This window comes from Ylistrum balloti, unplaced genomic scaffold, assembly GCF_031769215.1.
Source record: "Ylistrum balloti isolate Yb309-2 unplaced genomic scaffold, AGI_CSIRO_Ybal_v1 Utg369802, whole genome shotgun sequence".
In the NCBI taxonomy this organism is placed as follows: Eukaryota; Metazoa; Mollusca; class Bivalvia; order Pectinida; family Pectinidae; genus Ylistrum; species Ylistrum balloti.
Window position 1 is genome coordinate 310832 of NW_026781979.1, and position 144179 is coordinate 455010.

Sequence of the window (144179 nt, forward strand, 5' to 3'; positions counted from 1 at the left end):
TGGAGGAGGGGGTAGAGTTAGACGAGTTATTGGGTATGCTTTCAATAGTATATACCTTTCAAGTCAGTGGTGTAGCCGTATTCATTGCGTCGTACATAGAAATAAAACCTTTTTGTTCTACTCTCATGCTGACCGACACCATTGAAGTCCTTACGCCAATGAATATTAAAATTTTACGTGTCCTTCTGAGATGCCTCAAATTTACCACTGCGTTTTTTTCTCATTCGATAAGGCTTACCAGTTGATGCACGTTTTGTGAGTGGTAAGACTTAACAGTTGGTGTAAGTTTTGTGAGTGGTAAGACTTAACAGTTGGTGCACGTTTTGTGAGTGGTAAGGCTTAACAGTTGGTGTAAGTTTTGTGAGTGGTAAGACTTAACAGTTGGTGCACGTTTTGTGAGTGGTAAGACTTAACAGTTGGTACAAGTTTTGTTAGTGGTAAGACTTAACAATTGGTACAAGTTTTGTGAGTGGTAAGACTTAACAGTTGGTGCACGTTTTGTGAGTGGTAAGACTTAACAGTTGGTGTAAGTTTTGTGAGTGGTAAGACTTAACAGTTGGTGTAAGTTTTGTGAGTGGTAAGACTTCACAGTTGGTACAAGTTTTGTGAGTGGTAAGACTTAACAGTTGGTGCACTTTGTGAGTGGTAAGACTTCACAGTTTGTGCACGTTTTATTAGTGGTAAGACTTAACAGTTGGTGTAAGTTTTGTGAGTGGTAAGACTTAACAGTTGGTGCACGTTTTGTGAGTGGTAAGACTTAACAGTTGGTGCACGTTTTGTGAGTGGTAAGACTTAACAGTTGGTACAAGTTTTGTGAGTGGTAAGACTTCACAGTTTGTGCACGTTTTATTAGTGGTAAGACTTAATAGTTGGTGCACGTTTTGTGAGTGGTAAGACTTAACAGTTGGTACAAGTTTTGTGCGTGGTACGGCTTAACAGTTGGTGTAAGTTTTGTGAGTGGTAAGACTTAACAGTTGGTGCACGTTTTGTGAGTGGTAAGACTTAACAGTTGGTGCACGTTTTGTGAGTGGTAAGACTTAACAGTTGGTACAAGTTTTGTGAGTGGTAAGACTTAACAGTTGGTACAAGTTTTGTGAGTGGTAAGGCTTAACAGTTGGTGCACGTTTTGTGAGTGGTAAGACTTAACAGTTGGTGCACGTTTTGTGAGTGGTAAGACTTAACAGTTGGTGCACGTTTTGTGAGTGGTAAGACTTAACAGTTGGTGTAAGTTTTGTGAGTGGTAAGACTTAACAGTACAGTTGGTGTAAGTTTTGGTGTAAGTTTTGTTTTGTGAGTGGTAAGACTTAACAGTTGGTACACGTTTTGTGAGTGGTAAGACTTAACAGTTGGTGCACGTTTTGTGAGTGGTAAGACTTAACACAGTTTTGTTGGACTTAACAGTTGGTACAAGTTTTGTGAGTGGTAAGACTTAACAGTTGGTACAAGTTTTGTGAGTGGTAAGACTTAACAGTTGGTGCACGTTTTGTGAGTGGTAAGACTTAACAGTTGGTACAAGTTTTGTGAGTGGTAAGGCTTAACAGTTGGTGTAAGTTTTGTGAGTGGTAAGACTTAACAGTTGGTGCACTTTGTGAGTGGTAAGACTTAACAGTTGGTGCACGTTTTGTGAGTGGTAAGACTTAACAGTTGGTGTAAGTTTTGTTAGTGGTAAGACTTAACAGTTGGTACAAGTTTTGTGAGTGGTAAGACTTAACAGCTGGTACAAGTTTTGTGAGTGGTAAGACTTAACAGTTGGTACAAGTTTTGTGAGTGGTAAGACTTAACAGTTTGAGCACGTTTTGTTAGTGGTAAGACTTAACAGTTGGTGCACGTTTTGTGAGTGGTAAGACTTAACAGTTGGTACAAGTTTTGTGAGTGGTAAGGCTTAATAGTTGGTGCACGTTTTGTGAGTGATTGGGTTTACCAGTTGGTCACGTTTTGTGAGTGATTAGGTTTACCAGTACGGTACAAGTTTTATGAATGATGGCCTGAAAGATCCTTCCTTCACAGACTTTTAAAACTCAAGTTCAGCTAACGTTAGAGATAAGATTGAAATTGTTAAGAATGAGTGAGTTGTGTTGTCTTTTTCCAGCATCTGTTATGTTCACTCAAAATAATAAATGCTTGTTTTAATCAAGATATGTGCAATGTTATCTCCTTTTCTTGCAGAGCACAAGAGAAATCATCGATTACTGAGTTTGGGCTTAACTACAAAATGCCATGTCGATATTTAGTCAGAAATGATCTCAGGTCAACATTCAGACAGCACGTTGTCATCAAATTTCAGTAAAACCTTCCCGATACATAGATAAAAAATACAGAAATGATAAGTTAAAAATCACTTTCACCTTATTCTTCAAATGTATCCGAGCGATTCCTTTCATTGTTATTGTCTACACGCAATAACTGTGTCCTGATATTATACATATGCAGTTTGTCACTCTAGATCATTGGATTGATGACTATAGGAACAACAATACTTCAGCCTCAAGAGACCATTATGGTGTGTCAGGGTTAGACGATTTTGATATCCATTTGTACCTAAATGATATAGTCTAGACTCATTAATATTCCGTTATCTGTATAGTAATTACCAGCTGTAATTGTAGATCAGGATGTTTGAAGCAATCCTCTACGTTGTAAAGTTGTTATTCTGTTTTTCCTCAAAATTACGTTTTAAGTGGATTTTTGATATGGTATGAATAAAAAAAAAGTTTTGTCTCGGATTTGTGTTTGTTTGAAACTCTATTGAAACAGAATAATGATCTCATTTATCATTGGAATAAATCAATTTTAAAATATTTTAAGGTGTCATTTTGAGGGGGAAAAGTACACCAGATATTCTCGGTTTAACATTTAACATATGCTACAGTGCAGACGCACCTTAAATTTTGATGACTGCATTAATATTTAATGGACTCAATTCGGACGAAAAGGTTTACGGTGTCCGTTTACAGACTGGTAATTACTGGTCCTGTAGCGTGTGGAATCACTGTTTATTGTTAAAGTCTGCACATGAACAGGTCAGATGACACGGAATTAGTCAGTCTCGGCTGGTCACACGATAAGCTGTTCTATTAGAACCATGTAAGCCTATCTACAGCCAGTCATGTCAATAGAACGACTGTGAATGCATGAATATGTGCATATTAAGAAAACATGCTACCGCATTCATTAGGTTCTAAATGGAACACAGCATGGTGCTTTTGTTCATGAACACGAGGGAAACATGTAAAAACAGTAAAGTCTGCATACAGACTTCTTTGTGGGGCCTAACTGGCAGATACATCAAAGTCAACATTTAACGATAAAACATGAATGTCTTCTCATTTATATATGGAACCCTGTCGAGTCACCAGGGAGCTGGTCAAAGACACAGACTTGATAACGCTGCGTGAATCAATCGCAACACTAGAATTACGGTTGTCCGGCGCCGGGATCACGTTTATAGGGAACGGAACACTTCATGCATTCATAAATGCTAGTATGACATAGATTGATGTGATGTTGTATTAAACATAAATGGTTACAGTGGTATAACGCACCACAGAACTGCATGTATATAGGAGCATGCTATTATACAAATTACCCAGTGAATATCGTAATAGTTTGCTTTTTAACGTCTTTATGATGGGCGCTCTAATATACCACATATCACCTCCAAAGATTCAACAATTTAGGCCCTAAGCATTACCGACAAATTCTTCAGGGACGAAACAACTGTATGATGTAGCATCACTGACGAGTCCCAAAAGGACGAAACAGTTGTTTGATGTAGCATCACTGACGAGTCTTAGAAGGACGAAACAGTTGTATGAGGTAGCACCACTGACGAGTCCTAGAAGGACGAAACAGTTGTATGAGGTAGCACCACTGACGAGTCCTAGAAGGACGAAACAGTTGTGTAATGTAGCATCACTGACGAGTCCTAGAAGGACGAAACAGTTGTATGATGTAGCGTCAATGACGAGTCCTAGAAGGACGAAACAGTTGTATGATGTAGCATCACTGACGAGTCCTAGTAGGACTAAACAGCTGTATGAGGTAGCACCACTGACGAGTCCTAGAAGGACGAAACAGCTGTATGATGCAATTTATGATACATTAATTAGCTACACAGTATCTTATTCTTAATATTATCGAAAAGTAGTTTTCACCTGTTTGTCTTAAATTTTCATCAAAAAGAATTAAAATTGTGCCATGTTTTACAACTTTTCCATTGCAAAGCATGATTGATGTCCATATACGCTGTTATACTTCAGCGCTGCCAATTGAAACATCTTTGATATAAATGAAGCTGTGGTAAGATTGGTTAGATAATATTGGTGTCGGTTGATCAGAGGTTCTCTTAGAAAAAGAAAGCTTAGTTCCAAGGGCTGTCTGAGTCGATATCGATAACGTAGAGACAATGAAATGATACATCTCAGAGAGAACAAAGAAACAAAATGTATAATAAAATACCTATCATAGAAAAACAATACTGTAGCCAGAGCTATTACATATTTTATATTTGATCCACAGACCATGACGAGATGGTACGATATCGTCCCACCTGGACTCCCAACAGTACACTTTTCTTTATCTGTCCAGCAATTATTGTCTCTGTTCGTCCTCGTATTCATTCATCCATCTCTGTGAACATACACTGTCATCGCTTTTGTCATCTCCTTCATCTACCCTGTGTTGGTCGTGGTGTTTGATGATTCGCGCCTGTAACACTACGCGAAACCACCAGACTGTGATGATTGACAATAGTTCCGACTATGATACAACATACTGCTGTCTGTCTGCCCGGCTCCCAGCGGTGTCTCGGTACGGGTCAGTGGCCAATCTACCATTCCTTGTCTTGATTTGGCATTTTAGAAATTGCTCTGTGTTTGAAATCGTTTCTCGGACAAACTTTTGTAGTGTATTGATGATGGTGTTGACACATTTCAAAACGTTTCAAGTGTTATACTCAAAAACAAAATGTAATGTAAAGTAAAGCTTTGCGTTCCTGAAATTGTACATTTTTTTTTACAAAAAACACACAAGTAAATAGTGCTTTTCAATATCCAATAAAAATAAGATTAGATACAATACAGCAAAAATGAATTAAACTACATTATACAACTATGTTCCTCATAGGATTTGTCAATGATACTGAGGACCATTTCCAAATCTCAGAGGCGCATGAGAAAATCAAACTTGCTTGAGCTAAATGTCAAAATCAAGATGAGGAGATGTGTGGCGTACCGATTTGCTATAACAACACAATTTGTGACAATAACGATATATCAATCTGACGGGTCTCAACATATATATACAGTCGTGAAATGGTAATATAGTGTTCCCAGGTTTGACAAAAATTCATGTTTGAAAATTTTCACTAACCACTGGGTATCTCTAACCAGCCTGTGAACAACTGGGACCAGAACTCTTATGTAATGTCAGATGATCTCGCAGGCAGAACTCCAATTTTATGTCAGATTATTTGCTCTATATTTCGCTGACAGAACTAGATTTTGCAGGTAGAGCCTGAACAAACTTCTAAAAATGTCCTTCAGCAATGTTACAATTCCCTTGTTTTTGTTCAAACCCGCCTTTTACATTCAGGAGCCTTCTAGATGTAAATAAAAATAGCCACAATGTATTAGTAGTGAGAGTGACACCCAGTATTTACAGAAACAGATGTTAGGGCTCATTTATGATATAAACTTGCACAGATTCACTATTTAAACATTTTGAAAACAAACTAACAATTTCACATTCAGCATCTGTCACGCATGCGATAGAACATAAGGATAGCGATATTTCTTTGGTTTAGGGATTGCTAATTATCAGCAAGTGTTGTGCCGGTAAGCCCGGCGCTTCACTTCATCCTTTCACGGTGCGAGCCGAAGTATTTCCAGATATGTTGGTAATGTAGAGTGCCGGTATTTTGTCTCCGATGCGCCAGAAAATCGAAGCCCCCATCGTGCTTCTTAAATTAAAGGCTGGCCTAGTTTGACATTCTTGTTCTGATAACCACATCTACAAAATATAAAGATGAGGTGTGTGAACATGATAACACTGTATTTTTCAAACACCAATGATTACTTTGAAATAAGGTTTTGATGAGATCAATGGGCTGTTTTTCTTATATTCTTACTACAGGACTACAAATTGGTTTTGTATGATACAACCGGCATAACTATGGCAGTTCCAACATTATCTTTTTTTAGAAGTTTGTTTTTTCGTTAGGAAAAATTCATCATTTTTCTTTTTGTAACATTAGATTTAGTGTGTAGACATCCACAAATACATATTCATAGGAATGTTTCACATAATATGGTGGATAATCATACAGCTGATGATAGAGGCCCAAGAAGGATGTATCAGTGAACTGGTGTAGTTCAGCGGTGATGCCCTCGCTGTTCATGAGAAGGATTGGGGTCAAACAACGAGAGATCTTTCCAGATACCTAGGTTTCGTCCCAAAATCGCTCCGATTCGAGTCATCGGTAGTGATTAATATATTAGCTTGATTCGCAAGGCTGATTAACAGATAGTTGTTACAGAAACATGTCAGCACTAGTTTCGTTAAAAGAAACTGTAAAGAATTGACGGATAGTAAGAAAACTAATATCAGCGTCCGTAAAGAAAATTACAAATCTCAAAATATACTGCCAAAATAATACGGCTTTGTATAGGTCACGTCACTTACCATATAAAGTACAATATTACGGTACAAATCGACATAGTTTCTGAACAAATACCAACATTTGCAGGACCAATATTTGTATCGCATCGATCACACCATTTACCGTGCATATTACAATAAATGTATTTACGGTACACATCAATACATTTTTTTTTACAAATAACATATTCTGAACCAATTTCAACAATATACTATACTATATATATACTATATGATAATTTCTCTGCAGGTAGGGCCTATGAATCGTACCTGATGATCCCCTTTGGATTATTATTTTTTTCTGCTTTCTAAGTTCTCTATTTTCTCTAACGTCTCTTGTGACTCTGTCTTATATTTGGTGTAAATTTAGCTATCTTGGTTTTGGGTTCTCTCCTTTGACCGTGGCATAAGCGTTACAACTCCTTTACTGCTCCTTGCTTTATTGACGTTCAGCATTGCGGTATGGTTCTCCCGTTGTTAATATAATTTGATAGGATAGGGTGTCTCGCTAGAGTCTCTAGGTAGTATAGTTCAGTGTGCTAGTACTATAAAGTCAGTTTCAGGTCCGCACTATTATAGGGAGGCTTACATACACATATTTTTATCATTTCAGAATAGAATATTTTCTTGATTGAAACAATCAATAGGATTAGACAGCAGGCTAGAGCCTTTACAAGTCTAAATGAATATATTGCAGTCACCCACAAACACAAGCACTCAACAAAAGCATTGACATGGCAAACTAGTGCAAACCTTAAACCAAATCTGTACAAATCAAAACATTTACTGCACAAGTTAATAACTGTTTTGTATAAATCAAACCAGTTACTTTACAAATAACAATACTGACAGAAACAAAATGATAAAAACCTCCAGTAAACCTCCAGATCACATTTAAACAACAGTTCTGAGTAAATAGCACGAGTTATTGTACAAGTAATTTACCTTACAACATTTACTCTACAAATATACCAACCGTTTTACATAAATCACACCAGTTACCATGCAGACTACAATATTTACTATCCGTATGGACTGCTCTGTCATGTTCAATATCCGTTTGGTATTTACCAATCTCACCAAGTCTTAATATGACAGAAATGCATATTACTTTTCCATTCTCAACGAATATTCCGCTTAGTTTTTTTATTTTGTGAGTATTCACAAATGATGATGAATGCGTCTGGTCTATATGGGTCAAAGTAACACTATCAGACCCGAACATCCTTTTCAAGGGATGCAAATCTCGTTGGGTCTATGTTTAGCTCGCTGTTCGTGGTTCTGAGAAAGGTATTCATCTTGGTTTGCATCCGCACACCCTGAGACTGATGGCAAAATGCATAATACTTTTATTGATTACCAAGGGCTTTCAGAAATGATAGGAGACATCACTGACAGATAATTACGTCGATGATAAATGGTATCACCCTTTTATAATCACAATTGACATTCATCATGTCACATGACCTGGCGTGTCATGATTTATTTTATATTGGAGGTCAGGCAAAGTCACATAATAAAACAAAATGATTCCAATATTGACTCTAAAATGATTTCCGTGAAAATGACATACATTTCTTTTGGAGCAAATGAGTTGACAAGGTGGAATGGTGTTTAAGGCTGCAGCAGCGAACGATGGTCAAGACCGTGTAAGTTTCACAGACATCACTAAGAAAACAGAAAACTGAATTTTCTTGAAAAAATCTTGCTTAGTTAGGTCTTTGTATTAATTATGTGTTATTTTTCACTATGAAGAATGACCTCGTGTTAGTGAAGTGTTGCCATGGTGTAAATGGGACCAATTTAAAACTCTGTAATTAAGTCAGCGCTTGTCTTGCGGTTTAAGCCGTAGGAGAAAACAGTTCACTTGATGAATAGCATATCTCCCACTGACTATAACAAAAGAAGAGTACGACATTTTCTCTGATGCTACAAGCCCACGTTCATCAACACGTGCATTTGTTATTAAATTATTGATAGTAGTTGCACTTGCAGCGTGCAGAGGAGAGCGCAAACAGCATACCCAATAGGTGGTCGGTTGTATAATGGGTAATAAGGGTATAATTTGGGATACCAATGTGATGGGTATGATTCAGATAATATATAGCTTTTCAAAAGTACATTAAGAAAAGACCGGCTATTTATTTGCAATTCTTAAACAAATGTTTTTTTGTTAAGTGTAAATGAAAACGCTATGATGAAGTAAACAATGGTTGTGTTACTTCATTTGGAAAACACTTCAAGGTATATATGTATCAAATTCCTCCTATTCCTCCTGAGTAAGTAAAGATATTGATTATTTGATGCGGGTCCTATGTAGAATGGGTTCTTCTTTTGTTCTCCAATCGTTATGTGTTTCACCTGATTAATCATTTTGCTAAATGAATGTGAGATCGAGAACATGTTTTTCTCAAAGTGTCACATCTCCACATCTGTAAGAAGGCAATCTCAAAGCATTTAAAGATTACACTGAAACTGTTATAGATTTGGGTAGGTTTATTACCAGGCATGGTCTAATTAACAAATATGGTGATTCAGAAGCAGTCTGATGATTTAAGTTCATTGTTGTTAAATTTATGTTCTGTACAACATTTTTAACGTTATGAAAATAAGTTAGATGATTGAAACTAGATTGAGGTGTTATCAAGGTCACCATGGAGTATTTTGTCGCCTCTTCGACTCTCAATGGTGAGAACATTGACATATCATTGTTCTTTGTTTGGAATGTCGTATCTGTATCGGGGCTCTCGGCAACTCCACTATCATCAAGGTGTCATGGTATATAACACTGTCAAGCACATGTAAACCACCACATATACATACCTTGTAGTTGCTATTATCACACATGAGTAAATCTGAGTTCTTCTCACCAATTATAGACAAACAATTAAACCGGCGCGGCGATTTACATAAATCTACAAAACAAAGTATGTGTCTTAAAAACGACCTAGGTTTGATTCTTGTCGTACAATGCGGGGGTAACATTACGGCGACAAGAATACAACAACAGTAGGTATTTATACGATTTGACACTAAACACGGGTCTATCGCCTCATTACTGTTGAAGGCAAATCACCAGGTGAGGTGACCATTGATTATCGTAATTTATGTTCCAACATTGTCACCTAAATCATAAATCATATTTTCACACGAATTCTTTTCATAACTTTTCCTTTTGTGACCTAGATGACAAGGTAATTTTCCCCGTAGCTGGCAGCGTTGGGCAACGTCATTTTTTCAATCATCTTTATTTGATAAGGGAAACAATCTATCCCTGCTTCAATACATAAGGTCATCATTTTCAATGATACCAAGAGGTATGACTTAAAAGAAGGAATGGTTACAAATGACAGTATACCCCATTATGGTACATCTAGTCCAAGGATATAAATCGTCCTTCACAGCTTTACACCTCTTAATCCATGGTAAACTATTTGTCACGTGTTAAATATGACAATATACCACAATACTATTGATCATAATTTAAGTTTTCGATATATTCCGTTTTCTCTAAGTGTACAAGAATCAAGGAATCAGCTCATCCATGTCTGTTTAATGGAAATCAAATATCAGTATCTACTCGGTTGACATGGCGGATGTCGTCAACAAAGCAGAACACGCTAACGCTTTCATAAAACCTGGTCGTCTTATCCTTCCAAAAAAGATTCTCCGTATAAAATTTATCGAGTTGAGATAGAATTAAGATTCTTTTGACATGTCAGTATTCCCTTTTTTCCTTCCCAGTTTTAGACTTGAAAGCAAATCAATGTCAGTTATTTCGTGGGTACTCGTTATGCACGAATTCAAATGCATTAAAATTAATAAATTATATTCATTGTATTGGACAGATTTATCTACGACCTCATGTCGCCACAGCAGTATTCTTTAGGAAAAGCACGGAATTCTAGACCATTGAAAATATACGATTTTAAAGAAATTTAACATTACCATAACATTAGGATTTCAGTAAAACCCTGTCAAGCTGTTAAAACACATTGTAGTCTCACTAGCAATGTTCTTAGGTAAGTGTAATGAACATCTATATTTCATCACATTGCTGGGTTGTAATCTACACTCCACATCAGCGACTTTTCTGTCTATACACCTCAGATGTCGGTCTAAAACGAACACCGAGCACACTTATAAATAACCGTAATTAACTGCAGTAATTTTACCCATGAAAAATAACTCAAACCATATAATACACTCATTTATATAAGAAACAAACACCGAAAATGGAACAAAAACCGCTTAATTGAGCAATTCAGACAGATGGAAACGAAAGATTGTACATTTAATTAACACACGTGATATTTACATTCCCAGATTGGTAATTAGATATTCAGTTTGATTCGGTCACACCTTGATTGATTTTTAACTTCAAACTTAAATAAGGGCCACACGCTCCAAACATATATATATTTTTTGAATGAGGTATGCAGTTCAATAGTCTCCGCATGTTCTCTCAGACACATTCATCTCTCTCTGTCAGCATCGTGTACTTTCGAGAAAAGCTGGGAGCCGACCCAATATTAAAGTTGTGTTATAAGAATGTACCTTAAAGTAGCAAAAGTACAAATAAATCAAGTCCCAAGTTCGACTTTGTAGTAACAAATTGAATGGACACAGATTGGTGACACGGGTAAATGTGTTTTGTGTTCTTATTGACAATTTCAATGAGCAACTATGTGTAGTGACTAACACATTATGAAGCCGGTGTCATAGCGAACGATGAATAATAATGTGGATATGGTTGGTTTGTTGACAACGATGATGGTGTCTCTATGAATACTCCTTGTCGGCCCTTCTATTTAAATATCTTCTTTCAGAACAGATAGTGGTTTACTTCTGTCGTTACATGTTTTTAATTCTTTCTCGATTGCAATCTCTACACAGTGACCGTTATGAGAGGGAAACAAAAGCAGCCAACTCTCTGACTCCACAGTGTTAAAATCAAGTGGGAGTGATAATGAAATGATGATAATTGTATCAAAGACATCTAATTACTGAAGATTTTATGACGTACAAGGGCATTCGTCTGTCGTCTGCCAATTCTAATACGGTTTACGATACACTTGGGGAATGAGACAAAAGAGCTTTCGCGCCGAAAGTATCAACTTCGAAAATAAGATCGGATAAAGTGAACGCGATCGTGGCTGTGACCAACCTTATGAATTAGCTGTGGTGAATTATTGATGATCCCTCTTTGTATTTAATACACTATGGCAGAGTTTTTCTCAGCATATTCTAATTACACAGGGTTACAAGTCACTGGACTTTGAACAGACGACACTGCTCTCATTATTTGTCATCTGGTATATTTTATTGCTAAATGTGGATAGTTGCCAAATTGAAACTAAGACAAGTAATAAAGAAACGGTCAATTACTTAGTTTTTACTTCGTGCACGTACGTGTGTAGAGGTTCTAATGGTGATTATGGCACTAAGTAACCACTCCTTGAAAGTTGCTGGAAACGATACTTTGCAAGTTTCTATATTTTGACATAGATATCACCTGGCTAGTACCCTGAATCGATTTTTACCTCTCCTTGCAGATGTAACTGAATACGTTTGACAACAGGTGAGCTTTAGTACCACTCTATGCTCCGGTTTTTACGGGTCGCGTTCGGGAATCTCAGATATCCAAAATTAGTGACGTCTCTCTGTTTTTCAGGGAAATAAGTGAAAACTCGAATCAAAGCTTCTTAAAAACAAAGGATATGGGAAGTTTTCGAACCTATGGACTAGATAGAAATATATTGAATCTGTCAACTTCGTATCAGATACGATTACTCGGTCTAGGTCTATAGATATCGAACACAGAATGCACTTCATGGCTGAATTTATCGAAGAACATTCTTCACAACAGGAAACAAGGACCTAGCCAAACTTCCACTTTAGACATGTTGAAAAAAATACTTACTGCCTCCATTGTATATATAAACAATTATTGGCATTCAAGGACACGACATACTCTTCTACGTCAGCCGTTTACATCGATCTTTTTCCTACCGTATGATATCCGTATTATCCGATTTAGGTTTCACCCAATGTGAATTTTCCATTTCTAGACAGTAATAGATAGTAATAGCACTTCTTCCACAACCTACGGGTGGTAACAACGGCTTGCTCACCAATATCACGACTTTATTGCGAGATATCCTCAGCTGAAAGAAAAACTTTTAAAAGAGGATCTTAAGAGATAATCTGGTAAGCAAATATTATATTTTTCTTGTGGAACATCGTATTTAATGTGTTCAATGTTAATTAGTTTGCTTAGTTAAATGTTGGTGTTAACCTAGTCGTCATTTGAAAACCTGAACGAATTTGTATTGATCAATATTTAAATGCCTGGTGTTGTCGATAAAGCAGAAGACGCTTGCTTTTCCGGACCACACGATCACATTCTTCTTGTACTTAAAAAAAAAACCTTTCTTCAGTTCTTACTTTGCCCTCATTTCACCGCTTTTGAGTTTTAATTAAGATTCTGTTGATATGGTGTAATTTCCTTTAAGTTGTAGTGTCATGTATATATATAATAATTTTCGTGCTTACAGAGTAATATCAGCTATGAAATAATTCAATTTCGAAGGAATCAGCAAATTGAAGCATGTATAAGCTTTGAAAAGTTTAAATGTACAGTTATAAAATAAAATAATACTGCAATTCTAACAAATGATGTCGACACATGATAAATCACGGTTAACACGTTAACTCAAGGAATATTACAGGGGAAATTAATTACTATTGCTGCATCCATTTAATACAAATTGTGATTAATAAATGGCAATCCTATTTAATAAATCAACATCAGCGTAACAAACTGACATTATATCATTCTATGATTAAGATCATATAAAATCCCACATTGATCTGGCGATGGAAAATTAGCCTATATATTCCATTCGTGGAATGGCCATTATACTGAATTTCTGTAACCGATCGGATTCGCAACAATGCAAATTCATGCAAATGCTGTTTAATACTTCAATGTTTGAGTCAGAACAACGAGGTCGGTTTGTGGAAGAGTTATGTGATAGTATACACGAGTAGCTATGGAGTATATTCATGTTTACGATTGAATCTGGTAATATTTTTATGAAAACGCAAAATATGGAAGTGAAGTATTTAAAAAAAACAAGATTACTTATTTTGTCTTGATGATAAATGAATGGCAACACTTTTTTTAGAAACCATTTGCTTGTCTTTTTATAATGAAATTGAAATACTAATTGCTCGATAACTTATCTGATTCTCTTCTTTCATTCACTTTTTTATTTTATCTAACGCCATCTATTGTTGTTGATGGTATCGGATTGCCTGTTCCGTATTTGATAGTTTGAACATAAAAACGGTTTTTATATATGTGCACTGTGATTAAACCTATCATAATGATTAAGATCAGGCAGAACGCCAGTGGCGACATCTCGGTACTATGGAGTCAATCAAGTACATTTCTCACCAGTTCTCTGATATAATTGAGCATAGAATTCCTTTAATGTTAGAAAAACTATCAACTTTATTTCGTTCATAACAATTGCGAAACGAGCTATCAGCTTATTTCAACCACTTTTGTTGTCCCGGATTGAAGCGAGCGAGAAGTCTTAATGTCAGAGGGAAACCGGAGTATCAAAGGATAACCCACGTGGTTGAGCAGGTGATCCCATAGCCTTCATGTCCGATAGGGGAATAGAACCCAGGTCTCTTAGGTGACAGAGCGCATTGTTAATCACACAAACAAATAATAAACGAGAAATAAATTAAATAAAGTTGGTCTTTGTCAATATTCGACGATTTATTGCGCAAAGGAATCGTTTTGGATTTGTATAGCAAACCATTTTTCTAGAATCAAAATCTCCAGATCTACTAGTTTACGATGATTAAATTGCTGTCGCCGTAAAGATAAAAATAGTGATTTATAAAACGTGTGCAGTAAATAAATCAATGCAAATTATATTATCAAGATGCCTTTTCACCTTACAAGTACAAGTCAATCGATATGATAGTCATTTTTATTATAAAGTTACTTTTTCGATGATGATTTGAAGCTTTCCAACTGGTGAAACTAAACTGATTTAGAACCCAAAATCAGGAGACAAAAAAAAGCATTAAGAAAAACATGCATAACTCTTAACGTCACCTTGTGGCAATGTGTTGTCATTATCACTTTATTGTTTAGTGCAATACTGGTGTTTGTTGTCTTATAAATATGCAAAACAACAGTGGATTGCTACAATTAATTTTCAACGAAACCAACAGTCTCACATCTTTGATGAATAAAAATGAAATTAATACACTTGAGAATACCACATCGCGATTTAGACCACTGTATCCCCATCACTTCACATTTATAATTCAACGAAGAAACACCCAAGGCCTCGGGGAACGATGTCACAAAAGAATTGGGTGGTAAAATCGGGATCGTTGTTACGGTATTCAAAGCAGAGCGGCGTCAGCGTCCCGTCTCATTTACGTCACACCGAGATTTCACATTACAATCACCAGGCGATTTGTTAGTTTGCATATACATCAACGATATTTAATTATAATAAAATCAAAATTCATATCATCATTTAATATTTAAACAAGTTTAAAAATGAAAAAAGAGAGAAATTGTAGACTGCTATGATACTATTTTATCAGCAGAGTGATGACATGTTAGAAGCATCCTTCCGTTTCAAGCTGACTATGTATTCGACAAAAGTGAGTCGATAGACTCTTGATAATAGGGTATGGATGAGAGAGAATCAATCAGTTAATTACACCCGTTAACAATATCCTTCGACCAATAGAAACCGATACATAACGATCCCAATGTAATTTTCTATTTTGTTACATTCTCTAGAAAGTTTTTTTTATGTTTCTGATGAGAATGTCCGATTGTAACCCCAAGGCACTAGCTATAACAACATAATCTCCTCGGTGTTGTAAGCAACAATAAAATCACACATACCCATCCAGTAAGTAAGTCTTTACACAAGTTCCCCTGTCGTATCATCTCTACCTCAGGAACCATTGAAATTGAATTAGCAGAATAGATGTGATGCTATAGAGGCGACCTTTCTAACACACATTCCTGTATCTATCAATTCACCAATTTGTTTGAATGGGATATAGGCTATACTATCAAAGATTTCCATTCTCATTACGTGTATATCGCATGGTGGTATACTACACAGATAAATCGTACACAAAGTGACATAAACTGGTCTTCATTAGGCACTGTAACCTTTTATTCTTCCATTTTCTTGAACTTTTAGTTCTTGCACGATGCTTGATGTTTAATTTCTTTTGCTTAACTGTATTTATTATTCTCCCATCATACAGGTCAATGATGTTTTCATTTTAAATATCTGTTTTTGTATTTTTTTTAAATGTACTCACCACAGATATGATCGAATCGAGACCATGTCCATAGATGCTGTGTCTCACAACGGTCATTTATGCTAAGTGTCGTTATACTGAAATGTTACATCATTGGCACAGTAACACGTCATCCCACTAGGTAGTCGCATGGTATTGACAAAGGAACGACCTGATAGCAAAACTATCTAAAATAGTACCAGTTCCAAACACTTTTATGGTTTCGTTCAGCTGCAGAGATTTCATAACCTTCCTCGCAGTGTCGGAAGCTTAACGGCATTGATGAGCTATAAATGAATGGACGTAGAGACAAAACTCTACATATGACTTTGTACCAAAGGCAAGTATATTTTATATGAGTAACTACACGGGTTTCGATGGTTTAGATTAAAAGAAAAAAACAAACATATTGGTCAATTCCTTTGGAGCAGTCTATCGTGGACATTGCTTATGTTACAAGGTGATGATATTTTTATCATGATTACTTAAGATGTGTTGAATCGGAACCCCATAATCTATATTTAAACATTAGCATTCCACTTAACCTTGTCAATACTTCCGAAATGTTTATGCAGTTGACCGAAGTTGTCCATTAAGAATGGCTCTTCCTAGAAACACGTACGGTTAGTACATGGTGTTTTGTCTTCATCAGACATCTCACGTACTGCCGCGGAAGAGAGAGGTTAGGCGGTACAAGTAACTTTATAGACCATAAGGCTGCACACCAACTTATTTGTCCATTCCACACTTACAATGGAACAAGCAAAGGCCTTATACTTCAGTGCAAATAGACAGCAATTTCATGAATAAGATTAGGAATACATTGAACGTCCAAGGCCTTAGGATTGTCCTTTACATTAGGAAATCCATTCAATTTTCCGATACGATGTTGTCTGACAAATACGTCCTTGCAACGACCTAACAACATGAGGTTCTTGTTCTTTCGTCTTTCGCAGGTTATGTCTGCAAGCGTTTGCCAAGAAAATTATTGATGATTTCCTACTGTTATTACTTGTCATGTATATACTGTTCGTAAAAGCAATATGGTATATACCGTTCTTAAGTTACAAACAGGATACTGAAAGTATGAATACCATTTCCTTAACACATGTGATGTACGAAAACGATAACGACGATATATCAAGCCTACTATCATTCAGCTGCCTATCAGCACAGTTACACATATCAATCTATTTAGATCGATTTTTTTTTCAAATTATATTCTGTGCACTATTGTGACTTTGTTTATTAAAGCAGTGTTTCTAGTTATGTGATTTGTCCTCAAGCACTACTTAATATAATAGATACGCATGCTATCTATATTAAGAAGTATATCAAGGTTAGGTTTGAAGTACAATAGATCCAGTATGTAACTGTGCATTTAGGGGAGAATATAAAAAAAATTAAACGACTCATCAATGGGGCCGTTTAATGAAATAAGCACCATAATTATTCCTAACTAAATGAACTTGACAAACACTTATAGATCCGTTAATCTATGATAAGATCGCTGCTCTTATTTGCATGCCATGGCAAAGGATGTGCTGCTTTAATTACAAATCTGTGGAAAATATTCCTTTGAAAAAAAATCTTCACTTATCAAGGTAGTTATCGTATTCGAGACATAGTATTGAGCGGTTCTAATCAATAATTTACCATTTGTTGCTGTGATCGTTGTCTGTTTCCAGTCGGCTATGAAATATTTACAAAAATACTCCCTTCCTTTTGATTTAAGGTGCAAAATAAAGAGATAAGGATACTACTGTTTGGTTGTACTAATGTTCAAAGGTCATCTGATGCATGATGCAGGATGTATCTTTGTAAGATTTTACTTAAATTGTGTGAATAAAACATCATCGTCTTCACAATAACAATCATTGTTTCATTTGTAGTAGAGGCCACAGTCATGTCATTTCACACGGTTATACCTGATTTAACATTTATATGTAACACACACTTGCATTATACATTAATACTATTAAAGTTTCCGCTGACATAGAAAAACCTCAAATCTTCTTAACATTGTACAAGCAAATTATCGTTTCGAAACACTTACCTAGCATTTTGTCGTGTAAAGTCATACTTATACCTTATCTGTAATTTCATAGGGCCTGTACATGCCATATCTCAGTTTAATCAGTTTTAGTTTTGTGTTAAATATTGGCTTTATTTTTGCACATATTTATGTTTTGCCAGCAATAGTCCTTATGTTTCAAATAAAACTTGGTTTAATACGAAACATTGTCTTCATGACAACAATAATTGTTTCATCCACTGCCATTTCAAAACAAACGGTATACCTGCTTTACTATTTATATGTAAAATACACATGCATTATGCATAAGTGCGATTAAAGTTTTCACTGCCCTAGAAAAACACCCCGTAACAACAAATTATCATTTTGTAATACTTAACTAACACTTAGTGTGTGATGTCATTCATACATATTATCCATAATTATATATGGCTTGTGCTTTGATATTTCTTAGTCCAGTGGTTATCAGTTTTGTGTTAAATATTGACCATAGTATTACCCACTGTCTTGTATTGCACGTAACTGATATGACATGTTCTTTTATTTTACTCTGCTACATTTCATACAGTTGTATATCAGTCACAAATACATGTCTATTATCCCCACAGATTTAAATTACTATATACTTCTATATTCAAATCTCCGAGGTTTGCTTTAACGAACACGCCACGTTTAGATCAATTCAAATAGTGACAGGTTATATTTATAATTCCTTGGCGGTCTTTTGAAATCTCATTTAATATAGAAAGTTATAAGATATATTGATTTTAGGAAAAGTGCACCTCTTCATCTGCTTTTTGACATTTTTTGTGATTTTCCCAGTTCCCTCCAGGCTTCCAACAATTTGGGACCTTAGGATACTGATGAGTCTCAAAGGAACGAAACAGCTGTATGATGCAGTTTTTTTTCTCTACTTTATCTAATTCTACATTTTTGTGAGAAAGGTGTTACGAATTTGTGTGTCCTCAGGACAAGATTGCATGTGGTAGATATTTTGGTAAAGAGGTTTGCTGTAACTTATATGCGACACTATAAAACAGCCAGAATCATTAAGAATATATTTATTAACTTGCATGTCTTTTAAAATCTTTCATTATGGATAAATATGAAGTTCAAATAAAATTGTGAGGTTAGTGCACATGCCCATCTTTAAGTTTGGGATTCAGTTCAACTAATTCGAAATTTAATTTAAGCCCTTATTATTGTCCAAAGAAAGAAGAAAGGCCTATATGACACAGTTTAATGCTTTGTTTGACTCTGTATTTACAGATGTTATTCACTGAAACAGGAGAACGCAGTAACACTTCATTGTTTACAAGTAAAGGGTATGTGTAAAATCAATATATATATATATATATATAACCATTTCTCTTATGATTAGGATTATAAAAGATAATTGCAGCGTTCAATTACTCTATATATCATGGACTAATGCACTTTCAGATTTGTACTCAGTCGTCTTCAAGGTTGCAAAATTTAGATCTTTAGTATCATTGACGAGTCCTAAAAAGACAAAACGGCTGCATGATGCAATTTAATTAATTTTTTGTTTCCATTATGATTCTTTTGTACAATATTTATGAAGTATGCCCCTCAAATTTATGTGATGATTCCATTTAGTAATAAATACTGTCACATTCATACCGCGCAATTTCTTCTGAGGCGAGACAAAACGTCATTCAATTGTTACAATGTAGATTGAAAACCGAACACAATCTGTTACAGTCTGAAGAATATTTAATTCAAGGTTTCGATTCATTCATCATATAAATCTTCTTGTCAGAACTCTCCAATAAAACATATACTCATAATAACATATGTGTTCGAGTGCCATTGATCACAGCAATAACTCCATAGCTTTTTATTATAACAAGTGTGTAAATATGGCTCAGAGGAGCTGCGAATGGCTGAAGATTTCCATTGATTACTTGTAAAACGGTATCGAGGGAGGGTTGGGGGGGGGGGTGGGTGGTGGGGGTGGTGGTTATAACAGTATTCGTCTTCTTGGACAGCAAATCTAGCTAATAATGCGTCAGTAATACAATTATTAAGATTGACTATTGACTCTTCCACATCAACTGTTTACTTCGTTCTTTTCCTACAAAGATAGTTTCTTTGTAGGAAAAGATCGAAGTAAACATGGACATATTGTTACCGACTTTGTGATAAGTATGATGATTCCAATATTGCGAATTTTCCATTTCTGGATAGCAACATTCATGTATGCTTTACCTATGGTGTTTACATGTCGCAATTGATTCGATATTAAAGGACCTGTTCCCAGAATTTTGATTTCCTTACCAGATGTCGGCAGCTGCCAAACCCATATCACAGAGTGTTGAGAAATGAAAGGTGATGAAAATTATAGGAAAATTGTTTTACGGTCGTCAACGGGATAGCATTCTTGAGAAATATTCTATTTCTTGGTGAAAATTGGGTGTGTTTGCTGCTGGTAAGTCGCCTGTTGGTTCCGTTGTTGTATACCTTGCTGTCATTTGGGAAAGTGGCAATACTTACCATATTGACTAGGATTTACATGATGTGTGTCATCGAGTAAGCAGAAGACATTTACTCTTCCGGAACACCTGGTTTTATTCTCCTTGTAAGTTTCCAGATGTCTCTTTGTAAATCTTTCTGCTGGTTTCATTTAGCCATAATTTCATTAAGTTTGAGTTTTGATTAAGATCGTGTTAACATGTCGGTATTTTCTTCGTTTTTCTTTAATAGTTCAGCAGTTACTAGCGTTGATTGAATTGTTTGTGTCTTGAAAACTTGCGAATTATCACGAAAAGAAAAAGAAGACACTGTCTTACAGCCAGTCAGCTGAAACATACTACGGTGATGCAAGAAACTGGGAATCTTACATGAGTGCCGATGTGATAGGAAGTTTATGAAACGAGTTCAACAACTTGATATGAAGGCTCGTGACATGTCAATTTATTTAAGGCGTTTAATAGATGCCATATCAAACCAGCACGAGTTTAATATTCCATAAAGTCTATAACCCGTATTTCCGCTAAAAATATAAAATCATCACATTCATTTCTCTATAATATCTATTTCGACGCCTGCAATACGTTTTCACTACCGAGACAATTATATAACGTCATGACAGTGTTTTTACACGTGTTTTTCGGTATTTTGAAATGGCAACATGCCGTGACCCAACAGGTCAATCATGTGATAAGTGTGATATTTTGAGAATATAATTTGTATGAGCATTACACGGTGCAAAAATGGAAAAAGACATAGCGATGTACAATAATATTACGACTGAGGTTCACAGACTTTGGTTTCCTGGTTTTCTGTTGTACTCTTCTTGACATATCTCATGTTGCCATTCTGTTTTAACGACGTCTTTACGGCAAGGAATACACAGAGGTGAAATAAACATGACTAGCTAATTCTACAAACTGTTACAGCGTGAATAGAATAATACAGTGTTTAGAAAACACAATGGTGTTGTGTATGGCATAGATTAAGTTTAAGTAGTCTTGAAAACAGCTGCCGGATCTTGTCGACGAGATATTTTGTCGCCATTCCGGTGTTCTCTCGTACATTAATCCTGTGCCTGAAGCAGATCAAACATTCGCTACAGACAGCCTCACGTTAGCCTGTTTTCTGGGCTTTATCAATTTAATGGCCTTGAATTTTTCACTGCCTTTATAGAAATTAGATTTCATAAAAAAATCTCTGCAACACGTTTAAAATGCTGCAGTAAAACACAATTTTATTAAAATTGCCACATGTAATGATTAAAGGCATTTTGTTCAATTTAGCTCATAACAATGGTGTTGGCCCTCACGTCAGCATCTGAGGTGTTAGAAGTTATACAGTAGTTTGTTCACCAGAGAGCAAATACACGCAATACCGGGTTATGGCGAAACAATACACGTCACTTGGAGCTAAATGGAATGAATTTGAATATTTTCTAGTGTAAACATATTATGATACCGCGTTTTGGTAATATGATGAATTATCACAGTTTAGCTAACAGCATCCGCGAGTCATTGTGATATTTCATCATGATATATAACTTAAAGATATGACTGTGTAGTTATAGCAGCAATAAAAGTGCGGACCTTTGTGTATTGGGTATTCTGTCTTGTTGATTATGATACAGCGTGTTTTTGGTTTTTAAACAATGTGTTTTATGATATAATGTGTTATATGATTCAAACGTGTCAATATAATCATAATCCAGAGACTCCAGACATTGTGCAAGAAGTATAAACCTTGTAACCCGGAAGAGTATGCGTCTTCTGCCTGATTGAAATCTTGTGTTACGAGCAATCCCTTTAATATCGAGTCACATGCGACATGCAATCATGAAATGCAGACGCAGGGATGTTGCTTTCTAGGAATGGATAATTTACAGAAGGGTTATTTAAATCATCACGCTTATTATACAACTTGGTGGAAAGCTGTCCATTTCAGTTTCGTTGTAGGAAAAGATCGGACTAGCGGCTAATGTAGAAGAATTTGTCGTGTCTTTTATTTCCAATCCTGGTGTGTATATACAATGGACATTGTCAACTCAATGTGTTTTACGATAAAATGTGTTTTATGATATACACATTTATCGACGTTGTTTCAAAATAATCAGATAAAAAGCAAAAGTACACGGACTATATTGTATAATGCGGTCAGTGTACCTTATGTAGACTGTTCTGACCCATTTTGATTTTTTTTCTCAGACGCATTCCGGATTGTTTGATTTAGCAATCATCATCAGTAACATGTCCTGGAAGGACTAAACAGATGTTGAATTTGGTATTATTCATCTCTGCCTATCTAATTTTAGATTTGTATTGAATGGTGCTTATAATTTTTACAATCTTTATCGACTCAAACTCCCTGTGAAGGCCTAGATATTTCATTCGACGTTCCGTGCCGTCTTGTACCGAAACTTTATTTTTGAAATATCAAATATATTTGCATATTTGCTCCTCGGTCATCGATACCAATATAAAGCTTAATTTAGACTCCTTTTCTTTGCATACGGGATTTAATGTAAAAATATCTGGTGCAAATGAAAAACGTAAGAGTAGCTTCTGTTTGATAGTATTAATACAGTATCTGAATATAATGTATTAGTTTATTCATGTGAAGATACAGTAGAACTACAAACGAGAAGGGCAACTGTTATGCTTGCCAGCACTAGTAAAATCAGCAGTTCTACGACTGGGTATAAAAAAAACATCGATTCCGCAAATATATACGAAAAAGTTAGTAGTTCTACAAACGTTTATGAGAAAATGCATCACTTCCAGTAATGTGTAGGGGAAAACACAACAGTTTTACAAAGGAATACAGTTGCATATACAACCTTACCGTTTCCTTACAAGAGGAATCTGACGAAAAAGCAGTGGAGTGCTACTGATGTTAACTTGCTTGTTTATGACCTCACATCTCACAGCAATTCTGCCCTGCAATGCAATCTGAACTACCGTTGAATGGCATGTAACTGGCATTGACTGATGTCTGTTTCACGTAGTTTATACTGCCTACTGTGATGGCTGGCCCGACCATGTTCATGCCCTGGCACTGCACCCGACAGTTTACGCGATATTACGATCGTACGTTACAACTATCTCGTACATGTATCATTGTATATGGTGTTCAAATTAGCACTGTAAAAAGCCTGCCTCAATTTATTATTAACAACTTGGAGGCTTTTTGCAATACACAAAATTACCCAGCAATAAAATTCTGATGATCACGTGTTCACATAAAGTAATGTCCTCTTCTTGATGACGAGGGAAGGATTTACGTCATTTGAGATTCAAACGAGAACGGCTCTCCCGATAGTATGAATTGATTGATAACGCAACCGGGGGGAATCATTGACTTAAACAATATTTAGCGATAGAATCCGAACATCACCATTACACGTGATTTACATGTCACAGATAACCATCGTGTCTTCCGAATAGCTACATGTTTTGCTATGCTTGCGCAACAGCCATTGGTTACACAAAGGATACAAAGTATCTCTAGAAGATGAAGAGCAATTCACACATTAACTTATTGGACGGACTTTCAAATGCAGACACCTTTTAATCAAACCTTGACTTATTCTTACGGTGTTTTGACTGGACTGGTTCCGTTTCGTCGTATTCCATTTGTAGTAAAATACATTAAATTGGTAAAATATGAAATATTTTTTTGAAATTTATAATGAATATTAAAATTAGACTGAATGCAACAACGTGAAGCGGCACCAGTCTAGCGTTATCTTCTTATAATAAATAGATATATCCTCACGGATCTCTCAGCATCTGTGCCACTACGATTTATGCCGTTGCTGGTGTTATTGTCACTTTCGATACCCTATACAGCCACTTTCCTTCCCTAAATGTCCCACTTTGCTATTCCCTTCTCTTGTGATCCTCTCTTAAGACCTACACAGAGCTCATATTACCAAGAGATCTTTAGTGTTGATAAACTGATGAAAACTTACATCATTGTCCAAATAGGCAATTAAATGTTGCCACGTGTACTTTTGGAAAGGTTAGTAGTTCCATTCCAATCTGATAGAGGGATAACGCTGGATGACAATCTCAAAGAGACATCTACTAGCATCGAGACACCAAAGGAATTACTGGTAGCTGATAAACATTGACATAGTTGTTACTATAATATTTCTATATAAGGATCTTGTTTTGTGTGTTCTTTAGTGTGCCTTTTGACAAGGGAGTGTTAGTTTTAGATTTTAAAAGTGTTAAAAATCAAATATTAATTTGCAGATAAAGTAAAATTCAAATTACTTTGTCACTTATTTCAGATCATGTTTCAGCTAATTACTGATTGCTGTGAATGTGATGTTAAATGGATATGATTAGATTGAGTCCTAGAAGGACCAAAATAGCTATTTCATCTACTTTAACTCGTTCTTCCGCTCTACTGTATCTGAATGTAAATTTGTATTAAAATGTGCTTTTCACTTTTGTGTCTTGTGTACAATCATTGATGTCACATATGAAGGTTTTACATAAAGTATTTGATCAGCATGACATGAAATACAAAAATATATGATTCGTTCCGTTACCTAGGGAATGAAAAGATATTAAATTTCGATTCTGATATTAAGAATGTACAAAAGACATACAAATGAATAACACTTTTATTTTTTTTTACACAGTCGAGCCAAATAATGAATTAATCTGCATCATACAGCTGTTTCGATCTTCTATGATTCGTCAGTGATAACAAGGGCCTATATTCTGAAACCTTAGAAGTGTCTGCGGAAAATCCAAATTGATCTAAAGACATTTGAAAATGTTAGATCGCTAGGTATACTAGCCTCAAATGTCGTAGTTTTCCTATATGTGGTAATTCCAGAAGATCGTCAGGTGTATATATAGGTATTTTCTGAACCGTGCCTCTTTTTGAATGTATCAAAACATGGAGTGTAGATTACTGCAAACCTCGAGGTTTAAAAGTTCGATTGCTGATGTTAATTTTGCATGAATTCTTCTTTTCATCAAAGATGGATATAATTGATCTGCCAAACATGCCGACAATTAATTAAGATCATCATCCAAACTCAGAATTGATAAAACGATAAATCCATTCGCTGTATTTTAGTTTTATTTTGTCCTTTTCAAAGAATTATGCTTCGACATGAATCCGAAAGATAGCTTGCTAAGGGTAACATTTTCAGAGAACGCAACGGCGATAATGAAACATTAATAGTTGCAATTTACCATAACATTTTTATGTTATATTATTATCAAAGTATCATGCGGATTTTACAGAAAAGATCGACACTCAGTGTCAAGGTCGGTGCTGTATGATGATAAAGCCCCGGCAGTTGTTGATGGAACCGTTCAAACTTTTCTGAAAACACGTTATTCGCCTGTTACGTGGCAAAAATATACGCTTCCATATGAAACAAAGAAAGGAAACCATATAAAAGTGTAATACGACATCAACAACTCAACAGTGCTAAGTACTGAACGGTGTATTCCAAGAGAGAAGGATAGATTTTTTACCGTTCCTTTGTTTTGTTTTGTGTCATCATAACAGACGAGGTCATTAGACAGAGTCCACACATGAATGGTTCACCCGGGTATTTACAGTGCCATCATACCGAAATGACTTAGCCGCAGTAGAATAACAATCCAACCCTTCACATTACACAACGGTTCTCAAGTCCTTAACGCAGTGTAAGTTAAACTGAAAATCGAACAGAAAGTATTGATTTTAAAACGTTACTTTATCCAGGTTTGTGGACAGGACCTAGAACCTTCCTACCTTTACGGACAAAGCCTCCCTTGTGAGTCTCTTGGATCACACAGCAGGAGCAGATAGGTAGGGCGTAAGAATTATCTACCGTCTAAGTGTATTGACATAAATATAACGTTTTTCAAATACAGATGTTCTTATTGTTCTATAGATTTAAATGTTAGAATTCGCCATATGGTGAGGACATATTCCGTTATAATACACTAAAGTTTGAAGTTCAGATAATCAGCTTGATTTAAAATTACTATAGCCACATGATGCTGCAATCAAATCTCTTACTCGGAAAATGTTGTGTCTGATACGGTAAAGTGGTATTCAATTGTGTTTTTGTACAATACTTTCTGAGTGGCCAATCTTAGCTTATCCAATAAGTGTTCTCGCTCTCATCGATGTAACAAAGTATTCTACACCAGAACACAGACGGAAAAAAAATGCTAATCCTTTGCTGTATTGACTAACATAACTTTGACACATGCAGAACGCCTCCGAACTTCAATCAATACTTCACTTTGAATTTTAAAACGTCTCCATTTTCATTTTTGCAATTTTATCACTAATGCTACAGTATGTAACCTGCTGAACGAAAATAACGGGAGACTCGTGATATAGGTATATCCGTTTAAGAGAGACAAGTGTATGGAGTCGTTTACCTGCCGATCACTACACAGTGGCTGTCAGAAATCCAGGACATGTCTATATTTATTTCAATTAAAACCTGTATTCACATTGAAATCAAGCGACAAAGAGATCCGCAAAAGTCATTGCAATTAGTCATAGCATTGACAACATATCCATGAAAAAGATAGAGTGCGTAAAATACTTTGCGAAATTAAATCAATGTACTGAAAGTACTGAGAGGCTTAACGTATTGAAAAATGTTCACAAATAACCGCTAAGCTATATTACTTTCCCCATACTCATACACTTTGGAATGCAAAAATTACTAAAATAAGAGAACCAGAGGCTATTTTTCTTAACTTTAAGCAATTTTATATCTTCTTTAATTCTGATTTCAAATTTCACGACAATTATATGAATAAATCAAAATAGGTAAACAAAAATAACAAAATACACACAACCGTACATTTATCGCCAGCAAGCCAAATGATAAATAGCTCTATGATGAAGTTGACTAAATAAAACCTTTGAAATACCCAATATTTTGCAATTACTAACCTATCAATATGAGGATTTAAACAAATCGAAAGGACTTTATACCTACTTCTTTATTTTGAATGTATTGCAAAGTAATAGCCCTTACTTATTATAATTATATTTGTAGTTGAGGAAAGTAGATAAGGTATACACAGCATTTCAGATAGATAAAAGTGTAAGTAATTACATTAAATGCATTTATATGCCTATCTTCCTTGAAGTATCATGGTTAAACTTTTCTTCCAGTAATTATGTCTATAAAGGCATAGTTCTATGAGATTTAACCAGACTTCCATATATATATATATATACAAACTTTACAATATTTTCACTATAGCCACTACTATTGCTGATCTCCAATGCATTAGATAATGTCACCATTACACGCTAAATGAATAAATGTGTAATGGAAATATTTCGTTTTAGTTAATTGATAATTATAAACATGAATATTTTTTATACGCGCTTTGTTTGAAGGAATATTTTCATTTCAAGGAACTCTGATACACATTAACAAACCTTGAGAAATCAGCACAATCAACCTTCATCAAATAAAACTAAAAGACAAAAAAAATAAGTAATAACAGAGTCAACATCATGATCAGTACAGTATTTGAAATATACATTCATAAATCATGAGCACCAAATGTACCTTGCCTACGAAGCGCAAACTTTTTATCTTCAAAAACTTGAAAAAATGTCATGGCGGTGGGTGTGGAAATCCTGAAAAGTGTTATATCGGCGGGTGTGCACGTAGGACGAACAGTCCAATTTTGTGACGTCTAATGAGGTAAAGTGATGTTATATATTAATACGATCTTGCCACAACGACAAGGATTAAACTAAAATTGATGTTCTGTTTGTAAGTTTTGTTTGTTTATTAGTACTGTTAGTTGATAATCCAAACCAAGCCCCCAGACTAGCTTCTTATCATGGTGCCAACTCGCACGTAAAGTGTTCTGTACGCTTACGTCATGTCGAGAATTCCGTAAAATATATTGTTCTAAATTCATCAATAGTTCAACCACACTGTGCTTCTTTTTTGAAATATGTAGTAATCGTATTGTTATTTAAAAAAAACTAATTTTGGATGCTTTTAAAATAGCGATTTGAAAAATCGCGGCATTATTTACGCAGAAATTTGCCGCTAGAGGGCTCTAACTCTTTTCGATATTTCAGCCAATGAGAAGGCCAGGATCGGTAAATTTTGTCTGAAAGGCCGTCGCAATAGGCTATGCGTACTGAGTACGTTTAGCCTAAAAACTTAGTATTGATAAAAAAAAATTATTGTTATTATCGCATGTAATCTATGTGTGTATACATGTATTTCAGTATTGAGATAATTCACATGATACATAAATGTATTTATTACTTACTGTTGCTGCTTTCAGGTGATTTAACAGGCTTGCGTTCACAGAGCATATCAGTAAAAATATCATTCTAAAGCTCCAGACATCTTTCTGATCAATAGAAAGGTGAAATTATCAGTGTTAGACACATGCAATCTTGCGACGGTATGTAGTTGATAAAACAGACGAGGTTTTACCTTGGATAGTTCACCTGGTTACCGTGCTGTGCTTAAATGATCGATATTCACAAATTAGTTGTCTTTACTGTTGCAATACTTCGTGTTATGAACTCACGTGTATTGTTACTTAATCCTAATTTTTTAAAGCATTTTTGCTCATTTATGCGAGTTCACCTGGTAAGTTACCTTGTTGTATCCTTTACCGACCTAAGGATCATTGGGTACCAACCTTACGAACACACAAAGAATTGATTCCTAAACGGGTTCCTTTTTTTCTGCCTTCGTAACAAGGACTGAAAGTACAAATTGTACAATATAGACGTGTATGATGTCCTAAGTCATTAATCAGCGTTAGAGCTTCGACAGGCCCAACATCTAATGAATTCTGAATAAAAAAGAACCCTCAAAATTTCTTTCAACACAAGCAAATTTTCTCAATTGATATAAATGGCTCCCGTGTAATAGAATGAAAGCCTTATGCGTGCCTAAATGTATTTTTGGGTTCATTTGCCAAACAGGTTGAAGGGAATTTGACATCGCATTGGCTCAAACTTCTGTTATATTGGTTTCCAAAGATGGTTTTCTGTCAACACATTAAAACCTGAAACCCAATAACATTGCTGAGCCACAGAGAGACAACCGCCTTAGGCCTGAGGTTAGCAGTCAACATTAAATTCAGTTTAAAAAAGCGTTCTATGCCTTCTTATTTGTCAGGATTTTAACAACAAAAGTCAATAACGTTAAGAACAAATTTACATTAAACCGGATGTAGATCCAAAATATGTTTCACAGATCTGACATTTCTACAAGATCAAGTATCTCCATCTTTTTCTCTATTTTCTGGGATCAACTATCCAGACGTAAGCCAAACAGCTCGACCTTTACGATGCTGGGCGAATTTATTGACAAAAATGAAATGTGTGTTAGCTTCCATAACAATTTCATAAGGTTCCAACCCGTATCCCGCAAGATGGCGCATACTGGGCCTTTGCCAAAACTTTTAAAGGTCAGGTGCCACAAGTTGCCAAATGAAAGTCCTTTATTGCTCATAAGTGTTTCCTGCTGCCAATGGTCATCACTTTTAAGGCATGTTATTACTTGGTGTTGGAATTGAAGACTATAACCGTTTTTAAACTTCTCGTATAATTTCAAGGGGTATTGATGGCATTCCTTGATTGGATCATATTTACACTGGGCTGACCAGTCCCCAAACCTTAACGCAAGCGTCACGGGACTATCTGATTGTTGCTCAGAAATTAACGGGCGAACAAGGACTGGTTAGCCCATCATAACTATAATATAACCGGGTGGAATCTCCCACTACTGTATTCTGGCTGTGGCATTTCAATGTGATGGCACTATATAAACGTCCTTCGGCGGCCCCACTATCAATGGACATTGTCCTGAAATGACCAATAACAACTATACTAGTTTCATCGAGTTTGATTTTGAATCTCGTTTTGCTTACATTTCATCCTTATAATGCTTTCGGAAATGAAATGACTCTGGGGGAGAAATGTATTTGGTTTCCGGAAATGTCATGAGAAGCCATCGAACAGTCCTGATGCTGTGTCTGTATAGTAATTTGTTTGCAATGGTCTGATTATATTACAAAATTATGTACAAACTAACGATATGCTGGACACCATCTTAATTCGTTCCGATAGACTGATCAAAAGGTAAATGCTGTTGTCGGAGCAGATATTGAAAGGTAATCGGATCTTTGTGTTGGAGAGATTCAATAAGCGAGAATTGTTCCGACATGATGGATTCCTAGCAGTGCCCCCATGAGATAATGTTCAGTGTAACTGATAGACCGACAGTCTGAATCCATTAGACAGCGTTCACAGTAACTGATGGACTGACAGTCTCATGGTACACACGAAGTGCGAACGTCACACACGTACGTGGTACACAAGAAGTGTGAACGTCACACGCAAGAAACGAACAAAGTGTGAACCGTCTTCATAGTGTCCAGCTATACTGTCGCCACTATAACGAGATAATGTTATAATTTAATAAATCCCCTTCGATGGAAATAACAATGGTGGCGTTTTCTTTGTGAAATGTACTTTTCGAATTATCAACTTAAACGTTAGCTCTATACTGCTTTGCCTATTGCATGATGTATCGATTATTTGATGGTATACAATATTTATCATTTAATCAGTTAAATCAGAACAATAACATGTTTTAGATTTTTTAAGTGATTGGAGGTATTTATTGCTAATACTATCATATCCTTTGTTACCTATTATTGTACTTATAAACAAAACGAGGCACAAATTATGACATTTTGTAAAATTTTTTCTTAGAGACTAGTTTTTGTGATTGCGTAGATGACGCCATAATCCGGTAAAAGGTGCAAGTTTCCACTTTCTTTTCTGTCGCTAAGGCATTCCTTTAGAATAGAAATCTTATCAATAAAATGATTAGAGAATAATCACTACAAATCGCAAAATTGAAAGACCTGAATCTCGACTGGAACAATCTGTCCACTTGATTCCCAGAACCTGACAATAAATAGAATCGTTTTTTTTTATCTTTATCTAGAAACAACGGTTTTTTGTGAGAAAATAGTAAAAACTTAAGCACTGGTTTCTTCCACTATCCCCAGCACTCCCCTTCCTTTCAGACACTGAAAAAAAGCCGTTAGTAATTTCTAATCGAGATAAACACACTCTTATCTGGTTTAAAATAGCTCCAATTCGAACACCTCCAGATAGATCAGTGTTTTAATACATATAGACTTGAAATGCGCCTGTAATCGATAATTTAGTAAATGATATGATATAGATACAAGTATTTTCGCACGCACTTTATTACACTAGATAAACTTCAAAAGCCATTGATGACATTGACTTAATACTTGCTTATTGACAAGGATAGTATCTTTCCATCCTGTTTTATTTCCTGTTTCTACAATGAACTGGCTAATTATAAAACGATGCCTCCTACGACATAGCCTTCGTTTTTCCTTCTTTTTGGTCGATAGGCGTTTTATTGATTCCTAGACGAATTGAATAGAATTGAGTGTGGTATGGGACAGAATGATTATGTCGCCGACCAATCACCATAGCGAAAACAAGGTAACGCGGGCACGAGACTGAGGATTTAGCTGGCAAGAAAATGTCAAACAGTGCATTTTAAACTCAACTCATTAGTCTTCACACGAAAAAAATGTAGTAGAATTTCTTCTAGTTGGGAATCTCTGCCAAGACAACTCGAGTAGCAGATACTTTAACAGTTTAAGTGTGATGGGATCCCAGTCGTAAACAGCTTAAAGACAGCCAGTGGTTTCTTGGTTCACCGCACCTGCACATCTGGAAATTGGGGATTTATGAAAAACTATAACAATCAATTACTCAAGTATTTCGATCTTTGCTCTGGTTTACATTGTCTGGTCTATAGTCCTATTCCTAGCAAACTCAAAACAAAAGTACACAAATAAGACAGACTATCGCTATGATTTAAGACAACCTAACACATAAATTGTTTGTCCGCAAAAGTCGTTATAAAAAAGCTATCGTTTGAATATCCTGAAGAGAGAGAAATAAAATTGTGTCTGGAGCGATCTGCAACTCAATAGATTAGAGAAAACATCTACGGTATCAAAGTTCTCTTCAAACCTTTAAAGATAGATACTGACTGCTTTTACCATAACATGAGTCATCATTTCGTGAATTTAATTGAAAACATTCAAGTCAAAACACAAGTACTAGCAAGGAAGAGATCGGTAAGATACACATTAAAAAACCCAAATATAAATAAAACTTGATATACGACAGAAATGAGAAGTAATTTCTGTGTCGGAGGTGTTGCTCTGATGTATAGGAGCTTTAGGAAGTATTAAGTATTAAGCTGGGCAGAACAGACGTACGCTAATAGACTAATGGTATGATGGATGGTGTGTTAACCCCCGTTCGTCCTTCTCGGTAAAATTCTGCTTACTGCATCGGTTTCTCTAAACGATTAACACATTCCAAGGTGTGCTGGGTGTAGCTTCACAGTTATTATAAAATCATTTTCTATTAATTTTTTTATATAAAAATGCTGATTATGTTTTCCGTCATTATGTGGAGAACATAGAAACGAGACATCTGGAATTCTGTTTACAAGCTATTAAAAACTGTTTCAAAGTGATTTAATATAATAGCAAAATAACTGTTTTTTAAAGCTTGTTTAAAAGAAACGTGTGAAGTGAAACATCAAAATTTGCTTTAAAAACCAGTTTAGGAAGGCTAATTTCGAACTAATAAACTTCCTTCCTATGAACATTTGTATGTCTTCAGCTAAAATATCACCACTACACAAGTGTAAAAAATCACTTGTTAATTGTACGATATGAACTAGTGTACCTCAAACTGACAGTATTAATGTATAACTCATATATACAACCACTGAATAACAAATTTCTATCGAAAACCCGATGGTTGATATCACAGAATTAATGGTGTCACAGTAGTCAACATATGCTTAAACCCGATGTTTAATATCACAGAATTAATGGTGTCACAGTAGTCAATTAATATTTAGACCCGATGGTTAATATCACAGAATTAATTGTGTCACAGTAGTCAATTAATATTTAAACCCGATGGTTAATATCACAGAATTAATTGTGTCACAGTAGTCAATTAATATTTAAACCCGATGGTTAATATCACAGAATTAATTGTGTCACAGTAGTCTATATATGCTTAAACCCGATGGTTAATATCACAGAATTAATTGTGTCACAGTAGTCAACGTACACTTAAACCCGACGGTTTTACCTTTCCGAAGCATCCCATTTCACATTATTAAATGAACAATTTTCCTGTTTTATAGAAGCATAGTACAACTATTTTTTAAATTTTTTCCTGATTACATTGGCGGTTTTAGAGATGAGTACGTATCCAGTATCGGTGAAAACTTTGTTGTCAGTGTAAATATTTGGCAATAATCGGTAAAAAGCATGAAATTAATCTGTCTGGGTATCACACCTACTTCGTCCGTTAGAAGTTTGAGTAAAAGGCTCGCTCTTTCATCTAGTTAAGTAGTATAGTTTGTGTGTGTATTTTTCTCAGCTGACTTGAAAATATTCGTGCTCTGTATCGCAATCGCTAATGTGTTAACCTGATAGTTCATGTTTTTCAAACGTACTTCCTTTCAATATGTTTTGAACCGGATTTAACATTTTTTCAATGCCAAACATTTCCGTGATATAATACATTGTAAGTGAAATCGGACACGCTTTGAAAGTACACAGCTACAACTCCAGATAAAGAGGTTCCAGGTCTGAGTCATAGAATGTTTTCCTGTGGGCTGTGGATCTCGTGTGGTACTCAAGAAAGCACTTGTCACCTTCCAAATAATTCTGTAAGGACTGTGTTAGTGTATTGATTTGTTTGAATATGCTCTGGGAAATTTTGACAGAAACGTTATGATGTTATAGTTTTTAAAATTCTAGATTCGAACTTGGCAACGTCAGGCCAGTTAAATTTTGACATGGACCAGGAAATTACTAGGATTTTGGCTCGTGTAGATTATTCCTTTTAAAGAAACAAAATGTACAAGAAAACTGTAAATATATGACGAAGTTATTGGTGTTAAGACTCGATTTTATAATACTTCAAAGTAATTGTTGTACATGGTTATCAGGGACGCATTGGTGATTTAAAAGAACGGGTGTAGATAGAAAAAATAATAATAAATGCAAAAAGTTTACCCAATAGTAGGGCATTATGACAAAGAAGGCAACTTTTGCCAGTAGCGGTATTTTAGTGCCGGGATAATAAGGACAATGTGGTATGAAAGTGATCATTCTACAGCTTTACTGCTGTAAATGAAAGACAGCTCTACTGATCACAATATTGTCATTGTGATGAAGCAAACACGTCAATAAAGTCTTCGTTACCGATTGTGTTCCCTGTACGTAAAGGTCGAGAAAAAGGTGAATAAACTTTACAACTAGTAAGGCTGTCCCTTTGTAATGTCACAAATGCAGGTGATGTTAACGTGAGCTCATGTATTTCCGATAGACTTCAACACTTTCTAATATTTCAAAGTTGTGACACGACCAGTTTGATTTAATTGTGAGGTTCAATGCAGATACACATGCTAGTTTTAATAACTGAAATGCAATACTAATTGTTACTACAAGAGAGGTCTCTCGTGATAATACCCAGTAAGGGTTTCTTACTTAATCACTTACAATTAATGATTCATAGTAAACTGATTTCAATCTGTTGAATACTTCCAGACACACCATTGTTCGACTGCAACAGAAACCGCTTCGAAAAACATTATATCGAGGCATTGCATAACGTGAAAAAATACACAAAAAATTCATAAAGATGCCTGTTTCCGGATCCTTGCATGCCGAAGTTCAATTTTAGTCTCCCCAGGAGTAGGTAAACGGAAGCAGACGAAAGAGTGACAGACTAATTGCTTGTCAGATTCCGACTGAGGAGTTCCGGACAATTACTTGAGATATAATTCATATGTATGGCGTTTATCAAATCAACAGATATGAAGCACATGTTTCTTGAAGGAAAAATCAATCCTATCGCTCTATTTTATATGCTTTTAAGTGCGAGCCCAGTAAACTGTTGACAGTAAGCATTGCCTCACTATGCATGGAGTCCAAAGTCAAGGATTCCGCGAACTGTGTGAGGCGTCAAAGATTGTCTGAGGAGCGACAATATCGGACAAAATACATATTTTCTATCACGAGTCAGAATATCTAGTAGGTGAACGAAGACTCTACGTTAATCCTAGGCGAGGAAACTTCTATTATAATCAAGTAACTGCTGAATGAAGCTATCCTTGTAAATATCATCTTGTCTCCTGCTTATACACTTAATGCATCAACGTTCCTTTTACTTCAGTTATTCATAACATATGGCGGTAATACTACATGAATTCCGGTATTTGTGAAATTTGTTTCAGAATGTTTATAAAACAGAAATTCGAATGCAGAAACGTTAACAGGAACCATTAACACTAGCTAATAACTGCTATCTTCTCTCATAACTTCAGTAGAGAACAAAGTGAAGCCGGCTGTGAAACTTCCTCTTTACCTGTAGTAATTATGGGAGTGGAGTGCGACGACCTTGGAAGTGACATGACCATTTGAGTAAATATCTTTGATAAACGAATAGCGTAATCCAATTAAAAGGTAAAAATATCAACGTATAACCTACATAATAGTTAGAACTTTAGTATTCATTACAAGCATTAATGGGCCTCTTGATCCATTATAATTAACTTTTTATCCAAGGTTAAACAAAATTGGGAAATAACGCTTGAGCAGAATTAATGAATGTCATTGACACAAGGGCATTTAAGGACGTAAACAGAATATAGAATGTCTACAAAAATTTGAATAGTTGAGATGACGAATACATGAGTTCATTAAGCTGTCACAATACCAACTAAACCTAAGAAAAACCATTCACGGAGTTGCGTCCCGTAGAGACGCCTGAAATTGATAATTTCAAGGGGTGCGGTGGAAATTTCTCTGGTTCATTAACATAATAGATTTTTTTTTTCATTTACTCGGGTAAGTTGATGGAATAAGAAAAAGATTAGTGTATGCCTACATAAGTGATTAGCAATTACGATGGCATAAAGTATCATTAAGAATAAAAAGAATAAAAATTCAAATTTAAAATTTGTCATTAAAATATTTTACTTCAACAAAAAAGCCAGCTCAACATGGGGAAATGATCAACGTATACAGACACAAACGTATTTGTTAGATATAATACGATCCAATGAAAGATGATACCACGTTGACACGTCAGCGTTATAGCATATTAGTATGCGCGTCTCCCAATGATTAAAAAACTAGATTATGTAATCTTAAATAAGAATAAAAAACTTCATAAATATTCAGTTGTAAAACTTGACACTTAATTTGTCCTACTTTACCCAAGTAGAACTGATGTATGTTATTCTCCATTACTTACATAATTTACATTACTGTACAGTTCAATATTGGCACATTTCGTTCTCGACCTTTAGCCGTGTCAAAAGCTAATTACTTGCTTTCGGTGAAATTCACTCCGAATTGGGGGTAATTTTGTACATGATCGATATAGGAGGACAAAGCATGTGCCATTTTTCATCCGCCATTACCAAAATCTATCAAAACATTTATGAATACTTTATGAAAGCAATTATGGTTGTCGAAATAATTGACCAATCATGGCCATCCAAAGTCGATGTTGGTCATTTGGTAAAATTTCTTGTTGAACGGTCTGTAGAAGTCCTGTAATCGCTTTATTACGTTTGAATTCACGTGTGGATGTTTCCTGCCTTTAGTTCCAACCAAACAATGTGGATATTTACTTCCTATCTTATGTATACAAGGAAATCCTCGAGTGTCATTCATGTAAAAATGACTGTCATTGATATATCTCCTCAGCCCAAGAAAATCCTGAAGTTTTAACATCTCCTCGCTTGGACGTTTGACCATATTCTCTCCATTCACAAAATGAAACTGCTCAAGAGGGAAATATCGTAGCCACTCTTCTAAATGTTTTGCATAGATGCCGGTTTTGATGATGGACCATGATGTATCTACTAGGCCTGTGTTATTATCCGACAATGCCATCTGTTCAAAGGGTTTCATGGAAGCACGTTTGCTGGCTACTTGTGTGTAGTCTGAAATAGCTCGGGTAACAGGATCACGCACAATGAGAACAAGTTTCACATCACGTGACATATTGAAGACTCTTTTAGGGACTTCCTTCGTCACAAAGTATCGAGGTGTCTTTTCAATAGTCATCTGCTTGTCGTTTGTTTTGGGCATCAGGTCCCTGTAATTATAATTAGAAAGAAAATAATTTTAGGATTAACACAAAAACCAGTCAAACGATATCAAATTGGCGCTACACATCAAATAAAGAATCTTAAAAAAGGTAAGACTGCTGATTTTTTTTGTTGGAGTGTGGAAGGCAAATTAAGAACTAATAGTTTGAAATTTTGTGTTTTAGACGCAATGCGACATCCTCTGCTTCGATTGTTTTCGGAAGAGGACACCTACTCGTTTAAAACGAGACTTCATGATCGATGGATTGTCCATTGAATCAAGATACTTCACGTGGTAAATTGGCACGGTCTAATATGACGGTGTCCCGTTAGCTGATACCATGTTAAACTTCAATTTTATGTTAAAACAAAACTGATGGAGAGAAAACGATACTAACTTGAAAAAGTGAAATTGCAACTGAAGCAGATACTCCAGAATGATGAATTGTGACAGAGGCCGTAAAATGAAAACAATTTCCCGGGAAACAAAATGTATTATTTCTTAAACAAATTGTTCAAATACCAATAAAATCCTTATCTAAATCAGAGAGAGAGAAACGAGCATTGGGGGACTGGACTGAATAGTGGAAACGAAAAAGCATGGTTGTCTCAATGGAAATTTAACCAAGAAACCCATAGATATTTAATCATAATAAGATGAAGATAATTTAATATTGCATATTTGATTCTGTTGTATCGACTCAAAATTGAAAAATTATGATAGCAGCCGTAATTACACGTCGTAAAATATCAAAATATACTTTTGAAGTTGTATTAGTATGTTGATAAGGACTGAATTATTGGAGTTCAGGTTATCGTCTGTGAGAGATGCATTGTTCCCAAGTGGAATCGTGTAAGGTTACCATAACGTACTGTTGTGTACGATTGAAAGTGGATGTTGTATATATTGAGGTATACAGACTTATCTGAAGCTTATATTTCACGTGAGGTATTGTGTTTCACTATGGATATGAATACCTGTGCGAATGGTAACGATTTCAGTTTTAGAAATTCATATTAAAATTAGGCAATGAATTATTGTTAAAAAATTAACAAGGATTAGTCATTCAGTATATTCAAAGTAATAGGTGAAAGATTTAAGGGTAAAATTAAAATCAATAATATTGTTCGACTTCAATGTTCGTGTGATGTGTAATGACAGAAGGCTGATTTCCTTACATAGAGTTTAGGGGAAGGGGCATTCCAATTTATTTAATCGCCACTGACCTTTCACAATGATTTGTAAGGGCAGCATCGGTAATATGATGATATATTTTTTGTAATGTATACAATACACAACTGGTTATATAATGTGTTTTATGTATATTCTAAAGTATTACCTCACTAAATTGTCGTCACCTAAACGGCAGAAACCAAGCGCCATTTGCTGGGATAAATTCTTCAAATGGAGGATAGTTAGGAAATTAAACGTAAGAAAAGTGGCAGCTGTTCGCTCAGTTTAAAAAGATTATATTTCACAAGACCATGACATTACGCCCTGTTGGCGCCATGTTGATCAACATTACGTCAAAGCTTCTCCTCAAACACACCAAAACAGCTTGATAACAATTATTCAAATGATTTTGATTTTGGAGAAGCTCTGCCGGTAAGTAAACAAGAAAAAAAAATCACAACTTGATTTGAAAGACATCTTACCGGGTGTCGGTATAAAGTCAGAAGATGTGTTATGCCGTGTGTCTACATAAGGTTAGAACATGTGTTATATCGTGTGTCGGTATACCATAAGAAGACGTGTTTTATCGTGTGTCGGTATTCAGTCGGAAGAGGTGTTATATCGTGTGTCGGTATACAATTAGAAGATTTGTTGCACTGTGTGTCGGTATAAAGTTTGAAGATGTAATGTGTTGTGTGTCCGTATACGGTTAGAAAATGTGCTATATCGTGTGTCGGTATAAAGTCAGAAGATGTGTTATGCCGTGTGTCTGCATAAGGTTAGAACATGTGTTTTATCGTGTGTCAGTATTCAGTCAGAAGAGGTGTTATATCGTGTGTTGGTATTCAGTTTGAAAATGTGTTGTGCGGTGTGTCGGTAAACAGTAAGAGGATGTGTTGTGCGGTGTGTCGGTAAACAGTAAGAGGATGTGTTGTGCGGTGTGTCGGTATACAGTTAGAAGATGTGTTATGTCGTGTGTCGGTATAAAGTTAGAACATGTGTTATATCGTGTGTCGGTATACCATTAGAAGACGTGTTTTATCGTGTGTCGGTATTCAGTTTGAAAATGTGTTGTGCGGTGTGTCGGTATAAAGTTAGAAGATGTGTTTTGTCGTGTGTCGGTATAAAGTTAGAAGATGTGTTTTGTCGTGTGTCGGTATACAGTTAGAATATGTGTTATGTCGTGTGTCGGTATACAGTTAGAAGATGTGTTATGTCGTGTGTCGGTATAAAGTTAGAAAATGTGTTTTATCGTGTGTCAGTATTCAGTCAGAAGAGGTGTTATGTTGTATGTCGGTATAAAGTTTGAACATGTATTATGTCGTGTGTCGGTATTCAGTTAGAAGATGTGTTTTTATCGTGTGTCAGTATTTAGTCATTGAAGGTTCAAATAGATGTAACCATGAAATACATCTATACAAACATCTCTGAAAATGATGTATGTTAACTGTAAGAGACATGTCCTTTTTTGTGAGATATTTCTATCAATCTAGATGAGATCATCCCTATAAATCTATGAATTATCACAAAATTTCCTGACTGTACACATGTATAGGTTTAGCAAAATATATTGATATCACTGGGAATTAAACTTAAATATAGTTTAATCTTATCTACAATACTATATTTATTCTAGATTTACTGTCAGAGTCTGAAAATGATGCCTTATAAATCTAAAACGTATAAACATATTTCAATGCCTTTTCGATGCTCCTCTTGGCAATATTAAATAATATCGTAGCTTTCCATTCTGTCAGAATGTTTCTTGGTGAATGAGATGGACTGTACAACATTCGATATTCTATCTGCATAGTAAAGCGACAATCTGTTCCGAAACACTGACTATGTAGTAGAACGATTCCATCTAAAGTACTGGTCGATTTGAAGACAACTAGGTCTAGATTGAACAATTGCTGCATTTAAAACACAAACCGGGAAGTACAATTGGTTAGGTGTAATGCAATGTTATAACTAATGACCTCTCTCATTCACTTGCAGCCGATAAGGAAAGAAAAGTTAATATGTTTAAATTTCAACATTGCACTTTTAATTTCGGCACAGAGTGTAGAAATACGATATAAAAAATTAAAAAGTCACAAAAAATGTGAAATCCCATCTGAATTATCGTCAATGATTGACGCCCTAGAAATATCAACCGTTTTTGTGACATTGATCAGGCTGTATCTTGCCTCCCTTTTGAACTGTTAAAAGTGGGAGTAACATTGTAACATTTCACGTCATTATTAAACATACAATTCCATTAAACAATCGGAATCAGGGTATTATCACAGCGAGGCATTATCTTTCATAGTCATGATTTTGAGGTGTAAATCAATATAAATTGTGTAATAGGTTTAAAGTTTTATGTGTTGTGTGCCTGGCTGATAAATATTTGATAAACTGTCCACTTTTAAGTAGTGTTTTGTTTTAGTATGAAGCATTAAATTTGTTTTCAGATGGGTACTACGTTTGTTTATGGCAACTAGACCGGAAAGGGATGACAAACTCCCCATGAAATTTATGACATCCCACGGGTAATGTCATAACCACCTCAGTTTCTAACCCAACTTTCATGTATATACGGAATTTTAATAAAGCTATACCGCAGTAACAAACCAATAGGAGTAGCGTAATATAACAGTAGATATTAAAACAAAACGAAAGCTTTTAAGTGCACAGTAGTAAAAAAAAAGCCTGGAACAACGACGTATCGATCACGTATTTTGTGTCTTGATCGGACAAGTACTGTTTCCGCTAGTCAACACCATTGGTTTATACATTACAAACCAGAGAAAAAGTGTCGCTGGGCTTCCCATGTCTGTTTACATCCGAATACTGCCAAATCCAATGTTCTATACCTGCTATTAGGGGCCTGAGCAAGTCTACCTCCTACAATCATCGTAGGTCGATGTGACTTTATCAAATAACAACGTTATGTCAGGAAACAATTAAATTTTTTGCTCGGTGGTCGGGATTTAAATCACGCTGAGTTGAATTTGATTAATCATCGATTCGAAGACATGAACATTTATTCAAAATCAAATTAGGACTTTACTCTGGTGTGGATTTGTCTTAATCTGCTGACAAGGTGAGTGATTGGGCCGGTGCAGTAATCGCTGACATTGATCGCTGCCTTATTCTCCCCAGTTTGTACATTAACGATCGATTTTTTTTCTAATTCTACTTCAGAGTAATGCATTCATTCATAAAAACTAACACGCAAGGATAAAGGTACGAAATCAGAATAGCACGTTTGGTACGCTTCGTCAGCAAATAATGCTTCATGGAGCGTACGTCTCGTAATAAAGACAAAACAAAAACGCTGTATTCGATTATTTTATAAGCATGGATTGATAAACTCATTAACACATCAAAAGAAGCGTTCTTAATTATCATATATCAGGTGTCCCGCAATATCCTTAGTTTCCACGGCAGTGTCGGCGCTCATCAGCGCTAATTGACGGAGTGATCCACCGTAAGCCGCCCTGTGCTGAATTACGTGATGGATCACTATGGACTGACAGGGAACTTGCAGGCAACACCCACAGGTATAGAAACTAACCGACAACACCCACAGATTCATGGCAGATCCAAGTCAGAGCAACATAAGGTAGTGTGCAGGGCATTTAATAGGCACTCTATCTTAGTAATGTATTTGAAGGACAAACAAATTTTCATACTGATAAAGCAATGAAACTTCCTTTATTTTACATGAACATCTTAAGAAACAAATTTGTAACTTTTTTTTGTCAGGGATTGCTTTACCGATGAAAAAGTATTTGACAATCAATAACAGCAGATGTAAGAAAGATAGTAAATAAACATACGCATTTAATATGTATACAATTGATTGTATTCATGTCATCCTTTTGGCAATATCGAGTTTACAACTGAACTTGTGAACACCAACCTTATTAACCTATCTGTGAGGATCCCTCCCTATGTACAGGTATTCTGTTGAATCCTTGGTGTATCATGATTTATATCAGTAAGACATACCATATCTCTGATTTTTCCTTAATTGTACTATGAGGATTGACCATCGTCAAACACCACACAAGGTAATCAGGACTGACTTGGATTAGTACGTCATCAATACGGACCTAGATCATAACGTCATCAACACTGACCGTTATTACACATCATCAAAATTTACTCTGATTAGTACATCATCAACATTGACCCTAATTAGTACATCATCAACACAGACCCTGATTAGTACATCATCAACATTTACCCTGATTAGTACATCATCAACATTGACCCTGATTAGTACATTATCAACATTGACCCTAATTAGTACATCATCAACATTGACCCTTATTACACATCATCAACATTGACCCCGATTACTACGCAATCAATATTGGCCCTGATTAGTACATCATCAACATTGACCCTTATCACACATCATCAACATCGACCCTGATTAGTACATCATCAACATTGACCCTGATTGGTACGTCATCAACATTGACCCTGATTAGTACGTATTCAACATTGACCCTGATTAGTACATCATCAACATTGACCCTGATTAGTACGTCATCAACATTGACCCTGATTAGTACGTCATCAACATTGACCCTGATTAGTACATCATCAGCATTGACCCTGATTAGTACATCATCAACATTGACCCTGATTAGTACATCATCAACATTGACCCTGATTAGTACGTCATCAGCATTGACCCTGATTAGTACATCATCAACATTGACCCTGATTTGTACATCATCAACATTGACCCTGATTAGTACATCATCAACATTGACCCTGATTAGTACGTCATCAACATTGACCCTGATTAGTACGTCATCAACATTGACCCTGATTAGTACGTCATCAACATTGACCCTGATTAGTACGACATCAACATTGACCCTGATTAGTACGTCTTCAAAACAGACCCTGATTAGTACATCATCAACATTGACCCTGATTAGTACGTCATCAACACAGACCCTGATTAGTACATCATCAACATTGACCCTGATTAGTACGTCATCAGCATTGACCCTGATTAGTACATCATCAACATTGACCCTGATTTGTACATCATCAACATTGACCCTGATTAGTACATCATCAACATTGACCCTGATTAGTACGTCATCAACACTGACCCTGATTTGTACATCATCAACATTGACCCTGATTTGTACATCATCAACATTGACCCTGATTAGTACATCATTAACATTGACCCTGATTAGTACATCATCAACATTGAACCCGATCAGTACATCATCAACATCGACCCTGATTAGTAGTACGTCATTAATAATGGAAGCGGATAAAACCACAATCAGTGTCGACCCTAACTTGTACGTAAACTGTGTTAGCCCTGATTAATACCTGATCTGGACTCATCCTTATTAGTTCGCCGCCAGGTAAGATTTTCATCAGTTTATTGCCGTTCCTTGGAAATTATCATCACTGCAATATTCACAAAAAAACACACATTGCATGATTTGACCATATGCTATTTCAGCAAACAAATATACCTTTCACATAGCCACCTTCCAACATCTGGCACAGCCTGGTTTTATTACAAGACAAGGTTTCTATGGCCAAAATATTGGTCGGTCGGCTGATAGAATATCGTTGCAAGTACTAACTTGCATTAATCATTGGTAGTACGGCCTTAAAAGTGCTTAATTAAGCACAACATTAAAAGCCGAAGATCTTCCTAGGAAGGATAAGTCTACCTATTTCATCCTCGCAAGTGATTACAATCCTAATTTGGTCATGAGGCTTTGGTCGATCTGTGATTTATCAGTGAGGCGAACTGAAGCTTGTCGCAGTAATCATGTGTCGCTGAAGATACAGTAGATACAGACGGTCGCACGAGCTAATCGCTTGGTAATTGGCACAACATCTTGTTCATAATAGATTTCATCATTATCTACATCGTCTGGAACATCGTCACCATCTACAAACACACCACTTCCTCTGTGCGTTTTGATCCAATCATCTTCCTAAATTCACCAACACGTGACCTTAACTTCTCTTATTAATGGAGGAACCGCCGATGTTGGAGGTTGAAGCTTCGGTAGGTAGTATATAGGAGACAAATGTATCTCGCTGAACATACATACAAACTGAACATACTTGTTTACAAGTATACAATGAAAGTTTGTCATGAGTATGCTTTTTGTTTTATTCTTCATGAACTTGAAACTTCTTTGCAGATAAATTAGAATTTTTGTAAGAATTCAAATAACCATGAACATAAGCGGTATTTGTGAACATTTCTTTCATCATTTCCAATCAAATGCTTGTTTAGATAGAGTGACGTTGAAATGGCTATATAAAATAATAATTATATGAAAGTTAAATGCTTCTCCGTTATCGAACAAAAGCCTATTTTTTCTTGGTGTACTTAAAAGTTTATCATCAAGGCTACATTGCCCTGTTTAATTACACTAATAAACATGTCTTATTAATCAGTATTATATGTACAATCACACGATGTTTGTTAATGGATGTCACAATGGATGCTAAATGTAGTTTACGGAGTTTCAGGGTAAAACATAAAACATTAAAGAACAGAGCAAAACTCGGCCATAAAACCACCACTGTTAGAAAATTTTCGTACATAATTCACTGCTAATCCTACACAGTAATGTAATCTTTGTAATATCCACCGTGCCTCTAACCCTTTTTAACTTCATTGTTTCTAGGGACATAAACAACACTTTTAAAGACCACGGGCCGGCGCAAAATCCAGCAATTACCTGCAACACCACCATAACAACACCGCAATAACATCCCCGAGTTCATAAATGTTCCACAATAGATGTTTGAAATTGCAAGGAAAATGTCACCATGGTTAGACTGGAAACAGACACGGGCAAATTTCCGGATTATGGTTTATTTATTACAAGCATCTAACTGAGAATAATAGTTGCGGAATAGCTCCTTATATCTCTAGTTATCAAAGACGTGACTTAAACTATTCACGTCCCTTGCTTTCAAACATGGTGAATTACCATATGTTGCATAACACGGCTTTAAAGATTACGTGTGTGTTCCTAATAAACAAGTATCCATGATTGGATCACGTCGTTGACTGCACTTTGTGTAGAATTAAAACGTAAGATAAAACGCCAGGGTTATTAAGGATAATTACAGACTTTATGAGAAACCTTAGAGCCTTTTTTATCATTTCCTGCCGGTAATAAATATTGGCAGTTTTGAAACAATGGTAGTATTCTTTCACATAGGTCTAGTGATAATTTTAGATTTTATTGTATTCTTTCGGTAATTAAAAAATCATGAATTCTATGTTTTAAATAAAATTCATATGGTAGTAGTTGTCTCCATTATTATCTTAACATGTACATCGATATATAAAATATTCAGGTAAGTAATGATATATGTACATGATATAACGTATTACCATGGTAAACACACTATACCTATCATATCAACAATGTTGACAGGTTAACAAAACAAAAAATACTGACACGTAATAAAATCAAGAATACAGTCGAGTCAAAATCATATTTCTATCTTAAAATAGGTACAATATCAAAATGTTAGCTGTTTCATTTACGGCACACGCCACTTTAAAAATATGGGAAAATTGCAAGAAATATCAGGATTTTTAAAGTGAAGTTTGGGTTAATAACAACCAAACATCTGGAATCGAACACAAAGCGTTCTAGTTTAACTTCTAGTAGGTCATTGAGGTTTGGGCGATATCTGAACTGTGTTGCTGGAAGTCATTTATCACACTGCTCGAAATGACCAAAAAGGTGGGCTGGGGTATTCACAAAATGACCATAGGAGTGCATGGAACTGTATACAATATTAAGTTTTTTTGTGTCGACTTGCTAAATCTAGTAACCTTGCTGAAATGATTTTAGAACCACTGATATTTTGACTTCATAATGGCATTTGTTTTTCACATTTGGTCCTGTGATATTGTAGTATGGACGTATCCTACACCTGTTAGCATTCTAAACCTGTAACACAGAATAAGTAATAGAGTGCACGCAATTGTAACGTAACAGGTGCGCTCCCCCTGTATTGTCAAGTGTGTTGAATACACTTACTATTAATTAATTATAATTTAGGATGGTGAGTTAATTAAAGGATTAATTATAAGTGGTTATCAGTCCGTAATTTCTGCTATACAAAAGCTTACTAATGTCATCCAAGCCTTTTCCCTACTTTTTTTTAGATCTCGTTGATTGCCAAGTTGACCTTAAAAGGACGAAGTACCAAGGTATATGTCGATAATTCTGTACGGTAAGTGGATATATATTGAACACTTGCTATTTAAAATGGAAAAGAAGTATTTTTCATTGATACACTTTATAGTCGGGTTATAGTAGCCGTGAGTATCAATATACCACACCTGCTACAACATGTATGTATTGAAAGTACAGTGCACACCTTTGATCGACCGTCGTCACGCCATCATGGCGGTGACAACACAACATGCATAGCCCATTTAGTACTACATAACCTGATAAGACTGTGTCAAGTGTTTGACATTTCTCAACTTCAAATGCAATAATTACATATAATTTGTTTAAATCTATTTCAAAACTTGTTCGTTTTTTTCAATTTTGATTAAGGGAAAGCAATATTGTACTATTTTCATGGTCATTATTTGAAAATGAATTGATTCCATATTGTTAAATAACTTAAGTAACATTTAGTGATATACCAAGCTTTCAATGCTTAAGTTTGGGTCGTTCAGCGTGGAAGCGTCTGATTGGTCAGGTCGCTGTTTCACTTGTAGGTTTATCAAAGGCCTAAGTTCATTAGACACATACAGAGTGCGCTGTCTGGCGTCTAAAAAGCACAGAATTATATACTTGAAACAGAATTACTTAATATTAGGCTTATCCTACCACTAATTTACATGTAGGTATTTTACTGCGGGCGTTTAATCATATTGCCAGTGTAATCGAGAATTGTGTAAAAATCAGAGGTTAGCGGGTATTGGCATCAGGAGGGAAATATATGTAAATATATATATATATATATATATAAAGATTTATTGACGTCAATCAATAGCAAGTGTTTAATGCAGACAGATTAGTTTACATTCCACACCATTTGATATGCCTGATTTGGTAGATGGTGTCGGACCAATACACCGCTTTCTCGATATTCTCGTTTTCTGTCCCTGTAATGATTCACTCCATAGTCGAAGTGCCAATTCTTAAGTATACGACCGAGCATGTTTGTCTGTGCCTTATTTTCAGTTATTCATTTGTTGCAGGAATCGTAATATCAATCTAGAATGATTAAAATCGGATCGGTGATTTAAAACGGGGAAGACATAATTGTCTTTCGACAAGATATAATTGTATTTGACCTTGACCAAGATTAAGTCAGGGTCAAGTAAAATTACAGATCTTTCCATGAAATGGAATCACAAGTTGACAACAACAATAAACACCACACCATCAAGCTAATTAAAATGATATCTCTCTGGCAGTACTAAAAAGGCTTTTAAAAAATGTCATAAAAACACGTGAACGAGATTCCAAGGTTACAGTAACAGGATTCCTGATATTGCCAAATATGGCGAGGGTGTTTCTCAGGGCTTCCGGTACCGACTAGACAGACAGGGTCTTGCTTCATTACACTCCAGATATGAACGTTAATACCCTAAGCATATGTCAGTAGAAAATTCAATTAATTCCTTTTCATATGTCTGCGACTGCGGCACCAAATATTTGCTACCTTTTTTCCCGGAAGCCGGTTTAGGGAAAATAATTTGATATTCCACCATGTTCCTTATTCCGCGACCTTGAATGAAAATTCTCACTTTTTTATATTGAGCGTTAGACAAGTTCTTTTTGCCCTCTAAATAGCTTTTATAAAAGCATAATTTAGTTCTGTATAAAACGGACAAGTAAGAATTACTTGAGGGTATTCGTGTAAAAGACGTACAAGACACATGCTTTCTTACAAAGAGAATGTTTCCGAAATACAAACTACATGAAGATGTTTTTTTGTAAGAAAAGTCTAGCAAGCATATCTTTTAAAAAATTAGCCCATATTAATTCTGACATCGTTCCGATATTTCACGTGTAATGGCTGTACGAAAATCACGCCTATTTTACAAACGGGATTTTCCTTTTCAGTAGTTGTGAATAACAAAATCAACGGGTTGCACATGAAAATTAGGCACAAATGTCGCAGTAAAATGCTAGGTTGTATACTATATTATTTATTTTTTAAAATTTTGAAATCATTTTGAACATATATATACGTACACTAAGAACATAGACAACAATACATACTGCATTCTCACGAAGATTCAAGCATACAGATGCACCCTCTCTCGCACACGCACATACATATACACATATATGCACATAGTTATTGACATCCTTATTGAAGCAAGATTAATTCTTTTTTAATTTTGTTTACACTCATGCAGACATATTTGCATAAAGAAAAAATAAAGTAAAGAAAAAAAGAAGGTAATAGGAAAAGGAAGTTGATTTCATTTCCATGTTTGCTAGTTTACCACCTAAGTTTAATGATATCCATTTCTTTTATATGAATACTATATTATTATATAGATTATGATAACAATTCAGAAACCAGTGTCTATACAACGTGACAATTTCTTAATCCAATTAAAGGAAAAAATCACAGCAGTCAGTCAGTAAAACAAAGTGTCAGTGAGCTCGGTATACAACCTCAGTAAACGAAGTGTCAGTGAGCTCGGTATAAAACCTCAGTAAACGAAGTGTCAGTGAGCTCGGTATACAACCCCAGTAAACGAAGTGTCAGTGAGCTTGGTATCTAACCTCAGTAAACGAAGTGTCAGTGAGCTCGGTATAACACCTCAGTAAACGAAGTGTCAGTGAGCTCGGTAAAACAACTCAGTAAACGAAGTGTCAGTGAGCTCGGTATACAACCCCAGTAAACGAAATGTCAGTGAGCTCGGTATATAACCTCAGTAAACGAAGTGTCAGTGAGTTCGGTATAACACCTCAGTAAACGAATTGTCAGTGAGCTCGGTAGACAACCTCAGTAAACGAAATGTCAGTGAGCTTGGTATATAACCTCAGTAAACGAAGTGTCAGTGAGCTCGGTATACAACCTCAGTAAACGAAGTGTCAGTGAGCTCGGTAGACAGCCTCAGTAAACGAAGTGTCAGTGAGCTCGGTATAACACCTCAGTAAACGAAGTGTCAGTGAGCTCGGTAGACAACCTCAGTAAACGAAATGTCAGTGAACTCGGTAGACAGCCTCATTGAACAAAATATTGGAACATTGAAAAATAGTTGGATAATTGCCAAGTGACGCTATTTTTAAAGAGTTCATGGAAAGGGAGAGTTCCAGAATCAAACAAAGTAATTAAGCTGACCAAACGAGAAAGGGATGTTTTTGAGGACTGTTGATGGTATCTATAACATTAAGAAGAAGAATCAATGAGAAATATCTTACATTATCGTGTATTAGATGAAGAAGTGATATATCGATTAATGACAAGCTGTAACATACAGGCTTGGCCATTACTAATGTTCTCCAACTAATCTCTCTCCTTCTTTAATTAGTTCTGTAGCTGGTATGTGGCCTTACATCGGATCAGGTACAAGCATCTGATTGAAGATTACTGTTGTATGTGTGAGAAATAGCACCCAAGTCTACTCAACATCACCGACACTTTTGCGAGAAATAATAGCAAACTCTCTAACTACAACTCGCTGAGAGAGAAATATATTACTGAATACGGTGTATGTGAGAGAAAGCATAAGAAAACTAGGACTAAAAATCAATGTATCTTGTATGTGCTTAAACATTAACAAAATCGTCCATGTGAAAGATTAACAGGTCATTACGTGAAATCTGGTCAGATTAGTGAATCTAGTACGTGAAAGAAATAGTTGTGAAATGTCTAACAACAAATAACCATATCTTATATGCGTGAAAATGGGAACGTCACACACTAAAGATGATTTGATCTGTTTTGTTGAGTACGAGAAATCAACAAGGCGCCGTATGATATCGCAGGCTTGTTGCAAACAATTAAACTGTATATTCATATTGTATTGGAAGGCATATATTGTCTTTAGGCGGTAGGTATATATATCTAGAATAGGAAGTCTTACATCATAATATCTTACTAGCAGTGATTTAAAACATCTATATAGAATTACATTTAACTAGTACGACAACATCAGCAATTGGTAAACATTCTAACAATGGCCACAATGGCTGATCAACTTCTTCTTTAATTTTATTAACCATGCCGTTTTCATTAACCCATTCTCGGCAAATTTAAGTTGAACGGTAAACATATTTAAAAAGACTATAGATGATTAAATCTGAAACAGAGATTTTAACAAGATTTCTATTCATAAGTATCGATGTATGGTACAAGCGCGCCTTCCCTATCATACGTTCGGTAAGAAAAGTCACACGAACTTTAACCGAGTGTCGTCTGCGCCATGTTTACAGCACGCTTTGTTTTCTCAACATTTACAACATCCAATAAAAATATAGCATGTAGTTTAAAAAAAAACAATACCCCTATTGCATCTCGTTTGAATAACAAACACACTTAAGCAGATTATATTGTCACCTAAATGTTTGGATGGCAGTGGTCGTTTGTACGTAAACAGAGACGTATGGGGACGGATCAGTGTAGAGTAAGACAATGTTATTACGTCACCACACAAGATATTCCCAATACAGTCTCCAGTTCTACAACAGCCTGTTCAAAAAGTTCAACTGCACTTTACTCTAAGAACCGTTATTAACACATTCAAATCCAATAACGCTGTTGCGCTGCCATTAATTTCAATATTTTCGTACACAGATTATAATTTTTTTTAAGAACAAAGACTAAATTGAATTTGCTATTTTATAATAAAATGACTGCAAATGAAAGCAAGTGTGTATCGAGTGTCATTATTTCGACTTTGAAATTACAGTAAGAAATAAAGTTTTGCCTGGGGTGACATTAGCAGTATAAATTGATACCATTTATACCAGAGAGCAAACACACTTGAAAATCGGTATGAAAACAAAACAACAGGTGTTGAGGGGATAGCATGAACATCACCAATAGTTAAAGCATTGAAAACGTAAGGAAACTCAATATAAACATCCAAATCGTTCGTTTACTATAATATTATAGCTGACATAAAACTGTTAAATACTTGAAATGTTTCACCTATGTGAGTTAGACTTCACATTTTTTGCTGAAACCATATAAAGAGGGAATTTGCTATGGCCTGACTAGATAGAAAACTATGATAGGCAGCAGCAGTCGATAAGAAGCAGTTTTTGACCAACTACATCATGTCTGTAGAAAACACTTTCTTGCAGATGTTTCATGAAGCAATTAGCCATTGAACGTCGTAAAACACCAGTTAAGCGCCCGTGGCGATAGACTCCCTCACTAATTCTTCCCAGGTCAGATGGGACTAGCTTTCCGAGATTTAATTGACAATATCTCTCATACAGGATTTCATGCTCATACCACGTTACTGCGTTGACCTTCAATATGTTCGAAACACGTGTTTATTTAATTCTAAACATTCTCACAAGACAACGAGCAATTGGCATTTGTTTCATGACGCGTTGGTCAATAAGTGCGAGTATTTCAGCAATGTTAATTAAGACCTTCTAATATCCTGTTTATCATGAGATTAATTGTGTGTACGTCCGCCAACATAGTCGATGCTGCTGCTATATGCACGAGTTATTCATTGTTCAAAAGCATAGTTAGTTTATTAAATTTGCTAAAATTTGAAATATAGGTAACTTCGTCAAACTTTGCTGCCTGTTATAGACAACACCAGACTGACAATTGTCGAAGGATGTTTAATTTGTATTGCAATCCGTTAATAAACTGATGCCAGTAGTACCATCTTTACTGATGTCAGTAGTACCACCTTTACTGATGTAACCTATACTGATGTCAGTGTACCACCTTTACTGATGTAACCTTTACTGATGTAACCTACAGTGATGTCAGTAGTACCACCTTTACTGATGTCAGTAGTACCACCTTTACTGATGTAACCTATACTGATGTCAGTAGTACCACCTTTACTGATGTCAGTAGTACCACCTTTACTGATGTAACCAATAGTGATGTCAGTAGTACCACCTTTACTGATGTAACCTATACTGATGTCAGCGGTACCACCTTTACTGATGTAAACTATACTGATGTCAGTAGTACCACCTTTACTGATGTAACCTATACTGATGTCAGCGGTACCACCTTTACTGATGTAACCTACAGTGATGTCAGCAGTACCACCTTTACTGATGTAACCTACAGTGATGTCAGTAGTACCACCTTTACTGATGTAACCTATACTGATGTCAGTAGTACCACTTTTACTGATGTAGCCTATACTGATGTCAGTAGTACCACCTTTACTGATGTAACCTATACTGATGTCAGCGGTACCACCTTTACTGATGTAACCTATACTGAGGTCAGTAGTACCACCTTTACTGATGTAACATGTACTGATGTCAGTAGTACCACCTTTACTGATGTAACCTATACTGATGTCAGTAGTACCACCTATACTGATGCAACCTTTACTGATGTCAGCAGTACCACCTTTACTGATGTAACATGTACTGATGTCAGTAGTACTACCTTTACTGATGTAACCTATACTGATGTCAGTAGTACCACCTTTACTGATATAACTTATACTGATGTCAGCGGTACCACATTTACTGATGTAACATGTACTGATGTCAGTAGTACCACCTTTACTGATGTAATCTATACTGATGTCAGTAGTACCACCTTTACTGATGTAACCTACAGTGATGTCAGTAATACCACCTTTACTGATGTAACATGTACTGATGTCAGTAGTACTACCTTTACTGATGTAACCTATACTGATGTCAGTAGTACCACCTTTACTGATGTAATCTATACTGATGTCAGTAGTACCACCTTTACTGATGTAACCTACAGTGATGTCAGTAGTACCACCTTTACTGATGTCAGTAGTACCACCTTTACTGATGTAACCTATACTGATGTCAGTAGTACCACCTTTACTGATGTAACCTATACTGATGTCAGTAGTACCACCTTTACTGATGTAACCTTTACTGATGTCAGTAGTACCACCTTTACTGATGTCAGTAGTACCACCTTTACTGATGTAACCTACAGTGATGTCAGTAGTACCACCTTTACTGATGTCAGTAGTACCACCTTTACTGATGTAACCTACAGTGATGTCAGTAGTACCACCTTTACTGATGTCAGTAGTACCACCTTTACTGATGTAACCTACAGTGATGTCAGCAGTACCACCTTTACTGATGTCAGTAGTACCACCTTTACTGATGTCAGTAGTACCACCTTTACTGATGTCAGTAGTACCACCTTTACTGATGTAATCTATACTGATGTCAGTAGTACCACCTTTACTGATGTCAGTAGTACCACCTTTACTGATGTAACCTACAGTGATGTCAGCAGTACCACCTTTACTGATGTAACCTTTACTGATGTCAGTAGTACCACCTTTACTGATGTAACCTTTACTGATGTCAGTAGTACCACCTTTACTGATGTAACCTATACTGATGTCAGTAGTACCACCTTTACTGATGTAACCTTTACTGATGTCAGTAGTACCACCTTTACTGATGTAACCTATACTGATGTCAGTAGTACCACCTTTACTGATGTCAGTAGTACCACCTTTACTGATGTAACCTTTACTGATGTCAGTAGTACCACCTTTACTGATGTAACCTATACTGATGTCAGTAGTACCACCTTTACTGATGTAACCTATACTGATGTCAGTAGTACCACCTTTACTGATGTAACCTATACTGATGTCAGTAGTACCACCTTTACTGATGTCAGTAGTACCACCTTTACTGATGTAACCTATACTGATGTCAGCGGTACCACCTTTACTGATGTAACCTATACTGATGTCAGCGGTACCACCTTTACTGATGTAACCTATACTGATGTCAGTAGTACTGATGTAACCTATACTGATGTCAGTAGTACAACCTTTACTGATGTCAGTAGTACCACCTTTACTGATGTAACCTTTACTGATGTCAGCAGTATTACCTTTACTGATGTAACCTATACTGATATCAGTAGTACCACCTTTACTGATGTAACCAATAGTGATGTCAGCAGTACCATCTTTATAATTTATAGAAGTGATATTTACACTGATGTGACATTTTCTGAAGTCAAAATGTTGAATTCTGAAGGACTATTTCTATGATGTTAAGCTGACAAAATCGCCCTCCACACTACGCTGTGTTGCCAAATAGCCTAGTACCTGGAAACAAAGCCAGTGCTAACAGCTGAGGGCTATGGAACTAATTTCTCGCATGATTTCTTGTAAACTTGTCCAATTCCCCATCAGAGTATTCTAATGCCAACTTAAAGACCTTTAACGCTAAAGTTTCTCTTCATAAAGGAAACAACCGGTTCTAATTAGCCACGTTTGAACTTAATTATAAAGCTAATATTCGAATCCGTGCTTGCTTGCCTATTGGAGTTTTTGAACAGTCACAAATCAGGCCAGAGTTTAGTGATGTGTTTTGCTATACTGTTGTATAGCCATATGATTGTCCGAAAAGGCGATGATGATATTCTCACGCCCTTTGTATCCTCCCAACTTCTGCATAACCCCAAAGGAATACCCATGCTCTAAATTAAGTAGAACACTGATTTGTCAGCAGAGAATATCACTTGTTTAGAAATCTTAAACACTGTCGACATAACTTGGATTTTATTGAAACATGAGCAGTATACCTGATGGAATAACGTTGACCTTGACGTGTCGAATGTCTTAAGACTATATATAAACATGTTTGTAGTCGATTATTGATAGCAGTCATGTCTTCGTGTATCTTACACATAATAATTTGATCATAATTGAGATCGTTAAAAATGATTACGAGACACAATAAATGATTTGAACGTTTCATATTAAATCTACAGTTTACTTACCCAGTGTATATTATCATAACATTGTTATATACTGACACAATATGATTGTCCACAACGAATCGAAGTCAGCATTGGCTCTCTCCATATCACCTGAGTTGAGAAGTATTTCCTCAATATCGCATGCGTTTTTCAGCATTGCTGTATTGAGGAAAATACATTCTGACACTAATATGATATCATATTGAACACATTACCTTGTGAACTGTAAGCATGAAGTTCAGCAATTCGCCGATGACTAATATCCCCATTTGACAGTTGGCCAGTATTTTCTTACGTGTAATTATCTATCTGAAGCCTATTCTATCATAACCGATACTATTGCAAACTGTAACCTTATATTATCTGCCGAATCGATCACAGAGAATTGGGAGACAGGAGAAAAGTTCCGGGTTCGGTCGTGTCTATTGCAATATATTACGACTTTTAGAGGCTGTGTCTTTCTGGAACCACATGACAAGCAAGCCAAATGTACGATGTCTCTTGCGCATAATTCAGCTCGACAAAAACTCATTCATTGACATTTGTTAAGAATTTCCCGAGGAAACTTTGTGCTAAATCAAGTCTGTGCCATTATCTTCGACTGATAAAACATACTCTATGTGATTAGCATTAGGGGAGTATTACCATACCGTGCTATTGCGGTTTGCTCTAATACTGGTTACATAGTTGTCTACGGAATTGTTATTTCTGAATACAAATACTTCCACTAATCACTTCTTTTCTCTTTTCGCGTCTTGGAATGAGTCATTATAAAGACTTCTTGAAAATTTGTCAAACGGAATTGTTTTTAATTATTCTTTCAGTATCCATTATTAAACGACCTACCGAAGTGTGATGTTACTGATAATGCTGCTACCAACAAGTGTTTGTGTACTAACTATCGGCAGGCGATATTTTCTGTCAACGAGAAAGAAAGACCGAGTTTGAAGATTAAATCTTCATTCAATTTAGTTTCAGAAATAAATTCCTTACAAAGTTGTCCCCTGTATAATTTTTTTGAACATCTGATTTCAAATGCTTCTTGTGGACCTTAAGACGAGTGATTTTTAAGCTAGTTAGCAAACCGATACAGACCGATTGAAAGAGCACTTTGATGGAGAGAAATTTAATACTGCCTTTCCCATGAGTCATACCATCGTGATGTGAAAGGCAGACCAAAGCATGGAAGCAATACTCAAAGTACCTTGAATTGCACTCAGGTGGAAATCAAAAGGAGGAAAGAGCCAGAAGCGATAAATTGATATCCCTTGTACAAACCTTGTACTACAATCATTTGGCATGTTGATGGCAATACTAAATGTAATAGAAAATATCAATTAAATGACCTCGTTGGACTAATTAAATTAGATAAGTTTTTACAATATTTATTGTAGTCCGTCGATGGTGCCCGTCCTTTTCGTAATACAACGTCTAGTCTTTTTTAATGTTCGGGGTCGTTATGGTAGATGTAAACGTTAATTGTTTGATCTTATTGGTGATATCAGAAATATGTTAATTTATTTATCTTATCGTTTAAACTTCTCTGCTGCATAATAAACGCGGACGTAAAATGAGACGGCGTAAGGAATATACATCTTTGTATCACAGCATCAACGTATCAAATAATTTATATCAGTGTCAACACACTATAGCAAATATACTACAGCGTCAACGTCAACACACTATAGCAAATATGATACAGTGTCAACGCATAAACGCTACAAAAATATCAACGTCAACACATCATAGCACATATACTACAGCGTCAACGTCAACACACCATACCTTATATACTACAGCGTCAACGTCAACACACTATAGCAAATATAATACAGTGTTAACGCATAAACACACCATAGCAAATATATTATAGCGTTAAAACATAAATAGATAAAAACATCAGCGTTAACTTTCAAAACTTCGAGATTGATACTGCTTAAGATGATTGGGGATGTTTTAACAAAGCTCAGAATATCATGACATTACAGTATTCTATTCGAGAAGTTGGTGTGGTTGTTGTGAATGTTGAGTTTAAACTCGTTATGAGAAAATAAGTCAAATTATACAATCTTTAATGGCTGATTCTCTACATTACAAACAGGGGTCTGAGTCTCTACATATACAAACTGGGGTCTGAGTCTCTACATATACAAACTTGGGCCTGATTCTCTACATATACAAACAGGGTCTGATTCTCTACATATACAAACAGGGGTATGATTCTCTACCGTTACAAACTGGGATCTGATTCTCTACATATACAAACAGGGTCTGATTCTCTACATATACAAACAGGGGTATGATTCTCTACATTTACAAACTGGGGTCCGATTCTCAACATTTACAAACTGGGGTCTGATTCTCTACATACACAAATCGGGGTAAGTGCAAACAACCCCCACCCCTATCCCACGTATTTGTCTGGGACGATTTTGATTTTATCGTCTTGCCCCCTAGATTTCCACACTGAATATCTTCAGCATAACTGAAATATTCTTGACAGACATAATGGTGAACAATTGATTATTTGATATAAACTATTCTTCAGGGCGCAACGAGGAAAGTAAGTGTTGTCTCCATTTCTAATACTTCCGTATATACCGCTTTATATTGTGTTTATTCCTTGGACATTTTGATGAATTAGATATTCACAAAATTATTAAGTTTACAAGCAGCACTGAACTTGCGTTAATCTCATACAGGGACATGCACACCACAGAGAAAGTACCGGTATTCTTTCATATAATTTGATCATCAGCATGTGAGATGAGGCCAAGAGGGCTACGTGTTCTGGATTCTAATAAGTATACACTACCTCGTCAACTCTTAAACGTTATTAACATCACAGCAGGACACTCCAGTAATTGACGAATCTTAGTCTAAATACGTTACATCATTTTGACCACTTCGTAACCAGGGAAGCACACAATTAGACAGAATCCAATATCATGGGCATCATTACAGTTACATGGCGCTAGAAAAGTCGATAGGTAGGAAAATGTGCTTAGCAGCTGGGTGTGCAAGTCAATCGACAATGAAAAGCTACACTCTCTGCTAATGCACTAGAAATTTAAGAATGCTAATTTTATTTGCATGGATATGGTTTACGATTATATGACACAAATTCCGTATATCATATTCGCTTCATTGTATTTCAGACTGAATTCTTTTCTTTATCATGTCAAAATGCTATATTCTATAAAACAATCTACATGTGATGTCATCTCTTTCTTCGAATATTCCTTTCGGTAGAATATTCGTACAGATGGAGATACCAAAACCATTTCAATATATTTTCCTCTGGTTTTAATTAATAGAATTAAGGTCTGTCGACTTAATTATGTGTGAAGGTAATAAGATTGTTGAGAATTTTACGTCCTTACAACAGTCAATGTCATATGAAGACGGTGTCCAAAACTGACTGCCCACTGACGGACTTTTTATAGTGCCACCACACTGAAATGTCCTTACCTCGACGAGGTAGTATGACATCACACTTGGTGAAGTTATACCAGGCTTTGTGGATACCACTGGATGTTGAGTGCCAAGCATTATTCAATACTTTGGTATGTCGCAACTCAAGGCCAGAACTCATAGCTTTACCTTAAATCATCTTTAGAAAAAGAGAGAGGAAATAAAGAAGATCACAAATCATGTCGCCTCTAACAATCAGGAAGTGGGGAAAGTATTATATTCTTACAACCTACGTGCAAGCTAGGACTTATCAAGTTGTATTAACCTATATAAAGCCTTCAATATATGCACTGAAAATGACCAATACCATTTTCAATTTATATGATTGAACCGTTGCAGTATTTGATATGTAAAGTATGCTGTGTTAGAATTAAAAGTAAGGGATGATTTATTTTAGATAAACTAGTAACTCCAAAATAAAGAGATGACACTGTGTTCTTCTGTTTCAACAGTATTCTTGTTTGCATAAATAAATCTAATTATATATTGACATGGACTTTCTGTCCTGTTTGTATGCGATGTTAACATTGGTCTTTAGACTAGTTCATGAATATGATTGAAGCAAGAGTTTGAAATTTGTTGACTCAAGCTGTTAACATATTTTCGGAATGAAAAACACTCCAACTTGGTGTCCTTCAATATTGATTACTAAAATGTGACATCATTGTACACCATTAAAACATCAATGGTATTCATGTGAAGAAATAACATTACAAAGTAATACATTTCTGATTGAAAGTACTTCTAGTGTATCTTTCATGCAATGGAAAGACACGAAACCATACACAAGACATATTTAATGACGCCATAGTGTGGGTCATTGTTATGTCGTCTACAGTATTTGGTCACAGTAAGAGTCTTTGTTATGTCGTCTACGGTATTTCATCACAGTAAGGGTCATTGTTATGTCATCTACAGTATTTGATCAAAGTAAGGGTCATTGATATGTTATCTACGGTATTTGATCGATATAAGGGTCATTGTTATGTCATCTACAGTATTTGATCACAGTAAGGGTCGTTCATATGTTATCTACGGTATTTGGTCACAGTATGGGTCATGGTTTTGTCGCTACGGTATAAATCATTGTAATGTTGTCTTGACTTGTACTCTAGACTTACGTGTACACACAGTTTATGTAATTATTATATAGTCTACCGCACAATTCACAGTTTACTGACATTATAGTCTGGGTAATTGTTATGTAGTTTACGGTATCCTTACATACCATACACAAATTTACTGGAATGACATTGTCGGTACCTTTAATGTAGTCTACGGTATCTGCACCATACACAAGTGCACTGGCAGTGTAATTTAGATCATAGTTATGTTGTCTATGGTATCTGTACTATACACACGTACACTGGCAGTATAGAGTGGATCCTAGTTATATAGTCTACGGTATCTGTACACAGACTCGTATGCTGACACTACAGTGATGGTCATATTAGGTTATCTACGGTATCAGTACAGCGTGGGAAGACTGAAGTGATATCAATACATTGATAAAGATCTTTGATATATCGGCTATCAGTTCATCAAATGTGTCTGTTTCTCTCAAATGGCATATGTCATGTATTTCACTTTCACTAAGTAATCGTCCTCTCCCCAACCCACAGAACAGGACGTAAAGTAAACAATGACATTTTGAGAAATCATTCTGTAATAACGCCCCTGAATTTTATATAATTTGTCTTTGTGTATACGATATGACATAAAATTGATATTTTAACTGATATTTTTGTTCTGTTATCTGTTCATTACAAGCGTGTAAATTTGATCTTACTCTATGCCGTGACTATCAGGTGCTGAGAGTTATGATATGACCTTTCTTGGCCAACGTATATTCAACAAAACATCTTATTATAGAAATATTATGATTATCCTAAGTTTCAGGTAAAGAATTTCCAACTTTAAATCTAAAACAAATTCTCACTATTTACATCAGTTTATTTCAAACTTTATACTAGATTCTGAGAATGAATAAGGCGTGTTCGTCACTGACTATATCAGTATGTTTTAGTGACGTTTAACCCATATGTTCACTGGTACACATGATATAATTGTATCAATATAAACACACCTACAAGCCTATCACTATTCTTGCATCTTCTATTATGAAGCAATATTAATTCTCACAAAGCATTTTAATGACATCAATTTTTAAAATGCACTTGAACGACCAGGACAAGGGTTATAAATATTCTTTATTGGAAAAAAGTGTCTGAAACATGAAACGTAATAAAAGAACTTGCATGACTGCGATTAAATTTCTGTGTGTACTGTAAACAAGGTTTCTGTACACGACATATGAAATGAAGACAGCATTTACAACACGATATACGAAAGGCAATGACATTGCACATATTGATAAATAACCTTGATGTAATCTATCTTTTAATGAATGTGCATGTCATCATATCCGCTTTCTTCCTTTTAGATTAACAGTGAACTGATAAGGATTAGCTCCAATTATCTTTAATTAATGTTTGATAAAAATGTTTTTCAGGCCCGGAAATAACTCTCGTGACTGTGGTCACATTTACAAAATTAACTCGTTTTTTATTAAATAACCGTTACTACTTTCGTCCCCGTCGAAAATCTTGACCACGAACATGTTTGCTTCACAGCTCAATTTCAATGTTAACATGTTGGAAGTTGATCGTGTATTTCGTGTATATAAGATATGTGTTAGAACCAACATCCAGAGTTAAGGAGACCCCACCAAAACAAAAACAAAAACAAAAACAAAACCAACAACAACCGAAGAGAAAACAAGGACACAGATAAATCAAAACTTAAAGACAAGCATCATGAACTGTCAACAGTATGACGGAAATCAGATGTTCATGCGTAAGCGATTCATACATGTAAACACATCATTGGCCCTACCTGTCTAAACCAACAACCGTGCATAACTGGTCACAATACCTTAGAGCTACTACTGTTGGTGTCTTTATTACTTCGGCGTTTTTATCACAATTTTTATGTCTCATTTAAGTTTTTTAATATCCCCCTGAGTGCCAACTTCATTTCGCTTCAAGAAGCAATTCAATGAAATGAGCACATAGTCTCACTTGTGGCGAATTAACAATTTTTTTCCTAGTGATATTTTTGTCATAGTTATCATTATTACTATGATTGAAAACGAGAAATATACCCCTGGACAAACCAATTAATGAGTGTAAGAGATGTCTCCTAATGCTCAAAAAATATTATGGAAGAATCGCAAAGCTATGAAAAGACAAAACCTAATTGTAAATGAGCAGAAATCTATATATCACCGTGTCAAATGAAACTGCATTTCTACGATGAATTACCAAAAAATCGAAAAATGTATTGCCTGCAAACACTTTATCATTGCAAATAAAAGCAATGTGATTATAGATTAACAATACATTTGGGACGCAATTAAAATGTGTAAAACGCATCGATATGTCTTCAGTGTCCCTTCTGTGTTATCGCTTATGTTTAACATAGCCAGTCTTCACTAACACAATGAATATATACATATATATCCCCACAAATGATAGTGTTATAATTAGTCTGTCTGTTCACACATCATCAATGTCAGTTTACTGGTTTATAAATCAAATTGTTTGTTGCATATTGAGTACACATGATACACACATGTTTAACACCAGACTTGAGATATAAAAAGTATGTACTGTATATACTCATAGATTGTATAAAAAACACAAGTGAATAGCACCTTTTAATATAAATATAGAGTTATATAGAACCAAACAATGAATTAAACGGCACTCGTCAGTGATGCTAAGGTATAAATTTTGAAGCTTAGGAGGAGACTGAGGAAAATCCCTGATCTAGGAATGAGATTCACACAAATTAATTTTAGGAAAGAAAGCAATTAAAGGTAAAGAGGAATTAAAGAGGAAGGCCACTATCTTCTAATGCTGACATATTTACTATATCTTAATTTGTGGACCAGACTTAACACCGTTTCTGTAGAATCGTGTTTATCTTGGCGGATGCAGTATATATTCTCTCTACAGCCTGTTTTTCCTCTGTTATTGTAACTATTCGTGAGTATAGTCAATGGATGACCCTTTAAGATACAATAACTTGATGATGGAACGTATCAATATTCTTTGATGCATATATAAACTTTCCTTGTACTGTTTATTTATATTGCTTTAGTTGTAACCTCATGAAAATCAATGCTAACCGAAGAACGGGTCCTTAAATGTAATTATATTCTAAGATAATTAAAAATGTCACTAGTCCATATTAGTTTACAATTGAAATAATTAATTTCAGTCAAAATGTGATTACAGTGACCCGAGATGCTATTTTAACCTCGACCTTGTCTTGATTCCTATAATTAAATTTAAAACAATATTTATAACGTCCGTCTTAATCAGTTTTACAAAATATAATTTCTTTTCAACGTTGTTATATTTTGGAAATGAATAGATAAATAAGTAGTTGAAATAAAATGTGAAAATAAACCAAATACAAATTTCTTCAGAATCGGATAATTTTAGACGATTAATTTTTGCAGTCCAGTTTCGTTTGTACTCAATTTCGTGATTAAATAGCATCTAGGAAATCTAAAAGCAGTAAACTTAATGCCAATTATAACTGTATATCCTTTCCTGAACATAAGATTACAAATCAATAAAAATAAATCCCCCACGAAAATTAAGCATTGTACAGTATAGGTTTATTTTCATGTGTTATATTTAATCTAGTGATCATCGATCATAATGTCTGACGCTTCAGATGTAACATGTGAAACAAACACGATAATGTTCTATATCGTATAACGGTTATCTATATATAAAAACAAAAAATCATCTTTATAGACACGTGAGCACGTGTTTAAATGCCGGCAAATATACATAGAATATTGCGTGTTGCAAGCACTTATACAACGAACGTGGAACTCTGTAGACTGTAATGCGCGTGTATTTATATAATCGTCTACATGTGCTGGAGAAAAAACACTTTGATGTTTTTATATGAGTACATATAGGTGAGAAACGACCCATCTAAGAGAAAATGACACAGATGTATGTAACATTGAGAGCGAGTATGCATGAGATAGATTTGACGAAGTCTGGATGACGTTCACTTCATTACAGAACAACATGAATATAGAAAATGTACGAAGAGAAAAAAAACTAAAAATGCATTACAAGCATTAAAGAAGTCCTACCAATAAAGTGCTAGATGGACAAGATTTGATAAGGAAGGGTCCCGAAGGCCATACGGCTTCAGTTCAGAGGAAAAGTCAATACATTGAATACGATAAAACATTGAATGTCAATGGAATGAACGAGGCAGAAAGAATAACACGTCGCATATGAAATTTCAGAATTTGTGAAAATTCAATAATTGCCTTTATTGACTAACAAAATATTTGACGGACACAAAAATGAAATTAAGCGGATAATGATTCTAAAATAGCCATCTCCACACCAAATTACGGCCACTAAAATACCCACAATTCAACGTCCTTAAAAGCACCGAGCTAAGTAGTCTGGCAGAGCAGAGGAAACCACGTTCGTTTTTTACCCGGGTGACTGGAGTTCGATTCCTTCGATTGACGTTATTTCTTTGCATTTAAACTGTGTTATCAATCTTGTAGAAAATACAGATACATAATCTCTATATATAACACATCAAAGAAAATATCGTCACTAAAACATCCATAGTAGAATCAAACATTTATCAAGCATTTTGGATAAACTTATCGACAGTATATACATTTTTCCCGTTTTTTTCATATGATCGAGTAGAAATTGTAATGTCATATCCTTTTTATCCTCATCAAAACCATTAACTCAAGAATTCGTTTAAATGCTTGAAATAAATAGCCAGATATGTTGTTGACGTCACTGACTAGCACGGTCCGAAGTCCATCAGGATAGAGCAGAATACAGGACATTGTTATCGTCAGATAACTGACGTACTAAGTTAAGTGAGATATCGATCACGTAAGGACATATCAAAGGTAATAATTGCACTGACCAATATATTATACTGCACATTATACCAATTTTTCTTTGTGGACATGAATAACAATTAAGTAAAGGCAGTTTATAATCTAACAAGCATTATAAACTGAACACAGGGAAAGGAACACATGCTTTCCCTGAACGTCTCTGATATACAGAGTATAGGACGGGTTTAATTGGTACTTCGACTATCAATACTTCAGTTCTCATTTTGAGGACTTGACATTTTCTCCTCTTAGCATTAAAACAGAAGTTAAGTACGTCTACGGAATAACTGGTCTTTTTCTCCCTTTAATTTTAAGGCCTCTGTTCAAATTTTGTTACTTGATAGTTTACACTCGTTTCACATTGAAGTTTGAATTAAGAGTTTAACATATTCGTGTTGTCTTGTTTTTATTTTCTAGCTAGTTATGCGATGTGAAAGTATGTAATGTGGAGGATATTAAAGGTCGTATTAAAGGTTACATATAGCCCAACAAATCTAGGCTGTACTATTTGTGTACACAAGATGTTAGTAGCCAAGCGGGCCTTGGGAATAATACAGAAAGAGGGAGTTTTATAAGAAAGTATTTGTAGCCAAGCAGGCCTTGAGTATAATATATAGAGAAAGAAATGCTTTGTAAAAGGGTATTTGTAGCCCAGTATGCCGTCTGTCTGACTGAAGTGATTTGTTGCCCAGTATAGACCTACCTACTGCCTATAATTTAGTCGAGGAAGAACGGTCTTTATCAAGTAATTTGTAGCCAAGATTGTCTTCTGTCTTTATAAGGTAGACTAAGAACTAACTTACGAGAGGTAATTTGTGGCCCAGCATACCTAATTTGTTATTATATAATGTAGACACCGTTCTACTAGTTATCTGTGGTCCTACATGCCTATTATATCTGTGTTAAGTAAAGGGCTACATAGTGCTCCGTTGTGATAACAGCTACAAGGCTTCATCAACTGCGGATGACACAGCGACATGTATAATGCTTTTGAAAACCACTTGCACTTCATTGATATTACCAATATGTGAAAATCAAACGAATTTTCCTCCATTTAATGTGAAAGATTTACATAGATGAGGCAGATGCTTGCCTTTGTAATGATCGTATATATATGCATGCTTGTCCGATATCAAAATCAGCTTGTTGTCGGGACACAGTCATGGGTCTGTCCAGTTAAAATATAGTGACTGTGCACGTACTTCACAATAGATTAACTAGCTGCCTCAAGTACGAGTTTTACTATTCAACTTACTAAGGGACACAAGTTAATACAAATATTTAATACAGAAAAGAGCCAAACAATGACTTAAACTGCACCATACAGTTGTTTGTCCTTCTAGGACTCCTCAGTGATCCTAAGAGCATAAATATCAAACCAAGGAGGCGTTTGGGGAAATCCAAAATGATCGGAAGAAATATAAGAATATAAATGTGGCGATGCCAGAATATAACAACCTAAACGACAAGTACCAAACATAATGTAAAATATGTACTTAAATCAATCCGGAAGTGCGACAGAATATAGAGTAAACAAGCAAGTGGGACGAGTTGGTGTCAGAACCGAATACTAGTGCCCCTTTAAAAACTATTGACATTCTGCAACATGACAGGATACAAATTAATGACATGAAAATCGCCTTTAGAAAAATTAAATGGATTAAATTGTAATAATTAATAGTTTTAAAGATTCTTAAATATTGAACACTGTACCTATCCACTTATGATGACGTGCATAAATCAGGGTAATTTTGACAGTATCTGTAAACTCTTGTTAAATACTGATACGTGAATCCGATAGGACACCTTCAGTGACACCATTGAACATAGGTGGGCCATGGACTGTGACACTTCGGTGCTGTATGTCATTATTTCGTGACCTACCAATATATGTTACTGATATACACGTTATCAGATCATTATGCGTGGTTGTGTGTGTTATATGCCATTGGCACTCTTATTAGGTTTTGTTTCTTTTAGATATGGATTCAAATGAATACATATCAATTACGATCACATAAAAGCAATCGAAAATCACACAGGGTTGCATAGAATAGGCGGATTTCTGCTTCCCTTACATTCTTACATTGATCTTAAAATCAATCTTAAGGAAAGGAAAAAATAACCTAGAGGACATGTATTTTTTGAGTCCTAGACCGGCCTTGTAAATTGTTAATCATGTAGTGCCATAGTGTAATTGAATTTACCTGTACCAATCCAACCCATAGTCGTAGTAACGGTCAAAGAAATGGGGTTCAGGACCGGTGCCCTTGACCTCCGGATGAATCCTTAAAAATTCTAGTAAGGCTCTCGTACCACATTTCTTCACTCCGATGATAATTGCTTTCGGTAATTTCTTACTTGGCCCGCCAAGCCGTTCGGACTCCACACTTTCATCACTACTTGTAGTTCGATAGCCATCGAAGTTGTAGTAATCAGTTACCTCCTGACTGGAGGGCGTGTCTCCAACCTTCTCTCCAATTGTTTTCTTTGGCACATTAAAAACTCCACGTTGTCTCGATTTGGAGGCATTTTTCCCCTCGCTTTTCATCTTGTTCCTTCCCCTTTTATAAATCATGGTAGTTAAATCGTTATTTCGCTTTTCATCAAATAAATCCTTAGAATATAAATGTTGTAGATTTCTGTTATGTCGACGCGAACCGAAGAAATCCAAGGCATTTAGCTCTGTGGGTAGCTTTCTATAATTTTGATCAAGTTGATTGAATGCTTCTCGATCTGCTGGACTGTCATAAGATGGTATATCCACGACATTGCCATTTTCATATATGATAAATACAAAACATAAAAATATGAAGCTTATGGTGAAAACTATTGAGCAGAATTTACTTCTTCTGAAATAACTCAGAGGGCCTCGAGGGTAAACCTTCCTCATGTCATGGCCACAACTGCGTTTCCCTTCATGCAGCAAAAGTGATATACCCACCTATGTAACAGCTACACTGATTAGAAATAAAATCCAGAGGGATACTCTTTAGGATCCAATTCGTTCTCCACAACTTTTTATCACAAGTTAAACATGATTTAAAAAATATTGTCAGTTTGTAATTTCTCCCTCACTACGGGATAAAATGTTAGCCATATACTCAAAGCAAATACTAATAGTGCAGATCATAAGGCTCCTTTTTATAACTCACAGCAGAAATTCGAAAAGTAATCCACTAGTATCCTTCAACAACATTAAATTTCAACAAATCCAAGAGGGACGAATTTTTATTTACCAAATATGTGATTGGTAGTAACGAGAAACACATGTAAGTACTTACGTAACATCAACGGAACTGAAATTGATTTTGAGTTTGTTGTCCTGCGCTTCTTACGAAGATTTAATGTCAAGATTCTCCCAATCGAACACACCCCTTTCCTATGGATATAATTGCTCCATTAGACAATAGCACTTTACATTTTATATCTAGGGTTTCAGACAATTACACACAATCTAAAGAATGCACATTCCAGAAATACGTTTCAGTAGATGAAAACAAAACTACATGTGTGAAAGCAGCTCACATTCACTCCAAAATAATTTTAGTTTCCGCATCAACTCTAGAATTTGTATCCTTTTATACAATTATAACCGTGTTTTACGCCGGACCGTCATTAAAGTTTATGCCTGGTGAAGAACAGAACAACATCGCACTATATCCGACTAGGTAACGTATTGCTGAGTGCTGTGAGTAGCTGTACAAAACCTCTCTGTAACTTTGTATATACCTAGTCAGACCGACGTGTACCGGGCGGTTACTTGTCACACAATGCGAGAAACATAACAAGCTCAGGCCCTAATGTACACACACAAAGGTAGCGTGAGAGCCCTGCTATTGATTCCGCGTATACGACCGACCCGTCGTGTATCGAGCTATCTGATTGGATAAGGGATTGATAGGTAGTGTCCAAACTCATCAATGAAAAAATTAGGAAGTGAACAGAAAAATGTCTTTACGACTTAGAGCAGTTTGACATATATATTTTGTTTCTGTGATGTTCAGATGAGATAAGAAAGCGTGGTAGAGAATGTGTTATGTAGAAAGTGTGGACCGGTAGGTAATGTGGTGCACGTCAACTGTTCAGACCTCTGGGTGAGCGTAGCCAGGCGAACATATGGCATTTATGGCAGGAGATATGAGCGACAAGTAAAGTCTGAAAGAAAAAAACCCGCTCAACTGGAAATCATACTTCCATTAAACTTAATTCGATTGTTTTCTCTAATGGTCCGACAGACAGTCCACCCTAGGCAAGTGTTAAATGCCACACATCACAAAATTACTGCGTGAAACGTACGTTAGTAAGGAAATACGGACAGACCATCTATAAACCGTATCGACCGAGGGATGTTAGTATCATATCCAGTATTTTATCAGAATGTGCTGCTCTACCCATCATATTTGATATCTGTGTACATGAAGTGCTTGAAATAGGATCATGCATGTCATTTTATGATGATGATTTCTAGAGTATTAAAATGATACGTATCGCTCTTCAGCGAATCACTGAGACATGTATACATACAACAAACACCAGTCACCACGTACAATAACCATGTAATTGGTATTTTATATATCCTGCAAAAACGGACATATATATATATATAAATTACATACTTTACAGAGCATAAGACATTTTGTAATAAAAAAAAACTTTATACACTGTTTAATTAACAAATTTTTGACTGCGAAATAACGATAATTATCTTCCAAACCGTTCATCACACCAGCGTGTTCCTTATGGTAGAAGCACTAGTAAGTACACCAGTTTCACCCCCGCTGTAATCACGGAAAGTGTCGGAATGAATTTTTTATGTATTTCTGCTTTGATTTCTCTCTTTAAAATAATGTGTTATCTGGTTCGTTTACCAATGCACCACGCGCTCTTTTTCATACCGGTACATTTGTAGTGGGAGTGGCTGGATAGTGATTAATGTTTTAGAGATATATAATAGGGATATATATATTTGTGTGTATAGATAGATAGACACACTATTGACATTTGTAGTAGGAGTGGCAGGATGGTGAACAATGTTTTAGAGATATGTAATAGGATATATATATATATTTATATAATATATATATAGATAGACAGACACACTATTGACATTTGTAGTAGGAGTGGCAGGATGGTGAACAATGTTTTAGAGATATGTAATTGGATATATATATATTTATATATATAGATAGATAGACACACTATTGACATTTGTAGTAGGAGTGGCAGGATGGTGAACAATGTTTTAGAGATATGATAAATATATATATTTATATATATAGGATAGACACACTATATATATATATATTTATATATATATATATATATAGATAGACACACTATTGACATTTGTAGTTGCTGCGGCAGAATGGTGATAATTGTTTTAGGGATATCTAATAGGGATATATTTATAGACACACTATTGACATTTTGTGAAACAAATTACCTTATACAATAAAACAAGGTATCAAGAAAAATAGCATTTTCATCTGTAAACGGATGTAAACAGGTATATTAAGAAAACATAATAATTTTGTAGATGTATCATACTATTCGCTGACTCTGATTTTATTAAAACCGCGGATCTAGTTTGGTACCTCAGCGGCGTCACTGTTAATGATACCCTGTTATAACAATGCCCGAGACGGTTTTTATATGGTATTCAATGAGAGAACAAAATCGCATTAAAGTAGTATATATTTCAGCATATTGTTATTTTATTACTATTCCTACTGTGATTATACTTGACACAGTTTGTTTATGTAGTGAAAATGATTTGTAAAGTATGATATCATGTTGGCAAATGTACAAAAGGTGTTATTAATGTTAAAATAACAATTATTTTCTGTCCTTGCCGATTACCACGGATGAAACCAGAATCTTGACAGTCGTAAAAAGATATCATTGTACTGGTGTATGTTACGAAGCTATAAAGGTATGTGTTACACGATGTATTGTTATCAAGCGTGCCCTACTTAAACCGACAGTAAACTACGGTTTTTATTATGAGATACCCATTGTCTATATTTCTGAAATAGTTGTCACTGAATGGAAATCCGATAACCAAATTCCTAGCATATTGATAAATGGTTAACAAATGAAACTCTTTTTTCCGCGGAGGAGTAACGGTAAACCATTAAAATCTTCTTCTCAACAGGAATTTAACGGTTGTTCAAGGGACAAGTGAACGACAATTGGAATTCAAAGAATGAAAAAGAAAAAAATATGTATGTTTCGTTAATGTTTTTATATAGCATTTCATATCTGAACTCCATGTCGCTGCTCTTATCCGATTTTTAAAAATTATGTGGTGATAGAATTGATTAAGGTAATCAGTTAGTGATGAGAGATGGTCTTTTAACACATCAAGCTAAAACGATCCTTGATCATAGAAACAGAAACGTGTAAGACCGATAAGACTCTTCAACAGTAAAACATAAAATGCAGCAATGTGTTCAATGATACATCCACGCAGAGAAAATCAATCTTGATATTTGTGACGAAAGTAGTCGTTTCTCATTTTTTAACTACCTACTCACCACTCACTATCAAAAATATCGTCATATCCACAAATGTAATGGTATATTCTACCCTCAACGCCAGGTTTAGTGTGTCTTATTATACAATAACCATGCATAATTGTTACCTGATAACTTTATATTTTATAAAGGGTATAAAGATTATGGGGGGACTTTCATGGTTGTCATCATGATCGCATTGTGAAACATCCAGTTGTATTGTGTGATATGCAGTTGGACGTATTTTACGCTCCTTAGTATGCCTGGTTGTTATCCTTGTTTCCGGAACACCACGTCTTAATCTTGTGCTGTTGCAGTGTTCCGAATTTGCCTTAGTTTCATCAATTTGAGTTTGAATTAACGCTCTGTTAACATGTTGGTATTTTCTTTGTTGTTTTCAAAGACACCCTTAGATTGTTTTCCATAATTCTCACTCAATGCAGCTTAATCGTGCGTGAGCTGTTAAACTGTCTGCATGAAAATAACCAAATGCAACATTTTAACACGGAAAGGGTGTGTAATGTATTTCATGATTTAATACAATTCATGTAAACTTGATTAGATGTCATTCATCCACTCTCTGTGTTTTTGTGTAAACTCTGCTTCTCATTCTACATCGTGACTTGAGTAAACTCTTTGTAAGCTCGGGCGAATCTGAATTGAGTTCGTGGTTTATCAATACTAAAATCAGCAATGTGAAATCGCTATATAAATTTCATTTTCCGTTAAAGTTACATTCTTTAAAATGCATTGGATACAAGGATTTCAATAACAGAGTTTGTTTAAAATTCAGGATTTCCTGAAAAGCTTATCATCTACTCTCTGCTTCGTCGACAATAGACGTTTAGTCACATAATTGACAGATATAACTAATAATGGAGGTGATGTTTAAATACTTCACACACATATAAAGGCGACAGTATTTCATGTTGTCCCTATGACATTATCCAAAATTCAAAGGACGTTTGTTTTACAGCTGTGGGTATATGTAAATTATATGGATACATTGCCTGCATTTTTGTGATTGATCACATTTTTTACTGTTAAATTGCAGAATTCTTTTTAAAAACTGGCCTGAAGGATATTCCCCCAGCCCATTCTTTCTTTATTTGTATAATTAAAGTACAGTTAGATATATTTATTTATGGGATATTGCAAAGCGACGCAACAGAACTCGATTATTGGTCAAAAGAAATGGTAATAGGCCATGTTTCGTTAAAGCATATATTCGTTGTTTCATGTCTTTGCTATGGAAACCAAAATGTCGGGATTAAAGTATAAATGTAAATCATTAAGTAGCATTCAATGCTATTGCTCCGACTATTAACTTTGTTATCGATTCCCCACGTGTTACTAAATATGGATACATCAACGGCTAGACAGGGTACCTTGACATCAATTTATTTCTACGTTATCTGTTGCCACTAATCAGATAACTGATCGAGCCCTTGCCTGAAATAGTGCATTACGTATTGCATGTTATGCACACATTAAACATGATAAATTTGCTGATAATTATTTGTTGACGTAAACGAATGAAAAGAAATTCAATATAATTGAAATACATTCAATATTCTTGACAAGACTTTTCAATTGATAATCATTCTCCTGCATTATTTATCGAATATTATTAACACAAATATAGAAATATTCATTACTTAATCTTGATTAATGCCGACATAAATGTTTAGTTATAGGTAACTGACTTCACCTTATAACAAGACAAAGAAAGATGACATCAACTGAATGTGTATTTAATAGGAATATAGCAACCGAACCATTGTCATAGTGAGATAACAACAACTCATCATAGGGCCCATTGATTAAATCAAATCCGGGTAACATATAGATTATCTGCTTGTTAGCATTCAGATTATATCTTAGTCTCTTGTCAAAATTCAAGTCATATCAAACTCTACTGACATGTAGTTGTTAGGATTAAGGTAACATCAAAGTCTACCAACATGTAGTTGTTAGGATTAAGGTAACATCAAAGTCTACTAACATGTAGTTTTTAGGATTTAGGTAACACCAAAGTCTACTGACATGTAGTTGTTAGGATTAAGGTAACATCAAAGTCTTCTAACATGAAGTTGTTAGGATTAAGGTAACATCAAAGTCTACCAACATGTAGTTGTTAGGATTAAGGTAACATCAAAGTCTACTAACATTAAGTTGTTAGGATTCAGGTAACATCAAAGTCTACCAACATGTAGTTGTTAGGATTCAGGTAACATCAAAGTCTACTAACATTAAGTTGTTAGGATTCAGGTAACATCAAAGTCTACTAACATGTAGTTTTTAGGATTAAGGTAACACCAAAGTCTACTAACATGTAGTTGTAAGGATTCAGGTAACAGCAAAGTTTACCAACATGTAGTTGTTAGGATTCAGGTAACATCAAAGTCTACTAACATTAAGTTGTTAGGATTCAGGTAACATCAAAGTCTACTAACATGTAGTTTTTAGGATTAAGGTAACACCAAAGTCTACTAACATGTAGTTGTTAGGATTAAGGTAACACCAAAGTCTACTGACATGTAGTTGTTAGGATTCAGGTAACATCAAAGTCTACTAACATTAAGTTGTTAGGATTCAGGTAACATCAAAGTCTACTAACATGTAGTTTTTAGGATTAAGGTAACACCAAAGTCTACTAACATGTAGTTGTAAGGATTCAGGTAACAGCAAAGTCTACCAAAGGCCAATCATTAGTATTTACCATCTGCAATTTGGATGTTTGTACAAAAAATACACAAGTGAGGGCCTCTCAATACAAATTTAGAATCAGATACAGCAGAGTCAGATAATGAAGCAACCGATTTAGGTTAGGGCAAAGTCTATCTAAATGTCGAGATTCAGGTGATATCTAAGTCTATTTAATAGCATGGAGTCAGGTGGCAACAATGTTTATCTCTAGAGTATTCGAGTTGTTCATCTTTGTAACAAAACAATATGTCATAATCCAAACGCCCATTCAATAGAACTAGGAAAAACTCGAAAAAAGAAGCCAAAGACCAGGTGTTCCGGAAGAGTAAACATATTCTGCTTCATCGACAACACCTGACGTGTATATCTTGGTCAATACAAGTAGATAATGCCATGTTCCCTAGAAAATAACATTTTCATGAATGTGTTTTATCAATGTAATTCACATCTGGACACAGCTAAGTAAGAAATCATATACTTTAACACAGAGCGCAGTAAGTACAGAATGTTTCGATTTGTCTGTCAGGGAATCGAACATTCATAGTCCTCATTATCAACAGGGAATCGTTGAGAAAGTCAGCATGAGAAGCATTAGTAAGGTATATGAACAGAAGAACAGCAATAGGATATATAAAAGTGTCAGATCTGAGTAACATTTACAGGATATTAAACAAATATATGAGTTTTAATTGGTTGATTATACATCAATCGCGTTTCTTGTTTCTAAAGCAAATTAAAGTAAAACGTCATCACTATCAAGAGTTTCAACAATTTATGGGTATTGTGAACGGTGTGGAAGCACTCCATTGTAAAAATGATAGACGTTAAACGGAATTTTAAAACGAAAAAAAGTATCATTTTTTTAATATCATAATTATTACGTTTCATTTATGGATGAGAATAACGTTATTATTACATCCAATTAAGTCCACATATAAACATTACCAGAAAACAAACAAATTTAAAACACATCAAGGAAAAATAAATCATAATAATTCTTCTTTCCGTCTCTAATAAAAAAGTAAACTTATATTTTAATTGTAGATTTTGCGTTTGATTTCAAATACTGCAGGTGCTAGGAAACATATAATGCTATTACATGGATTTCATAGACTTTTAGCGTACTGATATGTCTAGCATACAACCGAATAAAGAAAGTGGCACAATCGATATCTTTATGGTTTAGCATTGTATCTAGCTTTAGAAGCGGATAGCTCATTAAGATACCACAATGCTCATAATTCTTATGGAACTTGAAACAAAAATATCAAACGCTTTGTAATTACCTCCATTCCCATACAATTCAGAATCGTCCATATTGTACCAGGACGAACTCGCTCTAAACAGTTTATAGATTTACACATCAACGTGTTATAAGTGATTATTGTAACTGGTTCTCATTATCCCTGGCGGTTGTGAATGACTATATATTGCTATATAAACAATATCGTGAGATATGTCCACAAGTGGGTTTTGAACTCTCTGTCTTTGCGGGAGGTAAAAATGTGATGTTAAGTGGACCTTTTGTATCTTAGTCTGAACTTTTGTTTTTATCGATATATCTAAAATTTTCAAATACTAACATACTGATTGGCTGAGGCTTAGATCCCGGTAACGCTCACTTTCTGTTCATGTTGACAACCAATTATTTCGTTGATTAAATCTTGACAATACCTTGTGTATAATCGGACCTATTTGTCGTCTGTTTTCTAATAGACTATTATTCTGAGCCACTAATGTACAAATAAACTATGTGATAGTAAACTCAGTGGCAGAGTGTTGACACTCCTAGCACAGATGACGGGCTGATAACAAGCGAGTACATGTAATGAGGGATTTGCTATCTCTATAACCAATCTTAACGCCAATTAGGTATAACACTTAAATATGAAATCATTCGTTATTTGTTAGACTATTTTGTACAGAATTACTCATGCGAGGGTACGTCTTCTGTTCGGGTTTAAACGTTATTGCACTTAGTCGTAAATAAATCTGTTTATACGAGTTGATTTAACGGACTGCACAACAAGGCTATCAATAACACTTATGTGAAAAAAAAAATAAAAAACAAAAACACACTCACAAATGGTTTATTATGAACTTCAGTGAAAACCAGTATTTTAGAAAGGTTAGTTATGAAAAAATATAATAAAAAACTGTATGCAGATAAAAGTATTCATGTAAATTTTAAGACGTTTATAGATAGAGATTAATTAAGAATAGGTATTCATGTTAATACTGATAAATATGCGAGTAAATATCAGCTTTAAGCGGTATCGATTTTCAGTATATATGTCATGAGCATAAGGACTTTTGAATTAAGAAGCAGGACATACGGCATTTTGGATTGGTGTGACACAAAGAAACTTAGTCATACTTTTAACTTTAAGGAAAATATATCGTCATAGCGCTTGCAACATTTATTATTATCAAAAAGAATCTTTAATGAAATAAGATGATGAAACGTCAAAACATAGTGCGATTTCTGTAAAGATAATAATATTTGCAAAACTCTATTTTCCTTTCTGTTTCAAGAACGCAGTTGGTTATACAACAGTATGACATAAGGTATTGGCGTCACATTTACAAAACAGGACGGTTTGATGGTAAAATTAAGACCCACAGGACATTTGAACATCTGTGGCCTTCGTTTAATTGATAAAACGAAATTTGACGTCAAAGAATGTTGAAATTGCCATCGTCAGACGTTTAGGTCCTGTTTGTTTGATACCAATACATCTAAATATCACACTCATTAGAAGTTGCATCCTTCTTGATTATGTTTCAAGCACGCAATATCTTAAATGAAATGCACAAAACCTTAAAAGATTTTTTATCTTTATTTAAAGGCCATTAAATTTCAGTCAAAAATATACGGATATGATTTAAAGGTAGCTATTAAAACCATTAAGCTATTTTCCCTCATTTTATGGTAATTCGGATATAAAAGATACAAAGAATGCAGTAGCAGCTGGCATTCTACACACACGCACAATTAAAGTAATATATAGTCCCCTCAGGTTCTCAAATAAACTATACATAATACATTTGAATTTGTGCGTTTATTAATTGTATGATAGAAGTTGAGAGTAAAGGGTCAGAACCTGCATGGTGGTATGTTATAATAAATCGCCGTAGAGGATATCAAGCTTTCAATGATATTAGAAGTTTTATCTCAAACAAGATTTATTTCATAAATAGTGTATAAAGGTAATTGATTTTCTGAAGCACACCGTGAATCTACGTCTAGTGACTGCCATAAATAGACAGTACTTATACTACTCTCTCCTGTTGAAGTACGTGTATAAGAAACCGTTTACACTCTGTATTTTTATTCAGGCACTGGTATTTTCATCTTAAATATGCCAAAAGACGCTCATATATTGAGCGAAATTACCGCGAGTTCGTTTCATATGCCCTCAATTGATTCTGTCACTAAAAAATTACGTATCGATTCATTATCATTGTCATTTATATATAAACATTCAAATGTATTTCAATATTTGAGTTTAATTCAAGCGTATTGAATCATCAGCTATACCATGACACGTTGTTAGCCTCATGGTATCTTTAACAAACGCCAGCAGCACCTTACTGCCATGTCTGAACCGAAGCCGGTACAACATTAGAATTTTTCTGAAAACATTCATTTGAAATATTTTTAGTGTGAAATAAAATGATAAGAATATTCCTTTCAACACGACTGTTCATAAATACTCACACTAACCATACTTTAATAGGTAAATGAATTTCTACAGGAGTGGAGTTTTATCTCAAAAAAGCGGTGAACATAAACAATTTTATAATAGAAAGATAACATTCTACCATCTCCAGCAAAACCTGTTTGAGACATGCTCGCAAGCACAGTACAGATAGTTTAAAGTTTTTAATTTACACATGTAAAGTATTTATCTGACTTATGTGGAATATCAACCTTTATCAAAACACATTCGAAAGGTAGCATTTGATTGATTGGTTATTCTATTAAATTTTGATTTTTAAAACTAATTAATTTATCTAAATCCAATGAAAAGATGGCAACTTGTGAACAAAAGGAATATTTTCAAGGAGAGAGTAGACTCATGGAGAATTTCAAGGCGAATAAGAACAGGGGTTTCGAAAGGGTCAGCGTCGTCAGCTTCATCGGCGATATCTGCCATGTGAATATTGGTCCAGTCAATGACGTGGTAATGTCGTGTTTTCAAAACAAGAACAAGGTAAAACAGAAACAAAAACAAAACAATGAACCTCCAGGCACACTAACAAGCATCACACAAAGAAACAGAATAATTCTTAATGAGGTCTTTATCACAATCGTAAATGTTTTATCGTAATCTATCAAAGAGTGTAAAAGACAATTGGATTTTTTTCACGTTTATCAGTTTAGATATTTGAGTATATGATTTAGAAAGTCGATATACAATCCTCGACAACGTTCCGTATTCCTTTCGTAAAAACTGCATGTCTCCCTCGAAAAAGATGAATAAATGATAGTTCATAATATTGAACTAGAAACAATATATAATGTTAAGTGTTAAAGATGTGCTGCAGGTAGGTAGACAAAATTGGTTTCAGTTCCTAGTTAAGTATCGTGATTTTTTAAAATATATACCTCACTTGATTATGCCTCATGTCTGGCCTTGATAGTGAGAGCCCACCCGAGTACTGTGCTGTGTTGCTAACAGTGACAATTCAATGTCTATAGAATTCGTACTTTCTTTTCTCTGCTTGACGTTACGCATAAGTATAAGCGATGTGGACTTAAGAATAATGTGACTAGATGGATTCCACGTTACTGTGTTCAGGTTACTACTTTTTCAGTGTGATGACACTATAAAGATGTCTGTCAATAGTCGCAACAGAAGTGGACATCATTTAAATTACATTTGTTGTTGAGACGAGATTGCACCGCGTACCGCTTTGTATTTGGATCTCCTAGCTTCAGCAAGTAATCTCTTAAATTCCTGGCGTGTATGAGCAAAACCCAGGTTCCATAAACATTCCTACAGATACTTTCTTTCTCGAGTACAGACTTGTTTATAGCACAGTAGTTATTCACAGTTCTCACTTTATTCTAATTAATATCTTTACAAACTCCCAGAAGATCGAAGAATATCTATTTTTCGGTGTGTATGTTCCATAAATTCAGATATACTTATAAAATTCTATATCATTTCTCCCAGTAAGAGATTTAAGTACATGCAAAACTTTATAAATTGTTTCGAACTCGGGTAACATATGATCCTCTAAGGATTCAACGCCACAATTTGCTTTCATTCTGGCGACATTGCAGTCTAATTCGACATAAATGTCGTTATTTTCAGAAGCTGAATTAGAGGAATGTACCTAATAATATGTTATAAAGTTGAATTTTTTTCAATTGCGGGGTAAATAAGATATAAACCGTCAATAGCTTAAGCAGTTAAACCCGTCACGATGAGAAGTTACGAGGAACAGAGGAGACCCAAAAATAATTGGGTGGATATCGCCATCCCATTAAATAAGGGAAGTTGGAATCTGTTGCACTGAAATGACAGTACACATGAGAGCCGTTGTGATCTATTCGATATTGAAGACTGTTTTACCATGGTTTTAATGCCATTAATGTGTTATTATAATATACAATGTCTTTTTGTACGTTTAATTGACTTTGACAATTAACATTACAACTATATAAGGGTTTGAATGATGTAACGACAAGACGCGGTACTAGGTGTCGTCTTCATATTGGATTGACATCCATGTTTTCCCGTTGTATTTCGTCTCTGGTTTTAATTAGCTTACTTTTTTGTGTAATCATTTTCGTTAGTTTTCTTGTCTCGTTTTCATTATTGTATTTACATAGATACGTATTTACTATATCCTTTTCTGATATTGTGTGTAGACGACGGGATGTTTTTTAAAAGTAATTTATTCCTTGCTTTATTGCATATTGACATTGAGGGCGGTTGCCGCTGATAATAGATCAATGACCGGCGCTTTCATAGTGTAATATCTCTGAAATGTCAAATCCGGTTTGACTGACAACTGGCTAACCAGTCAGGTACCGTTCAACGATTTAGATTGTTCAAAGTTTGGTACGGAACTCATATCCTAAATTCAGCTTAAATGCTTAGACTGATGTCGTTTGAAGAAAGACAAAAGTATGTCTTGGAAAAAGAGAGAGAAAATGAAATGTGAGAGTCTAATCGAAGTAGGCACAATTCTTGTCGCCCACCTCTTATGTTGTGTTGAATGCCTATGTTTGTAGGAGGCTGCTGTATGTTCGTATTAGCCGCTCCTGATATTGCGGAACTGAAGCCGACTTCAACATGCTTATACAGCAGGACACCACATTCGGTCATATATAGATCTAGTACGGCTTAAGGATGGATGGCCCTGTAAAGCAGACCGGTAGAAAGGTAATGGTGGACTTCTCTAAAGCAGACCTATGAAAATTGACGGACCTCTACAGCAGACCTATAAAAATGACGAACCTCTAAATCAGTCCTATGAACATTGACGGATATCTTCAGCATAACCGTAAAAATGGATGGACATTTACAGCAGACCTATGAAAACTGACGGACCTCTAAAACAGACTTGATTTTCTATAGTAAATATCTACTCAGTGGACCTCTTTAGCTAAAAAATAGCATTAATTTCTACATAAAACGTGAATCAGCATTCACAAACTGAAACCCATTTGCAGCCTCAAACTGAAGCACATGTTTATAGCAGAAATACCATTGCTTTTGCTTGTTTTTTTTTTTTTTTGTTTTGTTATTTTTTTTTTGCAAGAAAATTGATCAATTCCGGCAACATATCATCATATCTCACGAAGGACTCCATGTATGTGTAGGGTCGTTTCCTTCGCATGACCACAGTGTGTCACAACGAGTTTGTCGTACAAACATAAGTTACAACGACAACGTGTTTATTCAACACCACCGTGTGGATCATCATTTAGAGCCTGGAAAACAAACAAACACATAGGAACACCCATGGGAGGGAGAATTTCGTGACAGAGCTGTTTGGAATGATGTGTTCTGGATGTCCTACAGATAAGCGCATGCTATATATTAATTATCTGCACAAAGACCGCACCGCTTCGCATGGCATGACGACGCCCTGAATAGGAACACATAGGAAAAACCTTCATGTGATGAGAGCAGTGTCTGGACTGTTAACAGTATACGCTGTAATTGATAGTTACCTATTCAGGCGATGATAAAGATATTCTAGTAATTGATATATGCATTGCAATGCTATTGCTTTATTAGAGTTTTGAATTATTCTGAATTTCACCTTTACATGTATCCTATTTTTTGGGATCATAGCAATTGCTAATAAGTGGAATACGTCATTACAATACCTTAAATTACTAGTGACAATACCCGAGGAAGTTCAAACATAACGAGTATAGGCAAAGTGGATATAGGCAAGCAGACACAACTACTACAGACAAGCCTTGGAACTCGACGCATAGAATCATAGTACGCGCAGACAAACCCTGATACACAAATACAGGTAAACTCTGAAACGGTATCCAAGGTTATTCTTTATATATTTACACAGTCGTGAACTTTCGAAATATAACAGAAATACCATCATATCAACAAAATCTTAATTCAACTTCGATGAAACTAGGACAAAATATGGACAAAAGAAAGACTTACGAGGAGACTCCTGAAAATATACTAGGATACAGATGTTCCGTAAGAGTAAGCGTCTTTTGCTTCATTAACGTCACCTGCCATGCAAATCTTGGTCAGTCATCCACAGTAGTCTACACTGCAGGTGACTATTGTTAATATCGTCTTTCTTCTTCATGCAGTTATCTTCCACAATACTTACCTTATTGAGCGTTCGTCCTTTGGCCGAGATATACCGTAGTCTATAAAACAAGGCAGTGACCACTCCCTGCTTAACTTTCCAAAAACAAACGGACTCAAAGCAAGCACTCATCTCGCATACATGGGGAGACTTAGCTTTAGGATGGACGTTAAATATAGAAGCAAACTATTCAAATTTGCAAAATATCGAAGTTGTTAACCAAGAGGCCTATATAAAAGTGTTTCTCCCCTTTTTTTGACATATATCGACTAATTCTGATTTTTATTACATTCTTAGCATTGAAATATAGGAATATCTCAAACTGATAAAAGTGATATTTTTTGATAGTGAAAAATATCACTTTTTTGATATTTTTCACTAGTGAAAAATATCGCTTTGAGGATTGACCAATCAGAGAGCCCAATACAAATCTACTTGGATGGCGCCATACTTTTTCATGTTCGAAAAATTAATCAAACATTGTTTTTATTTTTCAGTTAACGTTTAAACATTTTATTGTGTATAAGTGACATCAATAAATTACAAAATCCATGTCCAAACACAAATAAACATTCATTATGATTTATTTATGAGTCTATAGTTTTACTGATTTTTCATAAAATAGACTATTTTTTGCGGCACACAACATTGTTGTATAATGATTGAGCAGTGTCTGGAAAAAACATGGTCAACTTACCCATTTTATAGTTATCGTAAGTTTGCCATTGTTTTGGTTTATTTTTGCGATGAAAATGTAATAAACAGAATATTTAATAGTGTCTTCAGTAATAACAAATATATTTCACTCGTGTGGCTAATATTTTTGGAAAGATACCAAAATATTAGCCACACAAGTGAAATATATTTGTTATTACTGAAGACTATTAAATACCCTGTATCTCTCACTCGCCTCATATTTTTTTTCATAGCTTTAAGCATCTTGTCTCACTGTCGCATGCAAGGACAACAGTTGCATGAATGTCTTTAATTCATTATTTTGCAATACTGTTTCTTATTTAATGTTTGTATAAAGAGGTGCTTTTTTGCTTGAGTAAACCTCCCACATTAACTTTGGTAAGCAGGAATAGTAGGCTTCCTTGACCACATGTAAATTCCACACATCAAAGAAAACAATACACTACTTTAAAAATTCAATATATTTGTACCTTTGTCAGCAAAAAGTTTATCTTTTCTATGCATATTGGTTGAGAATGTGATTCGTCCCTTATTATCTAAGATCCGATGATATTCCATTTTTCCACCAATTGGCAAAGAATGTTTGCTCGATATCTTACTACACTGTACTCAAATTGAACATTATTATGTAGATATAAATGACCGTATGATATACTGACATTAGACGTATACGGTGTGTTATCGAAGGATGCCATTCCCCTGCCTGTCTTTGAGTAAAAAAGTAAGTATTATGATGTGAGGTAGACCTTTTTACTTGTGTTGTTACAATTATCAAATTTCTCTGCTGTTCATTTGCTGGTAATGACGACATTTTGTGTTGAATTTATCGTAAGACAATTTTGCAGCACCTTGTAGGTTTTAACGAGCAATGGCAGTTTCCGTTGCCACAGTGAATTTAATCTATGATAATAATTGGTTTGCCTCGTCTGCTGGAAAACACAGTATATCATTTGCCTTTCTTTTGCCTAATCATTTTCACAACCTTATTTCAACATCCAGTAAGCAGTCTGTCTGTCTGTCTGTCTGTCAGACTTTATGTATTGTTTTTTGTGCAATTAAGAAGCAATGAATCAATTAGTTTTTGAAATTGGTTTTTATCTGCATCAAAATTGTTTTCCTACACGCCAGTTGTTTTCCTTCACGCCATCAGCTGTTTTCCTACTCTCCAGTTATTTTCCTAGTTTCCAGTTGTTTTTCAATTCGCCAGCTGTTTTCCTACTCGCCAGCTGTTTTCCTACTTTCCAGTTGTTTTCCTACTCCTACTCGCCAGCTGTTTTCGTACTCTCTAGTTATTTTCCTACTCGCCAGGCGTTTTCTTACTCGCCAGCCTTTTCCCTACTCTCCAGGTGTTTTCCTACTCCTACTATCCAGTTGTTTTCCTACACGCCAGTTGTTTTCCTAGTTTCCAGTTGTTTTTCAATTCGCCAGCTGTTTTCCTACTCGCCAGCTGTTTTCCTACTTTCCAGTTGTTTTCCTACTCCTACTCGCCAGTTGTTTTCGTACTCTCTAGTTATTTTCCTACTTGCCAGGCGTTTTCTTACTCGCCAGCCTTTTCCCTACTCTCCAGGTGTTTTCCTACTCCTACTATCCAGTTGTTTTCCTACTCGCCAGCCTTTTTCCTACTCTCAATCCAGTTGTTTTCCTACTCGCCAGCCTTTTTCCTACACTCCATCCAGTTGTTTTCCTACTCCTACTCGCCAGCCTTTTACCTACTCTCCATCCAGCTGTTTTCCTACTCGCCAGCTGTTTTCCTGCTCTCCAGTTGTTTTCCTACTCCTACTCGCCAGCTGTTTTCCTACTCTCCAGTTGTTTTCCTACTCCTTCTCGCCAGCTGTTTTCCTACTCGCCAGCCTTTTTCCTACTCTCTAGTTGATTTCCTATTCGCCAGCTGTTTTCCTTCTCGCCAGCTGTTTTCCTACTCCTTCTCGCCAGCTGTTTTCCTACTCGCCAGCTGTTTTCCTACTCGCCAGTTGTTTTCCTACTTGCCAGCCTTTTTCCTACTCGCCAGCTGTTTTCCTACTCTCCAGCTGTTTTACTACTCGCCAGCCTTTTTCCTACTCGCCAACTGGTTTCCTGCTCCTACTCGCCAGCTGTTTTCCTACACTTTCTTTCTAGTTGTTTTCCTATTCGCCAGCTGTTTTCCTACTCTCCAGTTGTTTTACTACTCGCCAGCCTTTTTCCTGCTTGCCAGCTGGTTTCCTGCTCCTACTCGCCAGCTGTTTTCCTACACTTTCTTTCCAGTTGTTTTCCTATTCGCCAGCTGTTTTCCTACTCTCCAGATGTTTTACTACTCGCCAGCCTTTTTCCTACTTTCCAGTTGGTTTCCTACTCTCCAGCTGTTTTCCTACTCTCCAGTTGTTTTACTACTCGCCAGCCTTTTTACTACTTGCCAGCTGTTTTCCTGCTCCTACTCGCCAGCTGTTTTCCTACACTTTCTTTCCAATTGTTTTCCTATTCGCCAGCTGTTTTCCTACTCTCCAGCTGTTTTCCTACTCTCCAGCTATTTTCCTATTCTTCAGCTGTTTTCTTACTCTCCAGCTGTTTTCCTACTCTCCAGTTGTTTTCCTACTCTCCAGCTATTTTCCTATTCTTCAGCTGTTTTCTTACTCTCCAGCTGTTTTCCTACTCTCCAGTTGTTTTCCTACTCTCCAGCTATTTTCCTATTCTTCAGTTGTTTTCCTACTCTCCAGCTGTTTTCCTACTCTCCACTTGTTTTCCTACTCTCCAGTTGTTTTCCTACTCTCCAGCTATTTTCCTGCTCTCCAGTTGTTTTCCTACTCTCCAGTTGTTTTCCTACTCTACAGCTGTTTTCCTACTCTCCAGTTGTTTTCCTACTCTCCAGCTGTTTTCCTGCTCTCCAGTTGTTTTCCTACTCTCCAGCTATTTTCCTACTCCTACTCTCCAGCTGTTTTCCTACTCTCCAGCTGTTTTCCTGCTCTCCAGTTGTTTTCCTACTCCTACTCTCCAGCTGTTTTCCTACTCTCCAGCTGTGTTCCTACTCTCCAGCTATTTTCCTACTCCTACTCTCCAGCTGTTTTCCTATTCGCCAGTTGTTTTTCTACTCTTCAGTTGTTTACCCACACACCATTGTTTCCGAGTATATTGCTTCTGACTACAACAACGATACTTAATATTTCCGTCATGTACCACAAAACGACAAATTTCAAAAATATTTTTTATGCATCTTTATTTACTTTTTAATTTTTTTCAAAATATGACATTCAATGTAACACAGGTAAATTACATAATGTTGTTGTCTTAATTCAATTATTGAAGATGTGTTGTTTTTGGAAGCGATATCACTAATTGCAGTAACGTTTGAAGGCAAATGACTTATAGTGGCATTCATTGGTTTATTAATGTCTATATCCTACTTGTATGTTCGAGCTATTCTCATCATGGTTTCTTTATTTGTCTGAAAGACTCCTTACAGCCACAATTGTGGTCTCTTTATGAGATATATGTATCGTTAATACTTGTTTATTGTGCTGGACACATGTCTGCTGTTCTCGACTTCCTGAATTATACATCTTTACGAAATGGTTTCTTTCGTACATTGGTATTTAAACTGCCTCAGAGCGATGTCAACATCAACCTTGTCGGAATAAACAGAACAGACAGTTCAATGGAAAATCGATGGACAGATATGTGTCCATAATGAACTCAATCATCTCCTGTTGAAGTGTGGGGTGTCGCGTCATTTACCCAGAAATACCGTATGACCTTCACTAGTCACCAAACCTGGCACTTAACTCAAAATAAATGTATTTCCCCGTGAATACATTTGCTGCCAATCAAACTAATAGTATTATCACCAGTGTAGGCTCTCACATCACGATAACATAATAATGCAGTGTAAACATAAGAACGAAAAGGAATGTCCCATGTTTCATAGACAGCGGAGATGATTTGCTTGCTACCTCTTAGATTTCTATGTTTGATATATATAGAAGAGGTTTAAATCACTACTGTTACGCTGCCTTGTCTCGTGACGCCTTTAACTTTCCTTCATATCATGTTAATTGTTATTTGTAATATTGATACAAATAGCACTTATTTGCGTTATTTCATGATTTTGAATCTATTGTAGCTAGAGTCGATACTCGAAGGACGCCCTACGAAAAAATATTACATATTACTGGTACATATTCGAAAAGCTGTATCACTGTCGAACAGAACGTGATGGTCTATAGATTGATGCCTTATCATATGCGCTTTACACAAATTTAGCAATACATCAAATGTACAACATAATCACATTTCCGAACGTTTCATACAATTTCTATTAACGTTTTACACATATTCACAGTCACAAAGGTCACTCGTCTGACCACAGTGATGGACAACCTCCATGAAACACAAAATTAGCCTCCTGCATATTTCATGAGTTTGTGGTAGCCGATGTTTGAACTTTGACGATCCTCACAGCAGCCGGTACCGCCCTGTGTTAATGTAATATACTGGTGTAGATGATGACTCACATAATTAGCAAGATATCATGTATGATTGATGACCGATACAATCGGGCAAACGTTTAATCATACAACCAAACTGAAGTGATGTATGCTGAAACAACACAATAATTTACTTCAATATGGAATTGTGTTTAGTGCTTCAAAAAGAAAAGGAAAAATAAACTCACAGAATATTTACAAAGAAAATATGAAAGTTATCATCAATATATAATTATCATTCAAGAAATACACACAAGCGGCTAATTAACTGATATATATATATATATATATATATATATATATATATATATAGAGAGAGAGAGAGAGAGAGAGAGAGAGAGAGAGAGAGAGAGAGAGAGAATTTCATGCTTCCTCGTGGAATATCAATACTTTTTACAAATGAGAAACACTAATGAAAACATGTATCTCCGTTACACAAGTTATATATATAACAGAAAGTAGCAGTACAATTAATAGAATTATCAGGAATGAACACAATAATTTTTACGTCTTTTAGAAATGACGTTATGCTTGACCACAACACATCGCCACTTTCAATTGGTAGCTACATAGATAAATCACCAGTGTAACACCATCCATAGCGATAAATAAAATATTACTGCAGTAATGATAGAAGCTTAATTCAATTGGTATCTGGTGTTTTTATATTACACAAGCAACAATGTAGTGAATTGTTTTTTTTCCCTTTGCAATATATCAAACCTATCATAAACAGCAAAGCAACTCATTTAAAGGGATATATTTATTATTAAAATGTGGTCAGTCCCGTTGACCATCCTCACACAGTTTTTTATAAGATGTCGATTATGCTGTCATTGTCTATAATGTTGAATGTTTACATCAGGAATTTTGGACAACAGTAGGATCTGCGTGCAACATGGAATATTTACACAGGAAACTGCTTTTTTCAACACGAAATATCTACATAGAACCTGTGTTAAAAGAATATTTATATACGTTACTGTGTACAATACTGCTAGCTGTGTGAGATGTTGTTTCATTATTCGACTTATGTATCTGATTTTATCAAAAGATGCTATTAACTTGTGTCTTCTTTCACAATTTTCAAGAAGTAATTTCAAACATAACATGAAAATGTTGAGCATTCACTCCTGACTTGCGAAACCATATGTCACAGTTAACATTCGCACATTAGAACAGTGTACAACATAGTTAATCTCAAACAAAGTGCACGATCAGGACCACTCTCGAAGCACTTTGTACGAGCTGGAAGTATTCGCTAAACCCATTATAAGTCTATATATGGCCTAGAAGAAGGTTTGTGAGTCTGTCAGACGTTTTACAGCATTTAATCATCTTGACAACCAATTGCGCATTGTCTGGTAATGATTTACTTAGTACATATTACCCATGACCTTATAAAATCTGAATTATCGGAAACGCCTTTTCTTCAAACGTCGGATGCACTTAGAATGTGTTTTGTCTGTCGAGTTTGTAATGAAAGTCAGATGTCAACAGCCATCTAGGTTCAAAGGTTATCACAATTCAAAATTGTTGGTTTCGCATGAATAGGCCAGGTATATCTATAACATAAATAAACACATAAATTTTGTTTTGTTTTGTTTGAAATATCAAAATTCACAGTATATGGTCAAAGTGAATTGTCCAAATTCATTATTAAAACAACCTTAATAAAAACTAAAAAAATCAATGCGTCAAATAAACGCCTCGAATCACAAAACTGCTAATGGAAAACACGTCAAGTTCCTCATGCGAATGATTTTGTAATCAACACCAAAGAACAGATGTTATTCGCATTAATTGATGTTTTTATTGTTGTCATGTGTTGACGGATAATGTTTTGGGTTCGCTGCTGGAAAAATGCCAAGATCAGCGTAACAAGTACACAGTTATGTGTTTATGCAATAGACATGGACGTCTTGAATCTGTGTGATATAGATGGAATATTCCATCGGGGTTTGCAAAGGTTAAAAGTCAATTGCAACGGTAACTGTAAATATTATTTTATGACAGTAATAGGTGCACCATAATGCCATACTTCAGACGTATTAATTTTCATCTTAAAACACAATGACAGAGCACTACATCCCTTACTCCATTATGTCCTATCTTGTTTATGATGTAGTATGGACGGCCTTGTAACAAGTGGAGTCCGATGATGAAGAACATACGAAATGAATATGTAATCATATTTGAAAAAAACAAAATGTACTTTCTTCAGTGGCAAAAGAAAACACCCGATCGGCCAGATTATTCTGGCAACCGGTCAACCAATCTCATTAACTCATTAAAACCCTTTAAAGAATATGAGATTTTGTATAGAAAAAAAATCTTTTCATTCACTGCTGTTATGTGTCATATTTTTGTGCAACACTGCCAATCACCCAACATCCATAATGGAAATGTTCATTATAAAAACATTCTTATTGAAACACTGCAAACCATGATTTATATGTCTTGTTTATTTAGGATATCGTGTCTTCGGTTATATAGATTAATGTAATATCTATCATTCCTTCCTCGCCTCCAATATTATCAAATATTATCATATATATCGGCATACCTTACCTCAGTATGATAACACTGTATTAAGCCATCAGCGGAGTGTCGTCTACATAGACCTTCTTTTATCGGGCTCTCTTATTTTTTATCAAATGAAGTGGTGCAATAAGATGTAAAAAGACGGCTGTGTTCCTGCTTAAAACGACCCCATGTTGTTTCTCTGAAGTATAATCCAACAGGCTCTTGTGACGCTTTGACAGTCAGCCTGTATTACGTTTACACTTCTCGCAGAGACAATCATCACGTCTTGACATATATAGCTGAGTACTTTAGGAGTTCCACTGGTATTCACAACGGCATTGCAGATAATTTTACACTCGATAAGAGTCTGTTAACGTAGAAAAACTCTGATATCACGAATGACTCGGAGCGATTTCATTTGACAGTCATTCCCATCTTACAAACCTGATATGAATATACGTTTCTTTCTCATTATATATTGTGACAGAATTACAGACCTTCTAGTACTTTCCTTTGGCACAAATCGACTCTCTAAAACGCTTGAGGGACCCTTTAAATTTGATTGTTTCTTATAAATATCAACGATGAGTAATCGTGAGCGCTGTCTGGTATCAGATTATAGCACCAATTAGCAGGGAAACAGTCGTAGGTGGATGAGATTAAGATTTTAGATACTACAGCCATATACTATTTCAATAGTTAATTTTTGGTATTAAACCCACTCTGTATATGTGAAAATTTACAGAACAAATTTTTAATAAAGAGCGGCTAGATGGTATACCCACACAATAGACTTAAATAATCTCCTCATCTATTAAATATGTGTTTCCTCGATACAAACAAGTAAAATTAGTTTCTGCACTGGATTTCAACATCATGCACGTGCTTTTACATAACCCCGTGTTTACAGATATACCATATAACAGTATTTATTACAAGATAGAAATATACACAAAGCAAGGTTGGTTGTGAAATGAACAAATAACCACTGAGTAACGTTTTGATAGTAGTCATAGTATTTTCAATCAACTTTGCAAAATCTTACAACTGGAGATTTAATTTAGTATATATTATTTCATAACAGGTCATATCGACAGAAAAAAACAGAAAAGAAACGAAACATTACAGACAATGTAAATATTTTCTGGTAACAATATTTCATTATCATTTTTATATTAAACACCTTACTTATTAGCTGTGATATTGACAAGAAATTAACACACTGACTGTCTCGTTTTTGAAATAACGACAAAACTGACGTCAACAACGCAGATGGCTTGTAAATTGCTTCCAGTTAATATAATTGTTCATGAATTATAGCAAATTGGATACTTTTGCTTAGCTTCGTGAAAAAGTACTGATTTTAATTTCAATCTTTCGGATTTGTAGATGGTAACGTCTCTGTCATCTCACTGTCTAGGGTTTATCTGTCGTAGTTGTTCTACGGCTTATTCAAAAGATGTCGATATCCTACTAAAAAAAATGCAATACGGATTGTTGAATATTTTGATGATGGCTCTAGGGAAATTTAATGTTTCCTTCTACGATATGAGATTTAGTGGCCATATATATCATGGTAGTTCGTTATCACCATCCTTGTTCTGTATTCGATTATGTCATAATGCTTAGGTCTGTAGAGCGTGTACAGGAAGCAGAAAACATGCATACCTCCAAGCTACAACTTTTTTGTTTTCAAGGATCTTCCGGCAAGTATTTTTGGTTTATAGTTTGTTAGTTATCTATCATGAGTTACAATTCCACTGTGTACACGACAGTGTGATCATTTAAATTTGGACTTAATCTCTAACACAGTGCAGCTTCTGATATGTGGTAATATAATTCCTTAAGCAGAATAACAAAAATCACAATGTTTGCCTACTGTCAAATTAATCCATTAAAGTATATCTGAAATGTACATGTTATTCCTTGTATTTCGCAGTCAAAATATGAGAAGGCAAAACGTGAGTCGCTTTAGATGAAATATCATATAACATATATCACATGTGAAATACGACCTGACGGAAATCTGATTGACAGAAGATTTCCATTGTTCCATTGTGACTCCATATCGGCATGTGCCTTGTGATGGAATAAGTTTTAATGTATATCAGTCCAATCACATGTTATGAATGGAAACTCATGTAAACTCCTTTTAAAATAGCAAATAACATAACAAACACATGTTTGCTACTCACCGAAAACGTATATAAATTCTATACGACTATGAATGTGAACATCAAAACCTAACGGAATGTTATTTATGTAACCTATGCTCTGTTTGCCATCTGCAGTGCTAAATAAAGAATATATCGATCCTGTCTGATGCAAAATCCTGATGAATGATACTATCATAAGCATGTATTCAATCAGAATGCATTTTACGATGCTAATAGTATTAACTTTGCGATAAACAGCCATATTAACATCTTTTTCATATGACAACGATCAAGACAGAGCTTAACATACTAAACTATCCAATAACAATATGATAAAGATATGGCATCTCAAACCTTTACCTGTAGACCTCTCAACATCGCCTTAATGTATTTTCTCTATCAGTACATTGTTTCTACCTTTTGCAGTTATAACAAAACAAAAATGTGACGACAGATAATAGGTCAAGAAACACGTAGTGACGAATTTTCTAGATTTCATTTCTTTGTCAATTTTTTATTCACTCGAATACCGGCATAGGTCAGAACATACTTATGCACTATTATCAAATGTATGAAAATAACGTTATGAAGTTGCTGCATTCCCCCATTATGAATTTGCATTTCTGTTAAGTCTTAGATTTCCTTAGTCGCCTACTAGGTTTCAAAAACAACAAGGAAATATCAGCGCGTCAACAATATCATCATCAAACTCAACTTTAACGAAGGCAAAGAACAATGAGAAGATTCATATGGGTATGGAGACTCATGAAAAAACTAGGAGAATAAGACCAAGTGTTCCAGAATATCGGTTAATCCAAGTAGGTAATGTCACGTTCTCAAATGAGAACAAAGTATACGACAACGGAACCAGAGGCAAAGTAACGAGCACCAATACGTCCAGCTTCACATCTCACAAAGAAATGGAATATTTCTGTCAATGAGATCACTATGACAACCTTATATGCCCTCTTTATCATATTTGTTTTTGGTTGTGATCTGCTCGCTACCTGTTGCGTTTTAACATAAGTTGTGTAATATGGCTGACTTCCGGTTTGCTTTCTTTTGTTTTGCCTTTCCTTTAGTTGTTTAATTTAATGCTTTCACTTCCGTTGTGTAATCGCTGTTGTTTCCTATTCCATGTCTTTTCTATGGTAAATATTACTATAGACGTCAGGTATTTATAACTTTGGCTATATAATGGTGCATGGTAGTCACATCGTTATGCAGACACTACATAGCAATCTTATGATAACATAACTTGACCTTATGTTTTAGTTACATCGTAATGCAGATTTCAGACTATTTGATGTGCCATTTAACACCATTACAACAATATCGTTCTTGTCAATGCTGAAGGAAGTTGTTGACCTTTAAATAAATAGTGCCTGTGAAATACCCCCGTGAACTGACAAACACCCTGTCCTACATACACAACACTTGTCAGACATCCTCGGCCGGGAACCTGAAGTAGTATGAAGTGGATTATCGTCCTCCCGCTATCACCAATGATATGAAGGTTAGTGATATCATGGGGAACTCTTTAGAATATTATCCTTTAGGCGTTTTATCGAATTTACTTCAAATAAGAATTTCTGTACAGGACTGTTTGACTCATACCTTATCACCAATGTTTCTGGTAAAGATTATGATGATTTTTTTATTCAATGTTTCTTCATAGTGTATCTCGTCATTGATTTTTCAACTTACCTATCATGTTGCCTGAACATCTCATGAACACAAAACACTGCTGGATAGACAAGTCTTTTTTTCCAGAATGTTTTAATTATAAATAAATATTACTTTCATTATTTGATTTATTGGATATATCTTATTCTAAGTTTCAAACGATTGAAAGATTAGCTTGTAACCGAATGCAGCTATGTAATTATTTACAAACACTGGCAGTCAGCTCACATTGTCTCCGCCATTCATTCTGAATAGATCAATGTTTAAAGATAACATAAGTTGAGATTACCGTTGTCTACGGTGAAAATGTTTAAGAAAATGAAACTACAGTCAACAGCTAAAGTTGATTGTAATGTCGGCACAATTTAACGGTTCTGGAGGTAAGTAGAAATGTACAGAAATAAATAAAACATTTTTAAATACGAATAACATCAGCTTTTAAAAAATTCAACTGTTGTGGTGACTTGCTCTTGTGCTTTGTAATGTATAACAGCACTCTAACTCGTGATATATATATATGTGCTTTGTTTTAATTTAAAACAGGTGGTACTTTCCTCCGTATTACCTGATCTATTCCTTCGGCTAATGTGACCTTTGGAAACGGAAGGTCTGATTCATTTGTTTACTTGCCTGATCCTGGATAAACAACCTACATAGGGAAACATACTATTATATTGCTGCAAGCTAGGGAGTAGATTGAAATAGATTCCAGTCGTATATGTATTTGGTGATTGATGTATCTTTACATGACCTTGACCCTGAACAATCGTCTTTGTTTTTATCAGAAGAATCCTCACTAACTATTCATTTTTGTAAACTTTTACTGCCTGTATATACTTGCTCTTTGGCATATCTTCCATCAACCATTTAATTTATATGTGTTTCATAAAAAATTATTCATTTTAGTCAATGACATTGATCATATGGCATGCATTATATATTAAAAAAACATATCTATGGTGTTTACTTTGTACATAATGTAGTCATGCCAACAAGAAATACAGTAATATCGAATGTTTTTGAATCTTTAGTGTTTTTGCATTTGTAGTAAAGACATCTACAAAATGTTTTAACAATATAATAAATCTAGATCGACGTTTAGTTTGTTTGTTTATTTTTTATTTTTTGTTTTCTGTTTTTGTATTTTTTGGGTTTTTTTTTCAGTTCTACTTGTTTATATCAAAGCGATTTCTGAACTGGACGTAAATATAAACAGTATCTGAGAATTTAATCTCAGCACATTTGAATTGAGATGGCCTTTGTTCCTTCAAAGTTCTCATATCAATTTTTGCATAAAATGTCTTTTTAAACCTTGTCATAAATTCAAAAACCTTTCCATTGGAATGTGTCATCTTTCATTGTGAGCCTTTGAGCTTTGGCGATATGTTCTGAAATGGGTTTGTATTTTAATGCTGCCAATGCGTCATTAAATAGTCATTGGTGCTAGTAAGCAATTAAATATGCATTAGAATGCGAATAATTTGTTTCTGCAAAAAGTTAAAATAAGAAATGAACAGCTTCTATGATGACATGAATTTCATTCGAAACATTTTATATTACTAAAACGCAACAAAACAATTTGATCCAAAGAGGTATTCGATTTCAAATGATTTAGTAACACGCATTAAATATCAAATCTACAACAAAATTTCTCACTAACCTTATACATTTCCTTTTTACGTTTGTGTGGCGCAGGTTTGAAGTAAACAATAAATAATGTCTATTTACATTGTTATTTATTTTATTATATGAAGTTTTAGTATCTGTTTGCATGATAAAACGACAACGTTAACAGCGATAACAGTATCAAAATACATACACACCTGTTACTTGATAAAACGATACACATATCCTTCACAATTGTAATTGTGTAAATTTACTATTACACCACTTTGTTGTGTCCTTGCGTTATACATTTTCTGTTTAAATTGAAATTTGATTTTTTAAATTTTATATCAAAACGAAGGAAAATCAGCAAACATAGCCAATATACACGGAAAGCAGTATACAACTTCCGTCAAAACGTTTGAATAATACATTGCGCAGAAAGTAATGACCAACCATTGTTTCCTTACACAAACATCCAGGAAACGTCCGTACATGTATTTTGACGCATGTTGCATAAATTGCAGTAAATCACATAATATGATATATTTTGTTCTACGTTTTCATTCAACTGGACTTCTATATTATATTCAATTTCTTTTGTGTTTGGTTTGGTTTTCTTTTTTCTTTTTCTGTTCATAACTTCCTTTCGATATCGGAAGTCATTTAGAGAAGTTTATAAGAGGTGAGTTAATGTTTATATGTTAGTGTGACTATGGCTCCGATATGTTTGTGTAAACATCCTCTGGACAATTGGAACTTGGAGCTGATTTCATAGTGTTACCCTACTGAAATATACTACAGAAGATCCCCAGCAGAATCCCTACCAGGTCACAATATACTAACCACGTGAAAACCAATAATTAAACTGCCAAAATGCTGAACAAAGAGTAGTTATTATCATTCTCAAAGACTCTTGTATGTCTCGGCCAGGGAACCAAAAGCCTTACTCACTGTGGCAAACGCTCTACTGAAGGCCAGGGAGATTTTAGGAAAAAATATTATCAAAAAAAAGAGAGCGTTGAAGATCCCAAGTTTAGTCACCCTTTACGATCATGCGATGGAAGCAGCAAGTATTTTGTCATAGTTTTATGGAATTTGAGTTTGAATTATGATTATGTAGCCATGTTGGTATTTTCTTGATGTTTCTTATTCAATGTACATGTTTTTTTGCTCACACAAAAAATACATGCGGAAAAAATTTCTAGAAATGTACCAAATCGTCAATTTGCTGAATTTGAAATAATACTTTTCAAAGTGAAGGCCTGTCTTATATGCGTATGTTGCATGTCAAAGATACATTTGCACATATCGTAGCGGTAAGGTAATAGGCAGGACACAATAAAAAGTTACTGTAACAAATCTGATCTTAATTAAAGAGAATTTGCAAAGTTGATGACAAAGTTACATCGACAACGATAATATTGGGTTACAATACCACCGTAACCTTGTTTACTCCACAATAACAACAGAGTAATCCGATATCTTTATTTTGGAAAAAACATACTGTTTTCATCAATTATACCATCTCTGATGTATGTTGATGGCAAAAATAAGCATACCTTCAAAATAAATGTAGCTTAGTACACTTTTATTAAGACTTTTTTTAAAAGATGCATGATACGAGTTTAAGACTTGTTTCATATCTAAATCTCTTTGTCTATCATCAGATCTAATATGAGGAAGGTCAATAGAAGTTTCATAAATTATATTTGTAAATTGAAAAAACGAAGATGAAGCAAAATTCTGCATGTGGTTTACACATTAGTTGCCTCTTTATGTACTCTCAATTCTTACTCCCTAACCTTCAGGGGTTGTGAACATGTAACCTTCAATGAGGGAACTAGTTATTCAACCTATATAATTACATTTAAAATTCATATCTTTATTTCTATATAGTTAGTCCGCGAAAACATGCGGAGGAAACTTCTTTATCGACCCTTGGTCTTCTGTGCTAGATCTTAGAAAGTTAATGGATAGTGCCAAGATGAAGATTATGAACGGAGACTTCTGCAAGAGATGTGTGATTTAAAGTTCCCAAAATACCATCTAATGCAGAAAAAAGACCTATACGTCCAGTAGGGACGTGTAAACACACTACTAAGAATACCTGAGTCACACTTCTTTATATTATCTCTTTCCAAATTATGTCTACAGACATTGCTGGGCAAGAAACCACGGCATAAACATTGAAGTTTGTGACTGCTAGTGTTTTCTTTATCACGGAAAGTGTCATCATTTTCTATATAGCGCGTACTTTATCATGCCCAGGAGACCAATATATATTTCTATAGGAACATCTTGTGTTTGGCCCCGTGTCATTGGCTTACGGATATAGCCATTATAGATGACGAAGTCGGCACAGGATTGGGTAAAAACGACAATAAATAATGGAAGAACTCAGAATCTCAGCCACAGGTATTTATGTACGGATTACAGTTAATGGGACCACATTTAGTCGATTTTGCTGGCTGGGGATGTATGGTAGCATTGGTAGGACGGAAAACAATCCTGTATCATTTTCAAGAATGCTGACTGCTTGACTGATATATAAATTTAGTGTTAGAAATTTACCAAATACATATTTAAGCAAATTTGAATAGTTTGCTTGGGAAATTTCATCAAATGATAGGAACCATAGATGAGTTACTTATCAATATTTTAAAAGGTAAAGTTAAAATATATAAAATGATTGGAAGTATGTGATAATTATAAAATAACTCCATCATAATATAAGATTTAATTTCAGCAATGAGTAAACTCATTATGTTTCCATTACTAAAGATTTCATTTACATAATATTGTTAACAGTTGTTTTTCATTTGACAGGCTTGTAATTTATTTCTATTAGAAAAATTTCTTCTTCACTTCATAGGAAATTCACAAGAAAATATCAACATAATCATAATCGACACTTAAATTCAGTACAATTAGGACAAAATATAAAAACTAAAGAAATTTTACAAGGAGACTTTTGCAAAAGTACAAGGAGAATAAGGCCAGATACTACGGAAAAGTAAGCGTCTTTTGCAAAGCAAATAACGGATCAAATAACTGTTTGTTCTCTAGAAATGAAAATTAATACCGAATAGTGAAATAGTCTGTTTTTTTTATTCACACCCTATTTGTTATGTTAATGTTCTTAGCTAATCGATACTTATTATATCAATGCATTACTTACCGCAAATACAGTGTAATATAAGATGTTGACTGTACACGCACTTGTATATTGTTTATCCAAATTCCAAGAAATTTCATTAAAATCCAAACAAATCTACCTCCAGACCAAATGGATGAATATAGTATTGATATCAAACTTACAAGAGATAGCAACCTCAATGTAATAAAAAGATTAATTAACCTGCACAGTAAATTCCTCAAAAAGTCCAGCTGGTCATCCCGTCAAAATATGGAACTCCCTTTTAGGAATGTTTGTTTGTCACATCTAACTTACATACCGTCATAAAATGCAATTTTCGAATGTCGAGTCATTATTTAGGTCATCACTTCAACAAAGAATTTTTATCATCCGTGATGTGTTTCAGTTTATTGATCGTGAAGTACCAGGTTCAAGGGAAATGCCAGTATGGGTTTCTGTAGCTTTCATTCATTTTTGCGCCACGAATAAAAACTTCAGTCTGAAAGCGTTACGAACGTTCTTTGTCAAGATATAAAGATTGTTTAGAGTGAGTAGAATTTAGCAGACTAAATTAATACGCCATGCTACAAGGTTTTAATAGTTTACTTGAGACTGTCATGTCTATATGTACTAATCAACCAAATATTACTGGTACAAGGAGTCACAACCAGCAATGTTATTTATGGTTTACACGAGACAAGCTTACCTAAGGTACTTATCAATCACAATTTACTGGTACAAGGAGTCACAACCTACAATGTTATTTATAGCTTACACGAGACAAGCTTGTCTATATGTACTTATCAAACACAATTCACTGGTACAAGGAGTCACAACCTACAATGTTATTCATGGTTTACACGAGACAAGCTTGCCTATAGGTACTTATCAAACACAATTTACTGGTACAAGGAGTCACAACCTACAGTGTTATTTATTGTTTTTGCACGAGACAAGCTTGCCTATAGGTACTTATCAAACACAATTTACTGGTACAAGGAGTCACAACCTACAATGTTATTTATTGTTTACACGAGACAAGCTTGCCTATAGGTACTTATCAAACACAATTTACTGGTACAAGGAGTCACAACCTACAATGTTATTTATTGTTTTTGCACGAGACAAGCTTGCCTATAGGTACTTATCAAACACAATTTACTGGTACAAGGAGTCACAACCTACAATGTTATTTATTGTTTACACGAGACAAGCTTGCCTATAGGTACTTATCAAACACAATTTACTGGTACAAGGAGTCACAACCTACAATGTTATTTATTGTTTACACGAGACAAGCTTGCCTATAGGTACTTATCAAACACAATTTACTGGTACAAGGAGTCACAACCTACAATGTACTGTAAAGTTTATATTTTCTGATAATTAAGTTTTGTTGGTCATGTCGAGAAAAAATGTTAAATAAATATTTCAACAAAATGCTTTGATAAGAAAACTAATATAAAACGGTTTTAGCGTTTTATCACGTTAGGATGAGCAGCTCTCAAATTTCATAAGGATCATCACACATATCGCAATCAATTCGATTCTTTGTTACAATATCACGGTATACGATTGTCGGTAGCTGATGGATTAACTTACCATACCAGGTTTCGAGAAAAAAAGATTGAAGGAAACCTACAGGGAAATATTGATGGCCACCATCATCACCTGAGTGAGGATATTATATTTCCTGTTGTGATACAGTACAGCCGAGTAATTTCGTGAATTTCTTTTTTTATGTATTTGTTTTCTATATCTATCTGTGAAAATCCATGTACGCTTGACAGATCAGTGCAATTCAGTGTGATCCGGTGCGTCTTATGTTCATAATCACAAATAATTCTTTGTTTCTCGTTAAGTATAACATGGTTAAATAAAAGGTAACCAGTTTAGAGCAGTTATGATTTACGAATAGATAGGAGTTGCCCCGCAAACATATGAAGACGTGTACTTGACGTTATTATCAGATTCATATTGTATACAAAAATAGGGAAAATAATTCAATAACACATGGCTTCAAAAGATGCAGAATGATGAAATAAAGGTAAAGGTCGTCATAGTGATCTCATTTAGAAATTCTTTTTCTTTGTGCAATATGAAACTGAACGTGTTTGGTGCTCGTTAGTTTGCCTGTTGTTTCCGTTCTTTTTTACCATGTTCTTATTTGAGAAAGTGACATTACTTACTTGGATTTACCAAAGTTTACATTGCGGATGTCCTTGATGAAGCAGAAAATGGTTACTCTTCCGGAGCACCCGGTCTTACTCTCCTTGTATATCTTCAGGAGTCTCCGCGTAAATCTTTCTTTTGTTAATATTTTGTCCTAAATTTTGGAGTTATTATCATGTTGACATGTTGGTATTTTCTATTTTATTTACATGTGCCAACAATGGTGCCGACAGAAACGCTTATCCTTCCGGAACACTTGTCATCTTCACCCTTCAAGGGTCTCAGTGTAAAGCTGTCCTTTATGCATATTTAAATTTTTGCTCATTTTGCCAATCTTGAATTTGAAAGTAGTTTTGTTGAAATGTCAATACTCTCTTTTGCTTTTGACAGCTCCTTCTCATGTGATACACTGCTAATCTATCATCCTGTCCAAGTATTACCGATATTCGTACAGCGACTTCCTTTGCAGAGTCTCTATTGTCCGTTTGGTAATTACAAAAGAGCGTTTTACTTTACTCTATATGGCAAAAAGGGGCATCAAGTGGTTTATCTATTATTGTAGTTCAATATCTCCGTTTCGGAAGTTATTCACAAGCATTTTTCTCCAAAAACTAGTCAGTTGTGTCGTTAATAAAGTCAATCGACTCTATTTCTAATTACCACAAAAATGTTCTTGAAGTCATTTTAGATCCAAATCACTTGTTTTAAATTGGTTCACAAAATGAAGGAAAACAAACAAAAATTAATATTTTGACTTCATTCCCCTCGAAAACATGCATTCAAGAAATCAATTCATGAATAAGTTAGTATGTTAAGCCTATAAATACTATTCTTAAATCTGATCTATTGCTCTCCTTAAATGGCTGGGGGAAAGCCTATGATATCCCTGTATATATCGATTTGGAAACCGGGATATCTTGTATAAATCCAATGGAGTTCCAACGGTCGTTTATCATAAGATACAAGTTGGTTTACGAGTGATCAGGATATTTACTTTCTGAGGTCTGGGATGTGTGAAGACATTACCAAGTTACATGTCAGTGACATTTGAAGTATTTAAACTCAGACAGATTTATATTTGAAAATTAAAGCAGACTCGTGGGATTAATGATTTATGAGCCCGATTTTTAACCGAGCTTTATTGATAGTGTTGCGCTCCCTACGGGTCGTCATTTAATTCATATTTAGTGTAACATATTGCTTTCAATTTGTTTTCATATATGATATTTGGATGACAATGCGTAACTTTACCACGTGTTTTTTTTTTCTTGCGTCATACTAGTCTAATATCATAATAAGATCTAGCATTAAAAAGTTTACAATGATTATCGGTTAATTCAAGCATGTAATAGATTTCACTGAATACATTTACTGTGATAACACACACTAAAATAACTAAACGTAGACAACAATTATATCATAATGGATAAAGTGACACAAAACCTTATCAGTGATATTACACACTTCTAAGTATATCTTGACTAAAATAGTTACATGCATGAAAGGGTTCAAATTATGATGCCTTTGCACAACAAATATTCTTTTATCTGATATCTTTCCGTGCACTCGTGTGTGGTTGTATTTTCCAATGCTATGCCATTTATGATATACAAAACGTGCGTAACAATAACAAATAATGCTTTGTGTATTCGACACGAAAGAATGATAAATTTAATTTCACTTAAACACTGTGTATTATTATTCGTACGATATATTTCCAAAACCCCAGAGAGTATAACGACAGTAGATGTAAAAAGGCGGATCCGGAAAATGTATCATTTAACATGTCGTGATATATCTTTACCGTAATATTCGTCGAAGATGTTTCTGCAAATAAATATTTTCCAGGCACAGCCTTCTATGTGAATATAATATGTCCAAACGGAGGAATGAAAATTAAATCTAGATAATAGAAATACAGTTGTACAACTCTTTGAACAAGTGCGCTTTGATTTAGAAGAGGAGCTGTCGAGGCAGAACAGATAATATTTCAGTTCAGTTTCTGTCTTTGAAATGTAATTTTTGTTTCCTGTTGAAAAATTTGATAGAATCTGGCTGTCCCTTAAGTTATTGAAAAGACATTTGAAATATGACATCACCAATTATAATATATAGAACATTCGAGTTTGTCATGACCGATTTGATTTGATATCTCTATATATAGATAATGTTATCTGTCTGTGATATATACGACAGATCGAACGACTCCGCGGAACCACAGGACACAGTCACAAAGGGGAATACATACGTTCTTGTAATGTTAATGAGAGGCTGACCGTTCTAGCGACTGATTACAGTAACTAAAATTACCGTATATATTTACGTAACATAAAGTGTCACCTACACCTCAGCACCGAAAAAGACAAATCTCAGCAACTCAGATTTTTGATGAATCAGATAACCTCTAAGCTACAATCGTTCTTATCTTTGTTAAGTCAAGAATACGGTGGGAGTAGGTGTCTTCTTACATGTATATTTGGTACTTGTTCATTGGTCACCGTATCGGGGGTTTATACGAAGGAGGGGCTAGAAAAGATAAAAAAAGTCTGCTTCTCCCATTCCATTGCTTTGGATCTCAATCTTTTCCTGTCTTTATTTTCCTCTCTAGCTGCCACTCTGTTCAGCCTACATCATATGATTCTGGCTGTTCCCAGTACGTTAACGCCATAAAAAACAAGCAAATTATGTTTATGTCTTTTAAGCTATGGGGCATTGTCTCCGCTGAAACAAAATTATATAATCTGACAATTCAAAGTTGTTTGAGAATGTTTCCGTACATCATTATATATTTTTGTCAAATCGAAATCTCACTGTCTACAGGATTAAAACCTGTAAATTTTTTGACAGTGTCAACACGGACATATACCAACAACTATGACACGTCCCAACATTACTGCCTCCAGTTACATCCGCTCGCTGCTGGACTTCGGGTCATATGTTTACAGTACCCCACGTCCACCTGTCAGATAACAGTGTTGTTAAACACCTGTATGACAGGTACATGTGAGTAATAGGGTAGAAGCTGCTGACACATCGGAGATTAAATAGGTATATCTGTCACAATCTCTCCGACAACGCGTCATGTGCTTGCTCATTTGGCTTCGTCATCTTTACAAGAGTAACTTTAAACGGTATTATTAAAGAATAAACTTTGTCATCCCTTGTTGTTAAATCAATAAAATGTTTACTCAAATCGTTTATGAGACACTGAATTCTTTTATGTTTGTTTATAAGCTAAATATGACAATATGAGCAAACATTTGCGTGAGACTCCAATATCAATTATTTTTATTTGTTTTAATAAAGGGCTTGACATCATAGATTATTTTGATCTTGGATTGAAACATATTGACGTCATCGCGGAATTTTAACATATAACTATATTACTACTTTTATTATGGTTGTTCCTGTTAAATCCTAACGACCAGGGTATTTGTTAAAAAAAATTACGATAGCAAATACTTGTAATTACATAATTACATAACGTGCAATTATAAAGTAATTGAACGATCACGGCTAAACATCTGACTATACGGGATCTGACTAGAATATCTCAAGTATTGAGATTTTTGTTGCAAAACGGGAAACTAGAGTTTGATAATGGTAAATGAAGAACCAATATTGCTACAGTGTATGAAAACAATTTTTAGCTGTAAAAATGACAAAAAAGAGACAAATGTGTTTGTGATTGTTCTGTAACGAAAGCAGCCATTCACTGGCTTTGTCATATTCAGGAAAGTAAAGTGTTAACTAATTCATCACATCAATGACTTCCAACACAAGACGATACCAGCAACAACTATCAGTAATAAGTAGGTCCAGTATTACATTGTAACCAAAGCGGATAGTGGGGTAATGTATCAATGGGTTTCGGGACATCTCTCTGTTCCGGTGGGCATGTTGGTTTTTATTTCATTGAGCATTGATTTAAGATATACGTTTCAAAATCACAACAGGAAATACTTTAAATGTGACATTGGAAACGATTATATGTTTTTCTAACACTTCGCTTTTGTTTGTGTTTTTTTTATGTTTGGATCATGAAACGAAACGTTCGTTGTTTTGAGTTTGCATATTGTTCCTGTGACAGAGAATGAATTATATTTGCAGTATTGCGCATTATTCTAATATTCATTCATTTTTAATATAGGGCATCAAATTATCTACATATTTAGTCTCAAACAAAGGTCTTAATTTTTTAATCAAAGAACATTATTGTGCTATTTGCCAGGAAGACTGGAGATTTTCTTAATTATTTCGTTTGTCTACAGCTTATTACGAAAAAACTAGTCATATGAACCAGTGGATGATGGTGATCTTTCTTCGTACATTTGTATCTCTAAGCAGACTCTTCTCTACATCTCGGATTTCTATCAATTCTTTGCATTTCACAGAATTGCTTAAATGATATTGATCACCGTGGATCTGTTCAATGCATTGCTACACACTGCTGGATATCTTTCTGAGACAGCTAGAGTATGAATCCAACAGGACGACATCACCAACCTGTTCTTTATCTAGGCTCTGTCCTATTTGTTAATTTGTCGAACGTGTTGAAAATAGCACGGTAGATGACAGAAACATACTTGTTCTAGCTCGATTCAGCGAACGACCTGTAAAACTTCCATTTATATATATTAAAAAACAGAGAAATGTGTAGCTAAAATTTGCAGAAGAGATAACCAGAATGATTGCCATCGACCAATCGAAGTACTAAAACGTTTTTAAATATCCATGAATTTCATACCAATCCCTTTGTCGTGGACTGGTAGTATAATTAGACCGAACAACCGAGAGACTATTTTCTTTACAGCATGAATGTAATAGCCTTCGTCGTCGCTTAATGTGTCCGGAGTCTAAGATTAGTTGTTTTTTACTACTTTCTTTTAATCCTATTCCTTGTCACTAGATGTGTACCTTCAATCATCAAAATCTCGCTTCCAGCGAGGTTGACGTGATAAGGGACAGATGAATCGTTACCTTGACATTCACTTCCGTCCGGAAAGTCTTTAAATACCACATTTCCCAATGAAATGTAGGCCTGATACAAATGTAAAATAATTAATTTAACATTTGGTTTAATCTACATCTAACGTTGTATACGTATGTATGTTATTTTGTGTAATGGTTCGTGTAATCTCAACACTACCTCTCTGTACCATGTTCTCTCTAGTAAAACAAGGGGCAATGATTCTTACCAAGAGATTTACGTGGTGTCAGATTAAGAGGAAATGGAGAAACACAAGAATACAAAAAATGAAAACATTTCTGTGTTACCAAACGATTCTACAATGTTGACATAACAATAAATTTCATTGATTTATAACCACTTACTATCAGACAATAATCATGCTGTCCCGTTTTGTAAATGTAAACAAGAGAGTAGAGTGTAACTGGATTGCCATACACATATTAGCTTTGTTAAGTGAGGGCTCAAGAGTGTATTTACAGATCGCATCACGTACACCAACGTTAAACTGGCACAGCATGATCACTGACTCCACATATACAAATCAGAACATTAGTTGACGATTATTAGAAACCAACGTATATTTTTACTATAGTGTAACATTCAACGATTTCAAAAAACAATTGGATACCGATAAAATAACTGAATCTAAACCCCTTCGCAAATGTTTCCATATAATCCATTCTTCGGTGCGGAAACTCCGTGTATGATGTAATGTGTCACTTCTGACAAATTACAAACCATCCTTCCGGTAACCCTAAAAGCCTGTCATATTGTTTTTGCTAATGGCACATGCCTTAAATGTTCGACATATAGACCTTACTTAAATATTGTATATCATACGATGCATGTGGATGCAGAATTACAAATGTCCTCTGTTGGAAAGGTATTGAACCAGTACCTGCAACTGAAACGGATAAAGATGGCTGTGGTGCTGACTGGTGGTGACAGCTGTGAATATAGCAAAATGACATATTGTAACAATTAATGGCAAAATCAATTTATTTTACCGTTTTGTTACCAATACTGATGATATTTTTTTAAATGTGTCGTGTCATATCCGAAGTTATTTATGTAGTATGCAGGTACGCCTGACTTAAAATGCTCGATACAGCGACAACGGAGCGCAGTAACATATACAGCATACGCTGCATGATGAAAGACTCCTTTATACGGAAATGGAACCAGGAAAGTTCAATTCGACTTTAGATACCGAATTGGATATGTAAAAACTATATTATGCGATCGATTTGGTAAATGCAATTACGAGAAATAAATGTGTATAAGTTTGCATTGAGCCATTATAAAAGATCTGTCATACTGTTAAATTCATTTAACTCAAACAAAAAATTAAATTTTGAAAAAATTGGCGGTAGTAAGAGTGATGTTGTACATCTAAGGTTGTAATTTGCATAGATATGTTCACTGTGAGTGTCGGTTTGATCTTGTAAGGAATTTCATACAAATACTATAATTCATTTAAAAGCCAATATTTTCCTATTAGCCAATATAACTACCATGATGTTGTCTGTTGATTACATTTGCACAGTGACAAGGAATTCAAAATGAGTCTTTCGATAGGTTTTTTAGATCTTGCAAACCATGTGTTTTATCTGTAACGCTCCTAATTATAAGTCCCTATTACAGCTCTTGCACAAATGAGATCTATATGTCAGTACAGACCATACAGCACGCCGAAAGAACCTGACTTAGGATTTACATTCTAATCAAAATATTTATGGAATTAAGAAGTTGATGTTGCTCCCTATCCTGGTTTTGACATTTCCACTAATTTTGATTTTCCTCTGTTGCCTGCTATGTTTCATGATTTATACTGATAGTCGTGGAAGGATGAATAAGATGCACAGAAGACTCGGTCGAAACCAGACTCTGTACAATCCAGATGTCTGCCGAATCCGGTCAAGTAATTACGTCCCATTTCCAACAATATTACAACAAAGGACTCTATACAATCCGAAACTCTCTACCACCGGCAACATTTTTCCCGAAGGTGTCCGTTTTTGTCAGATTCTACTGTATAACGAACTGAATTCATGTGGCTTACTGTATATAATTCTAATTTTTATTGAAAAAGATTATTCAGCTGTATGTGTTTTGTATTTTTTAAATAGCGAATTTTTTGTGTGTACAGTTTGTTTTTGCTCTTGTCGTCAATAACGTTAAAATATAAAAAGATGTAACCAGAAAATAAGGATACAAACATCCATATGAACTTTTAACTTGTAAAATTACTGATAAAAACACCAGGAAGAGCAAATCTAGTTCATGGTCAGCTTTTGTAGCACTTATTGCAAGTCATCAATATCCCTATCATTCCTTAATCAGCTGGTTTTATTCAATATCGCGTGTGAAGCAGCTCAACAGAAATCATAAGAAAAATGTCAGCAAGTCATTACCATTTTAACATCATGCATTAAATCTCTCCTCATCCGTTCTGTTAATAGATTGAATTTGCCTGCAGCTATGGCATTCTGACAATTATGACGATCTCCCTCTTGTGTAAAGCTAAAACCATAATACTTCACTAATGTGGAAAAACGGCATAACGAGGAGATTAATTTCCGGCCAATGGCAGCTGATAAAGAATTCATGAACTACAGCGACAACATCCCAGTTACTGGGGGTGTCAGACATTGATACTATTTCGTCTGGTCGTTTTTACATCACATATTCCAAGAAATAATATCATTGATTTTAAAACAATGATTTCGAATGATTTTAAGCAATTGTATTACGTTTGGCTTAAACGGTTTCAAAATCAATTACACGTCTATAACTTTCTTCGAACTGCCTGACCATTACCATCTGGTTAACTAAACGATAACACAACAAGGCATGTATACACGAGTGCTTGACTTTCGTCTGAAGTTGCCAGATATATTAAAATTACAACTATTTCCACTTATGGGACTAGTGTAACCCCCCCCCCCCCCGGCCTAGATATCGACAATTCTTTCGATCACATTGGACTTTCCTCACTTGTCTCCTAAGGTCTTGGTCCTTGTCATCACTGAGAAGTTTCATTTTTATATAGAAGGACGAATTAGTTGTATAATGGAGTTAAATTTATTATCTGTACTGTATGTTATTCTAAAATTGTATTGAACACTAATATGTCTTTTGTACAATCTTCTAATGGCAAAAATTTGATACTCCGCTCATTTCAAACCTGCAATGCAAGAAATCGACAAAATGAAAGTGACGTGACTAGAGTGGGAAATGTTTGATAACTTTTGGTATCAATCGTCTCTTTATTCATCTTGGCCGTTTTAGATTTTCCTCTGTCGCCTCCTTGGTGTTTACACTTTAGGTCTTTATTATCTCTGACGAGTCCTAAAGAGACTCGGTGTGAAAACAGGATTTACAGTGTACAAAATATTGATGATAATATACCTTAGTCTTTACTGTTATGAAGAAAAATGCACAATGAATGTCACCATGAGGATGGTGATGTATGTTTAATGAGTATCAGTATACGAACAAATACATGGTAAAAGTGACCATGGAATAATTACCCAAAAACTTCCTCCGATGAGATTTTTGAAAACATTTGTTAAAAAAAGTACTTTCATAACGTTTTAAATGTTACGATATTACCAGAATATTGTATAAATTATGTGACTTTTGCTCGTCATTTCAAGATCACCATAAATTTGATCACCTGACCAGTCCAATGACCACCGCCTAACACAAAGCCGTGGACACGAGGGACTACTTTCTGTCAAGAATCGTACAGAGCCTGACAACTTACAGCCTTAAAAACATTACGAGCCCATCTGCTGCATCTGCATACTATGGGTTTTTGTTCCAGAATTCAATAAGGTTATAGTGAAAACTAGCCCTCCCTTTCAGAATACGATGGCCACGTTCATTAAGGGGATTATATACTAGATGTCTGCAACACGAATTCCGGCCAAGCAACCCTCAAGAGAGGTGGCAGCTTTTTGTGGTTGTCGCGCAGCAGTACAGATGATTTCTAATTGAGCTGTTATCAGCCGCCTGCAAACTCGGAGAATAAAAGACGCAGATGAATTATTAACAAAGTCGGATTAGTTTTCGATGAAGTTGTATCCTCTCTAAGCTTAATTGTTGTTATAAATAAAGAAAATAATTGACTAGGCCATATAGCATTGGACGACAGACAAGCTGTCAAGCATCAGGAGTTTAATTTATTTCCATCGATCTGAAAAGACGATATTTAGATATCTGTTACTTTTTTTGTTAAACAATATAATAATTCTAGATCTAAAGCGAGATTTTTTCAGATTAATCTTGTTAGCCGAATAGATATGATCGGTTTACCAAATATAGGAAACGGTTCCTTGTCAATGTAACATTAAAAAGTAATTGATAAAGTTGATTTGATATTTATCTCGACACTAGCACGTGCTTACCACTCTCTCCATTTATTGTTCAGTTGCCCGATGCCGTCCTATGCATGACACATGTAAAAACATGAACAGTAACACACGGTTTAAAAAAACGATTAAGTAACGGCAATTGAGGGGAAAAAACAAGACACCCCCCCCCCCCAAAAAAAAAAAATAAATAAATAAATAAAAAAAAAGGGATGAACATTTGAAATATTTTATTGATTAAATTGTCTGTTTTAACATTCTATTCCATACTGATAATGTTGCATATAAATAGAGAGGCCAGCTTACTATATGGAAATTAAGTTGGATTTATGAAATTCGGCTGGTACATGAGTTTCTGATAAGTTTGATCAAGTCAAGAATATCACTTTGTTTCTAAAATTGCTATTTTAAAACTAATTTAAAAAAAGAATCTGGCTATACTTATTGCTATGAATGCTTTCAAATCAGATAACAAAACTCCTCACTTCTTCCTAAGGTACATAAATGTAATATGCGATATTATTCTTAAATCTAATCTCACCCATTCATTCAGCTTTACTTTTTCAGTGGCTTTCTGAGTTTGTGTTTTGGTACAGAAGACCTTTAATTAAGAGTGCATTTATCAGCTGAAAGATCGTATAATAGATAAAAAAGTAAAAAGTAAATTTCAATACAAAACATTGCATGGTTGAAGAATTAGCCTACATTAAACTGCTTCTGGGATTTGTCATATCGTGATATCAAATTCAAAAACCACAATCTTCAGGCATTATGGGAAAGTAATTGAACAAAACATTGGCTTTTTTGTCATCTATGTAAAATCGAAATACTAGCATAAAAGTTGGAAGCAAATTGTCAAAAGTATATTGTCAGATTTGTAGCGTTCACGATTGATGTTCGAGAAATAGATAGTCCATTAAACATCCGAAAAAATTCTGATCAAAGGGAGGTAACTTGCACTACACGATAGTTCTCCTGTCACAAAGATGGATATAGACTCGGACGTTTCCTTTAGCTAAACATTAATCTCCCCGATGGTTCCTTGCTTAAGTTTCATACATCTTTGAATAATAACCAACGTTCTTTTTTATATTTGAAATGGAAGGCACAAGCAGGAATATAAAAAAGTGATTGTATGCAGTTGTACATGCTTGAAACATTACAATACTATATAATTTGCCAGAATAGGAGTGTTACATTAAACAAAAAAACTGAAGCAAGTTTATAAAAAAAAATATATGTTACGTGACTTTTGTTCTGCAAACCCTAATTTTGTAATAACAATTCGGCATAATAATTAGTTGAAAGTAAATATATATGACTCATGGCGTTCGGGGAAAAAGACATTGCATTTTTGCCGGTAAAATAAAGGAATTTATCAATTTGTTCAAAATTGATGTCACCATTGTCGTCTTCTTGACAAGCGTCAAAATATGTGCTGATATTTTCTGGACACCACACCGTTATATGTTTAGATTTATTTATTTATTAAATTATTTATTTATTTATTTATTTATTTATTCAGTTTCCTTGAAAATGTAATCAAAAGAAAACGTATTGGTTTCAATATCCTCTAAGTGTTCTATTTTATCACAGAATGCTAATGTTTATTTTTAATGTTGTAATCGTATATGGTGTTAACAGAGATATTTTCTTGGGGATGCAGTGTACTGTGTTAGAGATTGACGAGTTACCGTGTTACATCGGATATGGGACTCGTGTTACTTAACGAGTTTTCATATCCGGTCACGCAGCATCAACACGTCCATAATAACATGTCAACAGTTCAGACAAATGGTTTCCCATTCCCGTTATTAGAACTACATCCTGTTATAAAGTAACTAACCTGTCAATACAGAAACTCCGAGCGCCACGTTTGTAGACATCGATCATTTACTCATTCGGCTGCGTTGACTGATGCTGGTACCTTCCGTATACTGTTCATGTCTTTACGGAATCAGCTGAGGCTTGACGAATGTATTATCGACTTATAACCTTAACAATATTGGAAAATGAATTCAAATTTGCAGTCTCCTCCATCCCATGAAATACTTCTGTGAGCAATATCACGTGTGAGTGATGTAATGACACAATATCACGTGTGAGTGATGCAATGTCACAATGTCACATGTGAGTGATGCAATGTCACAATGTCACATGTGAGTGATGCTATAACACAATATCACACGTGTGAGTGATGTACTAACACAATATCACGTGTGAGTGATGCAATAACACAATATCACATGTGAGTGATGCAGTAACACAATATCACATGTGAGTGATACAGTAACACAATATAACGTGTGAGTGATGCAGTAACACAATATCACACGTGAGTGATGCAGTAAAACAATATCACATGTGAGTGATGTAGTAACACAATATCACACATGAGTGATGCAGTAACACAATATCACAAGTGAGTGGTGTAGTAACACAATATCACACGTGAGTGATGCAGTAACACAATATCACACTTGAGTGATGCAGTAACACAATATCACACGTGAGTGATGCAGTAACACAATATCACATGTGAGCGATACGATGCTTTAGTAGTCCGATCATATGTCCACCGGGATGATCTCCCTTGAGACGGCAAAATTCTTTATCACTGACTGTTGATCATTCACAGATACACAGCTATCATATATGTGTCGTTAGACTGGGATAATATCTTAAAAACATTTATTAATATATATCTTGTAGATATGATTTGAATATTTTATCACATTAAGGTCTGGGATCTTTTAAGATATAATATTTGAGATATGTTCAAAATCATATGATATTAGATACAAAAGGATCGCGCATTCACAGATAAGATGTAACTTTGAGCAGGCTTCATAATACTAATAGAAATTTCAATTTCAGACTTTTTTAAAACTTCAGATATGTTTGATAAATCAAGGTTACTGTATGGTGTTCTTGGAGCTGTTAGAGATCCGTAGATTTGAGGAAGCACTTTACAACGCTCCTCTCAAATAAGTGTTTGTATGTTTCCCTTTCAAGACAATGAAAAGAAAAGAATTACACAGACGTTGAAAGTATCTATCGAATTGGTCACAATATTGAACTCATGCGAAGTCTTATTGATATAAGGCTGCATGTGAAGATTCAACAAAAAATGTTTAATGTTCATGGTAATAAAACTGCAAAGAGCCATAACTCTGCTAATTATGATCCAGTAGGTATTGTAGAAGTCATCCGAGATTTTATTGATATATGACTAAATTCTACGTTTCATCACAATCTGTTTATATTTTCTCAACCCCTTTATCTTCACAAGTTCCAACGGTAGTTACATTTTAAATGCCCGTAACTCTGTAAATTACTATCGCATCAGACCTATTTCCGAACTTATCCAAGATCTTATTTATATAAGGCTGCATGCCGAATTTTACTTAAATCTATTCACATTTACTTGAAGTTTTATGATCACAAGTTCCATGGTAACAAAACTGCAAGGCACCATAACTAAGACACAATCGAACCAATTCTCTTTGGAATCCTTTTTATATATAACTGCGTACCAAGTTTCATCAAAATCTCTTCATTTTTAATTAAATTATCATATTCACAAGAAAACGATTAGGTGACCTAAAATACCGATACATCAGTAGATAGATTAGGGTATTTCTAATATCATTGTACAGAACTGACAACTGCTCAAGGTGTGTAGCAAGGGACTAAACTCGTGAAAGATAAAGTTTTTAAAGTTAATGTATTGCAATTTTAATACATGCAACTGCTCAAAGTGAAAATGAATTATCAAACACACTTTCCCATTAACGCTAAAGTAAATATCCCGAGTGCGTACTAGTATTTATATATGAAAGGTTTTGAAGGATGTAAATATTCGTAAACACGATCGCATGCTAGTACGTAAATCGATAGGTAGATACCAATTCGTATACCATGTTTAAATTTGCTATTTATCCATCTTTCTAATTTTTTCCGTCATTCTTTCATGCTTTTCACGTCTTATTGAGTTAAAGATTAACATTGAATGAGATTTACATAACACGACGTACATCAGATAATCAACCCTTGTCACGAATGATCTTTCTCGGCTGCTATAACAAAAACCCGACCGGAAATTTTGCGTGAATGTCTATTTACTCGACATGCCTAAGATGTTGATATATATTGAGATAACGTGCCAAAAAGGCAAACGACTTTGTTTGCAACTTACATACTATCATTGAGGCACGATTGATGCTTGTGATTAATGACAATAATTTATATACGACGAATCTATTATAGAATGACATCAATCGGATTAAAATCGAATGCGAGGGTAATTCCGAATTGCATGTTTTCATCATTGTAATCAGGAATAAGTTTGATACACACAACAACATGGATATGACACTGTAAGCAATTATGTATTGAAATAGGGAACACAAACATCTCATAACCTTTCTGTTGTCATAGAAACCGCCAAAGGATGGTTACTGGTCTGCATTACCACAAAAACAAGAACTGAAAATAAAACACATTAATATGGCAATCGCTATAACACTCCAAACTAAGCTGAAGTGAATTTACAGTGAACATGTAGAAACAAGCTATAGGGAGTTTATTATCTAATTCCATAAAACAAAAAATGCTATTTGTGATTTTAATATTTACAGTGAGCATATTCAAATGCATATCTAACATCAAGTGCTCAGTTGGGGTACCTAAGACATGGGCGGTCCTTAAATTAAAACATCCAATCAGATAATACGTGTCGATTTCAGTACGATATAGACAAATTTATGTACTGGCATACGTATGTCTCGTCTTCTTTCACCAGGATTTCGTTTAGTTTTGCTAATTTTACAAAAGGAGAAATTCACGAAATAGTAATGAAGGGGGACGTTTTAGATGTTTTACATTTTATATATATGTAAACAAAGTAGTTACTTACGCTGATTAGCAAACCTTACCTTGATTTGGAGGCAGTCGGTGTTTTTTTTTTTTTTTTTATTTACGTTCTTCCGAGCGAAATCTTGTCAATACTTTGAGGTTGGAATATTAAACATTTACGTTTTACGTTTTACGAGTGTCGACCAAAGCCTTTACAATGTTCATCCAGAGATTGCTGTTGTTTCTAGTCACATCCAAGGCTTTTATAATTGAAGAATACTTTATGCGAAGAAATGACTGTGAAGATGTGGTTCTTAATTCTAATTTAGTCTTCGTTGAGAAGACAGTTCAAAGTCTTATTGGGTGTGTTGCCGTGTGTTTAGTACAGCCCGACTGCGAATCTTTAAATTTCCTCCCTTCAGGCAGTTGTATGCTCAGCAACACAACACTTGACGAAGCGTGCCGTAACGGACAATTCTACGAACATGGTATTTACATGCATCGTCATCCCGATAAAGTAAGTAATGTTTAAAGTTTTCATATTTGAATATCTCGACTCCTTGCTAATTTTATATAAGAAACGATATGCTCATAAAAGGTACAAATGCAATATGTTCAATAATTCTTTTTTAACAGCGGTATTTAAGGCATATTGTAACAATCCAAACTGAAACATTTGTCTTTTTGATAACTGATAATGTTTACGCGAAAAAGGATATTCCAGATGGCCCACTAGGAAATAGCCTAGTATTCTGGATAAAAATGTATAAATCGTTTCCGATACATAAAACATTGTCAAAAGATTGATACAACTTCAACAACTCACATTAGGACAGCAGTGTAGAATCTATAGAGAAAAAAATTTTGTCACATCAATTCACAAAAATACAAATAGATTATCAAGCCTGTCTCGTTGTGCATATTTTTAAAATGGAACATATTTTCGTGGTATATTTTTTACCTAAAATATTTAGTTCTTTTTGGAAGTCACAAAATATTTGCTGTTTTGAATATATGCACGTTTAAATACTGTAACAAGGGTACCAAAGCATCGATTTAAAATTCACCTTCCCAAACGGACATCTGCATTAACTTTGCAGCGAGAGTTCTTTCATTAGTTATCGATTTTTATTTCTTTGTCTTAATAATGTACTTCCGGATCATATCGGTTTACCTATAAAAGTTTGTCATAGTTCGTCCATGTTGCTATAGTAACAGTTATATAGAGTAATACTCCTAATGATTTACACAACTGTTTTGTTTACCAGAACATTACAATCTGTTTGAATGACGGAATACTACAATCAACTAACACGTGCTTATGCCACGGAGGATACATCGGAGACTACTGTGAACGTATCATGGAGGGTAAGTTCAATTTGTACTAAGGAATACATAGTTATGACAATGAGGTTATCAAACTTTCCCACCCTCGATGAGGGACCTACTTTGACTGAACATTTTAAATGTTTAATGTTATGTCATTTTTACGTGAGGGAAAAGTCAAATAAACCTCCCACAAGACACAAATTTCGATTTTGGTAAAATAACTTATGTTTTAATGATTTACAAAGTTATACTGTTGTAAAGGATAGAAATGAGTTTTCGTGAAACGGGTCTTCAATCTTTTTCCGAGCTTTGAGTTTCCTGAATTTTGATATGAGATGAAAACAACTTTAAGACTCCTTCCAATACATACCTCAGAAAAGTGATACTTTTACAAGTTTTAATGGAAAAAAATTAAACGGATTCAGCAATTTTTTGTTTCGCCAATTTCAATTTATGACGTCACGTAATTGTCCCTAATACGGCTTCATATTTTCTGACTGGAACGGACAATGAAAAACACGCATAAGTAAATAAGTGTTAGTTATGCGGTATCTTAACTGTAATAATATCCTTATTTTTCATCTTATGATGTTAACTTAGTGTAAAAAATACTTAATTATCATAAACATTGCTTTATAAACCTTGCCTGCTGTTGGTACAAAAAAAGTCTTAACCTCGCAACCTGTCTCCTTTATATAAGTGTTACTTGCATTTTATTTGAACTAAAATCTTTGAGTAATAGATTAATTCGTGATGATCGAAACGTTAAACATTTGAATGACATTGCCGATATGAATAGCTTTCTTAAAGATTATGTTTTTTCTTTTCTTTTTCTTTATCCCGAGCAATAAGATTTTTTATTTTATTTCGCAGATTGTACGGAGGGGGAACCGTATTATCAGGGACAATTCGGTACGTTTTTAATCCACCCTAGACTATCCCCGAATCCTTTCAAAGTTGTATGTCGAATGGCATTTGACAAAAGGACATACATACAGATTCGGCATTACGGTGGAAACGAAACATTATTTACTCAAAATTGGAATGCATACAAGAATGGTTTCGGTGATGTGTCGGAGACTAATCGTTTGGAGAGAAATTTCTGGCTGGGTAACGAGAAAATTTACTATTTAACAAACAGCAAAGAATACTCTCTAATTATACAGTTAGTAGAAGATCGCTATATCTCATTTGGTCAATATAGACTTGACGATTTTCTGGTGAAGAACGAAGCCAACCTATACGCTATGTCATACGAAAACGCGTACCCTTATCGAACACAGCAAATGGTATTTGGAGACAGTATGGCTTCTAGCAAGGGAGCAAAGTTCAGCACATTCGACAAGGATAATGATATGTCTGAAGGTAACTGCGCAGAGCTACATGGCGCAGGGTGGTGGTTTTCTGACTGTGCGCGATGCAATCCGAATGGTCGTTTATGGCCGGGTGGTACTAACAAAAGGCTTAACGTCAGTGACGAGTTTTTCTGGGAAGACGATCTGTCCGGTTCGTCTGCATGGGGAACAAGTCTTTGGCTCGTTAGATGAAAGGATATAATCTGTTAGCCTTTTAGGGGGACATGGAGAGCTCAACCCGAGGGATAAGGTTAACAAGGAGTGAATGATTATTTTTCTCTAACACTTTTGTCCCAGTGCAAGACGGACGAACGTATTGAGTGTGCACAAAAATATGTGGATGTGTCGTATGAACAGTGACGAGGCATGCCTCGGACTCTTCACAAAATTAAATACCATTGTCCATGCCAATAAAACGTCAAAGAAAGTTATACTCTTGATATTATACATTTCAATGATAAGTTGGGGATGATTTCGATGACAGCACAATATTTTCAGTTTTGAGAATAACACAAGATGTCTATAGCAGACGAACTCATGTAGGTGTGTGACCTCATAAAAGTCGTTCAACTTCCGGGTCACGTTAGTGACTTCATTTAAGATATTTCCCGAATTTGCAAAGAGCACTGAAGAAATTCCTTCGTCGCCTCTTTTTTTTCCAAACTTTTAGGTCCTTAGCATCACTGATGATTCCTTGGAAGGACGTAACTTGTAATGTTTTCTACACGTTGCATGAATAATTAATGGTTTTAAATCACGTTTGATATTCTAGTCTCTCTTGAAATATTAATTTTGTAGGACCATTGAAATAATTATACCTTTTTCACGACAAATTTTACAACACGAACATACATTATATCTTGTTATCTAATCTCCAGAAAAGCCACAGAAAAAGTCTTGGAATGTAATGTGTCAAACAGGACAGTAAATAATGGTCACCTCCTTATGTCAACAACCTGGGCCGTGTATCCTGTTTTCAGTACTCTTTTAACGTCTACCCCTACCAAAGCCATAAAACCAATCATTTGTACACTTTCTTTCATTTTTTAACCGACGTGATAGAAATATAACAGTGTAATTCAATGTTTTATCTTGAAGTAAATAATATATGTATACATGTTCACGCCATGGTATAATTGAACAGACCTCCGCAAACATTCTAGCATAAAAAAAAAACAAAAATACATGCAGACATCAATGTTTAAAATTTGAATTAATGGAAACAGTTGACCATGAAGCCACAGATGTGACTGTAAGTATGCAGCGAAATGTCCGACCAAGTGTGTTCAGCAATGTCATCCGTTTCAACAACACGCTTTTGTCCTAGTGGCGAGTAAACAAAGCAATTTTTAACTCTTCGTGTATAAACACTTCAGCAATGTTTAGCATGTAGCTTATATATTTTTGATAAAAAATACATTTTTTTGTAAAGAAATAAACTTAAACCGGATGTACAAAACGCCGAAACTCAATCAGCCTGATCGGTGTTGAATATTAAATGGTTTGGAAAATAAGTAAACTACGTTAGCTGATATCAAATCGTTCAAACCTAACAACGAAACGATTGACCTTCAGTATTTTTTTTATCAGTCTGTGGTCCTTTACCCGTCTCAGGTGAATATCACACCAAATGCGAAAAGAATGGGACAGGAATAAGGGAATTTTATATATAGAAATGAAAAGAAATAGATAAACCCAAATTGTCACGCTTATCAAACCGTCTGGTGGTGACCTATCCGTGCTATTTCTGATATAAGTGAAGATTAAAGTAACCGAATCTCACTGAGAAGCCTGTCATGGCTTTTATTTGGTCAAACAAGTTTGTTTTCTAATTCACCAAGGAAAAGTCCTCGACATACCTGTATGTGAAATCTAATTACCAAGCAAGGCCTTTGTTAGTCATCTATCTTAATCTCTTCGACAAATCCAGCTTAACGTGTCAACTAACAGATAGGAAGCCTTTAAAGAAATCGCCTATTTCCCACCTTACTCAACGTTTACATGGCCTGTCAAAAGTTGGTGTATCGGTACTTAACACTGTGAATTGCAATGATATAGCTTTGCCACATATATACAAGGTGCCATACAGAATGGGATTCATCCGTTTGGTATAGATATAATGTTAAAGATATTTACAACAGGGAAGATACATTCGATATATAAAATATTCTATGCACATTATGTAAACGCTCAGCGCATTTGGAGATATACATCCTATCAAATGAAATTTTTGAACGAAAGCATCTTCAAAAAGTGTGCATGAGTCTGGTACCTTAATTGCACATATGACACACAAGTGAATAGTGATATCAATATAAATTTAGAATTAGTTTTTGAATAGCCAAGTAATGAATTAATGTGCAATATGCTTCAGTAGTACCTACAGGTGACTGACGAAAATGGAGAGACCGAAATGAATGTCAAAATATTGAGGAGGTGTAGTAACCTCAGAACTCATTCCATACTATGATTTCCAATACTGGATTGCTTCAAAATAATGATAACTGTATGGATAATGTCTGAATCATGCCAATACGGATTACAGCAAACCTTGGTCAATAAAGTCCACTAGCAGAGTGAAGTCTCTCCAAAACGTCGAGTAAAATGATGCTTGTATAAGGTATTTGGATCCTAAAAGCAGAAACTGAACTAATGTTTTATTACGTGCGATTCGTACCAATCACCATGATGATTATTAAGATTATTAAGATATTTTACAACACACATGTATGTTTAACATATCTGAAGTCGTTCACTTTATCAAGTGGCTTTCCGGATTACTACTGTATCTGTATCTTACGAACAAGAGATTAGAGTTACCTTGGAGACAGAGGAATGTCCCCGTGCTGTCTGAGGCGGTTATAATATGTCATGCTACTATATATCAAAACAGTGGAGACGAGATATACGTGTTTCGGTACCCCTCGGCATTTTTTGTTGACAAAAAGGCACCTTTATATAATGGATTGATATTTGGCAGCTAAATATATTCCTGTGACGGCAAGGTGCTTATAATACGAATATCACATTCAAACCGCCATTCGATCTTTCAAACACGTCAAGTTGCCTTTAAAACAGCTGAAGTTATAAGAGGAAAAACCACGGGAAAGCATAATTTCGATTGGTGGAGAAGAGCAGTTTTGTTGACATATAATTTATGTGACACTCCTTGTCCGACAAGGTAATCGTGATTTATTGTGTATACGACGATGAGAGAATCCAAAGGAACAAGGTAAGAATTTACTTACTATACAAGTTGACTCTTTCATCGTATCGTTGTAACGTATTTAGCTAATATCTATGTTATAACAGTTAATTTTATAGGCTGAAGACAACTTGGTAACGTATTTAGCTAATATCTATGTTATAACAGTTAATTTTATTGGCTGAAGACAACGTTGTAACGTATTTAGGTTTTATCTGTTATAACAGTTATTTTTTATTGGCTGACGACAATGTAGTAACGAATTTAGGTTTTATCTGTTATTATTTTTTTTATTGGCTGAAGACAACGTGGTAACGAATTTAGGTTTTATCTGTTATAACAGTTATTTTTTATTGGCTGACGACAATGTAGTAACGAATTTAGGTTTTATCTGTTATTATTTTTTTTATTGGCTGAAGACAACATGGTAACGAATTTAGGTTTTATCTGTTATAACAGTTAATTTTTATTAGCTGAAGACAATGTGGTAACCTATTAAGGTAATGTCTGGTTATAATTGTTAACTTTATTGGCTGAAGACATTGTAATAACGTATCATCCGTGTAGATATTAACTCCGCAACAGTAACCTTTCTAAGTAGACCATAGTCCCGTTGTAGTAATTTGTATATAAGCACAAAGATGATGTACAACCAATAATATATAAATCCTAAAATGTATAACTATGTTATGGTAGTCCTTTTCTATATTGTTAAATACTTTTCTGACACGGTACCCTTTTCCCCATTTATCCAGATAAACCATTATTCTGATAAAATACCTTTATTTATCCATCATGTTACAGAACTTTACGTTTATCCAGGTGAAATATTTCTCCCACCTCTGTATATGCCAGAAATACGTATCCCAAGAGTAACAGCGATGTACAATATCTCTATCAGACAAGTGTGCATTTAATGGCCTGTAATACCCTTACAATGAGATAACGACGTATCCTGATGGCTCACAACCAAATATGGCATCCTCATTGACATTAAGACCTCGAGACATCGTCAAATGTGATACCTTCTAAATCGACACACGCCACAATAGTCAAAAATAAAAGCGACCTTCAATCTAATCTGTCCGTAAAACTGGGGTTGATAATCAATATCTGATATCTAGATTTTATTGTTTCTGTAGAACAATACTTAAGATATTCCAGTCAAATGTTGAATATTCTTTAAGCAAAATATAACACGTTGTAAAATTGAATTTTATTCGTTTCAATTGGGAAAATTAACAATTCAGGGATAACGATGTCATTGTAAAAAATCTATCCTGACACATGAATATTCTTACCTATAACATACCATGTCAGGAGTGACTGTTGGTTTGGTCACAAACATGTGTATAATACATCGCGATAGTGGTATGCCCTGAGGTGAACTGAACGTTGTTTACACTGGGCCACCGGTATGTAGGTATTTCAACACTTGACCAGTAATAAACCCAAACCCGTTCTTCCCGACAAGGTGGACTCTTTTGATAATACTTGGACTAGACGTGCTAAGAACTGTATATGATAATTATGTGTTAAAGATAAATCATTAGTAAATACCGTTATACGCGGTGTTTACTTGTGTCACTGTTATATCTTATATTTCACCATATATTTGCATTCTTTCCTCAACGATTTTTCTCTTGTTTCATTCATTTCATCCATAACTCAATTCGTCAATTCCAGATTTTCGTCTCTCTGTCGGGCTCGTTGATAAAATAAGAAATGAACAAACTTAATAGCCAAAACAAACCAGAGCATCAGTGAAACAGACGAATGTTTTCTCCGAAAACGATTGTATTGGACACAAAAGTGACTAAGGACTATATGTTCCCCCAAATTTTTTCGGGGTAACACTTGTACGAAATTAAACAGAATGTTTCATTCATGAAGTGACCTGTACATAGCTTGGTGAAGTCTGTGTAATGTCATCAGTTGAGGACCCCCGAGGATACGTCCAGTACTGGGACGAGGCACCTCCCCACCTCCCATAAAGCCACGAACCTAACCAGCACTAATTGTGATTTATTTATATGACTAAATGAGAAAAGAAACATTCAAATTCATCATTTTGCATCTAACATGATATACAATATTAAAGACTGTATGTATAGCAAATATTTAGATTAGTCCAGTTCAGGTTTAGTGCGACCCCTAACTTAGGCGTGGTTACGTGTTATCGGCGTGGCGACTTTTCCGTCAGATCTTAAGAAATGTTACATCGACCATTGTTCCTTTAATTTAAGACAAAGGAAAATTCGTTTCTTCATTACATATTTCTGTGCAAGTTGCGCGTTTTAAAAAGTTAAAAAAGAAAGAAAGAAATAAAACATGTTGTGTTGAATCCACGTATAACGTTGAGTATCCATTTTCGAGGCCATGAACAGATTATGACGTCACTGTAGCGTAAAAAATAGCGAAAAATGTCCCTTTAACACTTAGTTTAAAACTGTGGATAAGGTAAGTTTTGTTTTTTATTTGGTGTAAATGTCAGGATGTAACACACTTACACTCATGGTTCAATACGTCGCTGAAGTTTGTCAACATTTCATGTTTTGCGCTATGTCTATGGGGCCATTTTTCAGGCAATAAATTAGCCGGTGTAAGTATGGCTCATATGTCGTCCTAATATGTAAATTTTGAACAAAATCCATCAAAAAAATTTTGCCCAAAAGAATTATATATATCTTGATATTTTCCTTTTGGTTTATTATTATATACTTTGTAAAAACGCCAATATAGTGCTTATATATGCTCTTATCCTACCAAGTCCTTTAACCCTTGCGTTTTGATGTTAAATTGACTTGCTCTACAGTATGGCGTCCCATCGATTATAAAAGGAAATATAAGAGAAATGTAAATATTTCAAAATGGCAGACTCCCTAAAACGTATTTCATTATATGCCAACATCGACGGCAAATCAAACACTAACGTTATCTCCAACGCTAACAATTGTACAATGTACATTACGTAACAGGCCTATCTTAAATTATGGCTTTTGTACTTTTGTATTCAAAGGAATTAGATAAGGAAGTGCACTTTTAAACATACAAATTAAGATAAATTACAATGGTGGAAAAGCCTGGAATATACTGCTTTCTGATATTACCTGGATATGACATTCCGACATTTCAATGAAGTTTAAAAAAAAAAAAAAAAATAATAATAATAATAATAAAAAACAACAACAAAAACAACAACAAAAAAAAAAAAAAAAAAAAAAAAAAACAACAAAAAAAAAAAAAAAAACATTCTGCATTGTCAGGGAGCTTACGGCCTCCTTTAGGTTAGCCTATACCTATGAATTATTATGTGCCAAAACATGTTTGTGATATCTTCTTTATTTAATTCAATTTTTGACTAAACTATATGTAATCCTAAATTTGTATTAAAAGGTTTATTCATCTAATTACTGGACACAAAAAGCTAAAGATAATAAATATATGTGATTTTGTCTGCCATGAAAGTGAATTAAGCTTGACACTGGTTAATCATTGTTATGTCACCAGCGTATGCACAATAACTTTGCAACATGCAGTAAACGTGCCGTAACACATCACGTGACACAGAGTTGAAATCAATCTGTCAATTGTGGTTTTATTGGAAGTCTGTGTAGACTTAACGTCAAATCAATCAACAAAGGAGGTTAAATATGTCACACTTGTATGAATGAAATTATATTTAACGGTTCAGTGATACACAAGATATGTGCATAAGTCAATGCATGTACGAACTGCACAGAACAAAGTATAGTTATATATCTGAATATACCATGTGTTACATACACTGCATTGTAGATTACTGAAGTTTGATAGTGTTTGAAACAAGACCATTAACAAGGTATACATCAGGGAGATGTCATGATGTCATACTATTTTATGTTAAAGCTCTAGTGTCAAACCATCTTATGTTAAAGCTCAAGAATACAACTAATGCACGGAAGAATTATTATACTGTGAAATTTATTTGAAATAATTTTTCATACAGTATAATTCAATATTCATTTTCATTTACCGGAATAAGATGGTGACTGGTGCTCTTGCACTTTAAATTGTAACTAGTTAATCTAAATGGCATGCCTCTCTTACCCTGACTGTAACTTCTTCATTGCTCTAATTCATGCAAAAATATTTCAAATAAATACACTGCACGTGATAAACATATTGTTTATAGATGCATTAAGACAAAAAAAACGGTGCTCAAGTGTGACTTAATTAGTAATCAGGGCACTTAATTACCGTGACCTACTTTTCAACAATAGCATATTTTTTGGTCATTTTTTCTAATGAAGGTTTTAAAATATATCATCAAATGACATTTAAGAGAAAAAAAATTCAAAAAATATTTTATTTTGATAATTAGTGCAATAATTATGAATTTGATCCTCCACTCGTCCCCCCCCCCCCCCCCCTCCTATAACAAATGAACAGCCTTGAGCTGACCTTAGATTAATGTCATGTCATTACCGCCTGACCTCACGTTTTTAAAAGACAAAAAATAAAAAGTATTCCTCATGGCCGCCAGAAGGCCCAAACTGGCACTGGCGGGAGAGACTGGCCATGCAGTCGGATGTTTCAAGTAGGACAATCGCAACGAACTGTGTTGCACACTTCATTGTGTCACAGTCATTTCTCGATTGTGGAACCGATTACACATGACAGGAAACGTCACCAAGAGACTTCGATCGGGTATATGACAGCCCGTCAGGATCGCTATTCAAGCACTTTTACTGGGCAAAATCGGTTCGTAAGTTCTACTGGGTTGAATAACGGCTCGTGCCATGCAATTGGACGAAGACTTTCTGTACAGTGAGGATTTTAAAAAACTTCACATCTATGGATTACGCTCTCACAGACCAGCTGTACGATCTCGACTCACACGCCGTAACTATGTAGCTAGGTAGCATTGGGCAGCTGACCATGAATTGAATTGGTCATATTTCTTTCTACGGATGATTGAGTCTAGGTTTTGTGTGGATTTTCTTGATGGCATGATGTGTGCTTGTCGTGGGAAGGGTGAAAGGTATGCTCACTGCTGCGTCACTGAGCATAACCGTTTCGAGGGGGTTGGGGTATAGACTGGCCTAGTCTCTCACCCCTTTCACCCGACCTTTACCCGATGGAGCATGCGTGGGACATTTGAGGCAACGCATAACCGATCGCTCGCGGCTTCCTGTCAACTGACATCGGAGCTTGCTGACGCTTCGTCAGGAATAGCCATGAATTCCTCAAATGGATATACAGCGCCTGATTCACAGCATGCCAAGCCGATGTCCTGGTCACTGTAGGGCACACTCACTATTGATGGTGTTGCTAAACCCACCGAAGCATTTATAATTTTCAGCGCCATTTGGACTTTTACTTTGTTTTAGAGGGTTATAAACTTTTTATGAAATCATACCTGACACGCTTAGATGACATTGATTCAAAGTGTGTCAAAATTGTTTTCTTATGGTTTTTGACTTTCGAAACAAATAAATCTATCTTTAAAAATGTGCCCAGTATATTATCTGTCATATTTGATCACGATTCGACAATTGATCGCCTAATGTTGATGAAAAATGAAAATGCACTGTATAACCCCATTTTTGGTGTCGTGGCCAGGCAGGTTAATGAGATTTAAATATTTTAATGTTATTCATGTGAAAAAGACCAGTAAAAGATTGTGACTAGTTTCAAACAATTGTACTGGTCTGATTGTTACATGTATACTGGTTATGTTTTGTACTTAAAATGTATTTAGTGAACCTCTTATAGAGTTTTTCTTGATCGTTGTATGATCCGAAGTTGTATTTTTATGAAATTGTGTGAACAGGAGACGAAAATTTTATAATACGTCTATGTTAATGATTTTTCCAGTGGTGGCCATTATGGCCCAATTGGACGCTACCTCCTCTGCGCCACCATATTCATCTGTTTAGCTATAGCCGGTGTTGGAGTTGGACTGGGTGTTTACATACATAATGTTTCCGATAAATTGTCGTCAGACTGCCCAACTGTTTCATCACCTGTCCAATCAACTGTCCCAACAACTACACCATCATCTACCGCGTCACCATCGATAGAAGGGTCCTACAGATATGGAGCTGTGGCTTCTGATGCAGGAATTTGTTCTACTATTGGAACGTAAGTTTTCACCTACACAATTGACATAACTGTCATCCACATAAGTCGTGTTGTTGAAAACGCCAAATCAAAAAGTTTCTTCACTTCAAAGTTGAGTCTTATTGATTTAACTGTAAAATGATTTATCCATAATTTTTTTCAGAAATATCATGGCCCGGCAAGGTGGCTCTGCTGTAGATGCTGCCATTGCCGCACTTTTGTGTCAGTGTGTACAGAACCTGCATAGTTGTGGTATAGGTGGAGGGCACTTCATGACCGTATACAACAGGTAACTTACAACTGGAAGGTATAAACGTATATTACTGGAAGGTATATTTCGAAAATACAGAAAAATGAGCGAAAATAATCTGAACAGTCAAAACTTTTTAAATTTCTACTGCTTCTTGTCTAGTTCCCAATAGGAATTTCAATCACTGTGTACTTACTACTCATTAAATCTAATTGACACGTAGCAGAATGAGAAATGAAACAGAACAGGCGCTATAACCTACGTAGTACCCCAATAATTGTGGCTATGTATCCTCACGTTTTAAATAATTTTCAAATTGCAAAACACAATCTCAGACTCAGAATTCTAAGTAATTACAGTGTAATTTTTGGTGAATTTTTATGTGTGTACAAATATTTTGATTCTGTTAATATTCGACCACTTTGTTAAAAATGTATATAAAAGACAGTTGATGAGTTTAAAGAGACAAACGACTGTGTCTATTCCCCAGAGAAAACAACACTGCATACACCATTAACGCCCGAGAAATGGCGCCAAGAGCAGCTTCCGAGAACATGTATGTAAAACAATCGTCAGTAGAAGGTGAGTCTTTCCTACACTTTGTTATATAGTAATATGTCCGTACAATAAATATTAGGTGTAAACTTTACAATGTAACGCATGGCTGTCCAAGATTTTCTTCTTAAATAACTTAACGTAGCGCACATGAAATGTTTCTAATCGAATTGAATCGAAAATATGATACTGTAAACGTAATTAATTTGGCGCAATAACATTTTTGGCAAATTAGCACAATGATGAAATAGCTCAACCACAACGATTGCTGGGTCAACAAAAGCCAGAATCCTTAAGTAACACAATTATATTTTATCGTAGTATCTTCAGCTCGAAAAGCCCTTAAATATGAAAACCGCTAAAAGATGAACGTTTACAGTATATATATTTTTGGAAGATGTCTTTCTGTCTTGACTGATGTTGTTTTCTTTCAGGATGAACTTTGATATTTCTTAACTACATATGTATCATTTTTTTAATACTTACTGTCTCCTGAAAAGTTGAAACACCAGATATTTGCTTCAAAATCCATTCATGTTGTTCAGTCTCATTCTACAGAATTGAGAACTAAAACGTCATATATTTTTGTTTACTTCCTCTTAAGCATAATGATGACATGATATATTGATTAACAGGTGGTATAGCTGTTGGAATACCAGGTGAAATCAAGGGGCTGCATACTGCATGGAAGCTTGGTGGCAAATTACCATGGAAAACGTTATTCCAGCCTACTATACGTCTGCTTCGAGACGGAATGCCGGTTAACAGTGCTCTTGCTTCCGCTATCGAAAGGAATGCCGCCTTCTACCCACGATACGATAACCTGAGGTAAGACCTCCGCTGCGTGTTGAAATACAAATGCAACAAAAAGATCATAAGCTGCAATAAAACTCCTAACAGTTTACATACATTAGAAAGTAAAATACAGGTATGTGTTATTGAAATATCAACATCGTTTGGGGCAATGACTACATAAAAGAACATAAAGGTTTCTTTCTTTAATCTATTTTATACAAATTGCAACGTAGATTTTTTAAAAAAGTTATTCGAGATTATGTGCCTTGTTCAGGCGGTGTGGATGATTGATTTATGTGATTTTCATAATTGTTGTATTAATATGTGTTTGTGAGAGTTTATATTAGTTTGTTTTTATATACTCTCTTTGATCTAAATACTGTCTGTTATAGGGATCAGACTGTGTTAAAATGTAGTTTTATTCACATCTTACATCCTTGTATTAACCTGAGGTAGATAACGTGATTTTATATCATGTTCTCCAACAGGAGATTACTTACAAATCCCACAACAGGGTTCTACTTCAAAGAAGGGGAAATAATGAAATGGCCAGCTCTTGCAAACACATTTACAACAATAGCTGAAGAAGGTCCGGACGCTTTCTACAATGGTAGCCTTAGCCGGGACATCGTACAGGACATTAGGGATGCAGGTATATATACTGCTACTGCCCACTATACTGGGACATACCGGTGATTTTATGCAGCCCGAGTACCATGCTTACAATATAAAGTGTTTCAGATTTTACCCACAGCTAGTAATACATTACCCTACAAATAACGGCTAAAATTAGAGAAAGTATGCTAAAATTATTGTGATTAGATATTAGCCTATGAGTCAACGTGGTTGATAAAACAAAACAGTAACACGTAGTTTTGTTATTGAAGATTTCATAAACACTGGGACTGTTTGCATATCCAAGCACTTTTTTCAGTGAGTCACATTATTGCTGTTTGTAATGCATAGCTTACGACAGCTGTACCATAAAGTGACATTGTGATACGAAACGGCCACCACACGTAACATCTTGGACATGTTTAAAGTAAACCCTATACTGAAGATAAATTTGGTATGGGATTGTCGACAGATTCAACCTAACAACTGGATTAGTACGTGATTTCTCAATGTATCTTCATGTACGTGGGTTTTAACTTACCTACCATGTGCCGAATTTGTGTTCGTGATCATCTTAACTTAACAGTAATAATTATGGTGATGATTGAATGAAGATTTTGTTGAGAAAAGTAATTGTAATTATGTTGAAATAATTTAATATTTCAATCGAACTAAATCGAATACGTAATGTATTTAAAGAAAATCTGAAATTCTCATTAACAATGCGTACCCATTTCAGGAGGCATAATAACCGAACAGGACCTACAGGACTACACGGCGTTGGTTAGAGATCCTCTCGTCATCAGCCTTAACGACAATTCATCTGTTTTCTCCCCACCACCACCCTCCAGTGGCGCTGTCTACGAAATGATTTTAAACATACTTGACGGTACCTTTTGTTATACTCTTTTGTATAATTGCATATTCGTATATTGCATGCGATATTCACTTAGCACCTCACAAGCTGACATATTCTTTGTATCTTACAGACATGATTCCTTGCCAAGAATGAGAATGACGTCACACTAAAGAACGATTGCGGTTTTAGTTATTAATTGGTATCATTACGGTCATTGCAAGAGGGTTTCAGATGCACAGTCAATATATGGAAATATATAAAGCTTTTTGTAGCATAGTGTGCGTTTTTCATTAACAAAACGATATTTATCATGAGCGAAAGCACGTTAATTGTGAACTTTTCTATTATTTTAACTGTGGTTTAACATCTCCTCACAGAGTTTAGAATGAGCAGTGACAGTATATCTACACCACAGAAGGAAGTACTTGCTTGGCATAGGATCGTAGAAGCATTCAAGTTTGCCTACGCCAAAAGGTCTAGCCTTGGTGATGGAGACGGTGAAGATGATGCCTTCCGAGCTAATCTCAATGAGGTTAATATATAGCTGTTGTATATCAATCATTATTGTTACAAAGTCTATTGAAATGAGCAGTGTACACCTTATATCTTTTCAAGTCGAAATCTAGTGCTATAGAAAGCAAATTTGCGTCGAAACTATCAGCTCCTTTCCATCCCCCAACCTCCAAAAACTAAAAATAATACCAAAACCAAAATCAGAAATAACTTTAGATATAATGCTGCTGAAAACAAGTTTCACAGGACCATTTATTTCAATGAAAATTATGAAAAAAATGTTTTACCAAGTTAAGTGTTTTGTTGAGAAAAAGACATTTCTTCCATCAATTGTGGTATCCTCAGTCGCCTCCTAGGTTTTAAACTTTTGACCCTAAACAACTGGCAAAGCAAGAAGGTCGAACCAGCTGTATGATCCAGTTTACTTAGAGTCTAGCGCGACTGTAACCAATACAAATTTGTACGGCATTGAACGGTACTTGTGTACAATCCTTTAAGTTGGAAAAGAATGCCAGACTATAACCTCTTATTTGGTTATGTTTTGGACGACACAAGTATGTCTCTCTGCAGTATAATCGAATTGCATGTAGCTAGAGATCCACCTAACTTTAAAGTTTACTGTTAAGCACGTTCAACATATGGTAAAAATAGAAATTTACTGTTTCAGATAAAAGTGTTATGACTTAGATATCAATTTTGTACAATAATGTAACTGCCTCATATTAAAGTTGAAAAAAAAAAAAACACATCTATGCACTGATGTCATAATCGTAACATTTGTCAGTGTTTGTTGTAGCTGCTCAGCAACATGACGTCAAAGAGCTATGCGGCCTACATACGATCGCAGATCACGGACGATAGAACTCACGACACAATGTATTACGGCCCTACATTTTATGACGCTATAACGACAAGCACTGCCCATTTATCTGTTCTGGCCCCTAACGGGGACGCAGTGTCTGTCACAAGCACTATAAACTTACAGTAAGTGAGGTAGATTATAATTCAATAATCCTAAGATTAAACTGGATTTAATTTAATTTGTTTGAGAAAACGGTAACATTGCAAAACATGCTAGTTACAGTGTACAATTAAACACTGTCTTAGAAAGATGTCATAATTACTTAGCGTCCTTGCCAATTTTAAAAAGGAACTTACATTCTGAAAACGGGCAAAAGACAAATTGCTTACAAATTGCAACATCTCCCCCCGCCATAGGAGAATTGATAGTAATTACATACCAGAACGTGTGTTTTTTATTTTGCTTGGAATGCACAACTCTGATGTACTCTGCGTAAACATTTGCGGTAATGAATATTTCGCTTCTGTTATTACAAAACATATTTTTACAGATTTTATAAGAAAAAACAACATCAAATGCAACAAGCGTTGGAAAATATTCCACAGTCTCTATCATGCATTCTGACATTTTACAGTTTTGGCTCCAAAGTTTTGGGATCAAGAACAGGAATTATATTTAATGATGAAATGGACGACTTCTCTACTCCAAACACCACAAATTCTTTTGGTGTCCCTTCTTCTGAAGCTAACTTCATAAAGCCATTAAAGCGTCCCTTGTCCTCAATGTGTCCAAGCATAATCACAGATAGCAATGGAGTTGTTCGACTTGTTGTTGGCGCTTCCGGTGGAACGAAAATAACTACGTCAACGGCGATGGTATGTTGTCGAAAAGAACATGTACTATACAGCTTCTCCTATTCCAGTTTTAGTCGTAGTGGCGAAGTGATCCTGTTAAGGGCAACTGCAAGCATAAGGATGCTTCTTTATATGCCCACTTATTGCAGATATGGTTTAATTTACGATAAAGATCATATATGTAGCCATTGATTACAAAATAAACATAACCTTCAAATATGTTTAATCAGGTATTCTTCATTGACAACTTCAAAAAAAAAAAAAAAAAACCAAACAAACAAAACAAAAACAATAAACGAATAATGAAAAAAAAAAAAAGAAAAGAAAATACCAACATGTCTTCAGAATCTTAATAGATCTAAATAAAGACTGATAAAACTAAATATGCACAAATGAAAGATTTACACGGAGACTAGTGACAACAAACAAGGAGAATAAGACCAGGTAGTCTGACAGGGTCAATCTTCATCAATCCAAGTACCCAAGTAGAGATTTAAGTAATGCTATTTTCCCAGATAAAAGCAAGGCAAACAACAAGGAAACTACTGGGCATATTAACGAGGATAAAACACGTATAGCACAAGGAAAAACATTTAGAGCCTTTCCTAAAAAATATTTCCTTTAATCTTCATCAACCTGAATCTCTCGAAACCCTGTTTTGTGAATGTCTGTCTGTTGCCGACCTCTTGCATGAAAATTGTCGTATTAGAACATCATTTGTACCATTTAATTTTCTTTTATTAACTTGTTTGATTTGCTGTGTGCATTGAACAGGTGACGGTGGAGACCCTAATGTTCGGTATGGGTATCAAGGAAGCCATTGATCATCGGCGCATCCATCATCAGCTGCTGCCGAAGGAAATAATGGTAGAGGAGGGGTTTCCAGAGGTAATTCAACGGTCGTATAATTGATTTAATTTGTATAACGAAAGACAGATGTTTAGCAATTTGGTTATGTATTAATCAGAAAAGTAACATTTATAGCATCACTCCAAGTGCTTATTTGTTGAATACTACGTCACCTAGGAAACGTTCTAAAAACAAAAAAGGAATACCATGATACCATCACTGATTTTGATTAATGCATTCCATTTTCTAAAGTTCGGAACAATGTTATGCAGACATCTTGGTTTGTGTATCTTGTAAATAACTCGCTCTCCCTCCGTCGGATGTAAATTATGTGATAAACTAGATTTTTTACACGAAAATGTATTAAACCTTTAGAGATTTAACGATTAGTTAAAATTTTCAAACCATTCGCAACAGCCAAAAATATTTTTTTTACATATAATGGGTATATGCTTAATTGAATATGTAGCATTGAATCAATAATATATTTCATAGAATTTGTGCTTCCAAACAAAAATCAAATACTGATGATTCAGTTGTATCGACCACTTTTTAAGACCTGTCTTAATGTGGTACTTATAAACAGTACACCATAAAGAGTAAAAACAAGAGTCTCATGGTGTTGATTGTCTTCGCTATTTTATTCAAGGAAATTTTGGCTGGACTTCGCAGTAAGGGACACAAGGTCAGCGTCACCAGCAGTGCAGGGTCAGTGGTACAGGGAATATTACAACGGGAGGAAGGCCAGATTACCGCTAATTGTGACTTCCGTAAAGCAGGGTATCCAGATGGCTACTAAATCTACCAGACACAACCTCTGTCTAAATATCATTTTTGCATTATTAAGATTTTCCTAAGATATACATGTTTGTAGAGCGAGAATCAATGTAGATATAGTATGTATCAGCGGTAAGTAAGCAGACAACTGATGAGCGTGCGTCTGCTTAAATAGGTGTTACCTGGTGCCTCATCGTTTTGTTTTTGGAGAAATTGATTAAGCTGTCATGAAGTGCATGGTACAGTATACATGTGGGTGAAAATGAAAGTTATTAAAGATAAAGTTTTCTGTATGTGCGTCTGCTTAAATAGGTGTTACCTGGTGCCTCATCGTTTTGTTTTTGAAGAGATTGAATAAGTTGTCATGAAGTGCATGGTACAGGACATGTTGGTGAAAATGAAAGTTATTAAAGATAAATTTTTCTATATCACACTTTGATACAAGAGCAACAAAGTATGAGATTAGCAAAGTGAGTGAAAGAGAGAAAACATGAAAAAGGGAAATAAAATACAATTGTCTAGCAATGGAAGTTAAAATGTTTTTACTCCAAAACGATAACGTGATGATTCCTTTCATAACCTGGTGTATAGCCAAAATTCTTTACCGGTTTCAGAAAAGTGTGTGCACGTTACTGCAGACATTGTGGTCATTTGTTGTGCTTCACATGTAGCAAAGTTGCAGTATCGGTTCATTTCTTGTTAAAATAATGCCCTGCCTTTTTTCTGTATTGTTTTACTTATCGGAGTTACTAGTTACATGTAGTTAGCATATGTACTCAACATCCAGGTACTACATACAGAATACTTCAACATCCAGGTACTACATACAGAATACTTCAACATCCACGTATTACATACAGAATACTTCAACGTCCACTTACTACTTACAGAATACTTCAATATCCAGGCACTACATACAGAATACTTCAACATCCACGTATTACATACAGAATACTTCAACGTCCACTTACTACATACAGAATACTTCAACATCCAGGTACTACATACAGAATACTTCAACATCCAGGTACTACATACAGAATACTTCAACATCCACATACTACATACAGAATACTTCAACGTCCACTTACTACATACAGAATACTTCAACATCCACGTATTACATACAGAATACTTCAACGTCCACTTACTACATACAGAATACTTCAATATCCAGGCACTACATACAGAATACTTCAACATCCACGTATTACATACAGAATACTTCAACGTCCACTTACTACATACAGAATACTTTAACATCCACGTACTACATACGCAATCGAATCTTTTGTGACCTGCCGGAACACCTAATGGTGCTTTTTGTTCTCTCTTTTTTATATAGACCTGCTCATTGAATGTGTGAGTTATCAACATTTAACGACTTTTCCTATATTGATCTAAACTAGTATAACAGCACAAGACTACTTAGAAATCCATCAAGTGTCTATTGAGTATTGACTCGGATAATAAATATATTTACGTGCCTGTTGATCACAGTGTTTGATTATAGAATCAGTCTATAACCTGGCTGAATAAAGTTTCACAAACATTTGTTTTACTTTTTTTTCCTAATGTGCAATATAGAGTCAATGATGATGATGATGATGATGATGATGATGATGCGTGATGCGGTTGAATAATGAGGGATTAATATTCAATATATTGTGTTGTATATTGCACCACATTATGACTTTTTCCCGATTACTTCAGATTAACCATGATATATTGAACATAAAGCAAGATGCTAAATATGAATTATAAAATATTGGATATACATCACGAAATTATTCAATATAAAGAAACAATATATTTAATAAAAGTTACATGATTGTACAATTAGATATTGAATATAAATCACAAGATTGCACAATTTAAAAATAGCTCCGCAAACGCGGGCAATACGCCACAGCCTTATTATAAAGTTGGGTGCAGGGCTGAGATTGTGAAGAACCTCAATAGACTGTGTAGGTCCATAGGCCCAACATACCCAGCGAAAATGGTGATCGCTGGTGATGTCGTTCTAGAGATAATGAGCAGAATGCAAATTCAAAATGGCGGACGTAGCCACCATATTGGATATCGGGCCACGACAAAAAACAATAGGGTTGTGTAGGTCCATAGACCCAACATGCCCAGTGAAAATGGTGATCGCTGGTGATGTCGTTCTTGATATAATGAGCGGAATGCAAATTCAAGATGGCGGCCGTAACCGCCATATTGGATTTCGGGCGATGACGAAAAACAATAGGGTTGTGTAGGTCCATAGACCCAACATGCCCACCGAAAATGGTGATCGCCGGTGATGTCGTTCTTGATATAATGAACGCAATGCAAATTCAAGATGGTGGCCGTAACCGCCATATTGGATATCGGGCGACGACGAAAAACAAAAGGGTTGTGTAGGTCCATAGACCCAACATGCCTAGCGAAAATGGTGATCGCCGGTGATGTCGTTCTTGAGATAATGAGCGGAATGCAATTGTGGACGGTAAGACGGCAGGACGGACGCACGGACGCCGTGCTGGATCGCAATAACCCACACCCTTTCGGGCTGTGGGGTAAAAACATGATATAATGAAAATAAATCACGACTAATTTTTCGAATTACATTATGAAACATAAAACACAAAATTTAGATTAAAAAGATAAGAGATACAAGATACGAGTTTTATATTAAAAACTAAAAGATATTGCATATGAAAAACAAGAAATGAACATACATTCTATTTTTAAATCACAATATGTTAGAATGCCGCCACGTTTTACAAGTCATAATATGACACATTTAGATTTTAGCAGCAGCTAGACATTCTGCATTAGGGTGATGAATGGTAAGATCATTTGTATATATAAAAATATACCATTAACAAAGTCATATGGAAAACCAAAACATACACACTAACGAAATCGAACCCAGGGTTTTAACATTTATTTCTACCAAGCTAGATCTTCCTCAGTCGCCTCATAGGTTTTATTGATTTATGCACCTAGCATCACCGACTAGTGCTAGAAGGACGGAACGGCTGTTTGATGCACTTTAGTTCATTTGACTCTGTTGTATACAATTCAAAATTTTGTAAACAAAAATGTGTTCTGGTGTGAATTATGTACATGAGCACAAAACACGAAGAAAAGAAATATTTACACAGAGACTTTTATAATAGTACAAATTGGTAAGCTCTTTTTGTTTCATTGTCAACACCCGGGTCTTGTTCTCAAATGAGAGCGAACTTAAATTTAATATCCTAAAAACAACAGAATAACAAGGATTACTAACGAGCACTGAATCAATCTTACCTTATATCACAAAATGTAACAGAATACTTTCAAATAATTGTTTGCCTGGTTTATCGCTCCGTAAACAGCCAGAGTCATTTTAAGGCGGAAATTCTTGTAATAGCTGGTGGTTATCTCACTGATATCCATTTGGGAGGACCGTCGCCTGCCGCTCACAGCAATTAGGGTCAAGTGCCTAGTCGAAGGACACAACCACGTCAGCAAAATCACGGATCTTTAGCCGAGATTACAAAGTTTGTCGCTCTAACATGACAGTAAATACCTATCATGTGTAAGAACTGGGGTTAGTACCGATTTGTGTGCCGATTGTGTAATGATTATGTTATAGTTCAAGACTTTAGGATATTTACATGTTCCATTTATAGCAAATCAGCGGCGGAGTAAATAGCGACGTTACTGTCCTAGTATCTACATGATGGGAGTCGTTTGGAGCATAATGGAATCCATTGAAAACGTCACTACTTGCATAAATACCGAAGGAAGACACGTGCACAGCCCCATCACTCTAACGGTGTTGAAACCTGTCTAGTATCCCAACTTCCTAAGGTGACGATATCTGTTTTTAAGCCGCTGTTGTGAAGCTGTTAATTTAATTATCCAAATTTAGTGAAAACGAGTTTAACAGGCTTACCTTCTGTTTAATTAGTTTTAACTGTATTAGTTCATTCCAACATTGGAGTTTACCAGTGAAAATAGTCTAATCCAGTTTCATAAACATTCTTTAAAAGGAAAAGAATGGATGTGAAACTGTGATTGGATCTTCCAAAATACCATGTATGCTGTAAAGTAGGAATATTAAACGTGTTTAGACGAGAGAAATCAGTAAAGACTGCAGTCATTTGTGTAAGTGACTACTACTGTGACGTCAACACTACAAAACTACAAAAATTAAAATTTAATCAAAATATGTTTATAAACATTATAGTGGAATAGCTCATTCCTTCGTAAGGTGCTATAAACAATTACGGTTTGATTTTTAAGTTATTTTATTAAATATTGCATTATACATTCATGAAAATACCTGAAAGCAGACAGAATAGAAGGGCGGATAAGGCTGAAAACATATTTAGGAATGGGAGAAAGTGGAAGAAAGATAAGAAGGAATTCAAATGGACTTAGAATCGTGTGCTATGGTCTTTTATCTGTTTGTACCAAATTATATTCCCAAATTTTCACGCTGTCGAATATGAAAGAAAAATAATAATAAATATAATTTCACATCCATTTCTAAACAGAACTCTGTGAAAGTCATACTGTTTAAATCTCCCTCTGTTCCATTACCTTATATCCATTTTGATAAGAAGCAGACATCGAGATTACATTGGGTTATACATGTAGATTTAAAACTATTGACGGATGGTTGTTCCCCGAGATTGATTGGTAAACTGTTCTATAATCCAGCTCTGGAAGGGATGACAGAAAAGCGTCTATATCAACATTTCCAGTTTTTTTTGTAGATCCAAATGCAGAAAAAAAGGCTGAACCATCATGATTTTAAAACATTTCAGTGACGTGAACGTAGAAAACACAGATGATGATCGTGCATGATATACGAATGTTTAAAATTAGATATAGTTAAAATGAATCTGTATCCATTTCTACTTTTCTGACGTCATTGTTGGAAAGGAGTCAGGGAAGGGATTGTTGAGCGTCGTGTAGTCAACTCCTAACTCATTAGGAAATTGGATTGTCACAGCTTATACACTTACTGTATAGATAAGTACAACGTGTGTGATTCGATGAACTTTTTCACCGCTGTTATGGCTGTGTCCTTTCGTCGAATATTTAACATGAATTCCTTTGCATACCATTGGGGGAAGGGACGGTCTCCCTCATATTTGCATTGAGGTAGTTACAAGCTAGTACAAGGAGACTCCATTTCAAATAATAGATATAAAAAACGGGGAATGGGTCGTAAAATCAAATATAGCGTACAAAAAGTTTATATAAATATATAATACATCGATTCAATATTGTAGTTATTCCAGCAAAAAACAGTTTACATAAATTTATGTCAAATCGAATTTTTTCAACTCACCGTTGACACTGGTAGTAGATAGAGATCTTGCGACATGAGTAAAATCGTGCGAGCGTGAAAGGTGAATCAGCTGAGGGAAGAGGATTGGCTAGAACATCACTAATGGACAAGCAAGAGACTGAGAGCTGCAAGAGGACCTTGATGGGAGACTTGTATTCCCATCCATCGTGGACAGAACGCTCCGGCCTGACATGGTCCTCAAATCAACGTAGTCAAAATCATTCGTTGTAGTGGAGATGACAGTGCCATGGCAAGAGAACTGGGGAGGCGCACGAGATAAAGAGTCTGAAGTACGCAGACCTAGGCAGACTGCAGGAAAATAGAAAGGAGTGTACTGCTGATTCCAGGCGAGTTCGACCCCAGAGGTTTTCCAGCACAGTTAGTGAGCAAGTTTTGCAATAACTGGGAATGTTGGGAAAGGCGAAATCGACAGCCTTTGGTGAAGCAGCAGAAAGAACATTTATAAGTTGGTAAAACTTACTGACTAATCCTATTGTCAATGTCATTGTCAATAAAATATGTTTAAAGTAAAGTAGCAGAAAGAACGCCCGAATGACATATGCTGGAAGTTGGGATCCATCGAGATGTGGTTGGCCACCACTACTGACCCACCAATTAGAAGATGTCGCGGTTCAGCGATGAAACATCCGAGGGTAGTTGCAATGGCAACCACCTGATGATGAAGGAAACCGGCAATCGAACACCAAGGGACAGAAGCAGCCAGGCATGTGCAGAGGATTCCAGGATTCCAGGATTACAAGCAGAACAAAATCGTCTGCATCTTAACACTGTGCGTGGATTATCTGTACGAGTTGTTTTTAATAATTTCTGGTGTACATACTTGAAATTCATCATGTCTGTCTATGAGCGGTAAAGATATTGGTTCACTAAAGTAAATCGATAAAACAACCAACGACGGGGAGGAATCGGCAAGACGGAAACTCATCCGAAGTTGTCAGTACGTTTCTTTCAAATGGAGATAGGGATTTATGTATTATTCTCTATCATATTGTCTAGTAAAGGTAAGGGGCAATATCATTGACATGATTTTATTAAGCTGTGGTATTACAACTGAAGTTGGGCCCTGGATTAAAAATATAACCTGTTACGATTATGCACAGTGTATCGTCTATCGGCATTCAGACATTACCGACAAACAGAAAAGTCAGTCGAAATGTGTATCAAACATTATCATCATCGTACTCACCACTTCACATTTCGATGACACATTTTAGCATGTTTTCTTAATAAATTTCTTCAATGTCGATATCAATCATATGTGTCCCAATGGGAAAGATGGACGCCATCTTCAGGCTATAAGAAGTCACGAGTATATCAAATATTAGATCGTGAAAATTATCCAATGAAAAAACGCGTTACATAACCATACAGCGTAGTTTCATTTTCAAAAGTTAAATTGATGTATCTATGGAAATGAACACATGAGAAATAAAAATCATGACTCGTCTCTGATTGGCTGGTCACTGTGAGTATTCATCGAACCTTGAACACGTGCAGGTTGAGCGACAACTCCACCGCACGCTTTTATAATGTATTTTACTAATCATCTAGCTTTGTCATTTAGATGATATTTACCTTATATTTTATATCCTATATACGATGATGTCCTACGAGATTATCTTGTATAAGTTAATCGTTATTTTTAACAATGTGTCTTTTGTTATATTTATCTTTTGGCTTTTATAGTGAATAACAAATCTTTGTCAGTATATGTAAATCTCTTGCACTTTTTTTTTTGTCTAAAAACAACCATTGAAAGCCATAACTTAATAAATTGGATTTTTATCATGGCTTCTTTCAATTCCTGGAAATTGTGTACATAAATATCGAGAAAACTATCGTAAATAACGAATTAATGGATCATTCGCATACCTGTAATCCAATTTAAATGTTTCTTTAATAGGAATATAAACACATGTGAATAACAAACTTGTCAGTAAATCTCTTGGAAACAACCAGTCTTCTCTCCACTTCGTGCCCGAAAAGAAAACTCAAACCCGCAAATACTCATTTGCCGTACTAGCCCGTCACGAATTAGTGCAGTAGGCGTTTAATAATACATGGTGTAGAAAATACATTGTACGTACGAATCTCACTCCGACAGACGTGACGCAAACGTCCCTAACGCACACACTCCTCACCCACGAGAGCGTCCTAGACACTCCATACTCACCTCCCATCACAGAATGTATCGCGCAAGAAAAAGGATAATCCCCGGAAACCTGTGTCCAACGGGGCTGGAATCGATTACCTCCAATTGCAATACGTTCTCCGGGCCGACACAAGGACCGGTGTCGAAAAAAAAAAAAATAATAAAAACAATCGTTCTACCGGAGCGCCACTAACACAATATCAGCCAATCACACTCCCACTAAGCATACCCGACTTCCAGATTTCCCTTCAAAAGTAAAATGCTCGCAAACCAACTACATATAATAATACTGATAGGCACACTAACTAACTAAATTAACTGGACTGCACTGCTTTCACCCGCGCACCCACCCTTACCTGGGTCCTCGCCAAAACACATCCGCTATACTACCGAAACGCGGGAATATTTAATTGAATGTAATTTTGTGTGAGAGAAAGTTTGGATATCGGACTGGAAATTGGAATAAAGGTGGCAAACCGGTGGAAATGGGTTGGAAACTAGAAGTAAGGTATGAAAACCAGAAGCCTGGAGTTCAGCAAGAGGGTTTGGAACCGGGAATTAGTAATTAGTGCATCCCCTCATCCCGCCCCTTCAAAAGTTGCTCGCCTCTTTTGTCGTTTTCGTCCTCGCCAAAACACATCCAATATTTTAAGAAACTGACTATGTATTCTCTCTAACTACGTCTGTGCAGTAATCAACATGTAATCATGTGGTGTTTTTTTTCCACACACCTTGTTTAAAGTGCGGTTATCTTTCACGATAGTCGGCGTATATCGGTCTGGAACTCTTCAGTGGTGAAGGTAAATTTAACACCGAACGAAATTTATTGATTAAGGAACGAAGAGACAGAAATGGAGAAAGACGTAGATGTTTTAGGGAAATATAGAGCGGTAACTAACAAATTGAAGAAGTAAGTAAACAGTTGCTTGATCTATGAACGATACGCGTTTTAGTGTTAGACTGATGCCGTGACAGTAAACCAATAGCATGGTTCACTTTCTGTCTTTGACGAGTGTGACACATGTAATTAACAAAAACACTGTATTTTCTACGTATTCAGTTCTGACATAAGTCTTGCCAGCTGCTCTCAAATTTCATTTGAAAATGATGTCCTGGAACCGCATCATCTTATTGATATCTCATTAACCGAAAACCCGCAGCCAGTGTTTTATCTGGTTAATCCTAATCAAAGGTTATAAGAATTGGTCATTTCGGATGAAATGTCTGCTGTTGAACTGCTGAAATAATAATTATTCTAATAATCATTACTCTTCAAATACATTGTGTCTTATGACTACTTGTAGTTTTCTTTATCTTTTCAGGCGCTTTCTAAAAAGACCCAATGTAGCAGAGGGTATAGAGCAATATTGTAAGTTCAAGTTCCAAAATATAATTAGGGATGTAGATATTATTACACATATCTGATAGGAGATTAATCAACTGCATTTCCATTTCGCTGTTTTAATGAGGTAAAAACTTTCTGGGAGAGATGGGGGCTCACAAAATTATATGCATGTATAATATATTAAAAGCAGAAAGAAAGAATGTCAGGTTGCTGTACATGTACATTGAATCTAATTTGATTTTAATCAACAAATCTTCATCTTTCATTTTTACATACCTATATATATTTCTGTATTTGTTTTTCAGCTGCCCTTGCAAAGAGTTTAAAACAGCAGGATTGTCCACAGTATGCAGGGTTTTGTTGTTTAGCACAAGCAAGGTAAATTTCGAAGTCAATATTTATCATTTGTCTGATGTTATTAACAGTCTAACATCAACAAAGGAGTTAAACTTGTATTCTTTTAATAACTTTGGGTAATATGTCTGTCCCATCTTGTCAGGATTGATATTTTGACTGAAGCTGATTATCTCTTTATAGAAAAAATTTGTGATATTTTCAAGATACCTGTGGTAAGTTCTGTATAGTATACAAATCTCATATCCTAACATTGCAGACAATACTATATCAGAGTACATCATATTTATATAAAAGACCTTGTTATTTCTTGTCAAGCTATGTCATTTGAAAGGGTGTTGTACGCAGAAGGAATTAGACAATGTCTCTCTTGCTCAGAAATATATTATTTTTAAGGGGGAGCATCTCTTTTTTTGCATTTGGACTTATAAACTCTAATATATACCTTCACGTTAAACTAATCAATACTAAATGAGAATTTTATCAGCAAAACTTCCATTATATTTCATGAATTTTGATTGAATATATGAGTCAGGAATTTATTGAACAACATACAATGTATATTTGTATGTAAATACAGAATATCTATTATATTGACCTTGGCCACGTCTGCATCTTCAGTGAACTGCAGAAATTAACATCAACAATATTTACATTGAATTCTTTGAAATTTGATGGATTGCAGAAACCAAATTTTGACAGAGATGTCAGAGATACATATACCAGAGATGAGTGCATGAAAAAAAAACATTTGATTAGCTTTCGTCTAACAATTAAGGTCAATTAAGAATACTTTTGAGCAATAGATGTTTAATTTATCACTGCACACAATCTCTTGATGAAATGCATTGTGTTCAAATAAGACTTTCATAAGATCAGAAATGTGGAAAAATTACTTGCTAACCACATGAGTGAAAAAAAATTGTGTGAAGTACTTATCGGGTAACACACTGGCATTGCTGTATATGTATATGTAATTTTCTCAAATCAAGCAATACAGTAATTGAAATATTTAATATCAGGCCAAGACCGATACTACATGTCATATTGAGATAGTTTCAAC

At 35.2% G+C, this 144179-nt stretch overlaps 4 protein-coding genes and 1 long non-coding RNA gene across 5 annotated transcripts in view; 3 read left to right on the forward strand and 2 right to left on the reverse strand.

The window, feature by feature from the left end:
• Window positions 1–36638: 36638 nt before the first annotated feature.
• On the reverse strand, window positions 36639–69110 carry LOC132544540 (heparan sulfate glucosamine 3-O-sulfotransferase 6-like). Its single transcript, XM_060208152.1, has 2 exons — window positions 67570–69110; window positions 36639–37795 (listed from the first exon to the last, which is right to left on the reverse strand). Exons 1-2 carry the CDS (start codon window positions 68253–68255, stop codon window positions 37180–37182), a joined length of 1302 nt encoding a protein of 433 aa, XP_060064135.1. The 5' UTR covers window positions 68256–69110; the 3' UTR covers window positions 36639–37179.
• A 17160-nt stretch (window positions 69111–86270) lies between these two features.
• LOC132544619 (uncharacterized) lies at window positions 86271–90454 on the reverse strand. The gene is made up of 2 exons (XR_009554005.1): window positions 90126–90454; window positions 86271–87542 (listed from the first exon to the last, which is right to left on the reverse strand). It is a non-coding gene; the product is annotated as an uncharacterized LOC132544619 (long non-coding RNA).
• A 24806-nt stretch (window positions 90455–115260) lies between these two features.
• LOC132544568 (angiopoietin-related protein 1-like) lies at window positions 115261–117919 on the forward strand. Its single transcript, XM_060208186.1, has 3 exons — window positions 115261–115560; window positions 116312–116411; window positions 117246–117919. The coding sequence occupies exons 1-3, from the start codon at window positions 115261–115263 to the stop codon at window positions 117917–117919; spliced, it is 1074 nt and encodes a 357-aa protein (XP_060064169.1).
• An 8139-nt stretch (window positions 117920–126058) lies between these two features.
• Window positions 126059–133928, forward strand: LOC132544569 (glutathione hydrolase 1 proenzyme-like). The gene is made up of 12 exons (XM_060208187.1): window positions 126059–126216; window positions 126792–127058; window positions 127201–127326; window positions 127778–127869; window positions 128478–128670; window positions 129126–129289; window positions 129992–130141; window positions 130489–130643; window positions 131421–131608; window positions 132061–132301; window positions 133055–133168; window positions 133779–133928. The coding sequence occupies exons 1-12, from the start codon at window positions 126059–126061 to the stop codon at window positions 133926–133928; spliced, it is 1998 nt and encodes a 665-aa protein (XP_060064170.1).
• An 8324-nt stretch (window positions 133929–142252) lies between these two features.
• The window catches only part of LOC132544603 (40-kDa huntingtin-associated protein-like), a 7086-nt gene continuing 5159 nt past the window's right edge, over window positions 142253–144179 (forward strand). Inside the window, exons 1-3 of the mRNA XM_060208222.1 lie at window positions 142253–142327; window positions 142740–142786; window positions 143068–143140. Coding sequence (XP_060064205.1) covers window positions 142269–142327; window positions 142740–142786; window positions 143068–143140 — 179 coding nt within the window. The 5' untranslated portion in view covers window positions 142253–142268. The remainder of the gene's footprint in view (window positions 142328–142739; window positions 142787–143067; window positions 143141–144179) is intronic.

Coding starts and splice junctions, on each gene's coding strand:
- LOC132544540 (XM_060208152.1), bottom strand. CDS start 68,255: ATGAGGAAGGTTTACCCTCGAGGCCCTCTGAGTTATTTCAGAAGAAGT. Junction 37,796..67,569: donor TATGGGTTGGATTGGTACAG/GTAAATTCAATT, acceptor TTATAATTACAG/GGACCTGATGCCCAAAACAA.
- LOC132544568 (XM_060208186.1), top strand. CDS start 115,261: ATGTTCATCCAGAGATTGCTGTTGTTTCTAGTCACATCCAAGGCTTTT. Junction 115,561..116,311: donor TGCATCGTCATCCCGATAAA/GTAAGTAATGTT, acceptor TTTGTTTACCAG/AACATTACAATCTGTTTGAA. Junction 116,412..117,245: donor CTGTGAACGTATCATGGAGG/GTAAGTTCAATT, acceptor TTTATTTCGCAG/ATTGTACGGAGGGGGAACCG.
- LOC132544569 (XM_060208187.1), top strand. CDS start 126,059: ATGCGTGGGACATTTGAGGCAACGCATAACCGATCGCTCGCGGCTTCC. Junction 127,327..127,777: donor TTCATGACCGTATACAACAG/GTAACTTACAAC, acceptor TCTATTCCCCAG/AGAAAACAACACTGCATACA. Junction 129,290..129,991: donor ACAGGACATTAGGGATGCAG/GTATATATACTG, acceptor TACCCATTTCAG/GAGGCATAATAACCGAACAG.